Source organism: Petromyzon marinus, chromosome 78, assembly GCF_048934315.1.
Source record: "Petromyzon marinus isolate PM22_M1 ecotype Great Lakes invasive population chromosome 78, UKy_Petmar_22M1.pri1.0, whole genome shotgun sequence".
Lineage (NCBI taxonomy): Eukaryota > Metazoa > Chordata > Hyperoartia > Petromyzontiformes > Petromyzontidae > Petromyzon > Petromyzon marinus.
The window spans coordinates 3431959-3556958 of NC_133744.1; the positions used below are offsets into that span (position 1 = coordinate 3431959).

Below are 125000 nucleotides of genomic sequence, written 5' to 3' on the forward strand. Positions count from 1 at the left end.
GTGATAACACGTGACACACACACAGACACACAGACACAGACACACACACAGACACACACACAGACACACACACACAGACACACACACACACAGACACACACACACACAGATACACACACAGACACAAACACACAGACACACACACAGACAACAACAACAACCGCCATTCGCCACTAAGTGGCGGTGACGTCACCACGACGCTTGTGCCAGGCTATGTGCACCCTGAGGCCACGTGAAGTGTCGAACGCCCGCTGGCAGGAGGTCACGGGGCAGACCCAGGTGCCACGGGTCGACTGACTGAGATGACTGAGATGACTGGCTGATGCACCACCTGTGCCCCCTACTGTGCCAACCTTCTGTGCTTTAGCCACCCGGCGCTCCGCTCGCTGTTGTGAGCGTCGCTCCTCCGCCCTCCGTTGTTGTTGGAGGGCGACTGCCTCCAACTGCCCAGTAGCGTCCTTCACGAGCCTCCTCCACAGAGGCCGATCTTGACACCGCTGGTACCAGTCATCGGCAAGTCCACTCAGCTCCACGTCCTCCTGTGCCACATCACTCCATCTCTTCTCTAGCCCGTGCCGCGCCCGCTTAGCCCCCTCAATCCGGCCAAACAAAAGCTGTTTCGGCATGCGGTGGCTGGGCATGCGGGCTACATGACCCAGCCATCGCAGCCTTGCCTGCCGGAGGAGCTCACCGATGGGACCTTGCCCAGATCTTTCAAGGATTTGTGAGCTCCTCACACAATCCAGTCTGGTTAAACCCAGGATGGATTGTAGGCAGGCCAGCCTAAATGTTTCTAACCGGCGAAGATGTTCCATTAGGGGGGTCCACGTTTCGCAAGCGTAGAGAAGGGAGGGAATGACCGTGGCCGAGAAGACCTGAAGCTTAGTGCGGAGCGACAGACCAGGTAGCTTCCACACAGCGTTACTCAACCGATGAAAAGATATTGCCGCTCGACTGATTCGGAGTGAGACCTCTGCTGTTAAACTGGAGCCAGTCATAAGCACACTGCCCAGGTATGGGAAACTCTCCACTCTCTCCACAACTGCCCCATCACCGATTGGGAGTTGTGGGGGTGGAGTGTCCGATGGTACAAAATACCCAGGCAGGTGCTTGGTTTTGGTGGGGCTGATGGTAAGGCCCCACCTCTTAGTGGCACGCTCCAGTCTCAGCAGCAGCGTCTCCAACTCCTCCTCTGACTGAGCAGCTATTACCAAATCATCAGCATACATAACGTGGTTGAGCAATAGGGAGCCATCCCTTGACCGCACCCGGGCATCGATTAGCCTCCCATTATATCTGTACCATATGGAGATTCTCCCGGTACAGCTATTGAAGGCTTCACGAACTACGTGGTCAAAATATATGTTAAATAATGTGGGAGCCCGAGGACATCTCTGTCGCACCCCAAGGTGTACAGGGAATGGCTCTGACTCCCGGCCACGTAGTTTTACCCGGGCCCGCTCACCATCATGAAGGTCCTTAATGATCGTGAGCAGAGGGTCAGGTACTCCAAAAGCACAAAGAACGACCCAGAGCCCAGGCCTACTGATGGTTTCAGGAAAGGGCGGTCCTGCACAGATGCCATATTTTCTGTCCGTCTGCTACAGCAGAGGTGTAGGGAATTCCAACAAGACCTACATCTCTGCTTTATTGACCTGGTCAAGGCCTATGATACCATACACACAGACACACACACAGTGACACACACAGACACAGATACACACACAGACACACAGACACACACACAGACACACACACACAGACACACACAGACACACATACACACAGACACACACAGACACACAGACACACACAGACACACACACAGACACAGACACACAGACACACACACACAGACAACAACAACAACAACCGCCATTCGCCACTAAGTGGCGGTGACGTCACCACGACGCTTGTGCCAGGCTATGTGCACCCTGAGGCCACGTGAAGTGTCGAACGCCCGCTGGCAGGAGGTCACGGGGCAGACCCAGCAGGTGCCACGGGTCGACTGACTGAGATGACTGGCTGATGCACCACCTGTGCCCCCTACTGTGCCAACCTGCTGTGCTTTAGCCACCCGGCGCTCCGCTCGTTGTTGTGAGCGTCGCTCCTCCGCCCTCCGTTGTTGTTGGAGGGCGACTGCCTCCAACTGCCCAGTAGCATCCTTCACGAGCCTCCTACACAGAGGCCGATCTTGACACCGCTGGTACCAGTCATCGGCAAGTCCACTCAGCTCCACGTCCTCCTGTACCACATCACTCCATCTCTTCTCTAGCCCGTACACAGACACACACACAGACACACACACAGACACACACACACACAGACACACACACAGACACACACACATACACACACAGACACACATACACACACACACAGACACACATACACACACACACAGACACACACAGACACACACACAGACACACAGACACACACAGACACACACACACAGACACACACACACACAGACACACACACACACACAGACACACACACACACAGAGTCTAACTCTGCTCCTGTGTGTCACCCTCTACTAGGCTGTGTGCATCTCTGGATTCGAGTCGTCCTCGAATATGCAATTTGAGGGATGTGCTACCCGGTCATTGTGTGACCGCTACGCCAAATCTGCAGTTTGCGATTCGTTCAACACCCAGGCGTTCATGGGCTACTGCTGCTGCTCCACCAGCCTGTGTAACGTGGACATCAACACGTGCAAAGCGGACATACGTGGGTAGCACTAAACTCATTATACACTGAGTGAGTGGGTGGGTGAGTGGGTGAGTGAGTGGGTGAGTGAGTGAGTGAGTGGGTGAGTGAGTGAGTGAGTAGGTGAGTGAGTGAATGAGTGAGTGAGTGGGTGGGTGGGTGAGTGGGTGAGTGGGTGAGTGAGTGAATGGGTGAGTGGGTGAGTGGGTGGGCGGTGAGTGAATGGGTGAGTGGGTGAGTGGGTGAGTAAGTGGGTGAGTGGGTTAGTGAGTGGGTGAGTGAGTGAGTGAGTGGGTGAGTAAGTGAGTGGGTGAGTGGGTGAGTGGGTGAGTGGGTGAGTGAGTGAGTGGGTGGGTGAGTGAGTGAGTGGGTTAGTGGGTGAGTGGGTGGGTGGGTGAGTGAGTGAGTGGGTGAGTGAGTGGGTGAGTGAGTGGGTGAGTGGGTGAGTGAGTGGGTGAGTGAGTGAGTGAGTGGGTGAGTGAGTGAGTGAGTAGGTGAGTGAGTGAATGAGTGAGTGAGTGGGTGGGTGAGTGGGTGGGTGGGTGAGTGAGTGAGTGAGTGGGTTAGTGGGTGAGTGGGTGGGTGAGTGAGTGAGTGGGTGGGTGAGTGGGTGGGTGGGTGAGTGAGTGAGTGTGTGAGTGGGTGAGTGAGTGGGTGAGTGAGTGAGTGGGTGAGTGAGTGAGGCTACACGGGTGATCTTTGTCTTTGTGCAGTGTCCAGGTGCAGGAACGGGGCTGTGACGGTGGCCGGGAGGTTGGGAGGACTGACGGCCATGCTCGCTCTACTGCTACCCTTGCTTCATGCCTGAGACACACACAGACACACACACACAGACACACACATATACACAGACACACACAGACACACACACAGACACACACACAGACACAGCAACAACAACCGCCATTCGCCAGTAAGTGGCGGTGACGTCACCACGACGCTTGTGCCAGGCTATGTGCACCCTGAGGCCACGTGAAGTGTCGAACGCCCGCTGGCAGGAGGTCACGGGGCAGACCCAGCAGGTGCCACGGGTCGACTGACTGAGATGACTGGCTGATGCACCACCTGTGCCCCCTACTGTGCCAACCTGCTGTGCTTTAGCCACCCGGCGCTCCGCTCGTTGTTGTGAGCGTCGCTCCTCCGCCCTCCGTTGTTGTTGGAGGGCGACTGCCTCCAACTGCCCAGTAGCATCCTTCACGAGCCTCCTCCACAGAGGCCGATCTTGACACCGCTGGTACCAGTCATCGGCAAGTCCACTCAGCTCCACGTCCTCCTGTACCACATCACTCCATCTCTTCTCTAGCCCGTGCCGCGCCCGCTTAGCCCACAGACACACAGACACACACAGATGATGGTAGTAGTGGTGATGGTGGTGATGGTGGTGATGGTGGTGGTGATGATGGTGGTGATGGTGGTGATGATGGTGATGGTGGTGATGATTGTGGTGATGATGATGATAATGGTGATGATGATGGTGATGATGGTGATGATGTTGATGATGGTGATGATGGAACAATAAAGTTGCCCGAGAAAAACGACTTTGTGTGTGGTGGACACATCATCATCATCATCACCATCATCATTACCATCATCACCATCATCATCACCATCATCACCATCATCATCACCATCACCATCATCACCATCATCATCACCATCATCATCATCACCACCATCATCACCATCATCATCACCATCATCATCACCTTCATCATCACCAGCATCACCACCATCACCACGATCATCATCACCACCATCACCACCACCGTCACCACCATCACCAACATAACCACCATCATCATCACCATTATCACCATCATCATCACCACCATCATCACCAACACCATCATCACCACCATCATCATCATCATCACCACCATCATCACCATCACCATCATCACCATCACCATCACCGTCCCCACCATCACCAACATAACCATCACCACCATCATCACCATCATCATCATCACCACCATCACCATCATCACCACCATCATCATCATCACCATCACCACCATCATCATCACCTTCATCATCACCATCATCACCATCATCATCACCACCATCACCACCACCGTCACCACCATCACCAACATAACCACCATCATCATCACCATTATCACCATCATCATCACCACCATCATCACCAACACCATCATCACCACCATCATCATCATCACCACCATCATCACCATCACCATCATCACCATCATCATCATCACCGTCATCAGCATCACCATCATCACCATCACCATCACCGTCCCCACCATCACCAACATAACCACCACCACCATCATCACCATCATCATCATCACCACCATCACCATCATCACCACCATCATCATCATCACCATCATCACCATCATCATCACCATCATCATCACCATTATCATTATCACCATCACCATCATCATCACCATCATCACCATCATCATCAACACCATCATCACCATCATCACCATCATCACCACCATCACCATCATCACCATCATCATCACCACCACCACCATCATCACCATCACCACCATCATCACCATCATCACCATCATCACCATCATCATCACCATAATCACCATCATCATCACCATCATCACCATCACCACCATCATCACTACCACAATCATCATCACCATCATCACTAAAGACAACGCTCTCCCAGGTAGCCTCTAGCAGGGCTGTAGGGGCAAGTGCTGTTATATATACACACAGACAAAGCTCCCCCAGGTAGCCTCTAGCAGGGCTGTAGGGGCAAGTGCAGTGTCACACACACAGACAAAGCTCCCCCAGGTAGCCTCTAGCAGGGCTGTAGGGGCAAGTGCTTTGTCTGTGTCTCAGCACTTGCCCCTACAGCTCTGCTAGAGGCTACCTGGGGGAGCTTTGTCTGTGTCTCAGCACTTGCCCCTACAGCCCTGCTAGAGGCTACCTGGGGGAGCTTTGTCTGTGTCTGTGTGACAGCCACTTGCCCCTACAGCTCTGCTAGAGGCTACCTGGGGGAGCTTTGTCTGTGTGTGTGACTGCACTTGCCCCTACAGCCCTGCTAGAGGCTCCCCGGGGGAGCTTTGTCTGTGTGTGTAACTGCACTTGCCCCTACAGCCCTGTTAGAGGCTACCTGGGGGAGCTTTGTCTGTGTGACAGCACTTGCCCCCTACAGCCCTGCTAGAGGCTACCTGGGGGAGATTTGTCTGTGTCTCAGCACTTGCCCCTACAGCCCTGCTAGAGGCTACCTGGGGGAGCTTTGTCTGTGTGTGACAGCACTTGCCCCTACAGTCCTGCTACAGGCTACATGGGGGAGCTTTGTCTGTGTGACAGCACTTGCCCCTACAGCTCTGCTAGAAGCTACCTGGGGGAGCTTTGTCTGTGTGTGTGTGACAGCACTTGCCCCTACAGCCCTGCTACAGGCTACCTGGGAGAGCTTTGTCTGTGTCTCAGCACTTGCCCCTACAGCTCTGCTAGAGGCTACCTGGGAGAGCTTTTCTGTGTCTCAGCACTTGCCCCTACAGCTCTGCTAGAGGCTACCTGGGAGAGCTTTGTCTCTGTCTGTGTCTCAGCACTTGCCCCTACAGCTCTGCTAGAAGCTACCTGGGGGAGCTTTGTCTGTGTGTGTGTGACAGCACTTGCCCCTACAGCCCTGCTACAGGCTACTTGGGAGAGCTTTGTCTGTGTCTCAGCACTTGCCCCTACAGCTCGGCTAGAGGCTACCTGGGAGAGCTTTTCTGTGTCTCAGCACTTGCCCCTACAGCTCTGCTAGAGGCTACCTGGGAGAGCTTTGTCTCTGTCTGTGTCTCAGCACTTGCCCCTACAGCCCTGCTAGAGGCTACCTGGGGGAGCTTTGTCCGTGTCTCAGCACTTGCCCCTACAGCCCTGCTAGAGGCTACCTGGGGGAGCTTTGTCTGTGTCTGTGTGACAGCCACTTGCCCCTACAGCCCTGCTAGAGGCTACCTGGGGGAGCTTTGTCTGTGTCTCAGCACTTGCCCCTACAGCCCTACTAGAGACTACCTGGGGGAGCTTTGTCTGTGTGTGACAGCACTTGCCCCTACAGCCCTGTTAGAGACTACCTGGGGGAGCTTTGTCTGTGTGAGTAACAGCACTTGCCCTTACAGCCGTACTAGAGGCTACCTGGGGAAGCTTTGTCTGTGTCTGTGTGACAGCACTTGCCCCTACAGCCCTGCTAGAGGCTACCTGGGGGAGATTTGTCTGTGTGTCAGCACTTGCCCCTGCAGCCCTGCTAGAGGCTACCTGGGGGAGCTTTGTCTGTGTCTGAGTGACAGCACTTGCCCCTACAGCCCTGCTAGAGGCTACCTGGGGGATCTTTGTCTGTGTGACAGCACTTGCCCCTACAGCCCTGCTACAGGCTACCTGGGGGAGCTTTGTCTGTGTCTCAGCACTTGCCCCTGCAGCCCTGCTAGAGGCTACCTGGGGGAGCTTTGTCTGTGTCTGAGTGACAGCACTTGCCCCTACAGCCCTGCTAGAGGCTACCTGGGGGATCTTTGTCTGTGTGACAGCACTTGCCCCTACAGCCCTGCTAGAGGCTACCTGGGAGAGCTTTGTCTCTGTCTGTGTCTCAGCACTTGCCCCTACAGCCCTGCTAGAGGCTACCTGGGGGAGCTTTGTCTGTGTGAGTGACTACACTTGCCCCTACAGCCCTGCTAGAGGCTACCTGGGGGAGTTTTGTCTGTGTCTGTGTGACAGCACTTGCCCCTACAGCCCTGCTAGAGGCTACCTGGGGAGCTGTGTCTGTGTCTCAGCACTTGCCCCTACAGCCCTGCTAGAGGCTACCTAGGGGAGCTTTGTCTGTGTCTCAGCACTTGCCCCTACAGCCCTGCTAGAGGCTACCTGGGAGAGCTTTGTCTCTGTCTGTGTCTCAGCACTTGCCCCTACAGCCCTGCTAGAGGCTACCTGGGGGAGCTTTGTCTGTGTGACAGCACTTGCCCCTACAGTCCTGCTAGAGGCTACCTGGGGAAGCTTTGTATGTGTCTCAGCACTTGCCCCTACAGCCCTGCTAGAGGCTACCTGGGGGAGCTTTGTCTGTGTGACAGCACTTGCCCCTACAGCCCTGTTAGAGGCTACCTGGGGGAGCTTTGTCTGTGTGACAGCACTTGCCCCTACAGCCCTGCTATAGGCTACCTGGGGGACCTTTGTCTGTGTCTCAGCACTTGCCCCTACAGCCCTGCTAGAGGCTACCTGGGGGAGCTTTGTCTGCGTCTGTGTGACAGCACTTGCCCCTACAGCCCTGCTAGAGGCTACCTGGGGGAGCTTTGTCTGTGTGTCTGTGTCTCAGCACTTGCCCCTACAGCCCTGCTAGAGGCTACCTGGGGGAGCTTTGTGTGACAGCACTTGCCCCACCAGCTCTGATAGAGGCTACCTGGGGGAGCTTTGTCTGTGTCTCAGCACTTGCCCCTACAGCCCTGCTAGAGGATACCTGGGGGAGCTTTGTCTGTGTGTCTGTGTCTCAGCACTTGCCCCTACAGCCCTGCTAGAGGCTACCTGGGGGAGCTTTGTGTGACAGCACTTGCCCCTACAGCTCTGATAGAGGCTACCTGGGGGAGCTTTGTCTGTGTCTCAGCACTTGCCCCTACAGCCCTACTAGAGGCTACCTGGGAGAGCTTTGTCTATGGGGAAGCGTGAGGCCACTTGTCGGTGACGTCACGCAGGTGTGTGACGTCACCCAGGTGGGCAAAAGACTTCCTGGTGAACGAGTGGAGAGAGACACAGACAGTAAGAACAACAACCACAACAACCATCATCACAACAACAACAACCAACAACAACCACCACCACCATCATCACAACAACAACCACCAACACCAACAACAACACCAACACAACAACCACCACAATCACCACAATCACAACAACCACCACCACTACCACCACCACCAACACTACCACCACCACAACCACAACAACCACCACCACCACTAACACTACAACCACCACCACCACCAACCACAACAACAACCACCACCATCACAACAACAACAACAACCAACAACCACCACCACCATCACAACAACAACCACCACCACCAACAACACCATCACAACAAACACAACAACAACCAACACCACCACCACCACCAACCACAACAACAACACCATCACAACAACCACAACAACAACCACCACCACCACCAACCACAACAACAACACCAACACCATCACAACAACCACCACAATCACCACAATCACAACAACCACCACCACTACCACCACCACCAACACTACCACCACCACAACCACAACAACCACCAACACCATCACAACAACCACCATCACAACAACACCATCACAAGAACCACCACCACCATCACAACAACCACCACCACCACTAACACTACCACCACCACAACCACAAAAACCACCACCACCACAACAACCACCACCACCACCACCACAGCTAACACCACCAGTAACATCACCACTACCACTAACACCACCACTAACACCACCACTAACACCACCACCACCACCACTAACACCACCACTAACACCACCACTAACACCACCACCACAGCTAACACCACCACTAACACCACCACTAACACCACCACCACCACCACTAACACCACCACTAACACCACCACTAACACCACCACCACCACCACTAACACCACCACCACTACCACCACCACCACCACCACCACTAACACCACCACTAACACCACCACTAACACCACCACTAACACCACTAACACCACCACCACCACCACTAACACCACCACCACTAACACCACCACCAATAATACCACCACTAACACCACCACCACCACCACCACTAATACCACCACTAACACCACCACCACTAACACCACCACTAACACCACCACCACTAACACCACCACCACTAACACCACCACTAAAACCACCACTAACACCACCACCACCACCACTAACACCACCACTAACACCACCACTAACTTCACCACTAACTTCACCACCACCACCACCACTAACACCACCACTAACACCACCACTAACACCACCACTAACACCACCACCACCACTAACACCACCACCACTAACACCACCACCACCACCACTAACACCACCACTAACACCACCACTAACTTCACCACTAACACCACCACCACCACTAACACCACCACTAACACCACCACCACCACCACTAACACCACCACCACCACCACTAACACCACCACCACTAACACCACTAACACCACCACCACCACCACTAACACCACCACCACTAATACCACCACTAACACCACCACCACTAACACCACCACTAACACCACCACCACTAACACCACCACCACTACCACCACTAACACCACCACTAACACCACCACCACCACTAACACCACCACCACTACCACCACTAACACCACCACCACCACCACCACTAACACCACCACCACTAATACCACTAACACCACCACTAACACCACCACCACCACCACCACTAACACCACCAACACTAACACCACCACCACCACCACTAACACCACCACTAACACCACCACCACCACTAACACCACCACTAACACCACCACCACCACCACTAACACCACCACCACCACCACCACTAACACCACCACCACTAACACCACCACCACTAACTTCACCACTAACACCACCACCACCACTAACACCACCACCACCACTAACACCACCACCACTAATACCACTAACACCACCACTAACACCACCACCACCACTAACACCACCACCACTACCACCACCACCACTAACACCACCACTAACACCACCACCACCACTAACACCACCACCACTAATACCACCACCACCACCACCACTACCACAACCACCACCACTACCACCACCACTAACACCACCACCACCACCACTAACACCACCACTAACACCACCACTAACACCACCACCACCACTAACACCACCACCACCACTAATACCACCACTAACACTACCACCACCACCACCACCACTAACACCACCACTAACACCACCACCACTAACACCACCACCACCACTACCACCACCACCACTAACACCACCACCACCACCACTAACACCACCACTAACACCACCACCACCACCACTAACACCACCACCACAACCACCACCACTAACACCACTAAAACCACCACCACCACCACCACCACTAACACCACCACCACTAACACCACCACCACCAGTAACACCACCACCACCACCACCACTAACACCACCACCACTAACACCACCACCAGTAACACCACCACCACAACCACCACTAACACCACCACTAACACCACCACCACCACCACCACTAACACCACCACCACTAACACCACCACCACAACCACCACTAACACCACCACTACCACCACCACCACTAACACCACCACCACCACCACAACCACCACTAACACCACCACTAACACCACCACTAACACCACCACTAACACCACCACCACCACCACAACCACCACTAACACCACCACCACCACAACCACCACTAACACCACCACCACCACCACCACCACAACCACCACTAACACCACCACCACCACAACCACCACTAACACCACCACTAACACCACCACCACCACCACCACCACTAACACCACCACCACCACTAACACCACCACTAACACCACCACCACTACCACCACCACCACTAACACCACCACCACCAGTAACACCACCACCACCACAACCACCACTAACACCACCACTAACACCACAACCACCACCACAACCACCACTAACACCACCACCACCACTAACACCACCACTAACACCACCACCACTACCACCACCACCACTAACACCACCACCACCACTAACACCACCACCACTAACACCACCACCACCACTACCACCACCACCACTAACACCACCACTAACACCACCACCACCACCACTAACACCACCACTAACACCACCACCACCACCACTAACACCACCACCACAACCACCACCACTAACACCACTAAAACCACCACCACCACCACCACTAACACCACCACTAACACCACCACCACCAGTAACACCACCACCACCACCACTAACACCACCAGTAACACCACCACCACAACCACCACTAACACCACCACCACTAACACCACCACCACCACTAACACCACCACTAATACCACCACCACCACCACTAACACTACCACTAACTTCACCACTAACACCACCACCACCACCACTAACACCACCACTAACACCACCACCACCACCACTAACACCACCACCACCACCACTAACACCACCACCACTAACACCACTAACACCACCACCACCACCACTAACACCACCACCACCACCACCACTAATACCACCACTAACACCACCACCACTAACACCACCACTAACACCACCACCACTAACACCACCACCACTACCACCACTAACACCACCACCACCACTAACACCACCACCACTACCACCACTAACACCACCACCACCACCACCACCACTAACACCACCACCACTAATACCACTAACACCACCACTAACACCACCACCACCACCACCACTAACACCACCACCACTAACACCACCACCACCACCACCACTAACACCACCACTAACACCACCACCACCACCACTAACACCACCACTAACACCACCACCACCACCACTAACACCACCACCACTACCACCACTAACACCACCACCACCACCACTACCACCACTAATACCACCACTAACACCACCACCACCACCACCACCACTAACACCACCACCACTAACACCACCACTAACACCACCACCACCACTAATACCACCACTAACACCACCACCACCACCACCACCACTAACACCACCACCACTAACACCATCACCACTAACTTCACCACTAACACCACCACCACCACTAACACCACCACTACCACCACCACTAACACCACCACCACCACCACTAACACCACCACTAACACCACCACCACCACCACTAACACCACCACCACCACTAACACCACCACCACTACCACCACTAACACCACCACTAACACCACCACCACCACTAACACCACCACCACTAACACCACTAACACCACCACTAACACCACTAACACCACCACCACCACCACCACTAACACCACCACCACTAACACCACTAACACCACCACCACCACCACCACTAACACCACCACCACTAATACCACTAACACCACCACTAACACCACCACCACCACTAACACCACCACCACTACCACCACCACCACTAACACCACCACTAACACCACCACCACCACTAACACCACCACCACTAATACCACCACCACCACAACCACCACCACTACCACCACCACTAACACCACCACCACCACCACTAACACCACCACTAACACCACCACTAACACCACCACCACCACCACTAACACCACCACCACCACTAATACCACCACTAACACTACCACCACCACCACCACTAACACCACCACTAACACCACCACCACTAACACCACCACCACCACTACCACCACCACCACTAACACCACCACCACCACCACCACTAACACCACCACCACCACCACCACTAACACCACCACTAACACCACCACCACCACCACTAACACCACCACCACAACCACCACCACTAACACCACCACCACAACCACCACCACTAACACCACTAAAACCACCACCACCACCACCACTAACACCACCACCACTAACACCACCACCACCAGTAACACCACCACCACAACCACCACTAACACCACCACTAACACCACCACCACCACCACCACTAACACCACCACCACTAACACCACCACCACAACCACCACTAACACCACCACTACCACCACCACCACTAACACCACCACCACCACCACAACCACCACTAACACCACCACTAACACCACCACTAACACCACCATCACAACCACCACCACCACCACTAACACCACCACCACCACTAACACCACCACCACTAACACCACCACCACCACTAACACCACCACCACCACAACCACCACTAACACCACCACCACCACCACCACCACCACCACAACCACCACTAACACCACCACCACCACCACCACAACCACCACTAACACCACCACTAACACCACCACCACCACCACTAACACCACCACCACCACCACCACCACAACCACCACTAACACCACCACCACCACCACTAACACCACCACTAACACCACCACCACTACCACCACCACCACTAACACCACCACCACCAGTAACACCACCACCACCACAACCACCACTAACACCACCACTAACACCACCAGTAACACCACCACCACAACCACCACCACAACCACTACTAACACCACCACCACCACCACCACTAACACCACCACCACCACCACCACCACCCTCTCCTTCTCTCTGAGTTGGCACAGTAGGGGGCACAGGTGGTGCATCTGCCAGTCACCACATTGATGCACCTAGCCTGGCACAGCAGTGCAACGCATGGCACATGCTGGGTCTGTCACGTGACCTCCTCCTGCATGAGTGAGGTATTGCTGAGTTATAGCTGAGTTATAGTTGAGTTATAACTGAGTTATAGTTGAGTTATGACTGAGTTATAGCTGAGTTATAGTTGAGTTATAGATGAGTTATAGTTGAGTTATAACTGAGTTATTGCTGAGTTATGGGTGAGTTATAGTTGAGTTATGACTGAGTTATAGCTGAGTTATAGTTGAGTTATAGTTGAGTTATAACTGAGTTATAGTTGAGTTATGACTGAGTTATAACTGAGTTATAGTTGAGTTATAGTTGAGTTATAGTTGAGTTATAGTTGAGTTATAACTGAGTTATAGTTGAGTTATGACTGAGTTATAACTGAGTTATAGTTGAGTTATAGATGAGTTATAGTTGAGTTATAGTTGAGTTATTGCTGAGTTATTGCTGAGTTATAGTTGAGTTATAGTTGAGTTATAGTTGAGTTACAGCTGAGTTATAGTTGAGTTATAGTTGAGTTACAGCTGAGTTATAGTTGAGTTATTGCTGAGTTATTGTTGAGTTATAGTTGAGTTATAGTTGAGTTATAGTTGAGTTATAACTGAGTTATAGTTGAGTTATTGTTGAGTTATAGTTGAGTTATAGTTGAGTTATTGCTGAGTTATTGCTGAGTTATAGTTGAGTTATAGTTGAGTTATAGTTGAGTTATAGTTGAGTTATAGTTGAGTTATAGTTGAGTTACAGCTGAGTTATAGTTAAGTTATAGCTGAGTTATAGTTGAGTTATAGTTGAGTTATTGCTGAGTTATTGCTGAGTTATAGTTGAGTTATAGTTGAGTTATAGTTGAGTTATAGTTGAGTTATAGTTGAGTTATAGTCGAGTTATAGCTGAGTTATATCTGAGTTATAGTTGAGTTATAGTTGAGTTATAGTTGAGTTATAGTTGAGTTATAGTTGAGTTATAGTTGAGTTATTGCTGAGTTATAGTTGAGTTATAGTTGAGTTATAGATGAGTTATAGTTGAGTTATAGTTGAGTTATAGATGAGTTATAGTTGAGTTATAGTTGAGTTACAGCTGAGTTATAGTTGAGTTATTGCTGAGTTATTGTTGAGTTATAGTTGAGTTATAGTTGAGTTATAGTTGAGTTATAACTGAGTTATAGTTGAGTTATTGTTGAGTTATAGTTGAGTTATAGTTGAGTTATTGCTGAGTTATTGCTGAGTTATAGTTGAGTTATAGTTGAGTTATAGTTGAGTTATAGTTGAGTTATAGTTGAGTTATAGTTGAGTTACAGCTGAGTTATAGTTAAGTTATAGCTGAGTTATAGTTGAGTTATAGTTGAGTTATTGCTGAGTTATTGCTGAGTTATAGTTGAGTTATAGTTGAGTTATAGTTGAGTTATAGTTGAGTTATAGTTGAGTTATAGTCGAGTTATAGCTGAGTTATATCTGAGTTATAGTTGAGTTATAGTTGAGTTATAGTTGAGTTATAGTTGAGTTATAGTTGAGTTATAGTTGAGTTATTGCTGAGTTATAGTTGAGTTATAGTTGAGTTATAGATGAGTTATAGTTGAGTTATAGTTGAGTTATAGATGAGTTATAGTTGAGTTATAGTTGAGTTATAGATGAGTTATAGTTGAGTTATAGTTGAGTTATAGTTGAGTTATAGTTGAGTTATAGTTGAGTTATAGTTGAGTTATAGATGAGTTATAGTTGAGTTATAGTTGAGTTATAGATGAGTTATAGTTGAGTTATAGTTGAGTTATAGTTGAGTTATAGTTGAGTTATACTTGAGTTATAGTTGAGTTACAGTTGAGTTATAGATGAGTTATAGTTGAGTTATAGTTGAGTTATAGATGAGTTATAGTTGAGTTATAGTTGAGTTATAGTTGAGTTATAGTTGAGTTATAGCTGAGTTATAGTTGAGTTATAGTTGAGTTATAGTTGAGTTATAGTTGAGTTATAGCTGAGTTATAGTTGAGTTATAGTTGAGTTATTGCTGAGTTATAGTTGAGTTATAGCTGAGTTATAGTTGAGTTATAGTTGAGTTATAGTTGAGTTATTGCTGAGTTATAGTTGAGTTATAGTTGAGTTATAGTTGAGTTATAGCTGAGTTATAGTTGAGTTATAGTTGAGTTACAGCTGAGTTATAGTTGAGTTACAGCTGAGTTATATCTGAGTTATATCTGAGTTATAACTGAGTTATTGCTGAGTTATAGTTGAGTTATAGTTGAGTTATAGTTGAGTTATAGTTGAGTTATAGTTGAGTTATATCTGAGTTATAGTTGAGTTATAGTTGAGTTATAGTTGAGTTATAGTTGAGTTATAGTTGAGTTATTGTTGAGTTATAGTTGAGTTATTGCTGAGTTATAGTTGAGTTATAGTTGAGTTATAGTTGAGTTATAGCTGAGTTATAGTTGAGTTATAGTTGAGTTACAGCTGAGTTATAGTTGAGTTACAGCTGAGTTATATCTGAGTTATATCTGAGTTATAACTGAGTTATTGCTGAGTTATTGCTGAGTTATAGTTGAGTTATAGTTGAGTTATAGTTGAGTTATAGTTGAGTTATAGTTGAGTTATATCTGAGTTATAGTTGAGTTATAGTTGAGTTATAGTTGAGTTATAGTTGAGTTATAGTTGAGTTATAGTTGAGTTATAGTTGAGTTATAGCTGAGTTATAGTTGAGTTATAGTTGAGTTATAGTTGAGTTATAGCTGAGTTATTGTTGAGTTATAGCTGAGTTATAGTTGAGTTATAGTTGAGTTATAGTTGAGTTATTGCTGAGTTATAGTTGAGTTATAGTTGAGTTATAGTTGAGTTATAGTTGAGTTATAGTTGAGTTATAGCTGAGTTATAGTTGAGTTATAGTTGAGTTATAGTTGAGTTATAGTTGAGTTATAGTTGAGTTATAGTTGAGTTATAGTTGAGTTATAGATGAGTTATAGTTGAGTTATAGCTGAGTTATATCTGAGTTATAGTTGAGTTATATCTGAGTTATAGTTGAGTTATATCTGAGTTATAGTTGAGTTATATCTGAGTTATAGTTGAGTTATAACTGAGTTATAGTTGAGTTTTAGTTGAGTTATAGCTGAGTTATAGTTGAGTTATAGTTGAGTTATTGCTGAGTTAAAGTTGAGTTATTGCTGAGTTATAGTTGAGTTATAGTTGAGTTATAGTTAGAGTTATAGTTGAGTTATAGTTGAATTATAGTTGAGTTATAGTTGACTTATATCTGAGTTATATCTGAGTTATATCTGAGTTATAGTTGAGTTATAGTTGAGTTATAGTTGAGTTATAGTTGAGTTATATCTGAGTTATAGATGAGTTATAGTTGAGTTATAGTTGAGTTATTGCTGAGTTATAGTTGAGTTATAGTTGAGTTATAGTTGAGTTATATCTGAGTTATAGTTCAGTTATAGTTGAGTTATAGTTGAGTTATAGTTGAGTTATAGTTGAGTTATTGTTGAGTTATAGTTGAGTTATAGTTGAGTTATAGTTGAGTTATAGTTGAGTTACAGCTGAGTTATAGTTGAGTTATAGTTGAGTTATAGTTGAGTTATAGTTGAGTTATATCTGAGTTATAGCTGAGTTATAGTTGAGTTATAGTTGAGTTATAGTTGAGTTATAGTTGAGTTATTGCTGAGTTATAGTTGAGTTATAGTTGAGTTATAGTTGAGTTATTGCTGAGTTATAGTTGAGTTATAGTTGAGTTATAGTTGAGTTATAGTTGAGTTATAGTTGAGTTATAGTTGAGTTATAGTTGAGTTATAGTTGAGTTATAGTTGAGTTATAGTCGAGTTATAGCTGAGTTATATCTGAGTTATAGTTGAGTTATAGTTGAGTTATAGTTGAGTTATAGTTGAGTTATAGTTGAGTTATAGTTGAGTTATTGCTGAGTTATAGTTGAGTTATAGTTGAGTTATAGATGAGTTATAGTTGAGTTATAGTTGAGTTATAGTTGAGTTATAGATGAGTTATAGTTGAGTTATAGTTGAGTTATAGATGAGTTATAGTTGAGTTATAGTTGAGTTATAGTTGAGTTATAGTTGAGTTATAGTTGAGTTATAGTTGAGTTATAGATGAGTTATAGTTGAGTTATAGTTGAGTTATAGATGAGTTATAGTTGAGTTATAGTTGAGTTATAGTTGAGTTATAGTTGAGTTATAGTTGAGTTATAGATGAGTTATAGTTGAGTTATAGTTGAGTTATAGTTGAGTTATAGATGAGTTATAGTTGAGTTATAGTTGAGTTATAGTTGAGTTATAGATGAGTTATAGTTGAGTTATAGTTGAGTTATAGATGAGTTATAGTTGAGTTATAGTTGAGTTATAGTTGAGTTATAGTTGAGTTATAGTTGAGTTATAGTTGAGTTATAGTTGAGTTATAGATGAGTTATAGTTGAGTTATAGTTGAGTTATAGATGAGTTATAGTTGAGTTATAGTTGAGTTATAGTTGAGTTATAGTTGAGTTATAGTTGAGTTATAGTTGAGTTATAGATGAGTTATAGTTGAGTTATAGTTGAGTTATAGTTGAGTTATAGATGAGTTATAGTTGAGTTATAGTTGTGATATAGATGAGTTATAGTTGAGTTATAGTTGAGTTATAGTTGAGTTATAGTTGAGTTATAGCTGAGTTATAGTTGAGTTATAGTTGAGTTATATCTGAGTTATAGTTGAGTTATATCTGAGTTATAGTTGAGTTATATCTGAGTTATAGTTGAGTTATAACTGAGTTATAGTTGAGTTTTAGTTGAGTTATAGCTGAGTTATAGTTGAGTTATAGTTGAGTTATTGCTGAGTTAAAGTTGAGTTATTGCTGAGTTATAGTTGAGTTATAGTTGAGTTATAGTTAGAGTTATAGTTGAGTTATAGTTGAATTATAGTTGAGTTATAGTTGACTTATATCTGAGTTATATCTGAGTTATATCTGAGTTATAGTTGAGTTATAGTTGAGTTATAGTTGAGTTATAGTTGAGTTATATCTGAGTTATAGATGAGTTATAGTTGAGTTATAGTTGAGTTATTGCTGAGTTATAGTTGAGTTATAGTTGAGTTATAGTTGAGTTATATCTGAGTTATAGTTCAGTTATAGTTGAGTTATAGTTGAGTTATAGTTGAGTTATAGTTGAGTTATTGTTGAGTTATAGTTGAGTTATAGTTGAGTTATAGTTGAGTTATAGTTGAGTTACAGCTGAGTTATAGTTGAGTTATAGTTGAGTTATAGTTGAGTTATAGTTGAGTTATATCTGAGTTATAGCTGAGTTATAGTTGAGTTATAGTTGAGTTATAGTTGAGTTATAGTTGAGTTATTGCTGAGTTATAGTTGAGTTATAGTTGAGTTATAGTTGAGTTATTGCTGAGTTATAGTTGAGTTATAGTTGAGTTATAGTTGAGTTATAGTTGAGTTATAGTTGAGTTATAGTTGAGTTATAGTTGAGTTATAGTTGAGTTATAGTTGAGTTATAGTCGAGTTATAGCTGAGTTATATCTGAGTTATAGTTGAGTTATAGTTGAGTTATAGTTGAGTTATAGTTGAGTTATAGTTGAGTTATAGTTGAGTTATTGCTGAGTTATAGTTGAGTTATAGTTGAGTTATAGATGAGTTATAGTTGAGTTATAGTTGAGTTATAGTTGAGTTATAGATGAGTTATAGTTGAGTTATAGTTGAGTTATAGATGAGTTATAGTTGAGTTATAGTTGAGTTATAGTTGAGTTATAGTTGAGTTATAGTTGAGTTATAGTTGAGTTATAGATGAGTTATAGTTGAGTTATAGTTGAGTTATAGATGAGTTATAGTTGAGTTATAGTTGAGTTATAGTTGAGTTATAGTTGAGTTATAGTTGAGTTATAGTTGAGTTATAGTTGAGTTATAGATGAGTTATAGTTGAGTTATAGTTGAGTTATAGTTGAGTTATAGATGAGTTATAGTTGAGTTATAGTTGTGATATAGATGAGTTATAGTTGAGTTATAGTTGAGTTATAGTTGAGTTATAGTTGAGTTATAGCTGAGTTATAGTTGAGTTATAGTTGAGTTATAGTTGAGTTATAGTTGAGTTATAGCTGAGTTATAGTTGAGTTATAGTTGAGTTATTGCTGAGTTATAGTTGAGTTATAGCTGAGTTATAGTTGAGTTATAGTTGAGTTATAGTTGAGTTATTGCTGAGTTATAGTTGAGTTATAGTTGAGTTATAGTTGAGTTATAGCTGAGTTATAGTTGAGTTATAGTTGAGTTACAGCTGAGTTATAGTTGAGTTACAGCTGAGTTATATCTGAGTTATATCTGAGTTATAACTGAGTTATTGCTGAGTTATAGTTGAGTTATAGTTGAGTTATAGTTGAGTTATAGTTGAGTTATAGTTGAGTTATATCTGAGTTATAGTTGAGTTATAGTTGAGTTATAGTTGAGTTATAGTTGAGTTATAGTTGAGTTATAGTTGAGTTATTGTTGAGTTATAGTTGAGTTATTGCTGAGTTATAGTTGAGTTATAGTTGAGTTATAGTTGAGTTATAGCTGAGTTATAGTTGAGTTATAGTTGAGTTACAGCTGAGTTATAGTTGAGTTACAGCTGAGTTATATCTGAGTTATATCTGAGTTATAACTGAGTTATTGCTGAGTTATTGCTGAGTTATAGTTGAGTTATAGTTGAGTTATAGTTGAGTTATAGTTGAGTTATAGTTGAGTTATATCTGAGTTATAGTTGAGTTATAGTTGAGTTATAGTTGAGTTATAGTTGAGTTATAGTTGAGTTATAGTTGAGTTATAGTTGAGTTATAGTTGAGTTATAGTTGAGTTATAGTTGAGTTATAGCTGAGTTATTGCTGAGTTACAGCTGAGTTATATCTGAGTTATAGTTGAGTTATAGTTGAGTTATAGTTGAGTTATAGTTGAGTTATTGCTGAGTTATAGTTGAGTTATAGTTGAGTTATAGTTGAGTTATTGCTGAGTTATAGTTGAGTTATAGTTGAGTTATAGTTGAGTTATTGTTGAGTTATAGTTGAGTTATAGTTGAGTTATAGTTGAGTTATAGTTGAGTTATAGTTGAGTTATAGTCGAGTTATAGTCGAGTTATAGCTGAGTTATATCTGAGTTATAGTTGAGTTATAGTTGAGTTATAGTTGAGTTATAGTTGAGTTATAGTTGAGTTATAGTTGAGTTATAGTTGAGTTATAGTTGAGTTATTGCTGAGTTATAGTTGAGTTATAGTTGAGTTATAGTTGAGTTATAGTTGAGTTATAGTTGAGTTATAGATGAGTTATAGTTGAGTTATAGTTGAGTTATAGATGAGTTATAGTTGAGTTATAGTTGAGTTATATCTGAGTTATAGTTGAGTTATAGTTGAGTTATAGTTGAGTTATAGTTGAGTTATAGATGAGTTATAGTTGAGTTATTGCTGAGTTATATCTGAGTTATAACTGAGTTATAGTTGAGTTATAGTTGAGTTATAGTTGAGTTATAGTTGAGTTATAGTTGAGTTATAGTTGAGTTATAGATGAGTTATAGTTGAGTTATAGTTGAGTTTAGTTGAGTTATAGATGAGTTATAGTTGAGTTATAGTTGAGTTATAGATGAGTTATAGTTGAGTTGCGTTTGCACTGCCAGACTCAGCAACAGCAGCAGCAGTCCAAAGTCCAAGGTGCAATGTGAACGAAGCTACACAGATTGCCTGCATCGCACCAGGCAAAGTCCCACCGAAGAATTCACCGATGATGACCACCTCGCCTGGTACACAGGAGGTCGTGGGTTCGATCCCTGAACCCTGTGAGATGGTGACCACCTCGCCTGGTACACAGGAGGTCGTGCGTTCAATCCCTGGACCCTGTGAGATGTTGACTACCTCGCCTGGTACACAGGAGGTCGTGCGTTCAATCCCTGGACCCTGTGAGATGTTGACTACCTCGCCTGGTATACAGGAGATCGTGGGTTCGATCACAGACCCTGTGAGATGTTGACTACCTCGCCTGGTGCGCAGGAGGTCGTGGGTTCGAGCCCTGAACCCTGTGAGATGTTGACTACCTCGCCTGGTACACAGGACGTCGTGGGTTCGAGCCCTGGACCCTGTGAGATGTTGACTACCTCGCCTGGTACACAGGAGGTCGTGGGTTCAATCCCTGGACCCTGTGAGATGTTGACTACCTCGCCTGGTACACAGGACGTCGTGGGTTCGAGCCCTGGACCCTGTGAGATGTTAACTACCTCGCCTGGTCTACAGGAGGTCGTGGGTTCTATCCCTGGACCCTGTGAGATGTTGACTACCTCGCCTGGTACGAAGGAGGTCGTGGGTTCAATCCATGGACCCTGTGAGCTACCTCGCCTGGTCTACAGGAGGTCGTGGGTTCAATCCCTGGACCCTGTGAGATGTTGACTGCCTCGCCTGGTCTACAGGAGGTCGTGGGTTCAATCCCTGGACCCTGTGAGATGTTGACTACCTCGCCTGGTCTACAGGAGGTCGTGGGTTCTATCCCTGGACCCTGTGAGATGTTGACTACCTCGCCTCGTCTACAGGAGGTCGTGGGTTATATCCCTGGACCCTGTGAGATGTTGACTACCTCCCCTGGTACGCAGGAGGTCGTGGGTTCGATCCCTGGACCCTGTGAGATGTTGACTACCTCGCCTGGTCTACAGGAGGTCGTGGGTTATATCCCTGGACCCTGTGAGATGTTGACTACCTCGCCTGGTCTACAGGAGGTCGTGGGTTATATCCCTGGACCCTGTGAGATGTTGACTACCTCGCCTGGTACACAGGAGGTCGTGGGTTCAATCCCTGGACCCTGTGATATGTTGACTACCTCGCCTGGTACACAGGACGTCGTGGGTTCGAGCCCTGGACCCTGTGAGATGTTGACTACCTCGCCTGGTACGAAGGAGGTCGTGGGTTCAATCCATGGACCCTGTGAGCTACCTCGCCTGGTCTACACGAGGTCGTGGGTTCAATCCCTGGACCCTGTGAGATGTTGACTACCTCGCCTGGTCTACAGGAGGTCGTGGGTTCAATCCCTGGACCCTGTGAGATGTTGACTACCTCGCCTGGTCTACAGGAGGTCGTGGGTTCTATCCCTGGACCCTGTGAGATGTTGACTACCTCGCCTCGTCTACAGGAGGTCGTGGGTTATATCCCTGGACCCTGTGAGATGTTGACTACCTCCCCTGGTACGCAGGAGGTCGTGGGTTCGATCCCTGGACCCTGTGAGATGTTGACTACCTCGCCTGGTACACAGGAGGTCGTGGGTTATATCCCTGGACCCTGTGAGATGTTGACTACCTCGCCTGGTATACAGGAGGTCGTGGGTTATATCCCTGGACCCTGTGAGATGTTGACTACCTCGCCTGGTACACAGGAGGTCGTGGGTTCAATCCCTGGACCCTGTGATATGTTGACTACCTCGCCTGGTACACAGGACGTCGTGGGTTCGAGCCCTGGACCCTTTGAGATGTTGACTACCTCGCCTGGTACGAAGGAGGTCGTGGGTTCAATCCATGGACCCTGTGAGCTACCTCGCCTGGTCTACACGAGGTCGTGGGTTCAATCCCTGGACCCTGTGAGATGTTGACTACCTCGCCTGGTCTACAGGAGGTCGTGGGTTCAATCCCTGGACCCTGTGAGATGTTGACTACCTCGCCTGGTCTACAGGAGGTCGTGGGTTCTATCCCTGGACCATGTGAGATGTTGACTACCTCCCCTCGTCTACAGGAGGTCGTGGGTTATATCCCTGGACCCTGTGAGATGTTGACTACCTCCCCTGGTACGCAGGAGGTCGTGGGTTCGATCCCTGGACCCTGTGAGATGTTGACTACCTCGCCTGGTACACAGGAGGTCGTGGGTTATATCCCTGGACCCTGTGAGATGTTGACTACCTCGCCTGGTATACAGGAGGTCGTGGGTTATATCCCTGGACCCTGTGAGATGTTGACTACCTCGCCTGGTACACAGGAGGTCGTGGGTTCGATCCCTGGACCCTGTGAGATGTTGACTACCTCGCCTGGTACACAGGAGGTCGTGGGTTATATCCCTGGACCCTGTGAGATGTTGACTACCTCGCCTGGTATACAGGAGGTCGTGGGTTATATCCCTGGACCCTGTGAGATGTTGACTACCTCGCCTGGTCTACAGGAGGTCGTGGGTTATATCCCTGGACCCTGTGAGATGTTGACTACCTCGCCTGGTACGCAGGAGGTCGTGGGTTCAATCCCTGAATTTTTTTTTATCTCCAGGGCCTACGAGTTTTCTCCTCCACATTTTAGAATCACCACCACCACCACGCATTTCGGGTATTTGGATGCTGTGAGCATGGGTCTCTGTGGGTGTCTGTGGGTGTCTGTGTGTGTCTGTGCGTCTCTGTGAGTCTCTGTGGGTCTCTGTGGGTCTCTGTGGGTCTCTGTGGGTGTCTGTGGGTCTCTGTATGTGTCTGTGAGTCTCTGTGAGTCTCTGTGTGTCTCTGTGGGTCTCTGTGGGTCTCTGTGAGTCTCTGTGCGTCTCTGTGAGTCTCTGTGGGTCTCTGTGGGTCTCTGTGGGTCTCTGTGGGTCTCTGTGGGTCTCTGTGGGTGTCTGTGTGTGTCTGTGTGTCTCTGTGTGTGTCTGTGAGTCTCTGTGGGTCTCTGTGGGTGTCTGTGGGTCTCTGTGAGTCTCTGTGGGTCTCTGTGGGTGTCTGTGTGTGTCTGTGGGTCTATGTGAGTCTCTGTGGGTGTCTGTGTGTGTCTGTGCGTCTCTGTGAGTCTCTGTGGGTCTCTGTGAGTGTCTGTGGGTCTCTGTGAGTCTCTGTGGGTCTCTGTGAGTCTCTGTGGGTGTCTGTGGGTGTCTGTGTGTCTGTGTGGGTGTCTGTGTGTGTCTGTGCGTCTCTGTGAGTCTCTGTGGGTCTCTGTGAGTGTCTGTGGGTCTCTGTGAGTCTCTGTGGGTCTCTGTGAGTCTCTGTGGGTGTCTGTGTGTCTCTGTGTGTCTGTGTGGGTGTCTGTGTGTGTCTGTGAGTCTCTGTGAGTCTCTGTGAGTCTCTGTGGGTCTCTGTGGGTGTCTGTGGGTCTCTGTGGGTCTCTGTGGGTGTCTGTGAGTCTCTGTGGGTCTCTGTGGGTCTCTGTGGGTCTCTGTGGGTGTCTGTGAGTCTCTGTGGGTCTCTGTGGGTCTCTGTAGGTATCTGTGAGTCTCTGTGAGTCTCTGTGGGTCTCTGTGAGTCTCTGTGGGTGTCTGTGGGTCTCTGTGAGTCTCTGTGAGTCTCTGTGAGTCTCTGTGCGTGTCTGTGAGTCTCTGTGGGTCTCTGTGGGTCTCTGTGTGTGTCTGTGGGTCTCTGTGTGTGTCTGTGGGTCTCTGTGAGTCTCTGTGAGTCTCTGTGAGTCTCTGTGGGTCTCTGTGGGTCTCTGTGAGTCTCTGTGAGTCTCTGTGGGTGTCTGTGTGTGTCTGTGAGTCTCTGTGGGTCTCTGTGGGTGTCTGTGGGTCTCTGTGAGTCTCTGTGGGTCTCTGTGAGTCTCTGTGGGTGTCTGTGGGTCTCTGTGAGTCTCTGTGGGTGTCTGTGTGTGTCTGTGAGTCTCTGTGGGTCTCTGTGGGTGTCTGTGGGTCTCTGTGAGTCTCTGTGGGTGTCTGTGTGTGTCTGTGAGTCTCTGTGTGTCTCTGTGTGTCTCTGTGGGTCTCTGTGGGTCTCTGTGGGTCTCTGTGGGTCTCTGTAGGTATCTGTGTGTGTCTGTGAGTCTCTGTGAGTCTCTGTGGGTCTCTGTGAGTCTCTGTGAGTCTCTGTGAGTCTCTGTGGGTCTCTGTGAGTCTCTATGGGTGTCTGTGGGTGTCTGAGTTATATCTGAGTTATCTCTGAGTAATTTCTGAGTTATACCTGAGTTATAACTGAGTTATACCTGAGTTATACCTGAGTTATCTCTGAGTTATACCTGAGTTATATCTGAGTTATCTCTGAGTAATTTCTGAGTTATACCTGAGTTATACCTGAGTTATAACTGAGTTATACCTGAGTTATATCTGAGTTATCTCTGAGTTATATCTGAGTTATAACTGAGTTATATTTGAGTTAACTCTGAGTTATACCTGAGTTATATCTGAGTTATAACTGAGTTATATCTGAGTTATAACTGAGTTATAACTGAGTTATATCTGAGTTATATCTGAGTTATACCTGAGTTATACCTGAGTTATCTCTGAGTTATACCTGAGCTATATCTGAGTTATATCTGAGTTATACCTGAGTTATCTCTGAGTTATACCTGAGTTATCTCTGAGTTATAACTGAGTTATATCTGAGTTATATCTGAGTTATACCTGAGTTATACCTGAGTTATACCTGAGTTATATCTGAGTTATCTCTGAGTAATACCTCAGTTATACCTGAGTTATACCTGAGTTATACCTGAGTTATCTCTGAGTTATACCTGAGTTATATCTGAGTTATATCTGAGTTATACCTGAGTTATCTCTGAGTTATACCTGAGTTATCTCCGAGTTATAACTGAGTTATATCTGAGTTATATCTGAGTTATACCTGAGTTATACCTGAGTTATACCTGAGTTATATCTGAGTTATCTCTGAGTAATACCTCAGTTATACCTGAGTTATACCTGAGTTATCTCTGAGTTATCTCTGAGTTATAACTGAGTTATACCTGAGTTATACCTGAGTTATCTCTGAGTTATACCTGAGTTATCTCTGAGTTATACCTGAGTTATACCTGAGTTATCTCTGAGTTATACCTGAGTTATACCTGAGTTATACCTGAGTTATCTCTGAGTTATACCTGAGTTATACCTGAGTTATCTCTGAGTTATAACTGAGTTATATCTGAGTTATACCTGAGTTATCTCTGAGTTATAACTGAGTTATAACTGAGTTATCTCTGAGTTATACCTGAGTTATATCTGAGTTATCTCTGAGTAATACCTCAGTTATACCTGAGTTATATCTGAGTTATCTCTGAGTTATCTCTGAGTTATACCTGAGTTATCTCTGAGTTATCTCTGAGTTATCTCTGAGTTATAACTGAGTTATCTCTGAGTTATACCTGAGTTATACCTGAGTTATACCTGAGTTATCTCTGAGTTATACCTGAGTTATACCTGAGTTATACCTGAGTTATAACTGAGTTATCTCTGAGTTATAACTGAGTTATAACTGAGTTATCTCTGAGTTATACCTGAGTTATCTCTAGTAATTTCTGAGTTATTGCCGAGTTATTTCCGAGTTCTAGCCGGGTCCCGGTTTGACTTTCCCCGTGCCAACGTCTACGAAACGTCACCTCCTCACCACGCCGCTCTCTCTCTCTCTCTCTGTGCCCACGGAAGGGAGTCTGACCGAAGGAAGGAAGCAAAGAACGAAGGAAGGAGGGAGGGAAGGAGGTAGGGAGGGAAGGAGGGAGGGAGGGAAGGAGGGAGCGGTGGACATGTCTGGCCCCAGCGTCCTGTCGGACACGTGCGAGCGCCTGAGGTCTTGCTGCACGGCCATCCGCTGGACGATTCAACGGACGCTCGGGATCCAGGGAGGTGACGTGGTCGACGGTGGAGGAGGTGGACGAGGTGGAGGAGGTGGAGGAGGAGGTGGAGGAGGTGGTGCGTACACCAACCCGGAGTATCCTGAGCAGTATGTGGCGAGGTATCCATGGACCGCCAACTCCGAGTCGGAACTCTCAATCATACAGGGAGACAGGTTTGAGGTGGGGTGGTGGTGGTGGTTGAGATGACATCCACGCTCGCTCACTCGCTCACTCACCCACTCACGCACTCACGCACTCGCTCGCTCACTCACCCACCCACTCACTCACTCACTCGCTCACTCACTCACTCGCCCACTCCCCCACTCACGCACTCACTCACTCGCCCACTCAACCACTCACTCACTCACACACCCACCCACTCACTCACCCACTCACTCACTCGCTCACTCACTCGCTCGCTCACTCACTCGCCCACTTACCCACTCACTCACTCAACCACTCACTCATTCACTCACACACTCACTCGCTTGCTCACTCACTCACTCACTCGCTCACTCACTCGCTCGCTCACTCACTCACCCACTCACTCAGTCGCTCACTCACTCACTCACCACCCACTCACCCACCCACTCACTCAGTCACCCACCCACCCACTCACCCGCTCACTCGCTCACTCGCTCGCTCGCTCGCTCACTCACTCACCCACTCACTCACTCACTCACCCACCCACTCACCCACCCACTCACTCACTCACTCGCTCGCTCACTCACTCGCCCACTCACCCACTCACTCACTCAACCACTCACTCACTCACCCACCCTCTCACCCTCTCACCCTCTCACCCAGTCACTCACCCACTCACTCACCGACCCACCCACCCACTCACCCACCCACCCACCCACTCACCCACCCACTCACTCACTCACTCGCTCGCTCAATCACACACCTACTCACTCACCCACTCACCCACCCACTCACCCACCCACTCACTCACCCACCCACTCACCCACCCACCCACCCACTCACCCACCCACTCACCCACCCACTCAATCACTCGCTCGCTCGCTCAATCACTCACCCACTCACTTACCCACTCACTCACTCACCACCCACTCACTCACCCACTCACTCACTCACCCACTCACTCAACAGGTGCTGGAGTCTCACTCTGACTATCTCTACGTGTCACCTGTCACCTGTCACCTGTCACCAGGTGCTGGAGACTCACTCTGACTATCTCTACGTGAAACCTTCACCTGTCACCTGTCACCAGGTGCTGGAGTCTCACTCTGACTATCTCTACGTGTCACCTGTCACCTGTCACCAGGTGCTGGAGTCTCACTCTGATTATCTCTACCTGTCACCTGTCACGTGTCACCTGTCACCTGTCACCTGTCACCTGTCACCAGGTGCTGGAGACTCACTCTGACTATCTCTACGTGTCACCTGTCACCTGTCACCTGTCACCAGGTGCTGGAGTCTCACTCTGACTATCTCTACGTGTCACCTGTCACGTGTCACCTGTCACCAGGTGCTGGAGTCTCACTCTGACTATCTCTACCTGTCACCTGTCACCTGTCACGTGTCACCTGTCACCTGTCACCTGTCACCTGTCACCAGGTGCTGGAGTCTCACTCTGACTATCTCTACCTGTCACCTGTCACCTGTCACCTGTCACCAGGTGCTGGAGTCTCACTCTGACTATCTCTACCTGTCACCTGTCACCTGTCACGTGTCACCTGTCACCTGTCACCTGTCACCAGGTGCTGGAGTCTCACTCTGACTATCTCTACCTGTCACCTGTCACGTGTCACCTGTCACGTGACACCTGTCACCAGGTGCTGGAGTCTCACTCTGACTATCTCTACCTGTCACCTGTCACGTGTCACCTGTCACGTGACACCTGTCACCAGGTGCTGGAGTCTCACTCTGACTATCTCTACCTGTCACCTGTCACGTGTCACCTGTCACGTGTCACCTGTCACGTGTCACCTGTCACCAGGTGCTGGAGTCTCACTCTGACTATCTCTACGTGTCACCTGTCACGTGTCACCTGTCACGTGTCACCTGTCACGTGACACCTGTCACCAGGTGCTGGAGTCTCACTCTGACTATCTCTACGTGTCACCTGTCACGTGTCACCTGTCACGTGACACCTGTCACCAGGTGCTGGAGTCTCACTCTGACTATCTCTACGTGTCACCTGTCACGTGTCACCTGTCACCTGTCACCTGTCACCAGGTGCTGAAGTCTCACTCTGACTATCTCTACGTGTCACCTGTCACGTGTCACCTGTCACGTGTCACCTGTCACCAGGTGCTGGAGTCTCACTCTGACTATCTCTACGTGTCACCTGTCACGTGTCACCTGTCACCAGGTGCTGGAGTCTCACTCTGACTATCTCTACGTGTCACCTGTCACGTGACACCTGTCACCAGGTGCTGAAGTCTCACTCTGACTATCTCTACGTGTCACCTGTCACGTGTCACCTGTCACGTGTCACCTGTCACGTGTCACCTGTCACCAGGTGCTGGAGTCTCACTCTGACTATCTCTACGTGTCACCTGTCACCTGTCACCTGTCACCAGGTGCTGGAGTCTCACTCTGACTATCTCTACGTGTCACCTGTCACCTGTCACCTGTCACCAGGTGCTGGAGTCTCACTCTGACTATCTCTACCTGTCACCTGTCACGTGTCACCTGTCACGTGTCACCTGTCACCTGTCACGTGACACCTGTCACCAGGTGCTGGAGTCTCACTCTGACTATCTCTACGTGTCACCTGTCACGTGTCACCTGTCACGTGACACCTGTCACCAGGTGCTGGAGTCTCACTCTGACTATCTCTACCTGTCACCTGTCACGTGTCACCTGTCACGTGACACCTGTCACCAGGTGCTGGAGTCTCACTCTGACTATCTCTACCTGTCACCTGTCACGTGTCACCTGTCACGTGTCACCAGGTGCTGGAGTCTCACTCTGACTATCTCTACGTGTCACCTGTCACCTGTCACCTGTCACCTGTCACGTGTCACCTGTCACGTGTCACCTGTCACCAGGTGCTGGAGTCTCACTCTGACTATCTCTACGTGTCACCTGTCACCTGTCACCTGTCACCTGTCACGTGTCACCTGTCACGTGACACCTGTCACCAGGTGCTGGAGTCTCACTCTGACTATCTCTACGTGTCACCTGTCACCTGTCACGTGTCACCTGTCACCAGGTGCTGGAGTCTCACTCTGACTATCTCTACCTGTCACGTGTCACCTGTCACGTGACACCTGTCACCAGGTGCTGGAGTCTCACTCTGACTATCTCTACCTGTCACGTGTCACCAGGTGCTGGAGTCTCACTCTGACTATCTCTACCTGTCACGTGTCACCTGTCACGTGTCACCTGTCACCAGGTGCTGGAGTCTCACTCTGACTATCTCTACCTGTCACGTGTCACCTGTCACCAGGTGCTGGAGTCTCACTCTGACTATCTCTACCTGTCACGTGACACCTGTCACGTGACACCTGTCACCAGGTGCTGGAGTCTCACTCTGACTATCTCTACGTGTCACCTGTCACCTGTCACGTGTCACCAGGTGCTGGAGTCTCACTCTGACTATCTCTACCTGTCACCTGTCACCTGTCACCTGTCACCAGGTGCTGGAGTCTCACTCTGACTATCTCTACGTGTCACCTGTCACCTGTCACCAGGTGCTGGAGTCTCACTCTGACTATCTCTACCTGTCACCTGTCACGTGTCACCAGGTGCTGGAGTCTCACTCTGACTATCTCTACCTGTCACGTGTCACCTGTCACGTGTCACCTGTCACCAGGTGCTGGAGTCTCACTCTGACTATCTCTACGTGAGGATTCTCCGCCTCAATCTCGCCACCACCAGCCGCCGTGAGGGATTTGTGCCAGCCCACTGCCTCGTGCCAAGCTCCAGCGTCGAGAGCCAGCCGTGAGTCACATCGTGGGTGGACCGGGGGAAAGGGATATCGTGGGGGGAGATATCGTGGGGTTATCGTGGGATATCGTGGGGGAGATATCGTGGGATATCGTGGGGATATCGTGGGGGAGATATCGTGGGGAAATCGTGGGATATCGTGGGGGAGATATCGTGGGGATATCGTGGGGGAGATATCGTGGGGTTATCGTGGGATATCGTGGAAATATCGTGGGGATATCGTGGGGAAATCGTGGGATATCGTGGGTGGAGGGGGGAGGGATATCGTGGGGGAGATATCGTGGGATATCGTGGGGATATCGTGGGATATCGTGGGGGAGATATCGTGGGATATCGTGGAGGAGATATCGTGGGGATATCGTGGGGATATCTTGGAGGAGATATCGTGGAATATCGTGGGATATCGTGGGGATATCATGGGATATCGTGGATATATCATGGGATATCGTGGGATATCGTGGGATATCGTGGGGATATCGTGGAGATATCGTGGGGGAGATATCGTGGGGATATCGTGTGGGGAAATCGTGGGATATCGTGGGGGAGATATCGTGGGGGGGATATCGTGGAGGTGATATCGTGGGATATCGTGGAGATATCGTGGGATATCGTGGGGATATCGTGGAGGGGATATCGTGGGGATATCGTGGAGGAGATATCGTGGGATATTGTGGGGATATCGTGTGGGGAAATCGTGGGATATCGTGGGGGAGATATCCTGGGGATATCGTGGGGGAAATATCGTGGGAGATCGTGGGATATCGTGGGTGGAGATATCGTGGAATATCGTGGGATATCGTGCAGGTGATATCGTGGGTGGAGATATCGTGGGAATATCGTGGGATATCGTGGGGATATCGTGGGTGGAGATATCGTGGAATATCGTGGGATATCGTGAGATATTGTGGCTGAGGATATCGTGGGGATATCGTGAGCTACCAGAAACTACAACTACCACTAACTACCACTATCACTAACCACCACTAACTACCACTAACTATCACTAATTATCACTAACTACCACTAACTACCACTAACTATCACAACTACCACTAACTACCACTAACTACTACTATCACTAACTACCACTATCACACTAACTACAACTATCACTAACTACCACTAACTATCACTAACTACCGCTAATTATCACTAACTACCACTAACTACCACTAACTATCACAACTACCACTAACTACCACTAACTACTACTATCTATCACTAACTACCACTAACTATCACTAACTACCGCTAACTATCACTAACTACCACTAACTACCACTATCACACTAACTACCACTATCACTAACTACCACTATCACTAACTACCACTAACTACCACTATCTATCACTAACTACCACTAACTATCACTAACTATCACTAACTACCACTATCACTAACTACCACTAACTATCACTAACTACCACTATCACTAACTACCACTATCACTAACTACCACTAACTATCACTAACTACCACTAACTACATCTATCACTAACTATCACTAACTACCACTATCACTAACTATCACTAACTATCACTAACTACCACTCACTAACTACCACTAACTACCACTAACTACCACTAACTGCCACTAACTACCACTACCACTAACTACTACTAACTACCACTAACTACCACTAACTGCCACTAACTACCACTACCACTAACTATCACTAACTACCACTATCACCAACTACCACTACCACTAACTACCACTAACTACCACTTACTACCACTAACTATCACTAACTATCGCTAAGTACCACTAACTACCACTAACTATCACTAACTACTACTAACTACCACTATCTACAACTACCACTAACTACCACTAACTATCACTAACTACCACTATCACTAACTACCACTATCACACTAACTACCACTATCACACTAACTACCACTATCTACAACTACCACTAACTACCACTAACTATCACTAACTACCACTAACTACCACTCACTATCACTAACTATCACTAACTATCACTAACTATCACCTACTACCACTAACTACAACTAACTATCACTAACTACAACTAACTATCACTAACTATCACTAACTACCACTAACTACCACTAACTACCACTAACTATCACTAACTACCACTAACTACCACTAACTACCACCAACTACCACCAACTACCACCAACTACCACCAACTACCACCAACTACCACTAACTATCACTAACTATCACTAACTACCACTAACTATCACTAACTATCACTAACTACCACTAACTATCACTAACTATCACTAACTATCACTAACTACAACTAACTACCACTATCACACTAACTACCACTAACTACCACTAACTAACACTAACTACCACTAACTACCACTAACTATCACTAACTATCACTAACTACCACTAACTACCACTAACTACCACTAACTATCACTAACTACCACTATCACTAACTACCACTAACTACCACTATCACTAACTACCACTATCACTAAATACCACTAACTACCACTTACTACCACTAACTATCACTAACTATCACTAACTATCACTAACTATCACACTAACTACCACTATCATTAACTATCACTAACTATCATTAACCACCACTAACTACCACTAACTATCACTAACTACCACTAACTATCACTAACTATCACTAACTATCACTAACCACCACTAACTACCACTAACTACCACTATCAATAACTACCACTATCACACTAAATACCACTATCACTAACTGACACTAACTACCACTATCACTAACTACCACTATCACACTAACTACCACTATCACTAACTACCACTAACTACCACTATCGCTAACTACCACTAACTATCACTATCTATCACTAACTACCACTAACTATCACTAACTACAACTAATTACCACTAACTATCACTATCACTAACTATCACTAACTACCACTAACGATCACCAACTACCACTAACTATCACTAACTATCGCTAAGTACCACTAACTACCACTAACTATCACTAACTACTACTAACTACCACTATCTACAACTACCACTAACTACCACTAACTATCACTAACTACCACTATCACTAACTACCACTATCACACTAACTACCACTATCACACTAACTACCACTATCTACAACTACCACTAACTACCACTAACTACCACTAACTATCACTAACTGACACTAACTACCACTATCACTAACTACCACTATCACACTAACTACCACTATCACACTACCACTACCACTAACTACCACTTTCACTAACTAACACTAAGTAACACTAACTACCGCTATCACTAACTACCACTAACTATCACTAACTAGCACTACCACTAACTATCACTAACTACCACTATCACTAACTACCACTAACTACCACTATCACTGACTATCACTAACTACCACTAACTACCACTTCCACTAACTATCACTAACTACAACTATCACTAACTACAACTATCACTAACTACCACTAACTATCACTAACTACCACTAACTACCACTATCACTAACTACCACTAACTATCACTAACTACCACTATCACACTAACTAGCACTACCACTATCACTAACTACCACTATCACACTAACTACCACTACCACTAACTACCACTATCACACTAACTATCACTAACTACCACTAACTACCACTATTACACTAACTAGCACTACCACTATCACTAACTACCACTATCACACTAACTACCACTACCACTAACTACCACTATCACTAACTACCACTATCACACTAACTACCACTACCACTAACTACCACTATCACTAACTACCACTCACTAACTACCACTAACTATCACTAACTACCACTATCACTAACTACCACTATCTATCACTAACTACCACTACCACTGACTACCACTAACTAGCACTAACTAGCACTACCACTAACTATCACTAACTACCACTACCACTGACTACCACTAACTAGCACTAACTGCCACTATCACTAACTATCACTAACTACCACTAACTATCACCAACTACCACTAACTATCACCAACTACCACTAACTATCACTAACTACCACTAACTACCACTAACTACCACTAACTACTACCACTAACTACTACCACTAACTACCACTAACTACTACCACTAACTACCACTATCACTAACTACCACTACCACAAACTACCACTAACTACCACTAACTACCACTAACTACTACCACTAACTATCACACTAACTACCACTATCACACTAACTACCACTAACTATCACTAACTACCACTAACTACCACTATCACTAACTGCCACTATCACACTAACTACCACTAACTACCACCAGCTACCATTATCACACTAACTACCACTAACTACCACTAACTACCACTATCACTAACTATCACTATCACTAACTACCACTACCACTAACTACCACTACCACTAACTACCACTAACTATCACTAACTACCACTACCACTAACTACCACTACCACCAACTACCACTAACTACCACACTAACTACCACTGACTACCACTAACTACCGCTAACTACTGCTAACTATCACTAACTACCACTATCACTAACTACCACTAACTACAACTACCACTACCACTAACTACCACTTACTACCACTAACTACCACTAACTATCACTAACTACCACTATCACACTAACTACCACTAACTATCACTAACTACCACTACCACTAACTACCACTTACTACCACTAACTACCACTAACTATCACTAACTACCACTATCACACTAACTACCACTAACTATCGCTAACTATCACTAACTATCACTAACTATCACTAACTACCACAAACTACTACTAACTATCACACTAACTACCACTAACTACCACTAACTACCACTAACTACAACTACCACTAACTACTACTAACTACAACTACCACTAACTACCACTACCACTAACTATCACCCTAACTATCACTAACTACCACTAACTACAACTAACTATCACTAATTACCACTAACTACCACTACCACTAACTACCACTAACTATCAAACTAACTACCACTAACTACCACTAACTATCACACTAACTACCACTAACTACCACTAACTATCACTAACTACCACTAACTATCACTAACTACCACTATCACTAACTACCACTATCACTAAATACCACTAACTACAACTAACTATCACTAACTATCACTAACCACCACTAACTACCACTAACTATCACTAACTATCACTAACTACCACTAACTACCACTAACTATCACTAACTACCACTAACTATCACTAACCACCACTAACTACAACTAACTACCACTAACTATCACTAACCACCACTAACTACCACTAACTACCACTAACTACTACTACCACTAACTACCACTAACTACCACACTAACTACCACTAACTACCACTACCACTAACTATCACACTAACTACCACACTAACTACCACTAACTACCACTAACTACCACACTAACTACCACTAACTACCACTAACTACAACTACCACTAACTACCACTAACTACCACACTAACTACCACTAACTACCACTAACTACCACTACCACTAACTATCACACTAACTACCACACTAACTACCACTAACTACCACTAACTACCACACTAACTACCACTAACTACCACTAACTACAACTACCACTAACTACCACCAACTATCAATAACTACCACTAACTACCACTAACTACCACTAACTATCACACTAACTACCACACTAACTACCACTAACTACCACTAACTACCACTAACTATCACACTAACTACCACACTAACTACCACTAACTACCACTAACTACCACTACCACTAACTATCACACTAACTACCACACTAACTACCACTAACTACCACTAACTACCACTACCACTAACTATCACACTAACTACCACTAACTACCACTAACTATCACACTAACTACCACTAACTACTACTAACTATCACACTAACTACTACTAACAATCACACTAACTACCACTAACTATCACACTAACTACCACTAACTACCACTATCACACTAACTACCACTATCACACTAACTACCACTATCACACTAACTACCACTAACTACTACCACTAACTACTACCACTAACTACCACTAACTACCACTAACTATCACACTAACTACTACCACTAACTACCACACTAACTACCACGAACTACCACTAACTACTACCACTAACTACCACTAACTACCACTAACTACTACCACTAACTACCACTAACTACCACTAACTACTACTACCACTAACTACCACACTAACTACCACTAACTACCACTAACTACCACTAACTACTACCACTAACTACCACTAACTACTACTACCACTAACTACCACACTAACTACCACTAACTACCACTAACTACCACTAACTACTACCACTAACTACCACTAACTACTACTACCACTAACTACCACTAACTACCACTAACTACCACTAACTATCACTAACTGCTACCACTAACTACTACTACCACTAACTACCACTAACTACCACTAACTACTACCACTAACTACCACTAACTACTACTACCACTAACTACCACTAACTACCACACTAACTACCACTAACTACCACTAACTACCACTACCCCTAGGTGGTATTTTGGCGCGATTAGCCGACAGGAGGCTGAGGAGGTTCTGCTGCTAGCGGCCAATGGCACTGGATCATTCCTGGTGCGGGAACGACTCACAGACCCACAGGGAACTCCCAGTCTGGCATTGTCAGGTAGCTAACTCACCTACTAACTCACCTACTCACTCACTCACCTACTCACCTACTCACTCACCTACTCACTCACTCACCTACTCACTCACCTACTCACCTACTCACTCACCTACTCACTCACCTACCTACTCACTCACCTACTCACTCACTCACCTACTCACTCACTCACTCACCTACTCACAGACCCACAGGGAACTCCCAGTCTGGCATTGTCAGGTAGCTAACTCACCTACTCACTCACCTACCTACTCACTCACCTACTCACTCACTCACCTACTCACCTACTCACTCACCTACTCACTCACTCACCTACTCACTCACTCACTCACCTACTCACAGACCCACAGGGAACTCCCAGTCTGGCATTGTCAGGTAGCTAACTCACCTACTAACTCACCTACTCACTCACTCACCTACTCACCTACTCACTCACCTACTCACTCACTCACCTACTCACTCACTCACTCACCTACTCACAGACCCACAGGGAACTCCCAGTCTGGCATTGTCAGGTAGCTAACTCACCTACTAACTCACCTACTCACTCACTCACCTACTCACCTACTCACTCACCTACTCACTCACTCACCTACTCACTCACTCACTCACCTACTCACAGACCCACAGGGAACTCCCAGTCTGGCATTGTCAGGTAGCTAACTCACCTACTCACTCACCTACTCACTCACTCACCTACTCACTCACTCACTCACCTACTCACTCACCTACTCACTCACTCACTCACCTACTCACCTACTCACCTACTCACTCACTCACCTACTCACTCACTCACCTACTCACCTACTCACTCACTCACCTACTCACCTACTCACCTACTCACTCACCTACTCACCTACTCACTCACTCACTTACTCACATACTCACTCACTCACCTACTCACAGACCCACAGGGTATACCCAGCCTGGCATTGTCAGGTAGCTCACTCACCTACTCACTCACCTACTCACCTACTCACTCACCTACTCACTCACTCACCTACTCACTCACTCACTCACCTACTCACTCACTCACCTACTCACCTACTCACTCACTCACTCACCTACTCACTCACCTACTCACTCACCTACTCACTCACTCACCTACTCACCTACTCACCTACTCACTCACCTACTCACTCACTCACCTACTCACCTACTCACCTACTCACTCACCTACTCACCTACTCACTCACTCACCTACTCACATACTCACTCACTCACCTACTCACAGACCCACAGGGTATACCCAGCCTGGCATTGTCAGGTAGCTCACTCACCTACTCACTCACCTACTCACCTACTCACTCACCTACTCACCTACTCACTCACCTACTCACCTACTCACTTACCTACTCACCTACTCACTTACCTACTCACTCACTCACCTACTCACTCACTCACCCACCCACTCACCCACTCACTCACCCACGCACCCACTCACCCACTCACCCACCCACCCACTCACCCACCCACCCACTCACCCACTCACCCACTCACCCACCTACTCACCCAAGCCACCCACCCACTCACTCACTCACCCACCCACCCACTCACTCACCCACCCACCCACCCACTGTGTGTGTGGGTGAAGTCCGTCATGGGGACCAGGTCACTCACCCACTCACCCACCCACTCACCCACTCACTCACCCACCCACTCACCCACCCTCCTACCCACCCACCCACCCACTCACCCACTCACTCATCCACCCACCCACCCACTCACTCACCCACCCACTCACCCACTCACCCACCCACCCACCCACTCACCCATCCACCCACCCACTCACTCACCCACCCACCCACTCACTCACCCACTCACTCACCCACTAACCCACCCACCCACTCACCCACCCACCCACCCACCCACCCACTCACCCACCCACCCACTCACTCACCCACCCACTCACCCACTCACCCACCCACCCACCCACTCACCCATCCACCCACCCACTCACTCACCCACCCACCCACTCACTCACCCACTCACTCACCCACTAACCCACCCACCCACTCACTCACTCACCCACCCACTCACCCACTCACTCACCCACTCACTCACTCACTCACCCACTCACTCACTCACCCACCCACTCACTCACTCACTCACCCACTCACTCACTCACTCACCCACTCACTCACTCACCCACTCACTCACTCACTCACCCACCCACCCACTCACTCACTGACTCACTCACTCACCCACCCACTCACTCACCCACCCACTCACTCACCCACCCACTCACTCACCCACTCATCCACTCACCCACTCACTCACCCACTCACCCACTCACTCACCCACCCACTCACTCACTCACCCACTCACTCACTCACCCACCCAGTCACCCACTCACTCACCCACTCACCCACCCACTCACCCACCCACCCACCCACTCACCCACCCACCCACTCACCCACCCACCCACTCACCCACTCACCCACTCACCCACCTACTCACCCAAGCCACCCACCCACCCACCCACTCACTCACTCACTCACCCACTCACCCACCCTCCTACCCACCCACCCACCCACCCACTCACCCACTCACTCATCCACCCACCCACCCACTCACTCACTCACCCACCCACTCACCCACTTACCCACTCACCCACCCACCCACCCACTCACCCATCCACCCACCCACTCATTCACCCACCCACCCACTCACTCACCCACTCACTCACCCACTAACCCACCCACCCACCCACTCACCCACCCACCCACCCACTCACTCACTCACTCACCCACTCACTCACTCACTCACCCACTCACTCACTCACCCACCCACCCACTCACTCACTGACTCACTCACTCACCCACCCACTCACTCACCCACTAACCCACCCACCCACCCACTCACCCACCCACCCACCCACTCACTCACTCACTCACCCACTCACTCACTCACTCACCCACTCACTCACTCACCCACCCACCCACCCACTCACTCACTGACTCACTCACTCACCCACCCACTCACTCACCCACCCACCCACTCACCCACCCACTCACCCACCCACCCACCCACTCACTCACCCACTCACCCACCCACTCACCCACCCACTCACTCACTGACTCACCCACTCACTCACTCACCCACTCACCCACCCACTCACTCACCCACCCACTCACTCACCCACCCAGCCACTCACCCACCCACTCACCCACCCACCCACTCACTCACCCACTCACTCACTCACCCACTCACTCACCCACTCACCCACCCACCCACTCACTCACTGACTCACTCAATCACCCACCCACCCACCCACTGTGTGTGTGGGTGAAGTCCGTCATGGGGACCAGGTCACTCACCCACCCACCCACCCACTCACCCACCCACCCACCCACTCACCCACTCACCCACCCACCCACTCACCCACCCACTCACCCACTCCCCCACTCACCCACCCACCCACTCACTCATTCCCCCACCCACTCACTCACTGACTCACTCAATCACCCACCCACCCACCCACTGTGTGTGTGGGTGAAGTCCGTCATGGGGACCAGGTCACTCACCCACTCACCCACCCACTCACCCACTCACTCACCCACTCACTCACTCACCCACTCACTCACTCACTCACCCACCCACCCACTCACTCACTGACTCACTCAATCACCCACCCACTCACTCACCCACCCACTCACTCACCCACCCACTCACTCACCCACTCATCCACTCACCCACTCACTCACCCACTCACCCACCCACTCACCCACCCACCCACTCACCCACCCACCCACTCACCCACCCACCCACTCACCAACTCACCCACTCACCCACCTACTCACCCAAGCCACCCACCCACTCACTCACTGACTCACCCACTCACTCACCCACTCACCCACCCACTCACTCACCCACCCACTCACTCACCCACCCACCCACCCACTCACTCACTCACCCACCCACTCACCCACCCACCCACTCACTCACCCACCCACCCTCCTACCCACCCACCCACTCACTCACTCACCCACTCCCCCACCCACCCACCCACTGTGTGTGTGGGTGAAGTCCGTCATGGCGACCAGGTCACCCACTACAAGATTCACAGCGATGTCCGTGGCCGTCTGTCGCTGTGCGCTGGTGAAAACTTCGAGGGATTGAAGTCCCTGGTGGAGGCTTGTTGCAGCTCACGCCACGGACTGTGCACCAAGCTCACTCAGCCCTGCAAGCAGGTGCACTATACACTACACTATACACTACACTATACACTACATTATATACTACACTATACATTATACACTATACACTACACTATACACTACACTATACACTACACTATACACTACATTATACACTACATTATACACTACACTATACACTACATTATATACTACACTATACACTACATTATATACTACATTATACACTACACTATACACTGCACTATACACTACACTATACACTACACTATACACTACACTATATACTACATTATACATTATACACTATACACTACATTATACACTACTAAACTATACACTACACTATACACTACATTATACATTATACACTATACACTACACTATACACTACACTATACACTACACTATATACTACATTATACATTATACACTATACACTACATTATACACTACTAAACTATACACTACACTATACACTACATTATACATTATACACTATACACTACACTATACACTACACTATACACTACACTATACACTACACTATACACTACACTATACACTACACTACTATACACTACACTATACACTACACTATACACTACACTATACACTACACTATACACTACACTATACACTACACTATACACTACACTATACACTACACTATACACTACACTATACACTACACTATACACTACACTATACACTACACTATACACTACACTATACATTATACACTATACACTACACTATACACTACATTATACACTACTAAACTATACAATACACTATACACTACACTATACACTACACTATACACTACACTATACACTACACTATACACTACACTATACACTACACTATACACTACACTACACACTACATTATACACTACTAAACTATACACTACATTATATACTATACACTACATTATACACTACACTATATACTACACTATACACTACACTATACATTATACACTACATTATACACTACACTATACACTACATTATATACTACATTATACACTATACACTACATTATACACTACACTATACACTACACTATACACTACACTATACACTACATTATACACTACACTATACACTACACTATACACTACACTATACACTACATTATACACTACTAAACTATACACTACATTATATACTACATTATATACTATACACTACATTATACACTACACTATATACTACACTATACACTACACTATACATTATACACTACATTATACACTACACTATACACTACATTATATACTACATTATACACTATACACTACATTATACACTACACTATACACTACACTATACACTACATTATACACTACATTATACACTACACTATACACTACATTATATACTACATTATACACTACATTATACACTACTAAACTATACACTATACACTACATTATACACTACATTATACACTACATTATACACTACACACTACACTACATTATATACTATACTATACATTATACACTATACACTACATTATACACTACACTATACACTACACTATATACTACATTATATACTACACTATACACTACACTATATACTATACTATACATTATACACTATACACTACACTATACACTACATTATACACTACATTATACACTACACTATATACTACATTATATACTACATTATACACTACATTATACACTACACTATATACTACATTATATATTATACACTACACTATACACTACACTATACACTACATTATATACTACATTATACACTATACACTACACTATACACTACATTATACACTACACTATACACTACACTATACACTACATTATACACTACACTATACACTACACTATACTATACACTACACTATACACTACACTATACACTACACTATACACTACTATACACTACATTATATACTACATTATACACTACACTATACACTACATTATATACTACACTATACATTATACACTATACACTACATTATACACTACATTATACACTACATTATACACTACACTATATACTACACTATACACTATACACTACATTATACATTATACACTACATTATACACTACACTATATACTATACACTATACACTACATTATACACTACATTATATACTACACTATACACTATATACTACATTATACACTACATTATACACTACATTATATACTACATTATACACTACATTATACACTACTAAACTATACACTACATTATATACTACATTATATACTATACACTACGTTATACACTATACACTACATTATACACTACATTATACACTATACACTACACTATACACTACATTATACACTACATTATACACTACACTATATACTATACATTATACACTATACACTACATTATACACTACATTATACACTACATTATACACTACACTATATACTACATTATACACTATACACTACATTATATACTACATTATACACTACATTATACACTACACTATACACTACACTATACACTACACTATACACTACATTATACACTACACTATATACTATACTATACATTATACACTATACACTACATTATACACTACATTATACACTACACTATACACTACACTATACCCTACACTATACACTACATTATACACTATACACTACATTATACACTACAATATACACTATACACTACACTATACACTACATTATACACTACACTATACACTACATTATACACTATATTATACACTATACACTACATTATATACTACATTATACATTATACACTACACTATACACTACACTATACACTACACTACACACTACACTATACACTACACTATACACTACATTATACACTACATTATACACTATACACTACATTATACACTATATTATACACTATACACTACATTATATACTACATTATACATTATACACTACATTATATACTACATTATACATTATACACTACACTATACACTACACTATACACTACATTATACATTATACACTACATTATACACTACACTATACACTATACATTATATACTACACTATACACTACATTATATACTACACTATACACTACATTATATACTACATTATACACTACATTATACACTATACACTACATTATATACTACATTATATACTATACACTACATTATATACTACATTATACACTATACACTACATTATACACTACATTATACACTAAACACTACATTATATACTACATTATATACTACATTATACACTACACTATACACTACATTATATACTACACTATACACTACATTATATACTACACTATACACTACACTATACACTACATTATATACTACATTATATACTACATTATACACTATATACTACATTATACATTACATTATACATTACATTATATACTACATTCTATTATACACTACACTATACATTATACACTACACTATACACTACACTATACATTATACACTACACTATACACTACACTATACACTACACTATACACTACACTATACATTATACACTACACTGTACACTACACTATACACTACACTATTCACTACACTATACACTACACACTACACTATACACTACACTATACACTACACACTACACTACACACTACACTACACTACTATACACTACACACTACACTACACACTACACTACACTACTATACACTACATTATAAACTACACTATACACTACACTATACACTACACACTACACTACACTACTATACACTACATTATAAACTACACTATACACTACACTATACACTACACTATACACTACACACTACACTACACACTACACTACACTACTATACACTACATTATACACCTTACTCCTACGTCACACCTACGTCACTCCTACGTGACCCCTACGTCACCCCTACGTGACCCCTACGTGACCCCTACGTCACCCCTACATCACCCCTACATCACCCCTACATCACCCCTACGTCACCCCTACGTCACCCCTACGTCACCCCTACGTGACCCCTACGTGACCCCTACGTGACCCCTACGTCACCCCTACATCACCCCTACATCACTCCTACGTCACCCCTACGTGACCCCTACGTGACCCCTACGTGACCCCTACGTGACCCCTACGTCACCCCTACATCACCCCTACATCACTCCTACGTCACCCCTACGTGACCCCTACGTGACCCCTACGTGACCCCTACGTGACCCCTACGTCACTCCTCCCTTACCCCTCTCTTACCCCTCTCTTACCCCTCTCTCACCCCTCTCTTACCCCTCCCTTACCCCTCCCTTACCCCTCTCTTACCCCTCTCTTACCCCTCTCTCACCCCTCTCTCACCCCTCTCTCACCCCTCCCTTACCCCTCCCTTACCCCTCCCTTACCCCTCTCTTACCCCTCTCTCACCCCTCTCTCACCCCTCTCTCACCCCTCTCTCACCCCTCTCTCACCCCTCCCTTACCCCTCTCTCACCCCTCTCTTACCCCTCCCTTACCCCTCTCTCACCCCTCCCTTACCCCTCCCTTACCCCTCTCTTACCCCTCTCTCACCCCTCCCTTACCCCTCCCTTACCCCTCTCTCACCCCTCTCTCACCCCTCTCTTACCCCTCTCTTACCCCTCTCTCACCCCTCTCTCACCCCTCTCTTACCCCTCCCTTACCCCTCTCTCACCCCTCTCTTACCCCTCTCTTACCCCTCTCTTACCCCTCTCTTACCCCTCTCTCACCCCTCTCTTACCCCTCCCTTACCCCTCCCTTACCCCTCTCTTACCCCTCCCTTACCCCTCTCTTACCCCTCTCTCACCCCTCTCTTACCCCTCTCTTACCCCTCCCTTACCCCTCCCTTACCCCTCTCTCACCCCTCTCTCACCCCTCTCTTACCCCTCTCTTACCCCTCCCTTACCCCTCTCTCACCCCTCTCTCACCCCTCCCTTACCCCTCTCTCACCCCTCTCTCACCCCTCTCTTACCCCTCTCTTACCCCTCCCTTACCCCTCCCTTACCCCTCCCTTACCCCTCCCTTACCCCTCCCTTACCCCTCTCTCACCCCTCCCTTACCCCTCTCTTACCCCTCTCTTACCCCTCTCTTACCCCTCTCTCACCCCTCTCTCACCCCTCTCTCACCCCTCTCTTACCCCTCTCTCACCCCTCTCTTACCCCTCTCTCACCCCTCTCTCACCCCTCTCTCACCCCTCTCTCACCCCTCCCTTACCCCTCTCTTACCCCTCTCTCACCCCTCTCTCACCCCTCTCTCACCCCTCTCTCACCCCTCTCTCACCCCTCTCTCACCCCTCCCTTACCCCTCTCTTACCCCTCCCTTACCCCTCTCTTACCCCTCTCTCACCCCTCTCTCACCCCTCCCTTACCCCTCTCTCACCCCTCTCTCACCCCTCTCTTACCCCTCCCTTACCCCTCCCTTACCCCTCCCTTACCCCTCTCTCACCCCTCTCTTACCCCTCCCTTACCCCTCCCTTACCCCTCCCTTACCCCTCTCTCACCCCTCTCTCACCCCTCTCTTACCCCTCTCTCACCCCTCCCTTACCCCTCCCTTACCCCTCTCTCACCCCTCTCTTACCCCTCTCTTACCCCTCTCTTACCCCTCCCTTACCCCTCCCTTACCCCTCTCTTACCCCTCTCTTACCCCTCTCTTACCCCTCTCTTACCCCTCTCTTACCCCTCTCTTACCCCTCCCTTACCCCTCTCTCACCCCTCTCTCACCCCTCTCTCACCCCTCCCTTACCCCTCTCTTACCCCTCTCTCACCCCTCCCTTACCCCTCCCTTACCCCTCTCTCACCCCTCTCTTACCCCTCTCTTACCCCTCTCTTACCCCTCCCTTACCCCTCTCTTACCCCTCTCTTACCCCTCCCTTACCCCTCTCTCACCCCTCTCTCACCCCTCTCTCACCCCTCTCTCACCCCTCCCTTACCCCTCTCTTACCCCTCCCTTACCCCTCTCTTACCCCTCTCTTACCCCTCCCTTACCCCTCCCTTACCCCTCTCTCACCCCTCTCTCACCCCTCTCTCACCCCTCTCTCACCCCTCTCTCACCCCTCTCTCACCCCTCTCTTACCCCTCTCTTACCCCTCTCTTACCCCTCCCTTACCCCTCTCTTACCCCTCCCTTACCCCTCTCTCACCCCTCTCTTACCCCTCTCTTACCCCTCTCTTACCCCTCTCTTACCCCTCTCTTACCCCTCTCTTACCCCTCTCTTACCCCTCTCTCACCCCTCTCTCACCCCTCTCTTACCCCTCTCTTACCCCTCTCTTACCCCTCTCTTACCCCTCTCTTACCCCTCTCTCACCCCTCCCTTACCCCTCTCTTACCCCTCTCTTACCCCTCTCTCACCCCTCTCTCACCCCTCTCTCACCCCTCTCTCACCCCTCTCTCACCCCTCCCTTACCCCTCTCTTACCCCTCTCTTACCCCTCTCTCACCCCTCTCTCACCCCTCCCTTACCCCTCTCTCACCCCTCCCTTACCCCTCTCTCACCCCTCCCTTACCCCTCCCTTACCCCTCCCTTACCCCTCTCTTACCCCTCTCCTACCCCTCCCTTACCCCTCTCTCACCCCTCCCTCACCCCTCTCTTACCCCTCCACGTGTCCCCCTGTCTCCCTCCTCCTCAGCCGGCATCGGCCCCGCGGGCTCCGCTGGCCCTGCTGCTCCCCTACGTCACTCCAACGTCACTCCTACGTCACCCCTACATCACTCCTACGTCACTCCTACGTCACTCCTACGTCACCCCTACATCACTCCTACGTCACTCCTACGTCACTCCTACGTCACTCCTACGTCACCCCTACATCACAGCTACGTCACTCCTACGTCACTCCTACGTCACTCCTAAGTCACCCCTACATCACCCCTACGTCACTCCTAAGTCACCCCTACATCACAGCTACGTCACCCCTACGTCACTCCTCCCTTACCCCTCTCTTACCCCTCTCTTACCCCTACGTCACTCCTCTCTTACCCCTCGGTTACTCCCCTACGTGTCCCCCTGTCTCCCTCCTCCTCAGCCGGCATCGGCCCCGCGGGCTCCGCTGGCCCTGCTGGTCCCCTACGAGTCTCTGGAAGCGACCGAGCTGAGCCGCGACTCCGTGTCGCTCGTGCGGGAGATCGGCCGCGGACAGTACGGAGTCGTCCACGAGGGCCGGCTGCACGGACGCACGCCGATAGCGGTCAAGCAGCTCCACCCTAGCCGTGCGTTGGTGGACAACATACAGTACACACACAGTACACACACAGTACACACACAGTACATACAGTACACACAGTACGGAGTCGTCCACGAGGGCCGGCTGCACGGACGCACGCCGATAGCGGTCAAGCAGCTCCACCCTAGCCGTGCGTTGGTGGACAACATACAGTACACACACAGTACACACACAGTACACACACAGTACATACAGTACACACAGTACGGAGTCGTCCACGAGGGCCGGCTGCACGGACGCACGCCGATAGCGGTCAAGCAGCTCCACCCTAGCCGTGCGTTGGTGGACAACATACAGTAGATACAGTACATACAGTACACACACAGTACATACAGTACACACAGTACGGAGTCGTCCACGAGGGCCGGCTGCACGGACGCACGCCGATAGCGGTCAAGCAGCTCCACCCTAGCCGTGCGTTGGTGGACAACATACAGTAGATACAGTACATACAGTACACACACAGTACATACAGTACACACAGTACGGAGTCGTCCACGAGGGGCGGCTGCACGGACGCACGCCGATAGCGGTCAAGCAGCTCCACCCTAGCCGTGCGTTGGTGGACAACATACAGTACACACACAGTACATACAGTACACACATACAGTACACACACAGTACATACAGTACACACACAGTACATACAGTACACACAGTACGGAGTCGTCCACGAGGGCCGGCTGCACGGACGCACGCCGATAGCGGTCAAGCAGCTCCACCCTAGCCGTGCGTTGGTGGACAACATACAGTAGATACAGTACATACAGTACACACACAGTACATACAGTACACACAGTACGGAGTCGTCCACGAGGGGCGGCTGCACGGACGCACGCCGATAGCGGTCAAGCAGCTCCACCCTAGCCGTGCGTTGGTGGACAACATACAGTACACACACAGTACATACAGTACACACATACAGTACACACACAGTACATACAGTACACACACAGTACATACAGTACACACAGTACGGAGTCGTCCACGAGGGCCGGCTGCACGGACGCACGCCGATAGCGGTCAAGCAGCTCCACCCTAGCCGTGCGTTGGTGGACAACATACAGTAGATACAGTACATACAGTACACACACACAGTACATACAGTACACACAGTACACACAGCACGCCGATAGCGGTCAAGCAGCTCCACCCTAGCCGTGCGTTGGTGGACAACATACAGTACATACACAGTACATACAGTACACACATACAGTACACACAGTACACATACAGTACACACATACAGTACACACAGTACACACAGCACGCCGATAGCGGTCAAGCAGCTCCACCCCAGCCGTGCGTTGGTGGACAACATACAGTACACATACAGTACACACACAGTACATACAGTACACACAGCACGCCGATAGCGGTCAAGCAGCTCCACCCTAGCCGTGCGTTGGTGGACAACATACAGTACACATACAGTACATACAGTACACACAGTACACACAGCACGCCGATAGCGGTCAAGCAGCTCCACCCTAGCCGTGCGTTGGTGGACAACATACAGTACATACAGTACACACACAGTACACCCATAGCGGTCAAGCAGCTCCACCCTAGCCGTGCGTTGGTGGACAACACACAGTACACATACAGTACACATACAGTACATACAGTACACACACAGCACGCCGATAGCGGTCAAGCAGCTCCACCCTAGCCGTGCGTTGGTGGACAACATACAGTACATACAGTACACATACAGTACATACAGTACACACACAGTACGTACAGTACATACACAGTACATACAGTACACACAGTACACACACAGTACATACACAGTACACATACAGTACACATTCAGTACACGTACAGTACATACAGTACACACACACAGTACATACAGTACACACAGCACGCCCATAGCGGTCAAGCAGCTCCACCCCAGCCGTGCGTTGGTGGACAACATACAGTACATACAGTACATACAGTACACACACAGTACACACAGTACATACAGTACACACATACAGTACACACAGCACGCCGATAGCGGTCAAGCAGCTCCACCCCAGCCGTGCGTTGGTGGACAACATACAGTACATACAGTACATACAGTACACACACAGTACACACAGTACATACAGTACATACAGTACACACAGCACGCCGATAGCGGTCAAGCAGCTCCACCCTAGCCGTGCGTTGGTGGACAACATACAGTACACATACAGTACATACAGTACACACACACAGTACACACAGTACACACACAGCACATATAGTACACACATTGCACATACACAGTACATACAGTACACACAGCACGCCGATAGCGGTCAAGCAGCTCCACCCCAGCCGTGCGTTGGTGGACAACATACAGTACACATACAGTACATACAGTACACACAGTACACACAGCACGCCGATAGCGGTCAAGCAGCTCCACCCTAGCCGTGCGTTGGTGGACAACATACAGTACATACAGTACATACAGTACACACACAGTACACCCATAGCGGTCAAGCAGCTCCACCCTAGCCGTGCGTTGGTGGACAACACACAGTACACATACAGTACACATACAGTACATACAGTACACACACAGCACGCCGATAGCGGTCAAGCAGCTCCACCCTAGCCGTGCGTTGGTGGACAACATACAGTACATACAGTACACATACAGTACATACAGTACACACACAGTACGTACAGTACATACACAGTACATACAGTACACACAGTACACACACCGTACACATACAGTACACATTCAGTACACGTACAGTACATACAGTACACACACAGTACATACAGTACACACAGCACGCCCATAGCGGTCAAGCAGCTCCACCCCAGCCGTGCGTTGGTGGACAACATACAGTACATACAGTACACACACAGTACATACAGTACACACAGTACATACAGTACACATACAGTACATACAGTACACACACAGTACATACAGTACACACAGTACATACAGTACACACAGTACACACAGTGCGCATACAGTACATACAGTACACACACAGTACACACATTACATACAGTACATACAATACACACAGTACATGCAGTACATACAGTACACACAGTACATACAATACACACACAGTACATACAGTACACATACAGTACATACAGTACACACACAGTACACGCACAGTGCATACAGTGCACACAGCACACCCAGACAGTACACACAGTACACACACAGTATACACACAGTACACACACAGTACACACAGTACACACACAGTACACACACAGTATACACACAGTACACACACAGTACACACAGTACACACACAGTACACACACAGTACACACACACAGTACACACACACAGTACACACACAGTACACACACAGTACACACACAGTACACACACAGTACACACACACAGTACACACACACAGTACACACAGTACACACACAGTACACATACAGTACACACACACAGTACACACACAGTACACACACACAGTACACACACACAGTACACACAGTACACAAACAGTACACACACAGTACACACACACAGTACACACACAGTACACAGTACACACACACACAGTACACACACAGTACACACACAGTACACACACAGTACACAGTACACACACACACAGTACACACACAGTACACACACAGTACACACACACAGTACACAGTACACACAGTACACACACACAGTACACACACACAGTACACACACACAGTACACACACACAGTACACAGTACACACACAGTACACACACACAGTACACAGTACACACACAGTACATACAGTACACACATACAGTACACACACAGTACACACACAGTACATACAGTACACACGAACACAGTGCACACAGTACATACAGTGCATACAGTACATACACAGTACATACAGTACATACAGTGCACACGAACACAGTACATACAGTGCATACAGTGCACACAGTGCACACACAGTACACACAGTACACACACAGTACACACAGTACACACACAGTACACACAGTACACATACAGTACACACAGAGTACACACACACAGTACACACACATACACACAGGGTTCAAGGATGTGTGTACTGTGTTTGTGTGTACTGTGTGTGTACTGTGTGTGTACTGTGTGTGTGTACTGTGTGTTTACTGTGTGTGTGTGTACTGTGTGTGTACTCTGTGTGTGTACCGTGTGTGTACTGTGTGTGTGTACTGTGTGTGTACTTTGTATGTACTGTGTGTGTACTGTGTGTATCCTGTATGTGTGTGTACTGTGTGTACTGTGTGTGTGTACTGTGTGTGTACTGTGTGTGTGTACTGTGTGTGTGTGTCCTGTGTGTGTGTGTCCTGTGTGTGTGTGTACTGTGTGTGTGTACTGTGTGTGTACTGTGTGTACTGTGTGTGTACTGTGTGTGTACTGTGTGTGTGTACTGTGTGTACTGTGTGTACTGTGTGTGTACTGTGTGTACTGTGTGTGTACTGTGTGTGTGTACTGTGTGTGTACTGTGTGTGTGTACTGTGTGTGTACTGTGTGTACTGTGTGTGTACTGTGTGTACTGTGTGTGTGTACTGTGTGTGTGTGTACTGTGTGTGTACTGTGTGTGTGTACTGTGTGTGTACTGTGTGTGTACTGTGTGTACTGTGTGTGTACTGTGTGTACTGTGTGTGTACTGTGTGTGTGTACTGTGTGTGTACTGTGTGTACTGTGTGTGTACTGTGTGTACTGTGTGTGTACTGTGTGTGTACACTGTGTGTGTGTGTACTGTGTGTGTACTGTGTGTGTACTGTGTGTGTGTACTGTGTGTACTGTGTGTGTACTGTGTGTACTGTGTGTGTGTACTGTGTGTGTACTGTGTGTACTGTGTGTGTGTACTGTGTGTGTACTGTGTGTGTACTGTGTGTGACTGTACTGTGTGTGTACTGTGTGTGTACTGTGTGTGTGTACTGTGTGTGTACTGTGTGTATACTGTGTGTATACTGTGTGTACTGTGTGTGTACTGTGTGTGTACTGTGTGTACTGTGTGTGTGTGTACTGTATGTGTACTGTGTGTGTGTGTACTGTGTGTGTACTGTGTGTGTACTGTGTGTACTGTATGTGTACTGTGTGTGTACTGTGTGTATACTGTGTGTATACTGTGTGTACTGTGTGTGTACTGTGTGTGTACTGTGTGTGTGTACTGTGTGTGTACTGTGTGTGTGTACTGTGTGTGTACTGTGTGTGTGTACTGTGTGTGTGTACTGTATGTGTACTGTGTGTGCACTGTGTGTGTACTGTATGTGTACTGTGTGTGTACTGTGTGTGTGTACTGTGTGTGTACTGTGTGTGTGTACTGTGTGTGTACTGTGTGTGTGTACTGTGTGTGTACTGTGTGTGTGTACTGTGTGTGTGTGTGTACTGTGTGTGTACTGTGTGTGTACTGTGTACTGTGTGTGTACTGTATGTGTACTGTATGTGTACTGTATGTGTACATCACCTCCCACTCCGCTCCACCCCGCCGCCAGAGTTGAATCTGGAAGAGTTCCTGCGAGAGGCGGGTCTCCTGAAACGTCTGGTCCACGAGAACGTGGTGCGTCTGTACGGGGTGTGCATCACGGGCGGATGTCCGCTCATCGTCACTGAACTGATGGCAAGCAACCTCAAACAGCATCTGAAGGGTGAGGAGTGGTACACTCACCACTAGTACACTCACCACTAGTACACTCACCACTAGTACACTCACCACTACACTCACCACTACTCACCACTACTCACCACTAGTACACTCACCACTACGCTCACCACTAGTACACTCACCACTAGTACACTCACCACTAGTACACTCACCACTAGTACACTCACCACTAGTACACTCACCACTAATACACTCACCACTAGTACACTCACCACTACTCACCACTAGTACACTCACCACTAGTACACTCACCACTACACTCACCACTAGTACACTCACCACTAGTACACTCACCACTACACTCACCACTAGTACACTCACCACCACTACTCACCACTAATACACTCACCACTACTCACCACTAGTACACTCACCACTAGTACACTCACCACTACACTCACCACTAGTACACTCACCACTACACTCACCACTAGTACACTCACCACTACTCACCACTAGTACACTCACCACTAGTACACTCACCACTAGTACACTCACCACTAGTACACTCACCACTACACTCACCACTAGTACACTCACCACTAGTACACTCACCACTAGTACACTCACCACTAATACACTCACCACTAGTACACTCACCACTACTCACCACTAGTACACTCACCACTAGTACACTCACCACTACACTCACCACTAGTACACTCACCACTAGTACACTCACCACTAGTACACTCACCACTACTCACCACTAGTACACTCACCACTAGTACACTCACCACTAATCACCACTAGTACACTCACCACTAGTACACTCACCACTAGTACACTCACCACTAGTACACTCACCACTAGTACACTCACCACTACACTCACCACTAGTACACTCACCACTAGTACACTCACCACTAATACACTCACCACTAGTACACTCACCACTACTCACCACTAGTACACTCACCACTAGTACACTCACCACTACTCACCACTAGTACACTCACCACTAGTACACTCACCACTAGTACACTCACCACTAGTACACTCACCACTACACTCACCACTAGTACACTCACCACTAGTACACTCACCACTAATACACTCACCACTAGTACACTCACCACTACACTCACCACTAGTACACTCACCACTAGTACACTCACCACTAGTACACTCACCACTAATACACTCACCACTAGTACACTCACCACTACTCACCACTAGTACACTCACCACTAGTACACTCACCACCACTACACTCACCACTAGTACACTCACCACTAGTACACTCACCACTACTCACCACTAGTACACTCACCACTACTCACCACTAGTACACTCACCACTAGTACACTCACCACTAGTACACTCACCACTTCACTCACCACTAGTACACTCACCACTAGTACACTCACCACTACTCACCACTAGTACACTCACCACTACTCACCACTACTCACCACTAGTACACTCACCACTAGTACACTCACCACTACACTCACCACTACTCACCACTACTCACCACCACTACACTCACCACTAGTACACTCACCACTAGTACACTCACCACTAGTACACTCACCACTAGTACACTCACCACTACTCACCACTAGTACACTCACCACTACTCACCACTAGTACACTCACCACTTCACTCACCACTAGTACACTCACCACTAGTACACTCACCACTAGTACACTCACCACTACACTCACCACTAGTACACTCACCACTACACTCACCACTAGTACACTCACCACTACTCACCACTAGTACACTCACCACTAGTACACTCACCACTACTCACCACTAGTACACTCACCACTACTCACCACTAGTACACTCACCACTACACTCACCACTAGTACACTCACCACTAGTACACTCACCACTACTCACCACTACTCACCACTACACTCACCACCACTACTACTCACCACTACTCACCACTAGTACACTCACCACTAGTACACTCACCACTAGTACACTCACCACTAGTACACTCACCACTAGAACACTCACCACTACACTCACCACTAGTACACTCACCACTACTCACCACTAGTACACTCACCACTACACTCACCACTACTCACCACTAGTACACTCACCACTACACTCACCACTTCACTCACCACTAGTACACTCACCACTACACTCACCACTAGTACACTCACCACTAGTACACTCACCACTAGTACACTCACCACTACTCACCACTAGTACACTCACCACTAGTACACTCACCACTAGTACACTCACCACTAGTACACTCACCACTACACTCACCACTACTCACCACTACTCACCACCACTACACTCACCACTAGTACACTCACCACTAGTACACTCACCACTACTCACCACTAGTACACTCACCACTACTCACCACTAGTACACTCACCACTAGTACACTCACCACTACTCACCACTAGTACACTCACCACTAGTACACTCACCACTAGTACACTCACCACTAGTACACTCACCACTTCACTCACCACTAGTACACTCACCACTAGTACACTCACCACTACTCACCACTAGTACACTCACCACTACACTCACCACTACACTCACCACTAGTACACTCACCACTACACTCACCACTACACTCACCACTAGTACACTCACCACTAGTACACTCACCACTAGTACACTCACCACTAGTACACTCACCACTAGTACACTCACCACTACTCACCACTAGTACACTCACCACTACTCACCACTAGTACACTCACCACTACTCACCACTAGTACACTCACCACTACTCACCACTACACTCACCACTAGTACACTCACCACTACTCACCACTAGTACACTCACCACTACGCTCACCACTAGTACACTCACCACTAGTACACTCACCACTTCACTCACCACTTCGCTCACCACTACACTCACCACCACCACCACCACTACTCATTAGTACTCACCACTAGTACACTCACCACTAGTACACTCACCACTACTCACCACTACTCACCACTACTCACCACTAGTACACTCACCACTAGTACACTCACCACTAGTACACTCACCACTACTCACCACTAGTACACTCACCACTAGTACACTCACCACTAGTACACTCACCACTACTCACCACTAGTACACTCACCACTAGTACACTCACCACTAGTACACTCACCACTAGTACACTCACCACTACACTCACCACTAGTACACTCACCACTAGTACACTCACCACTAGTACACTCACCACTACACTCACCACTAGTACACTCACCACCACTACTCACCACTAGTACACTCACCACTAGTACACTCACCACTAGTACACTCACCACTACACTCACCACTACTCACCACTAGTACACTCACCACTAGTACACTCACCACTAATCACCACTAGTACACTCACCACTAGTACACTCACCACTACTCACCACTAGTACACTCACCACTAGTACACTCACCACTAGTACACTCACCACTACTCACCACTAGTACACTCACCACTAGTACACTCACCACTACTCACCACTAGTACACTCACCACCACTACTCACCACTACTCACCACTAGTACACTCACCACTAGTACACTCACCACTAGAACACTCACCACTAGTACACTCACCACTAGTACACTCACCACTAGTACACTCACCACTAGTACACTCACCACCACCACCCTCACCCTCACTACACTCACCACACTCACCACCACTCACCACCACACTCACCACCACCACACTCACCACTCACCACCACACTCACCACCACTACACTCACCACCACACTCACCACCACTCACCACCACTCACCACCACACTCACCACTCACCACCACTCACCACCACACTCACCACCACTCACCACCACCCTCACCACACTCACCACCACTCACCACCACTACACTCACCACACTCACCACCACTCACCACCACCCTCACCACTACACTCACCACCACCCACCCACAGTGTGTGAGCTCTCCCTAGCCGACATGGTGCTGGGCTGCCGCCAGGTAGGGGCAGGCCTCGGCTTCCTGGACTCACCACCACTACACTCACCACCACTACACTCACCACCACCACTCACCACTACTCACCACACTCACCACTACTCACCACCACACTCACCACCACCCCCACCCACAGTGTGTGAGCTCTCCCTAGCCGACATGGTGCTGGGCTGCCGCCAGGTAGGGGCAGGCCTCGGCTTCCTGGCCTCACCACTACACTCACCACTACACTCACCACCACTCACCACTACTCACCACCACACTCACCACCACACTCACCACTACACTCACCACCACTCACCACCACACTCACCACCACACTCACCACTACACTCACCACCACTACACTCACCACTACACTCACCACCACACTCACCACCACTCACCACCACTCTCACCCACAGTGTGTGAGCTCTCCCTAGCCGACATGGTGCTGGGCTGCCGCCAGGTTGGGGCAGGCCTCGGCTTCCTGGCCTCGCGTGCCGTGGTGCACCGCGACGTGGCCGCCCGCAACGTCCTCGTGGCCACGGGAGACGGCGGCGTCTGGAAAGTCGCCGACCTCGGCATCGCGCGGGACGTGGCGGTGAGGCCGACACGTCGCCGCTGTAGGCCGCAGGAGGAGGAGTAAGGGCCGCAGGATGAGGACTAGGCCGCAGGTGGAGGACTAAGGCCGCAGGTGGAGGACTAAGGCCGTAGGAGGAGGCCTAAGGCCGCAGGTGGAGGACTAGGCCGCAGGTGGAGGACTAGGCCGCAGGATGAGGCCTAGTCCGAAAGAGGAGGCCTAGGTCGCAGGATGAGGCCTAGGCCGCAGGCGGAGGACTGAGGCCGCAGGAGGAGGCCTGGGCCGTAGGTGGACTAGGCCGTAGGAGGAGGCCTAGGCCGCAGGAGGAGGCCTAGGCCGTAGGAGGAGGACTAGGCCGCAGGTGGAGGCCTAGGCCGCAGGATGAGGCCTAGGCGGTAGGAGGAGGACTAAGGCCGCAGGATGAGACCTAAGGCCGCAGGTGGAGGCCTAAGGCCGTAGGAGGAGGACTAGGCTGTAGGAGGAGGCCTAGGCCGCAGGATGAGGCTTAGGCCGCAGGAGGAGGACTAGGGCCGCAGGTGGAGGACTAAGGCCGCAGGAGGAGGACTAAGGCCGTAGGAGGATGACTAGGCCGTAGGAGGAGGACTAGGCCGCAGGAGGAGGACTAGGCCGAAGGTGGAGGATTACGCCGAAGGATGAGGCATAGGCCGCAGGTGGACTAGACCGCAGGAGGCCTAGGCCGTAGGAGGAGGACTAGGCCGCAGGAGAAGGCCTAGGCCGTAGGATGAGGCCTAGGCCGCAGGAGGAGGACTAAGCCGCAGGAGGAGGACTAGGCCGCAGGATGAGGACTAGGCCGCAGGTGGAGGCCTAAGGCCGCAGGAGGAGGACTAGGCCGCAGGAGGAGGACTAAGGCCGCAGGAGGAGGACTAAGGCCGCAGGAGGAGGACTAGGCCGCAGGATGAGGCCTAGTCCGAAGGAGGCGGCCTAGGCCGCAGGATGAGGCCTAGGCCGCAGGAGGAGGCCCAGGCCGTAGGATGAGGCCCAGGCCGCAGGTGGAGGCCTAGGCCGCAGGATGAGGCCTAGTCTGCTAGTGGAGGACTAGGCCACAGAAGTGAGTGAGAGTGGTGGTGATGGTGATGATGAGGATGGTGATGATGATGGTGATGATGATGGTGGTGGTGATGGTGATGATGATGGTGATGATGTTGATGGTGATGATGATGGTGGTGATGATGATGATGATGGTGGTGATGATGATGGTGATGATCGTGTTGATGATGATGTTGATGGTGATGGTGTTGATGGTGATGGTGTTGATGGTGATGTTGATGATGGTGTCGATGATGGTGTTGATGATGTTGATGTTGACGATGGTGGTGATGATGGTGTTGATGATGATGTTGATGATGATGTTGACGATGGTGATGTTGTTGATGTTGATGATGATGATGGTGATGATGGTGATGGTGTTGATGATGATGGTGTTGATGGTGATGGTGTTGATGGTGATGGTGATGGTGTTGATGGTGATGGTGTTGATGTTGATGGTGATGTTGATGATGGTGTTGATGATAGTGTTGATGTTGATGATGGTGATGTTGATGATGATGGTGATGGTGTTGATGGTGATGGTGTTGATGGTGATGGTGTTGATGGTGATGTTGATGATGGTGTCGATGATGGTGTTGATGATGTTGATGATGATGTTGATGGTGATGATGATGGTGTTGATGATGATGATGTTGACGATGGTGGTGATGATGGTGTTGATGATGATGATGTTGATGATGATGTTGACGATGGTGATGTTGTTGATGTTGATGATGGTGATGATGGTGATGGTGTTGATGATGATGGTGTTGATGGTGATGGTGTTGATGGTGATGGTGTTGATGGTGATGGTGTTGATGGTGATGTTGATGGTGATGTTGATGATGGTGTTGATGATAGTGTTGATGTTGATGTTGGTGATGGTGATGTTGATGTTGATGATGATGGTGATGGTGTTGATGGTGATGGTGTTGATGGTGATGGTGTTGATGGTGATGATGATGTTGATGATGCTGATGGTGATTCAGGACGATGTGTACATGGCACGGTCGGGCGTGATGGTGATGATGGTGATGATGATGTTGGTGATGATGGTGATGATGATGTTGATGTTGTTGATGGTGATGATGGTGATGTTGATGATGGTGATGATGATGTTGATGATGGTGATGATGTTGATGATGGTGATGTTGTTGATGATGTTGATGGTGATGATGTTGATGTTGATGATAGTCATGTTGATGATGATGATGTTGATGATGTTGATGATGATGATGTTGTTGATTCAGGACGATGTGTACATGGCACGGCTGGGCGTGATGGTGATGATGGTGATGTTGGTGATGATGTTGTTGATGTTGATGATGATGATGTTGTTGATGATGATGATGGTGATGATGATGATGTTGATGTTGTTGTTGATGATGATTATGATGATGGTGATGATGATGGTGATGATGATGTTGTTGTTGTTGATGATGTTGATGATGATGATGATAGTCATGATGTTGATGATGGTGATGGTGATGATGATGTTGATGATGTTGATGATGATGTTGTTGATGATGTTGATGATGATGGTGATGATGTTGTTGTTGATGATGATGGTGATGATGTTGTTGATGATGATGATGGTGATGATGGTGATGATGATGGTGATGGTGTTGATGTTGATGATGTTGATGATGATGTTGATGATGATGTTGTTGATGATGATGGTGATGATGATGATGTTGATGTTGTTGTTGATGATGATTATGATGATGATGATGGTGATGATGATGGTGATGATGATGTTGTTGTTGTTGTTGATGATGTTGATGATGTTGATGATGATGATGATAGTCATGATGTTGATGATGGTGATGATGATGTTGATGATGTTGATGATGATGTTGTTGATGGTGATGATGGTGATGATGGTGTTGATGATGATGTTGATGATGATGTTGATGTTGATGATGTTGATGATGATGGTGATGATGTTGTTGATGATGATGATGGTGATGATGGTGATGATGATGGTGATGGTGTTGATGTTGATGATGTTGATGATGATGTTGATGATGATGTTGTTGATGGTGATGTTGATGATGATGGTGTTGATGATGATGATGATGTTGACGATGGTGGTGATGATGGTGATGGTGTTGATGTTGATGATGTTGATGATGATGTTGATGATGATGTTGTTGATGGTGATGTTGATGATGATGTTGATGATGATGATGTTGACGATGGTGGTGATGATGGTGATGGTGTTGATGTTGATGATGTTGATGATGATGTTGATGATGATGTTGATGATGTTGATGATGATGGTGATGATGATTCAGGACGATGTGTACATGGCAAGGCCGGGTGTGATGGTGCCCATCAAGTGGACCGCCCCTGAGGCTCTGGAGCGGTGCATCTTCTCATCTGCATCGGACGTCTGGAGCTTCGGGATCCTGATGGTGGAGGTGATGACCGGTGGTGAAGACCCTTACCCTGGTAACCACTCACCACCAACACTCACCACCAACACTCACCACCAACACTCACCAACACTCACCACCACTCACCACTCACGCTATGATATGTGGAGCTTCGGGATCCTGATGGTGGAGGTGATGACTGGTGGTGAAGACCCTTACCCTGGTAACTACTCACCACCAACACTCACCACCACTCACCAACACTCACCACCACTCACCAACACTCACCAACACTCACCAACACTCACCACCACTCACCACCACTCACCACCACCACTTACCACCACTCACCACCACTCACCACCACTACTCACCACCACTCATGAACTACTCTCCACTACTCACCACTCCTCACCTACTCACTCACCACCTACTCACCACCACCTACTCACCACTCACCACTACTCACCATCACCTACTCACCACTCACCACCTACTCACCACTCACCACCTACTCACCATCACCTACTCACCACCACTACTCACCACTCACCACCTACTCACCACTCACCACCTACTCACCATCACCTACTCACTCACCACTCACCACTCACTCACCACCACTCACCACCTACTCACCACTCACTCACCACCTACTCACCACTCACTCACTCACCACCTACTCACCACTCACCACCTACTGACCATCACCTACTCACCACTACTCACAACCACTACTCACCACTCACCACTACTCACCACCACCTACTCACCACCACTCACCACTCACTCACCACCACTCACTCACCACCACTCACCACTCACTCACCACCACTCACTCACCACCTACTCACCACCCGTCACCACCCACTCACCACTCACTCACCACTCACTCACCACTCACCACCTACTCACCATCACCTACTCACCACCACTACTCACCACTCACCACTCACCACTACTACTCACCACTCACCACTCACCACCCACTCACCACCTACTCACCACTCACCACCTACTCACCACTCACCACCCACTCACTCACCACCCACTCACCACCTACTCACCACTCACCACCTACTCACCACCACCCCTCACCACCAGGCATGAGTAACAGTGAGGTACGAGCCTCCCTGGCACGTGGCTACCGGATGCCTTGCCCCTCACCACTCACTCACCACTCACTCACCACTCACTCACCACTCACTCACCACTCACTCACCACTCACTCACTCACTCACTACTCACTCACTCACCACCCCTCACCACCTACTCACCACTCACTCACTCACTACTACTCACCACTCCTCACCACTCACTCACCACCTACTCACCACCCGTCACCACCCACTCACCACTCACTCACCACTCACTCACTCACCACTCACTCACTCACCACCTACTCACTCACCACCTACTCACCACCACTCACCACTACTCACCACTCACCACTCACCACCCACTCACCACTCACTCACTCACTCACCCACTCACTCATTCACTCACTCACTAACCACTCACCACTCACTTACCCACTCACTCACCACTCACTCACCACCTACTCACCACTCACCACTCACTCACCACCTACTCACCACTCACTCACCACTCACCACCCACTCACCACCTACTCACCACCACCCCTCACCACCAGGCATGAGTAACAGTGAGGTACGAGCCTCCCTGGCACGTGGCTACCGCATGCCTTGCTCCTCACCACTCACTCACCACTCACTCACCACTCACTCACTCACCACTCACTCACCACTCACCACCTACTCACTCACCACCTACTCACCACTCACTCACTCACTCACCCACTCACTCATTCACTCACTGACTAACCACTCACTCACCACTCACCACTCACTCACCACTCACTCACCACCTACTCACCATCACCCACTCACTCACCACTCACTCACCACCACTCACCACCTACTCACCACCACCCCTCACCACCAGGCATGAGTAACAGTGAGGTACGAGCCTCCCTGGCACGTGGCTACCGCATGCCTTGCCCCTCACCACTCACTCACCACTCACTCACCACTCACTCACCACCACTCACTCACTCACCACTCACCACTCACCCACTCACTCACTCACCACTCACTCACTCACTCACCCACTCACTCATTCACTCACTCACTCACCACTCACTCACCACTCACCACTCACTCACCACTCACTCACCACCTACTCACCACCACCCCTCACCACCAGGCATGAGTAACAGTGAGGTACGAGCCTCCCTGGCACGTGGCTACCGCATGCCTTGCCACTCACCACTCACTCACCACTCACTCACCACTCACTCACTCACCACTCACTCACCACTCACCACCTACTCACCACTACTCACAACCACTACTCACCACCCCTCACCACTCACTCACCACTCACTCACTCACTCACCTACTCACTCACCTACTCACTCACCTACTCACTCAGTCACCTACTAACTCACCCACCCACTCACCCACTCACTCACCCACTCACTCACTCACCACTCACTCACTACTCACTCACCACTACTCACTCACCACCTACTCACCACTCACCACTCACCACCTACTACTCACCAGGCATGAGTAACAGTGAGGTACGAGCCTCCCTGGCACGTGGCTACCGGATGCCTTGCCCCGACCACCTGGACCACCCGGGGCTCTGGGCTGTGGCCTCCGCTTGCTGGGCCGACGATCCCGCTGACCGGCCGGACTTTGATCAGCTGCAGCAGCTCCTCTACATGCTCATCGACGACTGGGCCGACGAGTTCGACTGAGATCGTCATCATCGTCATCATCATCGCCATCATCATCACCGTCATCATCACTATCATCATCACTATCATCATCACCACCATCATCATCGTCATCATCATCATCACTATCATCATGATCATCATCATCATCATCACCACCATCATCACCATCGTCATCATCACCTCGTCACTGTCATCATCACCATCATCATCATCGTCATCATCATCATTATCATCATCATCACCTCATCACTGTCATCATCACTATTATCACTATCATCACCATCGTCATCATCATCGTCATCACTATCATCATCACTATCATCACTATCATCATCACCACCTCGTCACTGTCATCATCACCATCATCACTATCATCACCATCGTCATCATCATCATCAACACTATCATCATCACTATCATCACCATCGGCATCATCATCATCATCACTATCATCACCTCGTCACTGTCATCATCATCACTATCATCAACAACATCATCATCATCATCACCTCGTCACTGTCATCATCATCACCAAAACCACCACCATTATCATCATCATCATCATCACTGTCATCACCACTATCACCATCAGCACCACCATCACCACCATCAGCGTTGTTGATTCTGCACGGGGGATCTTTGTCTGTGTATGAAGTCTTCGTCGATTAAAAATTGCCAATTCGTCCATTCCTGCCTATCGAGTCCCATCGATGACCAGTGGAGAGAATCAGAACTGCACCATAGACTCAGCACTGTACCATAGACTCAGCACTGCACCATAGACTCAGCACTGCACCATAGACTCAGCACTGCACCATAGACTCAGCACTGCACCATAGACTCAGCACTGCACCATAGACTCAGCACTGCACCATAGACTCAGCACTGTACCATAGACTCAACACTGCCAATAGACTCAACACTGCACCATAGACTCAGCACTGCACCATAGACTCAACACTGCACCATAGACTCAACACTGCACCATAGACTCAACACTGCACCATAGACTCAACACTGCCCATAGACTCAACACTGCACCATCGACTCAACACTGTCACCCATAGACTCAACACTGCACCACAGACTCAGCACTGCACCATAGACTCAACACTGCACCATAGACTCAACACTGCACCATAGACTCAACACTGCACCATAGACTCAACACTGCACCATAGACTCAACACTGCACCATAGACTCAACACTGCACCATAGACTCAACACTACACCATAGACTCAGCACTGCACCATAGACTCAACACTGCACCATAGACTCAGCACTGCACCATAGACTCAACACTGCACCATAGACTCAGAACTGCACCATAGACTCAGCACTGCACCATAGACTCAACACTGCACCATAGACTCAGCACTGCACCATAGACTCAACACTGCACCATAGACTCAGCACTGCACCATAGACTCAGCACTACACCATAGACTCAGAACTGCACCATAGACTCAGCACTGCACCATAGACTCAACACTGCACCATAGACTCAGCACTGCACCATAGACTCAACACTGCACCATAGACTCAGAACTGCACCATAGACTCAGCACTGCACCATAGACTCAACACTGCACCATAGACTCAGCACTGCACCATAGACTCAGCACTGCACCATAGACTCAGCACTGCACCATAGACTCAACACTGTCCATAGACTCAGCACTGCCCATAGACTCAACACTGCACCATAGACTCAACACTACCCATAGACTCAACACTGCACCATAGACTCAACACTGCACCATAGACTCAACACTACCCATAGACTCAACACTGCACCATAGACTCAGCACTGCACCATAGACTCAGCACTACACCATAGACTCAGCACTGCACCATAGACTCAACACTGCACCATAGACTCAACACTACACCATAGACTCAGCACTACACCATAGACTCAACACTGCACCATAGACTCAGCACTGTACCATAGACTCAACACTGCACCATAGACTCAACACTACACCATAGACTCAGCACTGCACCATAGACTCAACACTGTACCATAGACTCAGCACTACACCATAGACTCAACACTGCCCATAGACTCAGCACTGCACCATAGACTCAACACTACCCATAGACTCAACACTGCACCATAGACTCAACACTGCACCATAGACTCAACACTGCACCATAGACTCAACACTACCCATAGACTCAACACTGCACCATAGACTCAGCACTGCACCATAGACTCAGCACTACACCATAGACTCAGCACTGCACCATAGACTCAACACTGCACCATAGACTCAACACTACACCATAGACTCAGCACTACACCATAGACTCAACACTGCACCATAGACTCAGCACTACACCATAGACTCAGCACTGCACCATAGACTCAACACTACACCATAGACTCAGCACTACACCATAGACTCAACACCGCACCATAGACTCAACACTGCACCATAGACTCAGCACTGCACCATAGACTCAGCACTGCACCATAGACTCAGCACTGTACCATAGACTCAGCACTGTACCATAGACTCATCACTGCACCATAGACTCAGCACTGCACCATAGACTAAGCACTGCACCATAGACTCAACACTGCACCATAGACTCAACACTGCACCATAGACTCAACACTGCACCATAGATTCAACACCGCAACATAGACTCAGCACTGCACCACAGACTCAGCACTGCCCATAGACTCAACACTGCACCATAGACTCAGCACTGCACCATAGACTCAGCACTGCACCATAGACTCAACACTGCACCATAGACTCAGCACTGCACCATAGACTCAACACTGCACCATAGACTCAGCACTGCACCATAGACTCAGCACTGCACCATAGACTCAACACTGCACCATAGACTCAGCACTGCACCATAGACTCAACACTGCACCATAGACTCAACACTGCACCATAGACTCAGCACTGCACCATAGACTCAGCACTGCCCATAGACTCAACACTCCCCATAGACTCAACACTGCCCATAGACTCAACACTACACCATAGACTCAACACTGCACCATAGACTCAGCACTGCACCATAGACTCAGCACTGCCCATAGACTCAAACTGCCCATAGACTCAACACTGCCCATAGACTCAACACTCCCCATAGACTCAACACTGCACCATAGACTCAGCACTGCCCATAGACTCAACACTGCACCATAGACTCAGCACTGCCCATAGACTCAACACTGTACCATAGACTCAACACTGCACCATAGACTCAGCACTACCCATAGACTCAGCACTGCACCATAGACTCAACACTGCACCATAGACTCAGCACTGCACTATAGACTCAACACTGCACCATAGACTCAACACTGCACCATAGACTCAATACTGCCCATAGACTCAGCACTGCACCATAGACTCAACACTGCACCATAGACTCAACACTGCACCACAGACTCAGCACTACACCATAGACTCAACACTGCCCATAGACTCAACACTGCACCATAGACTCAACACTGCACCATAGACTCAACACTGTACCATAGACTCAGCACTGCCCATAGACTCAGAACTGCACCATAGACTCAGCACTGCACCATAGACTCAGCACTGCACCATAGACTCAACACTGCCCATAGACTCAGCACTGCACCATAGACTCAACACTACCCATAGACTCAGCACTGCACCATAGACTCAACACTGCACCATAGACTCAACACTGCACCATAGACTCAACACTACCCATAGACTCAACACTGCACCATAGACTCAGCACTGCACCATAGACTCAGCACTACACCATAGACTCAGCACTGCACCATAGACTCAACACTGCACCATAGACTCAACACTACACCATAGACTCAGCACTACACCATAGACTCAACACTGCACCATAGACTCAGCACTACACCATAGACTCAGCACTGCACCATAGACTCAACACTACACCATAGACTCAGCACTACACCATAGACTCAACACCGCACCATAGACTCAACACTGCACCATAGACTCAGCACTGCACCATAGACTCAGCACTGTACCATAGACTCAGCACTGTACCATAGACTCATCACTGCACCATAGACTCAGCACTGCACCATAGACTCAGCACTGCACCATAGACTCAACACTGCACCATAGACTCAACACTGCACCATAGACTCAACACTGCACCATAGATTCAACACTGCAACATAGACTCAGCACTGCACCACAGACTCAGCACTGCCCATAGACTCAACACTGCACCATAGACTCAGCACTGCACCATAGACTCAGCACTGCACCATAGACTCAACACTGCACCATAGACTCAGCACTGCACCATAGACTCAACACTGCACCATAGACTCAGCACTGCACCATAGACTCAGCACTGCACCATAGACTCAACACTGCACCATAGACTCAGCACTGCACCATAGACTCAACACTGCACCATAGACTCAACACTGCACCATAGACTCAGCACTGCACCATAGACTCAGCACTGCCCATAGACTCAACACTCCCCATAGACTCAACACTGCCCATAGACTCAACACTACACCATAGACTCAACACTGCACCATAGACTCAGCACTGCACCATAGACTCAGCACTGCCCATAGACTCAAACTGCCCATAGACTCAACACTGCCCATAGACTCAACGCTCCCCATAGACTCAACACTGCACCATAGACTCAGCACTGCCCATAGACTCAACACTGCACCATAGACTCAGCACTGCCCATAGACTCAACACTGTACCATAGACTCAACACTGCACCATAGACTCAGCACTACCGATAGACTCAGCACTGCACCATAGACTCAACACTGCACCATGGACTCAGCACTGCACTATAGACTCAACACTGCACCATAGACTCAACACTGCACCATAGACTCAATACTGCCCATAGACTCAGCACTGCACCATAGACTCAACACTGCACCATAGACTCAACACTGCACCACAGACTCAGCACTACACCATAGACTCAACACTGCCCATAGACTCAACACTGCACCATAGACTCAACACTGCACCATAGATTCAACACTGTACCATAGACTCAGCACTGCCCATAGACTCAGAACTGCACAATAGACTCAGCACTGCACCATAGACTCAGCACTGCACCATAGACTCAGAACTGTACCATAGACTCAGCACTGCACCATAGACTCAGCACTGCACCATAGACTCAGCACTGCACCATAGACTCAGCACTGCACCATAGCCTCAGCACTGCACCATAGACTCAGCACTGCACCATAGACTCAACACTACCCATAGACTCAGCACTGCACCATAGACTCAACACTGCACCATAGACTTAGCACTGCACCATAGACTCAGCACTGCACCACAGACTCAACACTGCACCATAGACTCAACAGTACCCATAGACTCAGCACTGCACCATAGACTCAGCACTGCACCATAGACTCAACAATGCACCATAGACTCAGCACTGCACCATAGACTCAACACTGCCCATAGACTCAACACTGCCCATAGACTCAGCACTGCACCATAGACTCAACACTGCCAATAGACTCAACACTGCACCATAGACTCAGCACTGCACCATAGACTCAACACTGCACCATAGACTCAACACTGAACCACAGACTCAGCACTACACCATAGACTCAACACTGCCCATAGACTCAACACTGCACCATAGACTCAACACTGCCCATAGACTCACCACTTCACCATAGACTCAACACTGCACCATAGACTCAGCACTGTACCATAGACTCAGCACTGTACCATAGACTCAGCACTGCACCATAGACTCAACACTGCACCATAGACTCAGCACTGCACCATAGACTCAGCACTGCACCATAGACTCAACACTGCCCATAGACTCAACACTGCCCATAGACTCAGCACTGCACCATAGACTCAACACTGCACCATAGAATCAACACTGCACCACAGACTCAGCACTACACCATAGACTCAACACTGCCCATAGACTCAACACTGCACCATAGACTCAACACTGCACCATAGACTCAACACTGCCCATAGACTCAGCACTGCACCATAGACTCAGCACTACACCATAGACTCAACACTGCACCATAGACTCAGCACTGCACCATAGACTCAGCACTGCACCATAGACTCAGCACTGCACCATAGACTCAGCACTGCACCATAGACTCAGCACTGCCCATAGACTCAGCACTACACCATAGACTCAGCACTACACCATAGACTCAGCACTGCACCATAGACTCAGAACTGTTCCATAGACTCAACACTACACCATAGACTCAGCACTGCACCATAGAATAAGCACTGCACCATAGACTCAGCACTACACCATAGACTCAACACTGCACCATAGACTCAGCACTGCACCATAGACTCAGCACTGCACCATAGACTCAACACTGAGACCCATAGACTCGGCACTCCATCATAGACTCAACCCTGCACCATAGACTCAGCACTGCACCATAGACTCAGCACTGCACCATAGACTCAGCACTGCACCATAGACTCAGCACTGCACCATAGACTCAGCACTGCACCATAGACTCAGCACTGCACCATAGACTCAACACTACCCATAGACTCAGCACTGCACCATAGACTCAACACTGCACCATAGACTCAGCACTGCACCATAGACTCAGCACTGCACCACAGACTCAACACTGCACCATAGACTCAACAGTACCCATAGACTCAGCACTGCACCATAGACTCAGCACTGCACCATAGACTCAGCACTGCACCATAGACTCAGCACTGCACCATAGACTCAGCACTGCACCATAGACTCAGCACTGCACCATAGACTCAGCACTGCACCATAGACTCAACACTACCCATAGACTCAGCACTGCACCATAGACTCAACACTGCACCATAGACTCAGCACTGCACCATAGACTCAGCACTGCACCACAGACTCAACACTGCACCATAGACTCAACAGTACCCATAGACTCAGCACTGCACCATAGACTCAGCACTGCACCATAGACTCAACAATGCACCATAGACTCAGCACTGCACCATAGACTCAACACTGCCAATAGACTCAACACTGCACCATAGACTCAGCACTGCACCATAGACTCAACACTGCACCATAGACTCAACACTGCACCACAGACTCAGCACTACACCATAGACTCAACACTGCCCATAGACTCAACACTGCACCATAGACTCAACACTGCCCATAGACTCACCACTTCACCATAGACTCAGCACTGCACCATAGACTCAACACTGCCAATAGACTCAACACTGCACCATAGACTCAGCACTGCACCATAGACTCAGCACTGCACCATAGACTCAGAACTGTACCATAGACTCAGCACTGCACCATAGACTCAGCACTGCACCATAGACTCAGCACTGCACCATAGACTCAACACTACCCATAGACTCAGCACTGCACCATAGACTCAACACTGCACCATAGACTTAGCACTGCACCATAGACTCAGCACTGCACCACAGACTCAACACTGCACCATAGACTCAACAGTACCCATAGACTCAGCACTGCACCATAGACTCAGCACTGCACCATAGACTCAACAATGCACCATAGACTCAGCACTGCACCATAGACTCAACACTGCCCATAGACTCAACACTGCCCATAGACTCAGCACTGCACCATAGACTCAACACTGCCAATAGACTCAACACTGCACCATAGACTCAGCACTGCACCATAGACTCAACACTGCACCATAGACTCAACACTGAACCACAGACTCAGCACTACACCATAGACTCAACACTGCCCATAGACTCAACACTGCACCATAGACTCAACACTGCCCATAGACTCACCACTTCACCATAGACTCAACACTGCACCATAGACTCAGCACTACACCATAGACTCAACACTGCACCATAGACTCAGCACTGCACCATAGACTCAGCACTACACCATAGACTCAGCACTGTACCATAGACTCAGAACTGCACAATAGACTCAGCACTGTACCATAGACTCAGCACTGCCCATAGACTGAGAACTGCACCATAGACTCAGCACTGCACCATAGACTCAGCACTGCACCATAGACTCAGAACTGTACCATAGACTCAACACTACACCATAGACTCAGCACTGCACCATAGAATAAGCACTGCACCATAGACTCAGCACTACACCATAGACTCAACACTGCACCATAGACTCAGCACTGCACCATAGACTCAGCACTGCAGCATAGACTCAACACTGAGACCCATAGACTCGGCACTCCATCATAGACTCAACCCTGCACCATAGACTCAGCACTGCACCATAGACTCAGCACTGCACCATAGACTCAGCACTGCACCATAGACTCAGCACTGCACCATAGACTCAGCACTGCACCATAGACTCAGCACTGCACCATAGACTCAACACTACCCATAGACTCAGCACTGCACCATAGACTCAACACTGCACCATAGACTCAGCACTGCACCATAGACTCAACACTGCACCATAGACTCAACAGTACCCATAGACTCAGCACTGCACCATAGACTCAGCACTGCACCATAGACTCAACAATGCACCATAGACTCAGCACTGCACCATAGACTCAACACTGCCCATAGACTCAACACTGCCCATAGACTCAGCACTGCACCATAGACTCAACACTGCCAATAGACTCAACACTGCACCATAGACTCAGACCTGCACCATAGACTCAACACTGCACCATAGACTCAACACTGCACCACAGACTCAGCACTACACCATAGACTCAACACTGCCCATAGACTCAACACTGCACCATAGACTCAACACTGCCCATAGACTCACCACTTCACCATAGACTCAACACTGCACCATAGACTCAGCACTGTACCATAGACTCAGCACTGTACCATAGACTCAGCACTGCACCATAGACTCAACACTGCACCATAGACTCAGCACTGCACCATAGACTCAGCACTGCACCATAGACTCAACACTGCACCATAGACTCAGCACTGCACCATAGACTCAGCACTGCACCATCGACTCAGCACTGCACCATAGACTCAACACTGCACCATAGACTCAACACTGCACCATAGACTCAGCAGTGCACCATAGACTCAACACTGCACCATAGACTCAGCACTGCACCATAGACTCAGCACTGTACCATAGACTCAGCACTGCACAATAGACTCAGCACTGCACCATAGACTCAACACTGCACCATAGACTCAACACTGCACCATAGACTCAGCACTGCACCATAGACTCAGCACTGCACCATAGACTCAACACTGCACCATAGACTCAGCACTGCACCATAGACTCAGCACTGCACCGTAGACTCATCACTGCACCATAGACTCAACACTGCACCATAGACTCAACACTGCACCATAGACTCAACACTGCACCATAGATTCAACACTGCAACATAGACTCAGCACTGCACCACAGACTCAGCACTGCCCATAGACTCAACACTGCACCATAGACTCAGCACTGCACCATAGACTCACCACTGCACCATAGACTCAACACTGCACCATAGACTCAGCACTGCACCATAGACTCAACACTGCACCATAGACTCAGCACTGCACTATAGACTCAACACTGCACCATAGACTCAGCACTGCACCATAGACTCAGCACTGCACCATAGACTCAACACTGCACCATAGACTCAGCACTGCACCATAGACTCAACACTGCACCATAGACTCAACACTGCACCATAGACTCGACACTGTACCATAGACTCAACACTACACCATAGACTCAGCACTGCACCCTAGACTCATCACTGCACCATAGACTCAGCACTGCCCCATAGACTCAGCACTGCCCCATAGACTCAGCACTGCACCATAGACTCAGCACTGCACCATAGACTCAACACTGCACCATAGACTCAACACTGCACCATAGACTCAGCACTGCACCATAGACTCAGCACTGCCCATAGACTCAACACTGTCCATAGACTCAACACTCCCCATAGACTCAACACTGCCCATAGACTCAACACTGCACCATAGACTCTGCACTGCCCATAGACTCATCACTCCCCATAGACTCAACACTGCCCATAGACTCAACACTACACCATAGACTCAACACTGCACCATAGACTCAACACTCCCCATAGACTCAACACTGCCCATAGACTCAACACTGCACCATAGACTCTGCACTGCCCATAGACTCAACACTCCCCATAGACTCAACACTGCCCATAGACTCAACACTACACCATAGACTCAACACTGCACCATAGACTCAGCACTGCACCATAGACTCAGCACTGCCCATAGACTCAAACTGCCCATAGACCCAACACTGCCCATAGACTCAACACTCCCCATAGACTCAACACTGCACCATAGACTCAGCACTGCCCATAGACTCAACACTCCCCATAGGCTCAACACTGCCCATAGACTCAGCACTGTACCATAGACTCAGCACTGCCCATAGACTCAACACTGCACCATAGACTCAACACTGCACCATAGACTCAACACTGCACCATAGACTCAACACTGCCCCATAGACTCAACACTGCACCATAGACTCATCACTGCACCATAGACTCAACACTGCCCATAGACTCAACACTGCACCATAGACTCAACACTGCCCATAGACTCAACAATGTACCATAGACTCAGCACTGCACCATAGACTCAACACTGTACCATAGACTCAACACTGTACCATAGACTCAGCACTGCACCATAGAATCAGCACTGCACCATAGACTCAACACTGCACCATAGACTCAGCACTGCACCATAGACTTAACACTGCACCATAGACTCAGCACTGTACCATAGACTCAGCACTGCACCATAGACTCAGCACTGCACCATAGACTCAGCACTGCACCATAGACTCAGCACTGCACCATAGACTCAACACTGCACCATAGACTCAACACTGCACCATAGACTCAACACTGCACCATAGACTCAACACTGCACCATAGACTCAGCACTGCACCATAGACTCAACACTGCCCATAGACTCAGCACTGCACCATAGACTCAGCACTGCACCATAGACTCAGCACTGCACCATAGACTCAGCACTGTACCATAGACTCAGCACTGCACCATAGACTCAGCACTGCACCATAGACTCAACACTGCACCATAGACTCAGTACTGCACCATAGACTCAGCACTGCACCATAGACTCAACACTGCACCATAGACTCAGCACTGCACCATATACTCAACACTGCACCATAGACTCAACACTGCACCATAGACTCAACACTGCACCATAGACTCAGCACTTGCCCCTACAGCCCTGTTAGTGGCTACCTGGGGTAGCTTTGTCTTTAATGATGGTGGTGATGATGGTGATGATGGCGATGATGGTTTTGATGGTGGTTATGGTGATGGTGGTGATGATGGTGATGATCGTGGTGATGGTGATGATGGTGGTGATGGTGGTGATGATGGTGATGATGGTAATAATGGAGGTGATGATGATGGTGTGATGGTGGTGGTGATGGTGGTGATGATGGTGATGATGGTGGTGATGCTGATAATGGTGATGATGATGGTGGTTATGTTGGTGATGGTGGTGACGGTGGTGGTGATGGTGGTGATGCTTGTGACGGTGATGATGATGATGGTGATTATGATGGTGATGATGGTGATGATGGTGGTGATGGTGGTGTTGGTGATGATGGTGATGATGGTGGTGATGGTGGTGATGCTGATAATGGTGGTGGTGATGGTGGTCATGGTGGTGATGGTGGTGACGGTGGTGGTGATGGTGGTGATGCTGGTGACGGTGATGATGGTGATTATGATGGTGATGATGGTGATGGTGGTGGTGACAGTGGTGGTGATGGTGGTGATGGTGGTGACGGTGATGATGATGATGATGGTGATAATGATGGTGGTCATGGTGGTGATGGTGGTGACGGTGGTGGTGATGGTGGTGATGGTGGTGGTGACGGTGATGATGATGATGGTGATAATGATGGTGATGATGATGGTGATGATGGTGATGATGATGGTGATGATTGTGATGATGATGATGGTGATAATGATGGTGATGATGATGGTGATGATTGTGATGATGATGATGATGGTGATAATGATGGTGATGATGATGGTGATGATGATGGTGATGATGGTGATGTGTCCACCACACACAAAGTCGTTATACTCAACTTTATTTATTGTTCCACCACCATCACTCCCACCACCATCACCACCATCACCACCATCATTACCACCATCACCACCATCATTACCACCACTATCATCATCTGTGTGTGTGTCTGTGTGTGTGTCTGTGTGTGTGTCTGTGTGTATGTGTGTCTGTGTGTGTGTCTGTGTATGTGTGTCAGTGTGTGTGTGTCTGGGTGTGTCTGTGTGTGTGTGTCTGTGTGTGTTTGTGTGTGTGTCTGTGTGTATGTGTGTCTGTGTGTGTGTCTGTGTGTGTGTCTGTGTGTGTCTGTGTATGTGTGTGATTCTGTGTGTGTGTGTGTGTCTGTGTGTCTGTGTGTGTCTGAGTGTGTGTGTGTGTCCGTGTGTTAGTGTGTGTGTCTGTGTGTCTCTATGTGTGTCTGTGTGTGTGTGTCTGTGTGTGTGTGTCTGTGTCTCTGTGTGTGTGTGTCTGTGTGTGTGTCTGTGTGTGTCTCAGGCATGAAGCAAGGGTAGCAGTAGAGCGAGCATGGCCGTCAGTCCTCCCAACCTCCCGGCCACCGTCACAGCCCCGTTCCTGCACCTGGACACTGCACAAAGACAAAGATCACCCGTGTAGCCTCACTCACTCACCCACTCACTCACTCACCCACTCACTCACCCACTCACTCACCCACTCACTCACTCACCCACTCACTCACCCACTTACTCACTCACTCAACCACTCACTCACCCACTCACTCACTCACCCACTCACTCACTCACCCACTCACTCACTCATCCACTCACTCACTCACCCACTCACTCACCCACTCACTCACCCACTCACTCACCCACTTACTCACTCACTCAACCACTCACTCACCCACTCACTCACTCACCCACTCACTCACTCACCCACTCACTCACTCATCCACTCACTCACTCACTCACCCACTCACTCACCCACTCACTCACCCACTCACTCACCCACTCACTCACTCACTCACCCACTCACTCACTCACCCACTCATTCACTCACTCACCCCCTCACTCACTCATTCACTCACTCACTCACCCAGTCACTCACTCACCCACTTACTCACTCACTCACCCACTCACTCACCCACTCACTCACTCACTCACCCACTCACTCACTCACTCACCCACTCACTCACTCACCCACTCATTCACTCACTCACCCACTCACTCACTCACCCACTCATTCACTCACTCACCCCCTCACTCACTCACTCACCCAGTCACTCACTCACCCACTCACTCACTCACTCACCCACTCACTCACCCACTCACTCACCCACTTACTCACTCACTCACCCACTCACTCACCCACTCACTCACTCACTCACCCACTCACTCACTCATTCACCCACTCACTCACTCACTCACCCACTCACTCACTCACTCACCCACTCACTCACTCACCCACTCACTCACCCACTCACTCACCCACTCACTCACTCACCCACTCACTCACTCCCCCACTCACTCACTCACTCACCCACTCACTCACCCATTCACTCACCCACAAACTCACTCACTCACCCACGCAAAGACTCACTCACACCCACTCAGTCACTCAAACACCCACTCACTCACTCACTAACCCACTCACTCACCCACTCACTCACACACCCAATCACTTACTCACCCACTCAAAGACTCACACAATCACTAACTCACTCACCCACTCACTCACTCACCCACTCACTCACCACTCACTCACTCACTCACCCACTCACTCACCACTCACTCACTCACCCACCCACTCACTCACCCACTCAGTCACTCACACACGTACAAACTCACTCAACAACAACAACAACCTACAACCGCCATTCACCACTAAGTGGCGGTGACGTCACCACGACGCTTGTGCCAGGCTATGTGCACCCTGAGGCCACGTGAAGTGTCGAACGCCCGCTGGCAGGAGGTCACGGGGCAGACCCAGGTGCCACGGGTCGACTGACTAAGATGACTGAGATGACTGGCTGATGCACCACCTGTGCCCCCTACTGTGCCAATCCGCTGTGCTTTAGCCACCCGGCGCTCCGCTCGTTGTTGTGAGCGTCGCTCCTCCGCCCTCCGTTGTTGTTGGAGGGCGACTGCCTCCAACTGCCCAGTAGCGTCCTTCACGAGCCTCCTCCACAGAGGCCGATCTTGACACCGCTGGTACCAGTCATCGGCAAGTCCACTCAGCTCCACGTCCTCCTGTACCACATCACTCCATCTCTTCTCTAGCCCGTGCCGCGCCCGTTTAGCCCCCTCAATCCGGCCGAACAAAAGCTGTTTCGGCATGCGGTGGCTGGGCATGCGGGCTACATGACCCATATGTAGGGGTGCTATGGGGGAATAAACAACATGGCACGGGAAGGTGTGGTTCACCCACACCTTGGTGGCTACAACAACGTCCGCTAAGGCTCCAGTGGGTATAAAGTGCGGCGGGGAGCCAGGGAGCTCGGGGCAGAGTGTGGGGCCCGAGGCTGAAGCAACCGGTGAAGAAAGAAGGGCAGCTAGGCGAGACCCTGGGACTCCTGTGACCGCTGCCCCTTTCAGGACCGGCACAGCAAGCCAGTGGTGCGGTCCCAGAGCCCCAGAGTCGGAGTCCTTCTAAGGGCCGGTCTGGTCGGCGGGGTGCCCAGATCTGTGCCTAACCAGGGCCGGATGATCTGATAGCCTCCCTTAGAGCCCTAGCAGGAGGAGGAACTGAGAGCCTAGAGCTTAGGCTAGAGAGCCTGGGGTGGTGTGTTCCTGAGTTATACGGGTGGAGGGGCCGCTACCCCTTCTAGTGTAACCCTTGTTAAGGTTTAAATAAATAGTGCTGCTTCTATTCTGCCGTCTCCGTGTCCTGGAACCCACTACACATACATAGACACACACATAGACACATAGACACACACACACACGTAGACATAAAGACATAGACACGTACCTCTGCTGTCTCTCTGCACTCCGTTCTCCGCTTTGCTGATGTTGAGCAAAGCGGCGTTGACAATCACCAACTCGGCCGTTCCTGGGGAACATCAACATCATCAACTCACCCACCCACTCACCCACCCACCCACCCACTCAACCACCCACCCACTCACCCACCCACCCATCCACCCACCCACCCACTCACCCACCCACTCACCCATCCACCCACCCATCCACCCACCCACTCAACCACCCACCCACTCACCCATCCACCCATCCACCCACCCACCCACTCACCCACCCACTCACCCATCCACCCACCCACCCACCCACTCACTCACCCACCCACCCATCCACCCACCCACTCACTCACCCATTCACCCACCCACTCACTCACTCACCCACCCACCCACCCACTCACCCATCCACCCATTCACTCAATCACCCATTCACTCAATCACCCACCCAGTCACCCACTCACTCACCCACTCACTCACTCACCCACTCACTCACCCACTCACGCACCGATTCACTCACCCACCCACTCACCCACTCACTCACTCACTCACCCACCCACCCACCCACTCACTCACCCATCCACCCACCCACCCACCCACTCACCCACCCAACCACTCACTCACCCACCGACTCACCCACCCATTCACCCACTCACTCACCCACCCACCCACCCACTCACTCACCCACCCACTCACTCACCCATCCACCCAATCACTCACCCACCGACTCACTCACCCACCAACCCACCCACTCAATCGCTCACCCACTCACTCACTCACCCACCTCCTCACTCACCCACCCACCCAACCACTTACTCAACCACTCACTCACTCACCCACCCAACCACCCACCCACTCATCCACTCACTCACTCACTCACCCACACACCCACTCACCCACCAACTCACCCACTCACCCACCCACTCACCCACCCACCCACCCATTCACTCACTCAGCCACTCACCCACCCACTCACCCAACCAATCACCCACCCACTCACTGACCCAATCACTCACCAATCCACCAACTCACCACCCACCCACTCACGCACCCACCCACCCACTCACCCACCCACTCATCCACTAACTCACTCACCCACCCACCCACTCACTCACCAACCCACCCACCCATTCACCCAGGGACCCACCGACTCACCCACCCACTCACCCACCCACTCACCCACCCACCCACTCTCTCACCCACCCACCCAATCACTCACTCAGCCACTCACTCACCCAGCCACTCACCCACTCACCCACCCACTCACTCACTCATCCACTCACTCACTCACCCACCCACTCACCCACTAACCCACCCACCCACTAACTCACTCACCCACCCACTCACCCATTCACTCAGCAACCCACCCACCCACTCACCCACCCACCCACTCACCCATTCACTCACCCACCCACCCACCAACTCACACACCCACCCACGCACCCACTCACTCACTCACCCACCCACTAACCCACCCACCCACTCACCCACTCACTCACCCACCCACTGACCCACTCACTCACCCACCCACGCAATTACTCACCCACCCATCCACTCACCGATTTCACCGCCACCATCACCAACACCAACAACATCACCAATACGACCATCACGAACAGATCCATCGCCGCAGGAATCACCACAAGGCTCTGCAGATTTTGGTTCAGCGAATCTGAAAAATATTTGCGTGGCAATGAGATGTGTCGTGGGCCGGTCACTTACTCAGTCACTCAGTCAGTCATTCAGTCACTCACTCAGTCACTCACCCACTCAGTCACCCACTCACTCGGTCAGTCACTCAGTCAGTCATTCAGTCACTCACTCAGTCAGTCAGTCAATCAGTCACTTACTCACTCACACCCACTCACTCACCCACTCACCCATTCATTCACCCACTCACTCACCCACTCACCCACTCACCCCGTCACTCAGTCACTCACCCACTCAGTCACCCACTCACTCGGGCAGTCACTCAGTCAGTCGAACAATCACTCGTTCACCCACTCAGTCACTCACTCAGTCAGTCACTCAGTCACTCACTCGTTCACCCACTCAATCACTCAGTCCGTCAGTCACTCAGTCACCCACTCAGTCACTCACTCAGTCACTCACCCACTCAGTCATCCACTCACTCGGTCAGTCACTCAGTCAGTCGAACACTCACTCGTTCACCCACTCAGTCACTCACTCAGTCAGTCACTCAGTCACTCACTCAGTCACTCACTCGGTCACTCACTCGTTCAGTCAGTCAGTCAATCAGTCACTTACTCACTCACACCCACTCACTCACCCACTCACCCATTCATTCACCCCGTCACTCAGTCACTCACCCACTCAGTCACTCAGTCACTCACTCGTTTACCCACTCAATCACTCAGTCAGTCAGTCACTTAGTCACCCACTCAGTCACTCACTCTGTCACTCGGTCACTCACTCAATCACTCAGTCAGTCAGTCAGTCAATCAGTCACTCACTCACTCACACCCACTCACTCACCCACTCACCCCCTCACTCAGTTACTCACCCAATCACTCGGTCAGTCAATCAGTCACTCACTCGGTCACTCACTCGGTCACTCAGTCAGTCAGTCAATCAGTCACTTACTCACTCACACCCACTCACTCACCCACTCACCCATTCATTCACCCACTCACTCACCCACTCACCCACTCACCCCCTCACTCAGTTACTCACCCAATCACTAGGTCACTCACTCAGTCACTCACTCGGTCACTCACTCGGTCACTCAGTCAGTCAGTCAATCAGTCACTTACTCACTCACACCCACTCATTCACCCACTCACCCATTCATTCACCCACTCACTCACCCACTCACCCACTCACCCCCTCACTCAGTTACTCACCCAATCACTAGGTCACTCACTCAGTCACTCAATCAGTCACTCACCCAATCACTTACCCAATTACCTAACCTCTGACCCAGTGAGTGACTCACTGAGTGAGTGACTCAGTGAGTGAATGACTGAGTTAATGGGTGGGTGAGTGAGTGACTGAGTGGGCGACTGAGTGAGTGACTGAGTGAGAGATTGAGTGAGTGAGTGAGTCACTGAGTGAGTGAGTGAGTGACTGAGTGAGTGAGTGACTGAGTGAGTGAGTGACTGCGTGAGTGACTGAGTGAGTAAGTGAATGAGTGAGTGACCGAGTGAGTGACTGGGTGAGTGACTGAGTGAGTGACTGAGTAAGTGACTGAGTGAGTGACTAAGTGAGTGAGTGACTGGGTGAGTGACTGAGTGAGTGAGTGAGTGACTGAGTGAGTCACTGAGTGAGTAACTGAGTGACTGATTGATTGAGTGACTGAGTGAGTGCTGAGTGAGTGAGTGACTGAGTGAGTGACTGAGTGAGTCTTAACCTTTTTTGTACAAACCTCTGCTGTCTTAGCCACTGTGGCAGGCTTTTATACCGCGTGTTCGAGGGGGGACGCTTTGACGTCATTGGGGGGAGAGATCCTTTGGGGAAGATTTGTAGGGTCATGTTGTGTTTGTATAGTGTTACTTACACACTCACTCACCCACTCACTCGCTCACAATGGAAATTACTCAGCCACTCACTCAGCCACTCACTCAGCCACTCAGGCAAACACTCACTCAGACACTCACTGACTCTGACATTCACTCAGCCACTCACTCAGACACTCACTCACTCTGACACTCACTCACTCAGACACTCACTCAGACACTCACTCAGCCACTCGCTAAGCCACTCACTCAAACACTCACTAAGACACTCACTCACTCAGACACTCACTCTGACACTCACTCACTCAGACACTCACTCTGACACTCACTCAGCCACTCATGCAAACACTCACTCAGACACTCACTCATTCAGACACTCACTCAGCCACTCACTCACAATGGCAATTACTCAGCCACTTACTCAGCCACTCACTCAGACACTCACTCACTCACTCTGACACTCGCTCAGCCACCCAGCCACTCACTCAGCCATTCACTCACCCACTCACCCACTCGCTCACCCTCTTACCAAATCACTCACCCACTCACTCATCCACTCACTCACCCACTCACTCATCCACTCACTCACCCACTCACTCACTCATCCACTCACCCACTCACTCATCCACTCACTGATCCACCCACTCACTCACGCACTCAACAACAACCGCCATTCGCCAATAAGTGGCGGTGACATCACCACGACGCTTGTGCCAGGCTATGTGCACGTTGAGGCCACGTGAAGTGTCGAACGCCCGCTGGCAGGAGGTCACGGGGCAGACTCAGCAGGTGCCACGGGTCGACTGACTGAGATGAGTGGCTGATGCACCACCTGTGCCCCCTTCTGTTCCAACCTGCTGTGCTTTAGCCACCCGGCGCTCCGCTCGTTGTTGTGAGCGTCGCTCCTCCGCCCTCCGTTGTTGTTGGAAGGCGACTGCCTCCAACTGCCCAGTAGCATCCTTCACGAGCATCCTCCACAGAGGCCGATCTTGACACCGCTGGTACCAGTCATCGGCAAGTCCACTCAGCTCCACGTCCTCCTGTACCACATCACTCCATCTCTTCTCTAGCCCGTGCCAAGCCCGTTTAGCCCCCTCGATCCGGCCGAACAAAAGCTGTTTCGGCATGCGGTGGCTGGGCATGCGGGCTACATGACCCAGCCAACGGAGCCATGCCTGCCGGAGGAGCTCACCGATGGGACCCTGCCCAGATCTTTCAAGGATTTGTGAGCTCCTCACACAATCCAGTCTGGTTAAACCCAGGATGGATCGTAGGCAGGCCAGCCTAAATGTTTCTAACCGGCGAAGATGTTCCATTAGGGGGTTCCACGTTTCGCAAGCGTAGAGAAGGGAGGGAATGACCGTGGCCGAGAAGACCTGAAGCTTAGTGCGGAGCGACAGACCAGGTAGCTTCCACACAGCGTTACGCAACCGATGAAAAGATATTGCCGCTCGACTGATTCGGAGTGAGACCTCTGCTGTTAAACTGGAGCCGGTCATAAGCACACTGCCCAGGTATGGGAAACTCTCCACTCTCTCCACAACTGAAGAATGGGAATCGTGTTCAAGAGTGTAGACCTAGTAATAGGTTTTACTCCTTTTTAACTGGCACCATAAAAAAACCTATTCCTATATCTTGTTACTGGCAAAGGAGGTCTCATAATGTAAACGCTCACCCCGAGCCCTCAATACTCTGATGGTGCTCTGCTGTTTTTGAGTTGTGTGACGCCTTTTGGCGTCTTCTGGTCCAACACCAGTGGAGAGACTAAAGGGCTCTAAGAAAAGCCGTCTCTGGTGTGGACCAATCAAATTCAAGGACAGTGCCAATATTATTATCAGAGTTGTCCTTTTTTGTCTACATTTTGACTGCTTGTGTTGTGGTTATTGCAAACACGATGCCTTGAATAAAGGTGTCAGTTTTTGTGCCAGTTAAAAGGGTAAAACCTATTCCTATGTGATGATAATGATTGCTGCTTTGTGTTGTAGTAGAAACGTCGTGAGAATGTTATTGTTTTATATTTTTATTATTTTATTGTTTCCCTTCTACGTGGTGGTGACTTTACCCAAAGAACCAAGAATAATAATTTTATTGTTTTATATTTTTATTATTTTATTGTTTCCCTTCTAACGTGGTGGTGACTTTACCCAAAGAACCAAGAATAATCATTTTATTGTTTTATATTTTTATTATTTTATTGTTTCCCTTCTACGTGGTGGTGACTTTACCCAAAGAACCAAGAACATAAGATCCCTCCGTTTTATCGACAAACACGCAGTCGAATGGTTAATAAAAAAAATAAAAGCACCTCTCGTTTCTCGCACCCAAACTGTACTCACAGATGGTTGGAGGTCAAACCGTGTCAAGATGACAAAAAGGGGTCCCACAGGGTTCCATCCTCGGCCCCATTCTGTTCCATCTTCACGTCAATGACCTGGGCACTGACCCGGATCATTCCAGGATACATCTGTTTGCGGATGACTCGGATACTGATTACTGCTGGCCGATCTCATCTCCGGCCGACGTGATTGCTAAGCTGCGGGGTGATTTCAACAAATCCAAAATCCTCTTTCGTCCTGCCGGTTAAAGTCACCGCGCGGCAGGCATGCATTAAAATAAAATCACGACGTTTCACATGTTAACGTGAGAAATTAGCATGATGTTAATGTGATGTTAATGTGATGTTAATGTGATGTTAATGTGAGAGATTAGCATGATGTTAACGTGAGAGATTAGCATGATGTTAATGTGATGTTAATGTGATGTTAATGTGAGAGATTATCGTGATGTTAATGTGAGAGATTAGCATGATGTTAATGTGATGTTAATGTGATGTTAATGTGAGAGATTAGCATGGTGATAATGTGATGTTAATGTGATGTTAATGTGAGAGATTAGCATGGTGATAATGTGAGAGATTAGCAGATTATCATGATGTTAATGTGATAAATTATGGTGATGTTAATGTGAGAGATTAGCATGATGTTAATGTGATGTTAATGTGAGAGATTAGCATGGTGATAATGTGAGAGATTAGCATGATGTTAATGTGATGTTAATGTGATGTTAATGTGAGAGATTAGCATGGTGATAATGTGATGTTAATGTGATGTTAATGTGATGTTAATGTGAGAGATTAGCATGGTGATAATGTGAGAGATTAGCATGATGTTAATGTGATGTTAATGTGAGAGATTAGCATGGTGATAATGTGATGTTAATGTTATGTTAATGTGAGAGATTAGCATGGTGATAATGTGATGTTAATGTGATGTTAATGTGAGAGATTAGCATGGTGATAATGTGAGAGATTAGCATGATGTTAATGTGAGAGATTATCATGATGTTAATGTGATAAATTATGGTGATGTTAATGTGAGAGATTAGCATGATGTTAATGTGAGCGATTAGCATGATGTTAATGTGATGTTAATGTGATGTTAATGTGAGAGATTAGCATGATGTTAACGTGAGAGATTAGCATGATGTTAATGTGATGTTAATGTGATGTTAATGTGAGAGATTAGCGTGATGTTAATGTGAGAGATTAGCATGATGTTAATGTGATGTTAATGTGATGTTAATGTGAGAGATTCGCATGGTGATAATGTGATGTTAATGTGATGTTAATGTGAGAGATTAGCATGGTGATAATGTGAGAGATTAGCAGATTATCATGATGTTAATGTGATAAATTATGGTGATGTTAATGTGAGAAATTAGCATGATGTTAATGTGATGTTAATGTGATGTTAATGTGAGAGATTAGCATGGTGATAATGTGAGAGATTAGCATGATGTTAATGTGATGTTAATGTGATGTTAATGTGAGAGATTAGCATGGTGATAATGTGATGTTAATGTGATGTTAATGTGATGTTAATGTGAGAGATTAGCATGGTGATAATGTGAGAGATTAGCATGATGTTAATGTGATGTTAATGTGATGTTAATGTGAGAGATTAGCATGGTGATAATGTGATGTTAATGTGATGTTAATGTGAGAGATTAGCATGGTGATAATGTGATGTTAATGTGATGTTAATGTGAGAGATTAGCATGGTGATAATGTGATGTTAATGTGATGTTAATGTGAGAGATTAGCATGGTGATAATGTGAGAGATTAGCATGATGTTAATGTGAGAGATTATCATGATGTTAATGTGATAAATTATGGTGATGTTAATGTGAGAGATTAGCATGATGTTAATGTGAGCGATTAGCATGATGTTAATGTGATGTTAATGTGATGTTAATGTGATGTTAATGTGAGAGATTAGCATGGTGATAATGTGAGAGATTAGCATGATGTTAACGTGATAAATTAGCGTGTTAATGTGACAAATTATCGTGATGTTAATGTGAGACATTAGCATGATGTTAACGTGATAAATTAGCGTGTTAATGTGATAAATTAGCGCGATGTTAATGTGAGACAATAGCATGATGTTAATGTGAGAGATTAGCATGATGTTAATGTGAGACATTTACATGATGTTAATGTGAGACATTAGCATGATGTTAATGTGAGAGATTAGCATGATGTTAATGTGAGGGATTAGCATGTTATGATAATCTCTCACATTAACATCACATTAACATCATGCTAATCTCTGACATTAACATCATGCTAATCTCTCACATTAACATCATGATAATCTCTCACATTAACATCACATTAACATCATGCTATTATCTCACATTAACATCATGCTAATCTCTCACATTAACATCACATTAACATCATGCTAATCTCTCACATTAACAACACGCTAATCTCTCACATTAACACGCTAATTTATCACATTAACATCATGCTAATCTCTCACATCAACATCATGCTAATCTCTCACATTAACATCATGCTAATCTCTCACATTAACATCATGCTAATCTCTCACATTAAGACCATGCTAATCTCTCACATTAACAACATGCTAATGTCTCACATTACCATCACGATAATTTATCACATTAACATCATGCTAATCTCTCACATTAACATCAAGCTAATCTCTCACATTAACATCACATTAACATCATGCTAATCTCTGCCATTAACATCATGCTAATCTCTCGCATTAACATCACATTAACATCATGCTAATCTCTCACATTAACATCATGCTAATCTCTCACATTAACATCACATTAACATCATGCTAATAACTGACATTAACAACATGCTAATCTCTCAAATTAACATCATGCGAATCTCTCACATTAACATCACGCTAATTTATCACATTAACATCATGCTAATCTCTCAAATTAACATCATGCTAATCTCTCACATTAACATCACGATAATTTATCACATAAACACGCTAATTTATCACATTAACAACCTGCTAATCTCTCACATTAACATCACGCTAATCTCTCGCATTAACATCGCACTAATCTCTCACATTAACATCATGATAATCTCTCACATTAACATCACATTAACATCATGCTATTATCTCACATTAACATCATGCTAATCTCTCACGTTAACATCACATTAACATCATGCTAATCTCTCACATTAACATCACGCTAATCTCTCACATTAACATCACGCTAATCTCTCACATTAACATCATGCTAATCTCTCACATTCACATCACGCTAACCTCTCACATTAACATCAGGCTAATCTCTCACATTAACATCATGATAATCTCTCACATTAACATCACATTAACATCATGCTATTATCTCACATTAACATCATGCTAATCTCTCACATTAACATCACATTAACATCATGCTAATCTCTCACATTAACATCACGCTAATCTCTCACATTAACATCACGCTAATCTCTCACATTAACACCATGCTAATCTCTCACATTAACATCATGCTAATCTCTCACATTATCATCACATTAACATCATGCTAATTTATCACATTAACATCACGCTAATCTCTCACATTAACATCACGCTAATCTCTCACATTAACATCATGCTAATCTCTCACATTAACATCATGCTAATCTCTCACATTAACATCATGCTAATGTCTCACATTAACATCATGCTAATCTCTCACATTAACATCATGCTAATGTCTCACATTAACATCATGCTAATCTCTCACATTAACATCACGATAATTTATCACATTAACACGCTAATTTATCACATTAACACCATTCTAATACCTCACGTTAACACGCTAATTTATCACATTAACATCATGCTAATCTCTCACATTAACACGCTAATTTATCACATTAACATCATGCTAATCTCTCACATTAACACCATGCTAATCTCCCACTTTAACATCATGCTAATCTCTCACATTAACATCATGCTAATGTCTCACATTAACATCACGATAATTTATCACGTTAACATCATGCTAATATCTCACATTAACATCATGCTAATCGCTCACATTAACACCATGCTAATCTCTCACATTAACATCACATTAACATCATGCTAATCTCTGCCATTAACATCATGCTAATCTCTCACATTAACATCACATTAACATCATGCTAATCTCTCACATTAACATCATGCTAATCTCTCACATTAACATCACGCTAATCCCTCACATTAACATCATGCTAATCTCTCACATTAACATCATGCTAATCTCTCACATTAACATCACGCTAACCTCTCACATTAACATCAGGCTAATCTCTCACATTAACAATATGCTAATTTATCACATTAACATCATGCTAATAGCTCACATTAACATAATGTTCATCTCTCACATTAACATCATGCTAATGTCTCACATTAACATCATGCTAATCTCTCACATTAACATCATGCTAATGTCTCACATTAACATCGCGCTAATTTATCACATTTACACGCTAATTTATCACGTTAACATCATGCTAATGTCTCACATTAACATCACGATAATTTGTCACATTAACACGCTAATTTATCACATTAACATCATGCTAATCTCTCACATTATCACCATGCTAATCTCTCACATTAACATCACATTAACATCACATTAACATCATGCTAATCTCTCACATTAACATCACCATAATTTATCACATTAACATCATGATAATCTGCTAATCTCTCACATTATCACCATGCTAATCTCTCACATTAACATCACATTAACATCACATTATCACCATGCTAATCTCTCACATTAACATCACATTAACATCACATTAACATCACATTAACATCATGCTAATTTCTCACGTTAACACGCGAATGTCTCACATTAACATCATGCTAATCTCTCACATTAACATCACATTAACATCATGCTAATCTCTCACGTTAACATCATGCTAATCTCTCACATTAACATCACATTAACATCACATTAACATCACATTAACATCATGCTAATTTCTCACGTTAACACGCGAATGTCTCACATTAACATCATGCTAATCTCTCACATTAACACCACATAACATCACATTAACATCATGCTAATCTCTCACGTTAACATCATGCTAATCTCTCACATTAACATCACATTAACAATCACATTAACATCACATTAACATCATGCTAATTTCTCACGTTAACATGTGAAACGTCGTGATTTTATTTTAATGCATGCCTGCCGCGCGGTGACTTTAACAGGCAGGACGAAGGAGGATTTTGTGTTTGTTGAAATCACCCCGCAGCTTAGCAATCACGTCGGCCGGAGATGAGATCGGCCAGCAGTAATCAGTATCCGAGTCATCCGCAAACAGATGTATCCTGGAATGATCCCGGTCAGTGCCCAGGTCATTGACGTGAAGATGGAACAGAATGGGGCCGAGGATGGAACCCTGTGGGACCCCTTTTGGTTATCTTGACACGGTTTGACCTCCAACCATCTGTGAGTACAGTTTGGGTGCGAGAAACGAGAGGTGCTTTTATTTTTTTTATTAACCATTCGACTGCGTGTTTGTCGAGAAAACGGAGGGAACTTATGTTCTTGGTTCTTTGGGTAAAGTCACCACCGCGTTAGAAGGGAAACAATAAAATAATAAAAATATAAAACAATAAAATTAATATTCTTGGTTCCTTGGGTAAAGTCACCACCACATTAGAAGGGAAACAATAAAATAATAAAAATATAAAACAATAAAATTATTATTCTTGGTTCTTTCGGTAAAGTCACCACCACGTTAGAAGGGAAACAATAAAATAATAAAAATATAAAACAATAAAATTATTATTCTTGGTTCTTTGGGTAAAGTCACCACCACGTTAGAAGGGAAACAATAAAATAATAAAAATATAAAACAATAAAATTATTATTCTTGGTTCTTTGGGTAAAGTCACCACCACGTTAGAAGGCAAACAATAAAATAATAAAAATATAAAACAATACAATTATTATTCTTGGTTCTTTGGGTAAAGTCACCACCACCACGTAGAAGGGAAACAATAAAATAATAAAAATATAAAACAATAAAATTATTATTCTTGGTTCTTTGGGTAAAGTCACCACCACCACGTAGAAGGGAAACAATAAAATAATAAAAATATAAAACAATAAAATTATTATTCTTGGTTCTTTGGGTAAAGTCACCACCACGTAGAAAGGAAACAATAAAATAATAAAAATATAAAACAATAAAATTATTATTCTTGGTTCTTTGGGTAAAGTCACCACCACCACGTAGAAGGGAAATAATAAAATAATAAAAATATTAAACAATAAAATTATTATTCTTGGTTCTTTGGGTAAAGTCACCACCACGTTAGAAGGGAAACAATAAAATAATAAAAATATAAAACAATAAAATTATTATTCTTGGTTCTTTGGGTAAAGTCACCACCACGTCGAAGGGAAACAATAAAATAATAAAAATATAAAACAATAAAATTATTATTCTTGGTTCTTTGGGTAAAGTCACCACCACGTTAGAAGGGAAACAATAAAATAATAAAAATATAAAACAATAATATTATTATTCTTGGTTCTTTGGGTAAAGTCACCACCACGTAGAAGGGAAACAATAAAATAATAAAAATATTAAACAATCATATTATTATTCTTGGTTCTTTGGGTAAAGTCACCACCACCACGTAGAAGGGAAACAATAAAATCATAAAAATATAAAACAATAAAATTCTCACGACGTTTCTACTGCAACACAAAGGAGCAATCATCATCATCATCACCATATATGAATAGGTTTTACCCTTTTAGCTGGCACAAAAACTGACACCTTTATTCAAGGCATCGTGTTTGCAATAACCACAGCACAAGCAGTCAAATGCAGACAAAAAGAGACAACTCTGATAATAATATTGATAATATTGATAATAATAAAAGACAACTCTGATAATAATATTGGCACTGTCCTTGAATTTGATTGGTCCACACCAGAGACGGCTTTTCTTAGAGCCCTTTAGTCTCTCCACTGGTGTTGGACCAGAAGACGCCAAAAGGCGTACAACTCAAAAACAGCAGAGCACCATCAGAGTATTGAGGGCTCGGGGTGAGCACTTACATTATGAGACCTCTTTTGCCAGTAACAAGATATAGGAATAGGTTTTTTTATGGTGCCAGTTAAAAAGGGGTAAAAAATATTACTAGGTCTACACTCTTGAACACGATTCCCATTCTTCAGTTGTGGAGAGAGTGGAGAGTTTCCCATACCTGGGCAGTGTGCTTATGCCCGGCTCCAGTTTAACAGCAGAGGTCTCACTCCGAATCAGTCGAGCGGCAATATCTTTTCATCGGTTGCGTAACGCTGTGTGGAAGCTACCTGGTCTGTCGCTCCGCACTAAGCTTCAGGTCTTCTCGGCCACGGTCATTCCCTCCCTTCTCTACGCTTGCGAAACGTGGACACCCTTAATGGAACATCTTCGCTGGTTAGAAACATTTAGGCCGGCCTGCCCACGATCCATCCTGGGTTTAACCAGGCTGGATTGTGTGAGGAGCTCACAAATCCTTGAAAGATCTGGGCAAGGTCCCATCGGTGAGCTCCTCCGGCGGGGAAGGCTGCGATGGCTGGGTCATGTAGCCCGCATGCCCAGCCACCGCATGCCGAAACAGCTTTTGTTCGGCCGGATTGAGGGGGTTAAACGGGCGCGGCACGGGCTAGAGAAGAGATGGAGTGATGTGGTACAGGAGGACGTGGAGCTGAGTGGACTTGCCGATGACTGGTACCAGCGGTGTCAAGATCGGCCTCTGTGGAGGAGGCTCGTGAAGGACGCTACTGGGCAGTTGGAGGCAGTCGACCTCCAACAACAACGGAGGGCGGAGGAGCGACGCTCACAACAGCGAGCGGAGCGCCGGGTGGCTAAAGCACAGCAGGTTGGCACAGTAGGGGGCACAGGTGGTGCATCAGCCACTCATCTCAGTCAGTCGACCCGTGGCACCTGCTGGGTCTGCCCCGTGACCTCCTGCCAGCGGGCGTTCGACACTTCACGTGGCCTCAGGGTGCACATAGCCTGGCACAAGCGTCGTGGTGACGTCACCGCCACTTAGTGGCGAATGGCGGTTGTTGTTGTTGTCTGTGTGTGTGTATGTGTGTATCTGTATCTGTGTGTGTCTGTGTGTATCTGTCTGTGTGTGTATCTGTGTGTGTCTGAGTGTGTGTGTCTGTGTGTGTGTGTCTGAGTGTGTCTGTCTGTGTGTGTGTGTCTGTGTGTGTCTGTGTGTGTGTCTGTGTGTGTGTGTCTGTGTATGTGTATCTATGTGTGTGTATCTACTGTGTGTGTGTATCTAAGTGTGTGTATCTGTATGTGTGTGTGTATCTGTGTGTGTGTCTGTGTGTGTCTGTGTGTGTGTGTCTGTGTGTCTGTCTGTGTGTGTGTGTGTCTGTCTGTGTGTGTCTGTGTGTCTGTGTGTCTATGTGTGTGTCTGTGTGTGTCTGTTTATCTGTGTGTGTGTCTGTGTCTGTTTATCTGTGTGTGTGTGTGTCTGTGTGTGTGTGTGTCTGTGTGTGTGTGTCTGTGTGTGTGTGCCTGTGTCTGTGTCTGTGTGTGTCTGTGTGTGTGTGTGTGTCTGTGTGTGTGTGGGGAGCGGTGGGTGTAGTGGTTAGCGCTACGCCGCTCTACGAACCCGACAACCCGAGTTCGATTCCCGCTCACGGCCACCACCGGCGACGATCATTCCAACCGCTCCTGGGCCTCCCCTAGGTCGACTCAGCCTCAAACGACTAACTGCTGTGCTGTGTGTGAACATCGCCACTGGGGAGACAAAGGCGGTCGGGCGTGGTAGTCAAGCTAGTCTGTATCTATACACAAGGCAAAGTCGTGATTGTGTTCTGTCGCTGTTCAAAATGTTTAGCCTACTTCCCGACATGCAACAAACTTGACATTTGACATGTGGGTACTTTCCAGACTGTACACCATGCAAACATTATAAACAAATAAACTTTCGTGTTTTTTTTGGTGGGGGTGGAGCTCAATAATACATTTTTATTTTTTGCACAGGCAAGTGAGCTGTGACGTCAATCTGTCACGTGACCCACGCACGTGGAAGCGTGACGCGTTGTGGTGTAGTGGTTAGCGCGTGTGTGTGTGTCTGTATGTCTGTGTGTCTGAGTGTGTGTCTGTGTGTGTGTGTCTGTGTCTGTGTGTGTGTGTCTGTGTGTGTGTGTCTGTGTGTGTGTGTGTCTGTGTGTGTGTCTGTTTGTGTGTGTCTGTGTGTGTGTGTGTCTGTGTGTGTGTGTGTCTGTGTGTGTGTCTATGTGTGTGTCTGTGTGTGTGTCTGTGTGTGTCTGTGTGTCTGTGTATGTGTGTATATGTGTGTTTGAGTGTGGGGAGCGGTAGTGTAGTGGTTAGCGCTACGCTGCGCTATGAACCTGGCGACCCGGGTTCGATTCCCGCTCACGGCCAACACCAGTGACGATTATCTGAACCGGTCCCGGGCCTCCCCTAGGTCGACTCAGCCTCAAATGAGTACCTGGTGCGGTGTGTAAACATCGTCACTAAAGAGACAAAGGCGGTCGGGCGTGGTGCTGGCCACCCACCCCCTCGTGTACCGTTCCGGCCTTCATAGGTGCTCGCTAACAGCACTTGCCCCTACAGTCTGTTACAGGCTATATGGGGGATCTTTGTTATCTTTTGTGTATGTGTGTGTCTGTGTGTGTGTATGTGTGTGTGCATCTGTGTGTGTGTGTCTGTGTGTGTGTATCTGTGTCTGTGTGTGTCTGTGTGTGTCTGTGTGTGTCTGTGTGTGTGTCTGAGTGTGTGTGTCTATGTGTGTCTGTGTGTGACGTGTGTGTGTGTGTGTCCGGCAAAACAACCCCCTACCTCCTCGCGGTGCCGGATGGGCAACTCTGTCGTGGACAGTGCTGTGGGGGGAGGTCCAATTCCGATTGGCTCCTCCCCTCATGGCGTCTGTGACCACCACAGGGGCTAAACGGGGGCTCTGGACGGGTGTGAGGGGCTGGTAACCCCTCCACCTTCAATAAATTACCACGAAACTACGACTTAATTATATAACTAATAAGCTTGTGCCGGAGGCCCCGGGGGGCCAGGCGTCTATGACGTCTCCTGGCCAAACCCCAATTGGCGGAGCCAGGAGATTGAATCTCCACCCTCGGGGCTCCTCCAGAAACAACGAAAAGCCACTTCGGGTGGCCACGTGGAATGTTCGAACGCTCACTGCGGAGGAGAGGCTGCCACTCCTCTGTCGGGAGCTGGACCGGTACCGCCTGGAGCGTGGCGGTGAGGTGTGGGAAGCTGTAAGCCCCAGGCTAATTTGGGCTCGCCTTCCCTTCAACCGGAGGCGAGGAATGGTGGTCGTGGTTACTTATGCCCCCGCCGAAGACGAACATCCGTGGAGGGATGCAGGCAAAGCCGATGAGTCAGATGCCTTCTATGACCTCCTGTCACAGGTGCTGGCTAAAGTGCTCCCTCGGGATAGAGTCATCTTGTTGGGTGACTTCAATGCCCGAGTTGGTCATGATGCTGACACCTGGTCTGGATTGATTGGAGGGCATGGGCCAGATCAGCTCAATAACAATGGTAGGAGGCTGCTAGATTTTTGTGCAGCCCATGGGCTTGTAATTACCAACACGCTGTTCCGGCATCGGCGCATCCACACAACATCATGGATGCATGCCGGGTCCAAGCAAGAACATCTGCTGGACTACATAGTGACGGACCAGCGGATGCGAGCCCATGTCCTTGACACCAGGACCTACCGTGGAGCTGATCTGCCCTCTGACCATCGACTTGTCATCTGTAAGATGCGCCTGCCATTCTTCTACTCTCGTAGTGGGTTACACCCAGGACCCCATTCCAACCTAAAGTGGCCTGGTCTCAGTTATCTGATGAAAGTTGCAAGCGAGAATTTCATCATCGCTTGTGACTGGGGTTGGCATCGTCCCCCACTCCTCCTGATGTCGAGGGTAAATGGGCGAGGTTTAGGACTGTGACTCATGCAGCTGCAATGGCTGCTTTGGGTACGCGGTCCAGACCTCCCCAGTGATCCTGGCTGACAGAGGAGGTGTTCAAGAAGGCTGAGAATAAGCGACAGGCCCACTCTCATCGGCTACAACATCCCACGTCAGAGAATGAGGAGGCTTACCGCAGCCTTTGCTCAGAGGTTCGGAGAGCCGTGAGGCGCTGCAAGGATGGGTGGTGGTCACGGGTTGCTGAGGAGATGGAGTCTGCCTCAGTGGCCCACGATCACAAATCTCTATTTAACTCCATCAAAAAAGTAACCTGCAGCGCCACACCTATTACCATCATTATGGGAAAAAACGGTGATCCAATCTCCGACCCCCAGGAACAGGTTTGTAGATTTGCTGAGCATTTCTGTGAGGTCCTGGGGGAGGGGAAATCCCTCAGCCAGGAAAACTTCGTGGGACAAAGTGGGGATGACCCTGCTGAGGCTGCGGTGCCTCAAATATTGGAAGAAGTCACCCCCTGTGAGTAGCTGGCTGAGGTGCCATCTGTTGAGGAAGTACTGAAGGCGATCCGGAGTCTGAGACCAGGAAAGGCACCGGGGCAGAGATGATCTCCCAAGCGAAATGCTGAGGGAGGGTGGCGTTTGTGCACAGACTGCCCTACTTGACATCATAGCAACAGTCTGGACCACTGGACGGGTTCCACAGGATTGGAAGGATGCCCTGGTGGTCCCCCTCTTTAAGAAGGGGGACCGCACAGACTGTAACAACTACAGGGGCATCTCACTCCTCAGTGTGCCCGGAAAGGTCCTGGCAAGGATTATTCAACATCGCCTTGCCAGGCACGCTGAGGAGAGGCTTGCAGAGCCCCAATGCGGTTTCAGGAAAGGGCGGTCCTGCACAGATGCCATATTTTCTGTCTCGTCTGCTAAGCAGAGGTGTAGGGAATTCCAGCAAGACCTACATCTCTGCTTTATTGACCTGGTCAAGGCCTATGATACCATCAGTAGGCCTGGGCTCTGGGTTGTTCTTCGTGCTTTTGGAGTACCTGACCCTCTGCTCACGATCATTAAGGACCTTCATGATGGTGAGCGGGCCCGGGTAAAACTACGTGGCCGGGAGTCAGAGCCATTCCCTGTACACTTTGGGGTGCGACAGGGATGTCCTCTGGCTCCCACATTATTTAACATCTATTTTGACCACGTAGTTCGTGAAGCCTTTAAGAGCTGTACCGGGGGGAATCTCCATATGGTACAGATATAATGGGAGGCTGATCGATGCCCGGGTGCGGTCAAGGGATGGATCCCTATTGCTCAACCACGTTATGTATGCCGATGATTTGGTAATAGCTGCTCATTCAGAGGAGGAGTTGGAGACGCTGCTGCTGAGACTGGAGCGTGCCACTAAGAGGTGGGGCCTTACCATCAGCCCCACCAAAACTAAGCACCTGCCTGGGTATTTTGTACCATCGGACACTCCACCCCACACAACTCCCAATCGGTGATGGGGCAGTTGTGGAGAGAGTGGAGAGTTTCCCATACCTGGGCAGTGTGCTCATGACCGGCTCCGGTTTAACAGCAGAGGTCTCACTCCGAATCAGTCGAGCGGCAATATCTTTTCATCGGTTGCGTAACGCTGTGTGGAAGCTACCTGGTCTGTCGCTCCGCACTAAGCTTCAGGTCTTCTCGGCCACGGTCATTCCCTCCCTTCTCTACGCTTGCGGAGTGGTTAGTACGTTGCGCTATGAACCAGGCGACACGGGTTCGATTCCAGCTCACGGCCAACACCCACAGTGACGGTTGTTTGAACTGGTCCGGGGCCTCCCCTAGGTCGACTCAGCCTCAAATGAGTACCTGGTGCGGTGTGAAGTGAACATCGCTAGCACTGGGGGAGAGACAAAGGCGGCCGAGCGTGGTGGTGGTGCTGGTGGCCACCCTCTCTGTGTGTATAGCCACAGTGCCGGTAGCCTTCATAGACGCTGCTGCTTCTGCTAACAGCACTTGCCCCTACAGCCCTGCTAGAGGCTACCTGGGGGATCTTTGTCTGTGTGTGTGACAGCACTTGCCCCTACAGCCTTGCTACAGGCTATCTGGGGAAGCTTTGTCTGTCTGTGTGACGGCACTTGCCCCTACAGCCTTGCTACAGGCTATCTGGGGAAGCTTTGCCTGTCTGTGTGACGGCACTTGCCCCTACAGCCCTGTTAGAGGCTACCTGGGGGAGCTTTGTCTTTGGTGATGATGGTGATGGTGATGATGATGATGGCGGTGATGATGGTGATTGATGATGATCATGGTGATGATGATGGTGATGATGATGGTGATGATGGTGGTAATGATGATGGTGATGATGATGGTGATGATGATGATGGTGGTGATGATGATGGTGGTGATGGTGATGATGATGGTGATGATGATGGTGTTGATGGTGATGATGATGATTGTGATGGTGATAATGGTGGTGATGATAGTGAAGGTGGTGATGATGGTGAAGATGGTGATGATGGTGATGGTGATTGATGATGATGATGGTGATGATGATGGTGGTGATGGTGATGATGATGATGGTGATGATGGTGATGATGATGGTGATGATGATGGTGATGATTATGGTGGTGATTGATAGAGATGACGATGGTGATGATGATGATGGTGGTGATGGTGATGATTATGATTGTGATGTTAATGATGGTGATGATGATGGTGATGATGGTGATGATGGTGATATTGGTGGTGATGGTGATGATGATGATTGTAATGATAATGATGGTGGTGATGGTGGTGGTGATGATGGTGATGATGGTGGTGGTGATGGTGATGATGATGATTGTGATGATGATGGTAATAATGACGGTGATGATGATGGTGATGATGGTGATGGTGATGATGATGGTTGTGATGGTGATGATGATGGTGATGATGGTGATGATGGTGATGGTGATGATGATGGTGATGATGGTGGTGGTAATGGTGATGATGGTGATGATGGTGGTGGTAATGGTGATGATGGTGATAATGATGATGGTGATGATGATGGTGATGATGATGATGGTGATGTTGGTGGTGGTAATGGTAATGGTGGTGATAGTGATGATGGTGATTGTGATGGTGATGATGATGGTGATGATGATTAAGGTGATAATGATGATGGTGATGATGGTGATGATGGTGATGATGATGATTGTGATGATGATGGTGATGATGATGTTGATGATGGTGATGGTGATGATGGTGATGATGGTGATGTTGGTGGTGGTAATGGTAATGGTGATGATGGTGATGATGATGATGGTGATGTGTCCACCACACACAAAGTCGTTATACTCGGGGAACTTGATTTATTGTTCCATCACCATCACCACCAAAGCCACCACCTTCATCACCATCACCATGTAGTGTATAGTGTAGTGTACGCTTATTGAACTTCTCTCTCGAGGTACGTGATCACCATCACCATCATGACCATCACCATCATTACTATCACCACCATCACCACCATCACCATCACCACAACCATCATCACCATCACAATCACCACCACCATCATCTTCACCATCACCACCACCACCACCACCATTATCATGACCATCACCACCAATATCATCATCTGTGTGTGTGTCTGTGTGTATGTGTATCTGTGTGTGTCTGTGTCTGTGTGTGTCTGTGTGTGTGTCTGTGTATGTGTGTGTGTGTCTGTGTGTGTCTCAGGCATTAAGCAAGGGTAGCAGTAGAGCGAGCATGGCCGGAAGAACTCCCAACCTCCCGGCCACCGTCACAGCCCCGTTCCTGCACTTGTACACTGCAGGGTTCAGCACAAAGACAAAGATCACCCGTGTAGCCTCACCCACCCACTCACTTGCCCACTCACTCACTCACCCACTCACTCACTAACTCACTCATTCACTCACTAACTCACTCATTCACTCACTCACTCATTCACCCACTCATTCACTCACTCACCCACTCACTCACTCACTAAATCACTCATTCACTCACTCACTCACCAACTCACTCACCCACTCATCCACTCACTCACTCACGCACCAACTCACTCATTCACTCATCCACCCACTCAATCACTCACTCACTCACCCACCAACTTACTCACTCACCCACTCACCCACCCACCCACTCACCCACTCACTCACCCACCCACCCACTCACTCACTCACCCACCAACTCACTCACGCACTCACTCACTCACCCACTCACTCACCCACTCACTCACTCACTCACACACCCACTCATTCACTCACTCATTCACCCACCCACTCACTCACCCACTCACCCACTCACCCACCCACCCATTCACTCACTTACCCACTCACTCACTCACACACCAACTCACTTACCCACTCATCCACCCACTCACTCACTCACCCATCCACTTACTCATTCACTCATCTACCCACTCAATCACTCACTCACTCACCCACCAACTCATCCACCCACTCACTCACTCACCCACTTACTCACACACTCACTCACTCACCCACCCACTCACTCATTCACTCATCCACCCACTCAATCACTCACTCACTCACTCACCCACCAACTCACCCACCCACTCACTCACTCACCCACTTACTCACTCACTCACTCACCCACCCACACACTCACCCACTCACTCACCCATTCACCAACTCACTCACTCCCCCACCCACTCACTCACCCACTCATCCACCCACTCACTCATTCACCCACTCACCCACCCACTCACTCACCCACCCACTCACTCAGTGTATAATGAGTTTAGTGCTACCCACGTATGTCCGCTTTGCACGTGTTGATGTCCACGTTACACAGGCTGGTGGAGCAGCAGCAGTAGCCCATGAACGCCTGGGTGTTGAACGAATCGCAAACTGCAGATTTGGAGTAGCGGTCACACAATGACCGGGTGGCACATCCCTCCGAGTGCATATTCGTGGACGACTCGAATCCAGAGATGCACACAGCCTAGTAGAGGGTGACACACAGGAGCAGAGTTAGACTCTGTGTGTGTGTGTCTGTGTGTGTGTCTGTGTGTGTGTCTATGTGTGTGTGTGTGTCTGTGTGTGTGTGTAGGTGTGTGTGTGTGTGTCTGTGTGTGTCTGTGTGTGTGTGTGTCTGTGTGTGTGTGTCTGTGTGTGTGTCTGTGTGTCTGTGTGTGTGTGTGTCTGTGTGTGTGTGTGCCGGACGGGCAACTCTGTCGTGGACAATGCTGTGGGGGAGGGCCAATTCCGATTGGCTCCTCCCCTCATGGCGTATGTGACCACCACAGTGGCTAAACGGGGGCTCTGGACGGGTTCGAGGGGCTGGTAACCCCTCCACCTTCAATTAATTACCACTAAACCACGAGTTAAACTGAAATATGTAACTAATAAGCTTGTGCCGGAGGCCCCGAGGGGCCAGGCGTCTATGACGTCTCCTGGCCAAACCCCAATTGGCGGAGCCAGGAGATTGAATCTCTACCCTCGGGGCTCCTCCAGAAACAACGAAAATCCACTTCGTGTGGCCACGTGGAATGTTCTAACGGTCACTGCGGAGGAGAGGCTGCCGCTCCTCTGTCGGGAGCTGGACCGGTACCGCCTGGATCTCTGTGGCATTCAGGAGGTCCGGTGGACCGGCTCTGGCTCCTGCCACCATGAGGGGTGGACAGTCCTCTACTCGGGGCAGCAGACTGCCAAACAACAGGCTGTGGCTCTTCTTTTGAACAAAAGAATGAATGGGGCGTGGGAGCGTGGCGGTGAGGTGTGGGAAGCTGTAAGCCCCAGGCTACTTTGGGCTCGCCTTCCCGTCAACCGGAGGCGAGGAATGGTGGTCGTGGTTACTTATGCCCCCACCGAAGACGAACATCCGTGGAGGGATGCAGGCAGGAGGCTGCTAGATTTTTGTGCAGCCCATGGGCTTGTAATTACCAACACGCTGTTCCGGCATCGGCGCATCCACGCAACATCATGGATGCATGCCGGGTCCAAGCAAGAACATCTGCTGGACTACATAGTGACGGACCAGCGGATGCGAGCCCATGTCCTTGACACCAGGACCTACCGTGGAGTTGATCTGCCCTCTGACCATCGACTAGTCATCTGTAAGATGCGCCTGCCATTCTTCCACTCCGGTGGTGGGTGTACACCCAGGACCCCATTCCAACCTAAAGTGGCCTGGTCTCAGTTATCTGATGAAAGTTGCAAGCGAGAATTTCATCATCGCTTGCGGCTGGGATTGGCATCGTCCCCGACTCCTCCTGATGTCGAGGGTAAATGGGCGAGGTTTAGGACTGTGACTCATGCAGCTGCAATGGCTGCTTTGGGTACGCGGTCCAGACCTCCCCAGAGACCCTGGCTGACAGAGGAGGTGTTCAGGATGGTTGAGAAAAAGCGACAGGCCCACTGTCATCGGCTACAGCATCCCACGTCGGAGGACGAGGAGGCTTACCGCAGCCTTCGCTCGGAGGTTCGGAGAGCCGTTAGGCGCTGCAAGGATGGGTGGTGGTCGAGGGTTGCTGAGGAGATGGAGTCTGCCTCAGTGGCCCACGATCACAAATCTCTATTTAACTCCATCAAAAAAGTAACCTGCAGCGCCACACCTATTACCATCATTAGGGGAAAGAACGGTGATCCAATCTCCGACCCCCAGGAACAGGTTTGTAGATTTTCTGAGCATTTCTGTGAGGTCCTGGGGGAGGGAACATCCCTCAGCCAGGAAAACATCGTGGCACAAAGTGTGGATGACCCTGCTGAGGCTGCGGTGCCTCAAATATTGGAAGAAGTCACCCCCTGTGAGTAGCTGGCTGAGGTGCCATCTGTTGAGGAAGTACTGAAGGCAATCCGGAGTCTGAGACCAGGAAAGGCAGCGGGCAGAGATGATCTCCCAAGCGAAATGCTGAGGGAGGGTGGCGTTTGTGCACAGACTGCCCTACAGGACATCATAGCAACGGTCTGGACCACTGGAAGGGTTCCGCAGGATTGGAAGGATGCCGTGGTGGTCCCCCTTTTTAAGAAGGGGGACCGCACAGACTAACAACTACAGGGGCATCTCACTCCTCAGTGTGCCAGGAAAGGTCCTGGCAAGGATTATTCAACATCGCCTTGCCAGGCACGCTGAGGAGAGGCTTGCAGAGCCCCAATGCGGTTTCAGGAAAGGGCGGTCCTGCACAGATGTCATATTTTCTGTCTGTCTGCTAAGCAGAGGTGTAGGGAATTCCAACAAGACCTACATCTCTGCTTTATTGACCTGGTCAAGGCCTATGATACCATCAGTAGGCCTGGGCTCTGGGTTGTTCTTTGTGCTTTTGGAGTCCCTGACCCTCTGCTCACGATCATTAAGGACCTTCATGATGGTGAGCGGGCCCGGGTAAAAATACGTGGCCGGGAGTCAGAGCCATTACCTGTTAACCTTGGGGTGCGACAGAGATGTCCTCTGGCTCCCACATTATTTAACATCTATTTTGACAACGTAGTTTGTGAAGCCTTCAATAGCTGTACCGGGGGAATCTCCATATGGTACAGACATAATGGGAGGGTGATCGATGCCCGGGTGCGGTCAAGGGATGGCTCCCTATTGCTCAACCACGTTATGTATGCCGATGATTTGGTAATAGCTGCTCATTCAGAGGAGGAGTTGGAGACGCTGCTACTGAGACTGGAGCGTGCCACTAAGAGATGGGGCCTTACCATCAGCCCCACCAAAACTAAGCACCTGCCTGGGTATTTTGTTACCATCGGACACTCCACCCCCCACAACTCCCAATCGGTGATGGGGCAGTTGTAGAGAGAGTGGAGAGTTTCCCATACCTGGGCAGTGTGCTCATGACCGGCTCCGGTTTAACAGCAGAGGTCTCACTCCGAATCAGTCGAGCGGCAATATCTTTTCATCGGTTGCGTAACGCTGTGTGGAAGCTACCTGGTCTATCGCTCCGCACTAAGCTTCAGGTCTTCTCGGCCACGGTCATTCCCTCCCTTCTCTACGCTTGCGGAGTGGTTAGTACGTTGCGCTATGAACCAGGCGACACGGGTTCGATTCCAGCTCACGGCCAACACCCACAGTGATGGTTGTTTGAACTGGCCCGGGGCCTCCCCTAGGTCGACTCAGCCTCAAATGAGTACCTGGTGCGGTGTGAAGTGAACATCGCTAGCACTGGGGGAGAGACAAAGGCGGCCGAGCGTGGTGGTGGTGCTGGTGGCCACCCCCTCTGTGTGTGTAGCCACAGTGCCGGTAGCCTTCATAGACGCTGCTGCTTCTGCTAACAGCACTTGCCCCTACAGCCCTGCTAGAGGCTACCTGGGGGATCTTTGTCTGTGTGTGTGACAGCACTTGCCCCTACAGCCTTGCTACAGGCTATCTGGGGGAGCTTTGTCTTTGGTGATGATGGTGATGGTGATGATGATGATGGCGGTGATGATGGTGATTGATGATGATCATGGTGATGATGATGGTGATGATGATGGTGATGATGGTGGTAATGATGATGGTGATGATGATGGTGATGATGATGGTGGTGATGATGATGGTGGTGATGGTGATGATGATGGTGATGATGATGGTGTTGATGGTGATGATGATGATTGTGATGGTGATAATGGTGGTGATGATAGTGAAGGTGGTGATGATGGTGAAGATGGTGATGATGGTGATGATTGTGATGATGGTGATGGTGATTGATGATGATGATGGTGATGATGATGGTGGTGATGGTGATGATGATGGTGATGATGGTGATGATGATGGTGATGATGATGGTGATGATGGTGATGATGATGGTGGTGATTGATAGTGATGACGATGGTGATGATGATGATGGTGGTGATGGTGATGATTATGATTGTGATGTTAATGATGGTGATGATGATGGTGATGATGGTGATGATGGTGATATTGGTGGTGATGGTGATGATGATGATTGTAATGATAATGATGGTGGTGATGGTGGTGGTGATGATGGTGATGATGGTGGTGGTGATGGTGATGATGATGATTGTGATGATGATGGTAATAATGACGGTGATGATGATGGTGATGATGGTGATGATTGTGATGATGGTGATGGTGATTGATGATGATGGTGATGATGATGGTGATGGTGGTGATGGTGATGATGATGGTGATGATGGTGATGATGATGGTGATGATGGTGATGATGGTGATGGTGATGATGATGGTGATGATGGTGATGATGATGGTGGTAATGATAGTGATGATGATGGTGATGATGGTGATGATGGTGATGATGATGGTGACGATGATGGTGATGATGATGGTGATGATGATGGTCATGATGGTGATGATGATGATGGTGATGATGGTGATAGTGATGATAGTGATGATGATGTTGGTGATGATGGTGATAATGATGATGGTGATGGTGGTGGTAATGGTGATGATGGTGATGATGGTGGTGGTAATGGTGATGATGGTGATAATGATGATGGTGATGATGATGGTGATGATGATTGTGATGATGGTGATGGTGATTGATGATGATGATGATGGTGATGATGATGGTGGTGATGGTGATGATGATGATGGTGATGATGGTGATGATGATGGTGATGATGATGGTGATGATGGTGATGATGATGGTGGTGATTGATAGTGATGACGATCGTGATGATGATGATGGTGGTGATGGTGATGATTATGATTGTGATGTTAATGATGGTGATGATGATGGTGATGATGGTGATGATGGTGATATTGGTGGTGATGGTGATCATGATTGTAATGATAATGATGGTGGTGATGGTGGTGGTGATGATGGTGATGATGGTGGTGGTGATGGTGATGATGATGATTGTGATGATGATGGTAATAATGACGGTGATGATGATGGTGATGATGGTGATGATTGTGATGATGGTGATGGTGATTGATGATGATGGTGATGATGGTGGTGATGGTGATGATGATGGTGATGATGGTGATGATGATGGTGATGATGGTGATGATGGTGATGGTGATGATGATGGTGATGATGGTGATGATGATGGTGGTAATGATAGTGATGATGATGGTGATGATGGTGATGATGGTGATGATGATGGTGACGATGATGGTGATGATGATGGTGATGATGATGGTCATGATGGTGATGATGATGATGGTGATGATGATGATGATGATGGTGATAGTGATGATAGTGATGATGATGTTGGTGATGATGGTGATAATGATGCTGGTGATGGTGGCGGTAATGGTGATGATGGTGATGATGGTGGTGGTAATGGTGATGATGGTGATAATGATGATGGTGATGATGATGGTGATGATGATGGTGATGTTGGTGGTGGTAATGGTAATGGTGATGATGGTGATAGTGATGATGGTGATTGTGATGGTGATGATGATGGTGATGATGATTAAGGTGATAATGATGATGGTGATGATGGTGATGATGGTGATGGTGATGATGATGTTGGTGATAATGGTGATGATGGTGATGATGATGATGGTGGTGGTGATGGTGATGATGATGGTGATGATGATGGTGATGATGGTGATGGTGATGATGGTGATGATGGTGATGTTGGTGGTGGTAATGGTAATGGTGATGATGGTGATGATGATGATGGTGATGTGTCCACCACACACAAAGTCGTTATACTCGGGGAACTTGATTTATTGTTCCATCACCATCACCACCAAAGCCACCACCTTCATCACCATCACCATGTAGTGTATAGTGTAGTGTACGCTTATTGAACTTCTCTCTCGAGGAACGTGATCACCATCACCATCATGACCATCACCATCATTACTATCACCACCATCACCACCATCACCATCACCACAACCATCATCACCATCACAATCACCACCACCATCATCTTCACCATCACCACCACCACCACCATTATCATGACCATCACCACCAATATCATCATCTGTGTGTGTGTCTGTGTGTATGTGTATCTGTGTGTGTCTGTGTCTGTGTGTGTCTGTGTGTGTGTCTGTGTATGTGTGTGTGTGTCTGTGTGTGTCTCAGGCATTAAGCAAGGGTAGCAGTAGAGCGAGCATGGCCGGAAGAACTCCCAACCTCCCGGCCACCGTCACAGCCCCGTTCCTGCACTTGTACACTGCAGGGTTCAGCACAAAGACAAAGATCACCCGTGTAGCCTCACCCACCCACTCACTTGCCCACTCACTCACTCACCCACTCACTCACTAACTCACTCATTCACTCACTAACTCACTCATTCACTCACTCACTCATTCACCCACTCATTCACTCACTCACCCACTCACTCACTCACTAAATCACTCATTCACTCACTCACTCACCAACTCACTCACCCACTCATCCACTCACTCACTCACGCACCAACTCACTCATTCACTCATCCACCCACTCAATCACTCACTCACTCACCCACCAACTTACTCACTCACCCACTCACCCACCCACCCACTCACCCACTCACTCACCCACCCACCCACTCACTCACTCACCCACCAACTCACTCACGCACTCACTCACTCACCCACTCACTCACCCACTCACTCACTCACACACCCACTCATTCACTCACTCATTCACCCACCCACTCACTCACCCACTCACCCACTCACCCACCCACCCATTCACTCACTTACCCACTCACTCACTCACACACCAACTCACTTACCCACTCATCCACCCACTCACTCACTCACCCATCCACTTACTCATTCACTCATCTACCCACTCAATCACTCACTCACTCACCCACCAACTCATCCACCCACTCACTCACTCACCCACTTACTCACACACTCACTCACTCACCCACCCACTCACTCATTCACTCATCCACCCACTCAATCACTCACTCACTCACTCACCCACCAACTCACCCACCCACTCACTCACTCACCCACTTACTCACTCACTCACTCACCCACCCACACACTCACCCACTCACTCACCCATTCACCAACTCACTCACTCCCCCACCCACTCACTCACCCACTCATCCACCCACTCACTCATTCACCCACCCACTCACCCACCCACTCACTCACTCACCCACTCACTCAGTGTATAATGAGTTTAGTGGTACCCACGTATATCCGCTTTGCATGTGTTGATATCCACGTTACACAGGCTGGTGGAACAGCAGCAGTAGCCCATGAACGCCTGGGTGTTGAACGAATCGCAAACTGCAGATTTGGAGTAGCGGTCACACATTGACCGGGTGGCACATCCCTCCGAGTGCATATTCGTGGACGACTCGAATCCAGAGATGCACACAGCCTAGTACAGGGTGACACACAGGAGCAGAGTTAGACTCTGTGTGTGTGTGTCTGTGTGTGTGTCTGTGTGTGTGTGTGTCTGTGTGTGTGTGTCTGTGTGTGTGTCTGTGTGTCTGTGTCTGTGTGTGTGTGTGTGTCTGTGTGTGTGTGTAGGTGTGTGTGTGTGTGTCTGTGTGTGTCTGTGTGTGTGTGTCTGTGTGTGTGTCTGTGTGTCTGTGTGTGTGTGTGTGTCTGTTTGTGTGTGTGCCGGACGGGCAACTCTGTCGTGGACAATGCTGTGGGGGAGGGCCAATTCCGATTGGCTCCTCCCCTCATGGCGTCTGTGACCACCACAGTGGCTAAACGGGGGCTCTGGACGGGTGCGAGGGGCTGGTAACCCCTCCACCTTCAATTAATTACCACTAAACCACGAGTTAAACTGAAATATGTAACTAATAAGCTTGTGCCGGAGGCCCCGAGGGGCCAGGCGTCTATGACGTCTCCTGGCCAAACCCCAATTGGCGGAGCCAGGAGATTGAATCTCTACCCTCGGGGCTCCTCCAGAAACAACGAAAATCCACTTCGTGTGGCCACGTGGAATGTTCTAACGGTCACTGCGGAGGAGAGGCTGCCGCTCCTCTGTCGGGAGCTGGACCGGTACCGCCTGGATCTCTGTGGCATTCAGGAGGTCCGGTGGACCGGCTCTGGCTCCTGCCACCATGAGGGGTGGACAGTCCTCTACTCGGGGCAGCAGACTGCCAAACAACAGGCTGTGGCTCTTCTTTTGAACAAAAGAATGAAGGGGGCGTGGGAGCGTGGCGGTGAGGTGTGGGAAGCTGTAAGCCCCAGGCTACTTTGGGCTCGCCTTCCCGTCAACCGGAGGCGAGGAATGGTGGTCGTGGTTACTTATGCCCCCACCGAAGACGAACATCCGTGGAGGGATGCAGGCAGGAGGCTGCTAGATTTTTGTGCAGCCCATGGGCTTGTAATTACCAACACGCTGTTCCGGCATCGGCGCATCCACGCAACATCATGGATGCATGCCGGGTCCAAGCAAGAACATCTGCTGGACTACATAGTGACGGACCAGCGGATGCGAGCCCATGTCCTTGACACCAGGACCTACCGTGGAGTTGATCTGCCCTCTGACCATCGACTAGTCATCTGTAAGATGCGCCTGCCATTCTTCCACTCCGGTGGTGGGTGTACACCCAGGACCCCATTCCAACCTAAAGTGGCCTGGTCTCAGTTATCTGATGAAAGTTGCAAGCGAGAATTTCATCATCGCTTGCGGCTGGGATTGGCATCGTCCCCGACTCCTCCTGATGTCGAGGGTAAATGGGCGAGGTTTAGGACTGTGACTCATGCAGCTGCAATGGCTGCTTTGGGTACGCGGTCCAGACCTCCCCAGAGACCCTGGCTGACAGAGGAGGTGTTCAGGATGGTTGAGAAAAAGCGACAGGCCCACTGTCATCGGCTACAGCATCCCACGTCGGAGGACGAGGAGGCTTACCGCAGCCTTCGCTCGGAGGTTCGGAGAGCCGTGAGGCGCTGCAAGGATGGGCGGTGGTCGAGGGTTGCTGAGGAGATGGAGTCTGCCTCAGTGGCCCGCGATCACAAATCTCTATTTAACTCCATCAAAGAAGTAACCTGCAGCGCCGCACCTATTACCATTCTCCCCGGTTCTTTCGGTAAAGTCACGCAGATAGCAAAGAATTACCCAAAGAAAACACGACGTTTTGGTCACAAACAAAGCATCCTTCTTCAGGCGATGTAATTATCTGCTGTTGTGGCTTCATATCGGTACGGGGGGAATTTGGCTGTGTGAGTTCACGGGGGAGACATCATCAACAACAACAACAACATCAACAACATCAACAACAACAACAACATCAACAACATCAACAACAACAACATCAACAACAACAACAACATCAACAACAACAACATCAACAACATCAACAACATCAACAACAACAACAACAACAACATCAACAACATCAACAACAACAACAACATCAACAACACAACATCAACAACATCAACACAAACACGGGTGGATCAGTGAAAGTCACAGAGGTTAAAACTTGACCCCGTGTCTCTCTCTCGTCCTCCCATTGGCTGCTCAATCTGAGGCCATCTTCTCCATTCGCCTTGTCTCTGTGTTTGGTTGTCTGGACGGCTTCGTGAACGAATGTTCTGATGGCGGCCAGAGGTTTTGGCGGAGAGCCTTGGTCTCGGAGATAGACGACGTCACGTGTCATCGACGTCACGTGTCATCGCTGTCACGTGTCATCATTGTCACGTGTCATCAACGTCACGTGTCATCACCGTCACGTGTCATCACTGTCACGTGTTAACAACGTCACGTGTCATCACTGCCACGTGTCATCACTGTCACGTGCCATCCACGTCACGTTTTAACAACATCACGTGTCATCAACGTCACGTGTTATCACTGTCACGTGTTATCAACTGTCACGTGTTATCACTGTCACGTGTCATCACTGTCACGTGTCATCAACGTCACGTGTTATTACCGTCACGTGTCATCACTGTCACGTGTCATCACCGTCACGTGTCATCACTGTCACGTGTCATCGCTGTCACGTGTCATCACTGTCACGTGTTATCACTGCCACGTGTCATCACTGTCACGTGCCATCACCGTCACGTGTCATCACTGTCACGTGTCATCACCGTCACGTGTCATCGCTGTCACGTGTTATCAACTGTCACGTGTCATCACTGTCACGTGTCATCACTGTCACGTGCCATCACCGTCACGTGTCATCACTGTCACGTGTCATCACCGTCACGTGTCATCACTGTCACGTGTTATCAACTGTCACGTGTCATCACCGTCACGTGTTAACGTCACGTGTTATCACTGTCACGTGTCATCACCGTCAAGTGTCATCACTGTCACGTGCCATCAACTGTCACGTGTCATCACTGTCACGTGTCATCACTGTCACGTGTCATCACTGTCACGTGTTATCAACTGTCACGTGTCATCACTGTCACGTGTTATCAACTGTCACGTGTCATCACTGTCACGTGTCATCAACGTCACGTGTTATTACCGTCACGTGTCATCACTGTCACGTGTCATCACTGTCACGTGTCATCACTGTCACGTGTTATCGCTGTCACGTGTTATCGCTGTCACGTGTCATCAACTGTCACGTGTCATCACTGTCACGTATTATCAACTGTCACGTGTCATCACTGTCACGTGTCATCACCGTCACGTGTCATCACTGTCACGTGTCATCACCGTCACGTGTCATCACTGTCACGTGTCATCACTGTCACGTGTCATCACTGTCACGTGCCATCACTGTCACGTGTTAACGTCACGTGTCATCACTGTCACGTGTTAACAACGTCACGTGTCATCACTGTCACGTGCCATCACTGCCACGTGCCATCGACGTCACGTGCCATCCACGTCACGTGTCATCACTGTCACGTGTCATCACTGTCACGTGTCATCACTGTCACGTGCCATCACTGTCACGTGTTAACGTCACGTGTCATCACTGTCACGTGTTAACAACGTCACGTGTCATCACTGTCACGTGCCATCACTGCCACGTGCCATCGACGTCACGTGCCATCCACGTCACGTGTCATCACTGCCACGTGTCATCACTGTCACGTGTCATCACTGCCACGTGCCATCGACGTCACGTGCCATCAACGTCACGTGCCATCAACATCACGTGCCATCAACGTCACGTTTTATCAACATCACGTGCCATCGACGTCACGTGCCATCACTGTCACGTGCCATCCACGTCACGTGACATCAACGTCACGTGCCATCACTGTCACGTGTCATCACTGTCACGTGTCATCAACGTCACGTGTTATCACCGTCACGTGTCATCCACGTCACGTGCCATCAACGTCACGTTTTATCAACATCACGTGCCATCGACGTCACGTGCCATCGACGTCACGTTTTATCAACATCACGTGTCATCACTGTCACGTGTCATCACTGTCACGTGTCATCAACGTCACGTGTCATCACTGTCACGTGTCATCACTGTCACGTGCCATCAACGTCACGTTTTATCAACATCACGTGTCATCACTGTCACGTGTTAACAACGTCACGTGTCATCCACGTCACGTGCCATCAACGTCACGTTTTATCAACATCACGTGTCATCACTGCCACGTGCCATCGACGTCACGTGCCATCGACGTCACGTGCCATCGACGTCACGTGTGCACCACAGCGTTGAGACGGCGATCCGCCACCGCCCAGGCTGTTGGTTCTGCCGAGTTGCGAATCGGCTTTGAGTTCGCGAGCCCGCTCTGAGTCACGTGGCTTGGATTCACCAATGAAACTGCTGCCGCAGATACAACGCAGCTCATGGACACCAGGACAATGTTCCTGGACCCAGTCAACACCGTCACCTTACCATATCGTAGCACGAGGGGATCACCTAAAGGATTGCCACAATCTTGAGCAAAATCTCAAGATCCAAGCTCGGTTCAGTAGAGCGGCAAAATCGGTGATTTGATCCCATCGGGGAGGGATGGGATTCCGGGTAAATAGAAAGTGTACCGCTACTCACGTCTGATGTAGAGAGACACAAAGGGACAGAAACACACACAGAGAGACACAGAGAGACAAAGACACACACAGAGAGACACAGAGAGACAGAGACACACACAGAGAGACACAGAGACACACACAGAGAGACACAGAGGGACAGAGACACACACAGAGAGACACAGAGAGACAGACAGAGAGAGACACACACAGAGAGACAGACAGAGACACACACAGAGAGACAGAGAGACAGACAGAGAGAGAGACACACACAGAGAGACACAGAGAGAGAGACACACAGAGAGAGACACAGACAGAGAGAGACACACACAGAGAGACACAGAGGGACAGAGACACACACAGAGAGACACAGACAGAGAGAGAGACAGACAGAGAGAGACAGAGAGAGAGAGACACACACAGAGAGACACAGAGAGAGAGACACACACAGAGAGACACAAACAGAGAGAGAGACAGAGGGACAGAGACACACACAGAGAGACACAGAGAGACAGAGACACACAGAGAGACACAGAGAGACAGAGACACACACACAGAGAGACACAGAGAGACGGAGACACACACAGAGACACACAGACAGAGAGAGAGACACACACAGAGAGACACAGAGAGACAGAGGCACACAAAGAGAGACACAGAGAGACAGAGGCACACACAGAGAGACACAGACAGAGAGACACAGACAGAGAGAGAGACAGAGTGTACTCACGTCTGACGTAGAGAGACACAGAGGGACAGCGACACAGACAGAGAGACACAGAGAGACAGAGACACACACAGAGAGACACAGAGAGACACACACACAGAGAGACACAGAGACACAGAGAGACACAGACAGAGAGACAGAGGCACACACAGAGAGACACAGACAGAGAGAGACAGACACAGAGAGACACAGAGAGACAAAGAGACACACACAGAGACACAGAGAGAGACAGACACAGAGAGACACAGAGAGACAGAGACACACACAGAGAGACAGAGAGACACAGAGACACACACAGAGAGACACAGACAGAGAGAGAGACAGAGTGTACTCACGTCTGACATAGAGAGACACAGAGAGAGACACACACAGAGAGACACAGAGAGACACAGAGAGACACAGACAGAGAGAAACAGACAGAGAGAGACAGACCCAGAGACACAGACAGAGACGCAGACAAAGAGACAGACAGAGAGAGACAGACACAGAGACACAGAGAGAGACAGAGAGACACAGACAGAGAGAGAGACACACACACACAGAGACACAGACAGAGAGAGAGACAGAGAGACACAGAGAGACACAGACAGAGAGACACAGACAGAGAGAGAGACACAGACAGAGAGAGAGACACAGAGAGAGAGAGACAGACAGAGAGAGAGACACACACACATAGACACAGACAGAGAGAGACACACAGACAGAGAGAGACACACAGAGAGACACAGACAGAGAGACACAGACACAGAGAGAGACACAGACAGAGAGAGACACAGAGAGAGAGACAGAGAGAGACAGACAGAGAGAGAGACACAGACAGAGACACACACAGAGAGACAGAGAGACACAGAGGCACACACAGAGAGACACAGAGAGACAGAGACACACACAGAGAGACAGAGAGACACAGAGGCAAACACAGAGAGACACAGAGAGACAGAGCCACACACAGAGAGACAGAGAGACACAGAGGCACACACAGAGAGACACAGAGAGACAGAGACACACACAGAGACACAGAGAGACACAGACAGAGAGACAGACACAGAGAGACACAGACAGAGAGAGAGACAGAGAGAGACACAGAGAGACACAGACAGAGAGACACAGACACATAGACACAGACACAGAGAGACACAGAGAGAGAGACAGAGTGTACTCACGTCTGACATAGAGAGACACAGACAGAGAGACACACACACAGAGACACACACAGAGAGACAGGGAGACACAGAGACACACACAGAGAGACACACACACAGAGACACACACAGAGAGACACAGAGAGACACAGAGACACACACAGAGAGACACACACACAGAGACACACACAGAGAGACACAGAGAGACAGAGGCACACACAGAGAGACACAGAGGGACAGAGACACACACAGAGAGACACAGACAGAGAGACACAGACAGAGAGACAGAGACACACACAGAGAGACACACACAGAGAGAGAGACACAGAGAGACACAGACAGAGAGACACAGACACAGAGAGACACAGACAGAGAGAGAGACAGAGAGAGACACAGATAGAGAGACACACACACAGAGAGACACAGACAGAGAGACACACACAGAGAGACACAGAGAGACACAGACACAGAGAGAGAGAGAGAGAGAGAGACAGACATAGAGAGACACAGACAGAGAGAGACAAAGAGACACAGAGAGACACAGACAGAGAGACTCAGACACAGAGAGAGAGAGACACAGAGAGAGACACACAGAGAGACACAGACACAGAGAGACACAGACAGAGAGAGAGACAGAGAGAGGCACAGAGAGACACAGATAGAGAGACACACACACACAGAGACACAGACAGAGAGACACACACAGAGAGACACAGACAGAGACAGAGAGAGACAGAGAGAGACAGATTGTACTCACGTCTGACATAGTACAGGGCAATAAAGTGTCGCAGGTAGACCCACTGCAGGTGTAGCAAACACTTGAGGCTGTTCGCAACACACAGAGACACAGAGACAGAGAGAGTGAGACAGACAGACACACACAGACACACTCAGACACACACAGACACACACACACACAGACACACACACAGACACACACAGACACACTCAGACACACACAGACACACACACACATACAAACACAGACACACAGACACACACACTCAGACACACACACACAGACACACACACACAGACACACACACAGACACACACACACATACAAACACAGAGCTACACAACAACAACAACAACAACCGCCATTCGCCACTAAGTGGCGGTGACGTCACCACGACGCTTGTGCCAGGCTATGTGCACCTTGAGGCTACCACGTGGAGTGTCGAACGCCCGCTGGCAGGAGGTCACGGGTCAGACCCAGCAGGTGCCACGGGTCGACTGACTGAGATGAGTGGCTGATGGACCACCTGTGCCCCTTACTGGGCCAATCCGCTGTGCTTTAGCCACCCGGCGCTCCGCTCGTTGTTGTGAGCGTCGCTCCTCCGCCCTCCGTTGTTGTTGGAGGGCGACTGCCTCCAATTGCCCAGTAGCGTCCTTCACGAGCCTCCTCCACAGAGGCCGATCTTGACACCGCTGGTACCAGTCATCGGCAAGTCCACTCAGCTCCACGTCCTCCTGTACCACATCACTCCATCTCTTCTCTAGCCTGTGCCGCGCCCGTTTTGCCCCCTCGATCCGGCCGAACAAAAGCTGTTTCAGCATGCGGTGGCTGGGCATGCGGGCTACATGACCCAGCCATCGCAGCCTTCCCCGCCGGAGGAGCTCACCGATGAGACCTTGCCCAGATCTTTCAAGGATTTGTGAGCTCCTCACACAATCCAGCCTGGTTAAACGCAGGATGGATCGTAGGCAGGCCAGCCTAAATGTTTATAACCGGCGAAGATGTTCCAGTAGGGGGGTCCACGTTTCGTAAGTGTAGAGAAGGGAGGGAATGACCGTGGCCGAGAAGACCTGAAGATTAGTGCGGAGCGACAGACCAGGTAGCTTCCACACAGCGTTACGCAACCGATGAAAAGATATTGCCGTTCGACAGATTCGGAGTGAGACCTCTGCTGTTAAACTGGAGCCGGTCATAAGCACACTGCCCAGGTATGGGAAACTCTCCACTCTCTCCACAACTGCCCCATCACCGATTGGGAGTTGTGGGGGTGGAGTGCCCGATGGTACACTCCACCCCCACAGAGGCTCCGCAAGCCTCTCCTCAGCGTGCCTGGCAAGGCGATGTTGAATAATCCTTGCCAGGACCTTTACCGGCACACTGAGGAGTGAGATGCCCCTGTAGTTGTTACAGTCTGTGCGGTCCCCCTTCTTAAAGAGGGGGACCACCAGGGCATCCTTCCAATCCTGCGGAACCCATCCAGTGGTCCAGCCTGTTGTTATGATGTCATATAGGGCAGTCTGTGCACAAACGCCACCCTCCCTCAGCATTTCGCTTGGGAGATCATCTCTGCCCGCTGCCTTTCCTGGTCTCAGACTCCGGATCGCCATCAGTACTTCCTCAAAAGATGGCACCTCAGTCAGACACTCACAGGGGGTGACTTCTTCCAATATTTGAGGCACCGCAGCCTCAAAAGGGTCATCCCCACTTTGTGCCACGATGTTTTCCTGGCTAAGGGATTTTCCCTCCCCCAGGACCTCACAGAAATGCTCAGCAAATCTGCAAACCTGTTCCTGGGGGTCGGAGATTGGGTCACCGTTTTTTCCCCTAATGATGGTAATAGGTGTGGCACTGCAGGTTACTTTTTTGATGGAGTTAAATAGAGATTTGTGATCACGGGCCACTGAGGCAGACTCCATCTCCTCAGCAACCCGCGACCACCACCCATCCTTGCAGCGCCACACGGCTCTCCGAACCTCCGAGCGAAGGCTGCGGTAAGCCTCCTCATTCTCTGACGTGGGATTCTGTAGCCGATGACAGTGGGCCTGTCGCTTTTTCTCAACCATCCTGAACACCTCCTCTGTCAGCCAGGGTCTCTGGGGAGGTCTGGACCGTGTACCCAAAGCAGCCATTGCAGCTGCATGAGTCACAGTCCTAAACCTTGCCCATTTACCCTCGACATCAGGAGGAGTCGGGGACGATGCCAATCCCAGCCGCAAGCGATGATGAAATTATCGCTTGCAACTTTTATGAGATAACTGAGACCAGGCCACTTTAGGTTGGAATGGGGTCCTGGGTGTACACCCACCACCGGAGTGGAAGAATGGCAGGCGCATCTTACAGATGACTAGTCGATGGTCAGAGGGCAGATCAGCTCCACGGTAGGTCCTGGTGTCAAGGACATGGGCTCCCATCCGCCGGTCCGTCACTATGTAGTCCAGCAGATGTTCTTGCTTGGACCCGGCATGCATCCGTGATGTTGTGTGGATGCACCGATGCCGGAACAGCGTGTTGGTAATTACAAACCCATGGGCTGCACAAAACTCTAGCAGCCTCCTACCGTTGATATTGAGCTGATCTGGCCCATGCCCTCCAATCACTCCATACCAGGTGCCAGTTTCATGACCAACTCGGGCATTGAAGTCACCCAACATGATGACTCTATCCCGAGGGGCCACTTTAGCCAGCACCTGTGACAGGAGGTCATAGAAGGCATCTGGCTCATCGGCTTGCCTGCATCCCTCCACGGATGTTCATCTTCGGTGGGGGCATAAGTAACCACGACCACCATTCCTCGCCTCCGGTTGATGGGAAGGCGTGCCCAAAGTAGCCTGGGGCTTACAGCTTCCCACACCTCACCGCCACGCTCCCACGCCCCCTTCATTCTTTTGTTCAAAAGAAGAGCCACACCCTGTTGTTTGGCAGTCTGCTGCCCCGAGGAGAGGACTGTCCACCCCTCATGGTGGCAGGAGCCAGAGCCGGTCCACCGGACCTCCTGAATGCCGCATAGATCCAGGCGGTACCGGTCCAGCTCCCGACAGAGAAGTGGCAGCCTCTCCTCCGCAGTGAGCGTTCGAACATTCCACGTGGCCACCCATAGTGGCTTTTCGTTGTTTCTGGAGGAGCTCCGAGGGTAGAGATTCAATCTCCTGGCTCCGCCAATTGGGGTTTGGCCAGGAGACGTCATAGACGCCTGTCCCCCCGGGGCCTCCGGCACAAGCTTATTAGTTACATATTTCAGTTTAACTCGTGGTTTAGTGGTAATTAATTGAAGGTGGAGGGGTTACCAGCCCCTGGCACCCGTCCAGAGCCCCCGTTTAGCCCCTGTGGTGGTCACAGACGTCATGATGGGAGGAGCCAATCAGAATTGGATCACCCCCACAGCATTGTCCACGACAGAGTTGCTCGTCCGGCACACACACGTCAGACAAAAACACACACACGTCACACACACACAGTCACACACACACACACGTCAAACACAGACACACACACGCAACAACAACAACCGCCATTCGCCACTAAGTGGTGGTGACGTCACCACGACGCTTGTGCCAGGCTATGTGCACCCTGAGGCCACGTGAAGTGTCGAACGCCCGCTGGCAGGAGGTCACGGGGCAGACCCAGCAGGTGCCACGGGTCGAATGACTGAGATGACTGGCTGATGCACCACCTGTGCCCCCTACTGTGCCAACCTGCTGTGCTTTAGCCACCCGGCGCTCCGCTCGTTGTTCTGAGCGTCGCTCTTCCGCCCTCCGTTGTTGTTGGAGGGCGACTACCTCCAACTGCCCAGTAGCGTCCTTCACGAGCCTCCTCCACAGAGGCCGATCTTGACACCGCTGGTACCAGTCATCGGCAAATCCACTCAGCTCCATGTCCTCCTGTACCACATCACTCCATCTCTTCTCTAGCCCGTGCCGCGCCCGCTTAGCCCCCTCAATCCGGCCGAACAAAAGCTGTTTCGGCATGCGGTGGCTGGGCATGCGGGCTACATGACCCAGCCATCGCAGCCTTCCCCGCCGGAGGAGCTCACCGATGGGACCTTGCCCAGATCTTTCAAGGATTTGTGAGCTCCTCACACAATCCAGTCTGGTTAAACCCAGGATGGATCGTAGGCAGGCCAGCCTAAATGTTTCTAACCGGCGAAGATGTTCCATTAGGTGAGTCCACGTTTCGCAAGCGTAGAGAAGGGAGGGAATGACCGTGGCCGAGAAGACCTGAAGCTTAGTGCGGAGCGACAGACCAGGTAGCTTCCACACAGCGTTACGCAACCGATGAAAAGATATTGCCGCTCGACTGATTCGGAGTGAGACCTCTGCTGTTAAACTGGAGCCAGTCATAAGCACACTGCCCAGGTATGGGAAACTCTCCACTCGCTCCACAACTGCCCCATCACCGATTGGGAGTTGTGGGGATGGAGTGTCCGATGGTACACAGACACACACACACAGACACACACACACAGACACACACACAGACACACAGAAACACACAGACACACACACAGACACACACACAGAAACACACACACAGACACACACACACAGACACACACACACAGACACACACACACAGACACACACAGACACATACAGACACAGACCTCTGCTGTCTCTTTTCGCTCCGTTCCCTCTTCCGCTGACGTTGAGCAAAGCGGCGTTGTAGATCACCTCGTCTGTCAACATCAACAACATCATCATCATCAGCATCATCATCATTATCATCATCAACATCATGACTATCATCAACATCAGCATCATCAACATCATCATCAGCATCATCATCAGCATCAACAACGTGAAATGTCGAACGCCCGCTGGCAGGAGGTCACGGGGCAGACCCAGCAGGTGCCACGGGTCGACTGACTGAGATGACTGGCTGATGCACCACCTGTGCCCCCCACTGTGCCAACCTGCAGTGCTTTAGCCACCCGGCGCTCCGCTCGTTGTTGTGAGCGTCGCTCCTCCGCCCTCCGTTGTTGTTGGAGGGCGACTGCCTCCAACTCCCCATCAGCAGCGTCCTGCACGAGCCTCCTCCACAGAGGCCGATCTTGATACCGCTGGTACCAATCATCGACAAGTCCACTCAGCTCCACGTCCTCCTGTACCACATCACTCCATCTCTTCTCTAGCCCGTGCCGCGCCCGCTTAGCCCCCTCAATCCAGCCGAACAAAAGCTGTTTCGGCATGCGGTGGCTGGGCATGCGGGCTACATGACCCAGCCATCGCAGCCTTCCCCGCCGGAGGAGCTCACCGATGGGACCTTGCCCAGATCTTTCAAGGATTTGTGAGCTCCTCACACAATCCAGTCTGGTTAAACCCAGGATGGATCGTAGGCAGGCCAGCCTAAATGTTTCTAACCGGCGAAGATGTTCCATTAGGGGGGTCCATGTTTCGCAAGCGTAGAGAAGGGAGGGAATGACCGTGGCCGAGAAGACCTGAAGCTTAGTGCGGAGCGACAGACCAGGTAGCTTCCAAACAGTGTTACGCAACCGATGAAAAGATATTGCCGCTCGACTGATTCGGAGTGAGACCTCTGCTGTTAAACTGGAGCCAGTCAAAAGCACACTGCCCAGGTATGGGAAACTCTCCACTCGCTCCACAACTGCCCCATCACCGATTGGGAGTTGTGGGGGTGGATTGTCCGATGGTACACAGACACACACACAGACACACGCAGACACGCAGACACACATACAGACACACAGACACACAGATACACACAGACACACACACAGACACACACACAGACACACACACAGACACATACAAATAGACACACACAGACAGACACACACAGACACACACACAGAAACACACACACAGACACAAACAGAGACGCACAGACACACACACACAGAGACACACCCACACACACAGACACACAGACACAATGACACATAGACACACACAGATACACACACAGACACACATACTGACACACACACAGACACACACAGACACACACACAGACACACACACACAGACACACACACAGACACACAGAAACACACAGACACACACACACACAGACACATACACAGAAACACACACACAGACACACACAGACACACACACAGACACACACACACAGACACACACACACAGACACACACAGACACACACACACACACACACAGACACACACAGACAGACATACACACACAGACACACACACACAGACACACACAGACACAGACCTCTGCTGTCTCTTTTCGCTCCGTTCACTCTTCCGCTGACGTTGAGCAAAACGGCATTGTAGATCACCTCGTCTGTCAACATCAACAACATCATCATCATCAGCATCATCAACATTATCATCATCAACATCATGACCATCATCAACATCAGCATCATCAACATCAGCATCATCAACATCATCATCAGCATCATCATCAGCATCAACAACGTGAAATGTCGAACGCCCGCTGGCAGGAGGTCACGGGGCAGACCCAGCAGGTGCCACGGGTCGACTGACTGAGATGACTGGCTGATGCACCACCTGTGTCCCCTACTGTGCCAACCTGCTGTGCTTTAGCCACCCGGCGCTCCGCTCGTTGTTGTGAGCGTCGCTCCTCCGCCCTCCGTTGTTGTTGGAGGGCGACTGCCTCAAACTGCCCATTAGCAGCGTCCTTCACGAGCCTCCTCCACAGAGGCCGATCTTGATACCGCTGGTACCAATCATCGACAAGTCCACTCAGCTCCACGTCCTCCTGTACCACATCACTCCATCTCTTCTCTAGCACGTGCCGCGCCCGTTTAGCCCCCTCGATCCGGCCGAACAAAAGCTGTTTCGGCATGCGGTGGCTGGGCATGCGGGCTACATGACCCAGCCAACGCAGCCTTGCCTGCCGGAGGAGCTCACCGATGGGACCTTGCCCAGATCTTTCAAGGATTTGTGAGCTCGTCACACAATCCAGTCTGGTTAAACCCAGGATGGATCGTAGGCAGGCCAGCCTAAATGTTTCTAACAGGCGAAGATGTTCCATTAACGCGGTCCACGTTTCGCAAGCGTAGAGAAGGGAGGGAATGACCGTGGCTGAGAAGACCTAAAGCTTAGTGCGGAGCGACAGACCAGGTAGCTTCCAAACAGCGTTACACAACCGATGAAAAGATATTGCCGCTCGACTGATTCGGAGTGAGACCTCTGCTGTTAAACTGGAGCCGGTCACAAGCACACTGCCCAGGTATGGGAAACTCTCCACTCTCTCCACAACTGCCCCATCACCGATTGGGAGTTGTGGGGGTGGAGTGTCCAATGGTACAAAATACCCAGGCAGGTGCTTAGTTATGGTGGGGCTGATGGTAAGGCCCCACCTCTTAGTGGCACGCTCCAGTCTCAGCAGCAGCGTCTCCAACTCCTCCTCTGAATGAGCAGCTATTACCAAATCATCGGCATACATAACGTGGTTGAGCAATAGGGATCCATCCCTTGACCGCACCCGGGCATCGATCAGCCTCCCATTATATCTGTACCATATGGAGATTCCCCCCGGTACAGCTCTTGAAGGCTTCACGAACTACGTGGTCAAAATAGATGTTAAATAATGTGGGAGCCAGTTTACATCCCTGTCGCACCCCAAAGTGTACAGGGAATGGCTCTGACTCCCGGCCACGTAGTTTTACCCGGGCCCGCTCACCATCATGAAGGTCCTTAATGATCGTGAGCAGAGGGTCAGGTACTCCAAAAGCACGAAGAACAACCCAGAGCCCAGGCCTACTGATGGTATCATAGGCCTTGACCAGGTCAATAAAGCAGAGATGTAGGTCTTGCTGGAATTCCCTACACCTCTGCTGTAGCAGATGGACAGAAAATATGGCATCTGTGCAGGACCGCCCTTTCCTGAAACCGCATTGGGGCTCCGCAAGCCTCTCCTCAGCGTGCCTGACGAGGCGAGGCTAAATAATCTTTGCCAGGACCTTTCCCGGCACACTGAGGAGTGAGATGCCCCTGTAGTT

The 125000-nt window shown here is 48.7% G+C and overlaps 2 protein-coding genes and 1 long non-coding RNA gene across 4 annotated transcripts; 2 read left to right on the plus strand and 1 right to left on the minus strand.

The window, feature by feature from the left end:
* Positions 1 to 8193: 8193 nt before the first annotated feature.
* LOC142907371 (tyrosine-protein kinase FRK-like) lies at positions 8194 to 49835 on the plus strand. Of its 2 annotated transcripts, XM_076056848.1 has the most exons (7): positions 8194 to 8428; positions 27350 to 27717; positions 31325 to 31452; positions 38005 to 38135; positions 41427 to 41443; positions 42179 to 42325; positions 49307 to 49835. In XM_076056848.1, the coding sequence occupies exons 2-7, from the start codon at positions 27448 to 27450 to the stop codon at positions 49802 to 49804; spliced, it is 1191 nt and encodes a 396-aa protein (XP_075912963.1). In that variant the 5' UTR covers positions 8194 to 8428; positions 27350 to 27447; the 3' UTR covers positions 49805 to 49835. The 2 variants fall into 2 exon arrangements, with proteins under 2 accessions (XP_075912963.1, XP_075912962.1); XM_076056847.1 differs by lacking the exon at positions 41427 to 41443 and having other exon boundaries at positions 42162 to 42325; positions 49307 to 49821.
* Positions 49836 to 52018: 2183 nt separating this feature from the next.
* Positions 52019 to 64730, plus strand: LOC142907393 (uncharacterized). Its single transcript, XM_076056874.1, has 5 exons — positions 52019 to 52102; positions 54962 to 55114; positions 59484 to 59662; positions 62986 to 63142; positions 64171 to 64730. The coding sequence occupies exons 2-5, from the start codon at positions 55084 to 55086 to the stop codon at positions 64728 to 64730; spliced, it is 927 nt and encodes a 308-aa protein (XP_075912989.1). The 5' UTR covers positions 52019 to 52102; positions 54962 to 55083.
* A 13645-nt stretch (positions 64731 to 78375) lies between these two features.
* On the minus strand, positions 78376 to 82581 carry LOC116958486 (uncharacterized). Its single transcript, XR_004405415.2, has 3 exons — positions 82453 to 82581; positions 80893 to 80973; positions 78376 to 78550 (listed from the first exon to the last, which is right to left on the minus strand). It is a non-coding gene; the product is annotated as an uncharacterized LOC116958486 (long non-coding RNA).
* Between the last annotated feature and the right edge of the window lie 42419 nt (positions 82582 to 125000).

Bases quoted from the DNA above. Each gene is read 5' to 3' on its own strand.
- LOC142907371 (XM_076056848.1), top strand. From the start codon at position 27,448: ATGTCTGGCCCCAGCGTCCTGTCGGACACGTGCGAGCGCCTGAGGTCT. The intron at 31,453-38,004 runs GTGAGTCACATC...CACTACCCCTAG, and splicing joins TCCAGCGTCGAGAGCCAGCC to GTGGTATTTTGGCGCGATTA. The intron at 42,326-49,306 runs GTGCACTATACA...CCTCCTCCTCAG, and splicing joins TCACTCAGCCCTGCAAGCAG to CCGGCATCGGCCCCGCGGGC.
- LOC142907393 (XM_076056874.1), top strand. From the start codon at position 55,084: ATGGCAAGCAACCTCAAACAGCATCTGAAGG. The intron at 59,663-62,985 runs GTGAGGCCGACA...ATGATGATTCAG, and splicing joins GCATCGCGCGGGACGTGGCG to GACGATGTGTACATGGCAAG. The intron at 63,143-64,170 runs GTAACCACTCAC...CCTCACCACCAG, and splicing joins TGGTGAAGACCCTTACCCTG to GCATGAGTAACAGTGAGGTA.